Here is a 144179-nt window from a genome sequence, read left to right as displayed (position 1 = left end):
TTGAAATTCAGGTTTCTGAATTTAGATCTAGGAAGGCTTCAGAAATCTTAGGGTGGAAGGAAGACCACACTAACTTGTTTTGATGTCCATGTCTGTCAGATGAGATGGTGATCTCAGGACCATAACTAAACTTGATTTTTATACTTAGTAGATCAAAGAGGGGGGCAGGTAACAAAACCAAGTGGCTAATCCAGAAATTGCTTATTTAAATTTAGGAAGCAAATACAGATGTACATTTCTACACATATTCTCTTTACACAAACACACTCAAATATTTGGGGAGTGAAAACCTGATTTCCATAGTTGATTAAAAATAAAAAGGCCTGTAAGGAGGAAGAGAAGAGGTAATTGTAATTGAAAACCCTTTGCAACCAGATGATGTTACTTCTTCTCACTTATCTTCAACACAGTGCCACGGGGCAGTGGCTCTGAGAGGAACACCAGGACTTCAGCATCACCTGGTGTGGTGGTTAATGTTAGTGTCAATTTGACTAGGCCAGGGTGCCCTGTTGTTTGGTCAAACACCAGTCTAGATGTTGCTGTGGAGATATTTTTTAGATGTGATTAATATTTAATCAGTAGACTTTGAGTAAAGCAGATGACCCTCCATAAACTGGGTGGGCCTCATCCAATCAGTTGAAGACCATAAGAGGAAAGATTGAGGTCCCCAGAAGAGGGAGGTGTTGATTCAGACTGCCTTCAGACTCAAGACTGCTACATTGACTCCCCCTGGAATTTCCAGCCTGCTGTCCAACCCTATGTACTTTAGACTTGGTGAGCCCACAAGCAAATGAGCCACTTGCTTAAAGTAAATCTGTGTGGTGTATGTATCTATATACACACATACAAACACACACATATATCTACCCTATTGGTTCTATTTCTCTGGAGAACCCTAATACACCTGGGAACTTGTTATAAATGCGGATTCTCAGGTCCCACCCCAGACCTGCTGAATCAGAAACAATAGGGTGGGACTCAGCAATCTGCCTTCACAGGCCGTCCAGCTGGTGCTGATGACCCCCAAGCCACTGCAGGGAAATGGAAGATGCCTCCTTTTGCAGTTCAAGAAATTGAAGTTCAGAAAGGTTAAATAACATGCCCAAAGTCATCCAATCTTGGTGTAGCCAAGGTTTATTCTTGATGCTTTCAAAAGGCTAAAATAATAATCATGGGTAGCTTAGCAATCTTTGAATCTGCTTTTATAGTGCACTGTTGAGATACCCATTTTTCTTAAGGAAAAAAAACATGCAGGGAACTAACTATGTATATATGATTGTCATGAAATTGCTAGTACTGCTGCACTGAGGTGATGTATCCTAGGCAAAAGCAAAGCCATTTGATGTTTTAATTATCTTGTAAACCTAAATGTAGAATTCTCATTAAGCAATTTCACTGTTGGAAATAGCCAAGGACTTTCATTATTATTTTATGGTTTTCCAAAGTGTCTGGAGACCCCTCGCTTCGTGTATCTTTGCACTGAAGGACTCTTTCAGATACAGTTGCTGAGCGATGCCAGGCAGCAACTAGGATGTCTTAGCAGGGTATAAAAGATAAACTGCTGTAAAAGATAAACGCCCAAATCTTAGTAGTGCATCATTTTTTCAGTCACCAAACTTGAGGTACTGATGTGAGTGTGGCTCTCCTCCGAGCAGTAGATCAGAGACGCAGGGTCTGTCCTTCTTGAGGCTCGACCTTCATCAATGTGTGGCTTCCGAGGTTGCCTCCTATGGGGGAAGGCATGGAGGTTTCTAATGGGCAGGTGGGGAAGTGGTGTTCATATTCCACCCCCATTCTGTTGGCTGGAACTCAGTCACATGGCCCCACCTAACTTCAAAGGAGACTGAGGAATGTGGTCTGACTGTGTGCCTGGGAACAAGAAGAGTTTGGTGATAAGCTGGCAGTCTCTGCCCCCTGGGGCTTAAATGCTGATGTTGGTATGTGTGTGCTTCTGCCCATGATGGATTTATGCTCTTTTCTGATAACTGGAGCATGGCAGGTGTGAGGGGCAGGAATAGATTTAGGCATTATTGATGCCACCTGACTCAAGTCCTTCCTAGCCTGTGGGAACAGATAGAGCAATAGAAAGCATAACTCAAATTGTACTGGCTCTTGCCCACAGCTTCAGCAGGGATCTTCCACCACCTCTAGGGGTTCATCTAGTTACATCTTATAGGTCAGTCTCTACCATGTTTTTCCTCTCCCGCTCCATGTGCCTGTCCACCCCTTATCGCACTATTTAAAGTCACTGACTGTTAGTCACCTGAGGGCACCCTAGTGCTGCTGCTGTGCCAAGAATACTGTCTCTCAGGCTCCAGAGACAACCATCCCCTATGAAGCTGAAGTGGTATTGTATTCAGGGCAGGAGTAAGGAGAGTACCTATTTTCTTAGTTGTCTACTGCTGTGAAACAGACTACTCCATAAAACTACCAATTATTTTTTTCACAAGTCTTTGGGTTGATTGGGCTCCACTGGACAGTTATTCTGCCCCACGTGCTATTAACTGGGGCTGCCCAGGTGCTGCATTCAGCTAGGAATTCAGCTGAATTTGTCCGAGGTGACCACCCATTCTCCAGGCCCTGTCCACATGGCTGTCATCCCATCCCTCAGTAGTCTCTTCCTCAAGCTGTAGTGGCTGGGATCTGAGAAGCTGGAAGCTGCCAGGTCTCCTATGGTCTTGGAAGTCGCAGAACATCACTTCTCCTACATTTTATTGGCCAAAGAAAGTCCCAAAGCCAGCGCAGATTCTAATAGAAAGAAAATAGGTCTTGTGTATTCGGGGATGGGAGGAATTGTTGGTGGCCATATTTGTAGATTATCACCATGTCTTGTCACTCTGTCCACTTTGTCACTTGTACTTCAAGGCCATGCTACCTTCCATATGTCACAGTCACCCATGAAATTATTCCTTCATTCCACTACCAATATAACCTTTCTCCAGAGGGTTCAGGCTACTGACATCATCACTGTAACCTTGATCAGGTGGGCCCTGATTCTGGGAATATGTGAGGTGAGCACAGGAAATAATGAATGAGCTAGTTTTGCTGGTGTTGAGGGTTCATGTTAGGAGGGTAGTGAGTTTAAAGAGTTAAGCAGTGGCCTGAATTCTAGGCTGAAGGCTCAAGGAGCCTTGAACTAGTGGTGGGTAAATTGCAAGGCAGTATTTAAGGAAGATGAATCTCACAACAGTGTATAAAGAGAGTTGAAGGATTGTGGCATTGACCATGGCCACCATATATAGGCATAAAATGAGCAAGGCCTGGACTACAGAGAGAATAGTGGGGCCTAAAAGAAACAGTCATGGAAGGCAGAGAAGTAGTCACCATGACTTAGAGAGGCCATTCCGAGACAGGAAGGAAAAAAGGAAGGCTGGGTGCAATAAACTCAGCTTTAAATGAGTTTAAAACTTTTAAACTTTTAACAGTTTTAAAATGCTGTTAGTAGGGGGCTTTGTGCTAAACATGCAACTCTAGAAATAACCAGCGATAGGTAACTGAGAAGCTCTTATATTCATACTTAGTTTGGTCTTGTTGGGGCATGGTAGTGAAAGTTCATGTATCAGTCAGCTTAGAATTTATTATGCTGTGGTAACAAACGGCTCCAAAGTCTCAGTGGCTTATGACAACCCAAAGTTTATTTCTCACTCATATTATGACTGTTACAAGTCAGCTCAGTCTGCTTTACATCTCCATTGTGTGATCCAGGAAGAAGCAGCAGCCCATCTAGAAAATTCCTGTCTCAGGGTGGAGGGAAAATAAAACTTGATGGAGGCTCTTGATAGCTCTCAAAGTTTCTGCTTGCAGTCGCGCGTGTCCCTTCCATGTTTTACTTTATCTTTATTTTATTAGCCAAAGCAGATCATATAGTTAAGGCTGATGTTTATGGGGACAAGAATTGTATTCCTCTCACAAGAAGAGACACCAGAAAAGGGACCCTAGCAAGGGGCAGCAAATATTTTTGAATAAATGTTACAATCAGCCGTGGTTACATTTTCCCCTATTTTCAATTACACAAATAATGAAAAATCATCATAGGAAATATTGAAGAGCACAATGCAAGGACTCCCAATCACCCCAAATTTCTCTCACTAGAAGTAACTGTTGTTGTTAGTATTTTAATATAAGTATCTTCAGATATCTTTCCCCGGGAGATTTTTATAATGGAGTCAAATGATATAGGCTGTCCTGTCACTTAGGAACACGGTGAACTTAGAGGAACACAATGAACCTGCACCCGTGTCAGTAAATACATGTCTACATCCTAACTCGTAATGGCTCTCTGGCATTCCTCAGTATGAGTGCACTATGATTTATTTGTTGGACAGTTACATTCTTCTGCTTTCACTGTTTCGTAAAGTACTGTCATAAGTCTCTTATATGTACATATTTGCACATTTATCAGACTATTTCTCTTGGGTAAATTCCTAGCAATGAATTAAAAGGAATATCTTTCTGATGTCCTTTTTGATACATTATTGACAAATTTCATAGCTTAGTTTTTAAGGCCCACGTTTCCTTTTCCCTCTCCTAAAATGGAGTAGTGTTACCATAGCAATGGAAAAAAAATCAGTGCTCTCGTAGAAGTGCCTAATTTGTCTTTGTCTTCATTTTAACTAAGAAAGTTACATTTTGTGCCAAGGTTGGCACATAAAATACCTGTCCAGAATAGCTTGTTGGTTAGGAGGACAGTGCCCTCCGAGAGGTGACCTCAGCCATCCCTGGTTATCCTGTTTAACAAATTGGCTGCCCGGTTGTCTGCTGGGAAAAGCTTTGTCAGTCACAGTTGCTCATGAAGTTGCTCTGTCTGGGGAGATGTGGTGACTGAGAAGTGTCTCATCAGCCTATAATTTGGAAAGCGATCGGTCATCAACAAGGCAGTTTATGTAAAGATCAGTAATTAAAAAAAACCCAACTCATTATGATGGATTGATTTTGGAATCTGCTTCATTTCTCAAGACGTTCGAAGGCATGATGCAAGCTACTTGTCACCTGGATTTTCTTGATGAAAGGAAGGAAATTAAGATGTGATGAAATGATTAATTTAGCACGTTCCCCCTTTAGCCCACATTCTAGGGAGGGTCTGTTTTGGTCTGAAATCTGGATTCTCAAACTGGGGGTTGAATTCAAAGATGGTCAGAGATGGTACAAGTGTAACTTCACAGGCTTCCATGTGTGGTGAGTGAGGTACTCATGGGGTGAAGGGTGGAGCACCATTCTTGGGGTGTGGGGAGAGTGGAGATGAGCAGCAGAAGAACATCCTTCCACTCTATAGCTGCCGAGATGGGGCTGGGGACCCTGAAGCTAGGCTTAGACGACTATGCAGTGGTGCTAATAACTAGAATACCAGGGTGCTGCTTCTGTATGGCAGAAAATAAATTTACGTTCACAGTATAAAATGCGGACTGTGACGTGGTCACTGGAGCAAGAGCCATTACACAGCATTCTAAACTTGCTTTTTTTCCTTAAAGAAGGCAAGGTAGTAAACAGTTAAGACGTGAGCTTCGGAGAAAGACAGCGCAGGGCTTGAGTTCTGGCTGCTGCCTTCTAGCTGTTGACCCGGGCTCGCACTGTTACCTTCCCGGGGTCTAAGTGTTCTCGTTTATAAAATGAGGCAGAGTAGCAATATCCACCTTACCGGTCATTTATAAGATTAAAATAACATAAAACACACAGTATGATCCCTGCCTAACATAGAGAGAGAGGTCGTAAATGGTGGCTGTTTTTTGATATACAGTATAATTATAATTATTGTCAAAAAGCAGGTATACTTTCAGGGGTTTGAGTCATATTCAACCGCATTTCCACAGCCCTCATTCTCATACACATGGAGATGACTTTAATTCTAACCTCACATGGTTCTAGTCTTCCTGCTTTTTGTGCTGTAAAAAAGCGAATGGCAATATTTCAGTGGTTTAATAGAATAAAATGTATTTCTTCATGTATCAGTTAAGTGGGGCGTTGCTGGACAGAGAGCACCTTTCCTTCACGTGGTGATTGAGAATCCAAGCTTCTTCCATTCTGTGGCTCCACATCCCTCACATTTTATTGCTGCCAGTAGAGAAGGGAGAAACATAAGGGAGCGTTGGGAGGGAGTTTTCCATGGGCCTGGCCTGGAAGTGGTGCATATCACTTCTGCTCGTATTCCGTGGTCTGGAACTAATTCACGTGGCCATACCTTACTGCAAGTGTGGGGCTGAGAAAGCGATTCGGCAGCCGCTTTCCAGCAACGCTCAACACCACGGGGAGAGAGGGCATACGTATTGGAGAACAGCCAGCCAACACTAATGTATGCGCGGGTGCAAAGCATCGTCAAGAGATTTAGATGTTTTCGTGTGTCCCTAATATTTTAGAGGAAGAAGTGATGAGATTTTGGTAACAGAGGAGATAAATAGGAGGAGCGAAGAATGATTTGAGGACTTGAACTAGTGACTCTAACTAGGCTGATGATCAAACCATTGTAGGAAGCAGGGCTTTTGAGCAGGTCAGCACATTTGTGGGGAGAAGACCAACGAAGGGTGTTTTGGGCGTAAAGAGTTTGAGGCAACTGTGAGATATACCGTGGAAATCTTCTTTAGACACTTGGAAAGACGTAGAGTTTCTGTGTGGCCGTCTTTTCTAAATGAGGATGGATCTTATCTGCCTTTAAATTTGCCTGTATCCGTCTTAGATATTGAGCTGTCAGAAAATGATGCTCAGGATTTATCTTTTCTTCATGTTAAGAAATGCCCAACCCAAGTGCAAGAAAAAAAAAACTAGGCTTTTTTTGGATTTTTTTTTAAATATGCATTTTTAAGGTCACACCTAGTATACCTGGGGGCTGGGTATACCATCACATGATTTATGATTTGTCCCACTGTTGCCCAGGGAGAGTGAGCCACGCTTGAATATAAGAGATCTTACAGAGAATATGGATCCAGAAAAACTCCAGGAAAACCACTGAGTGATCCATGTGAGTTATAACATCGTAGATCTGGTGTCTGCAAACTTTTTGATTTAAGTTGGCCTCAATGTGGAACTGGATGCCTGGCTACTTCTACTTAAACAGAGAGTTTGTTAACTGCACTACAGAGGAGGCATTTTCTCACTGTCCTCAGAATCTACGTAGAAGTGTTGATTACTCGCAGCAGTCAAAATTATATTCTTCCTCCATAGCTGCTTATGCAGATACCTCACTTAATAATTCAACCAGGGTCAGCCTTTCCTATGGTGTGATTTTCACGTTCTGGGTACTATCTGTATTTAATTTAATATACCTTGAGTGTGAAGTATCTGTGAGTTTCCTTCCCTCGAGAGTCTTATGCCTTTATGTAAGATGTACCCAGGCCATCTTATCTTGGCAGAATCCTCTGATACATCTAGTTACCACTTGTTATCTTAGTTTGCTTAGACTGCTATAATAAAATGCCACAGACTGAGTAGCTCAAACAACAGAAATTTCTCACAATTCTGGAGGCTGGAAGTCCCAAGATCAAGGTGCCAACAGATTGGGTTCCTGGTGAGGACCCACTTCCTGGCTTGTAGACAGCCGTCTTCTCGATAGGAGCTCACATGGCCTTTCTTTGGTGCATGTGCATGGAGAAAGAGAGTCCTGTCTTCCTCTTATAGGGACACTAATCCCATTATCGAGGCTCTACCCTCATGACCTCATCTAAACCTAGTCACCTCCCACAGGCCCCATCTCCAAATACCATCACTTTGGGGGTTAGGGCTTCAACATATGAATTTTGGGGACACACATTCAGCCCAATATCTACCTTTGTCAATTCAGGAGTTTTGACTCACACAGAAACTTATTTAGTGGAGCTCAGAGTCTTTTTTGAGATTTCAGATGGAGGAAAGAAAAAGGTACAGATTGATCTCCTTTACTGCACTCTTGTCCTGTCGTGATAACATTATAACCTTTTCTTCATTCCATCCTTACACATTTGTGACACATTTAGTTACCAGGCGGTGAGTTAGGTTCTAAGGATGCAGAGACTTTTCAGACATGGCCAGTAACCTCCGAAAACTTGTGGTTAAAGAAAAAAAAGAGTCGAGCTTCAAACAAATAAGCGCAGCAAAGAGCTGTGATAGGAGTTCCTATAGGGCACAGTGGGGGCCCAACAAAAGGAGTGGTTCATTCTGCCTGAAGGTACAGGGCAGGGGCTCCTATGAGAGGAGCTTGTGAACAACGGTGGGTTGGTGTTCAGAAGCCAGGCATAGAGGACAGGCATTCGGCTGAGGGATTAGTCTGGGCAAATGTATGTAGCTCTGAAATGACCTGGTGTGTGTAGGAAGGCAAGTAGTTTGGCTGACTGGAGCATGGGTTTTAGGTGAGAATTTAGCTGGTGACGAAGCAGGGACCATATCTGGGAGGACCCCGTCTTCCATGCTAAGGAGTTTGGACAGTGGGGAACGATCGAAGAGTAGTAAGCTTGGGAATGACATTATTGACCTCTGCATTTTATAGATCGCTGTGACAGAGCGTGAAGAACAAACTTAGAAATTCATGTTCTGCTTTATTTCTGGACCTCGGAAGTTGGGACATTTATTTCCATGGGTTTCGACTATTATCAAACATCGTTTGAGGATCGCTGTGACACAGGTCTAGAAGTGCATTTGTGAGAAAGTGTGGGAGAAAGATGAATTCCTTTGCTCAGAAGCTCTGCTTTAAACTTTGACCTGAAGAAGATTGAGGTCACCAGACATTCCATCCCGGGGCGCTTACGCCCTCCTGGGAAAGGTCATTGGCAGAACTGTGCTGAAAACGGCCCTCGGGTTCTGCTTTGACCTCTTGCTGTCAAGTGATGCACCTTAGAAGAGCAAATATAGTGCTGGCCCAGGAAAGGCAGCATGTCTTTTGTTTTTTTAGAGAAGTTTGAGCAAGATGTTTAATCTTTCTGAGTCCGTTTCCTCATCTGTAAAATTGGAGTTAACCCTTCCTGGCCTACAGAATATAATCTGTTCTGCTATAATTATTTTGAAACCATTAATTTGTTCTAATATCAATACATTAGGGAACAGTCTGGTCATAAGATTGATTTTGTATTTGTTTATGTGAGATTTTGTCTGCAAGAAACATTAGGTGAATATAGAAACCAGCTGAACCAAAACCATGAAATCCACGAAACCCAAACCCACACCCCAGAAGTCTGCCAGCTGCCTCAGTTCTCCAGCTGGGGCGTGAGCCACACCCACACATCTGGCACTACAACTGTCCCTCCGATTTCAGATGACCCTCCTTCTACCGCTTTATAACAACTCGCAAGCTGCAGGCCATCTGATGACCACTTCCAGGAGCAAAATTTTCAAGGTAAAGTTCCATACATACTTGTTATGGTATTTTTGTATTTCTTAACCATTTAATATGTATAAAGCTGTGCTACTCTTTGTCCTAGGTTCCTCTATATCACTGACAAAGGTTTGTGAGTGTTGTCCTCCTAGCCCCAATTTTCCCTTGAGCCCTGTAGGTTTTTTTTTTTTTTTTGGTGAGGAAGATTGGCCCTGGGCTAACATCTGTGCCCATCTTCCTCCACTTCATATGTGGGACGCTGCCACAGCATGGCTTAATGAGCAGTGTGTAGGTCCGTGCCCAGGATCCGAACCTGCTAACCCCGGGCCGCCGAAGTGGAGCACACGAACTTAACCACTACACCACCGGGTCGGCCCTGAGCCCTCTGGTTTTTATTGTGAAATTTTGCATAGCATGGTGATTTTTAAGAATGCCCGTGTTGTGTGATAGCAGAACTGGCTGTTTGTGTAAAGATTAAATGTTAGGATGCATGTGATAAAATTCTCAGTACAATATTTACACATTGTGGGCATCAACGCAGACTGATTTTCTTCCACTCGTGAAGCCGTTCAGTGGAGGCCAGATCAAATGGGAAGAGTCTTCTCAATTGGCGTTATTAGGGGTCACCCTTCATCATCAGGTGAGGGGATGGGACGATCAGGGATGAGCTCCTGCAGCGGGCTCTGTCTGTTCCAGTTACCAGTGCACCCTGATGGGATGTGTGCTAGTTGGTGCTCAAGCTTTGTCTCAACTCCGCATGCACCCTTCTATCCTCGGCTTGGTGTTTGGACTGGGAGCCCTTGAAGCTGGCTGCCAGTTACCTTCTGCTCACAGGGGCACGAAAGGGAGGCCGGCAGGCTGGAAGAGGGGAGAAGGGTCTGTTCCTTCCTGTATGTTTGCTGTACCTGTTTTCGCCCTGGCAGTGGTCGTCAGTTTCAGCCTCCTGTTTGTTTGTTCGTTTGGCACCTCCAGTGCCAGCTGGGCATCACTCACTCCTCAGAAGTCTGCACCCAGCGCCGCAGAGTCCCTTCTCCAAGCTTCTAGATCCTAATTATCCCATCTCTTCCCTTTCTTCGCTAGAGTTAATGATTGCTTCCTTTGGTTTTTATTTCTGCATTGCCTCAGTATTTCCTGTTCACTTTTTCAGTTCCAGAACATTTGTTTAGCTAAGTCCTTATATGGAATTCTCTCTGGTAAGATATTTGGTGTGGTTTCTGTTTTCTTCCCAGGGTCTGGACTGATACAGGATGGAAGATTTAGTAATTACAGTGTCCGTAGGAGAAGTGCTACAAAAGCAAAAGATAGGGCGGCTAGTTGATGATGAGGATTTGCTAGGCCTGACTGAGAAGCAGTAGCCCAGAGATCCTCTGACTAGGATGCTGGACTAGTGGCATTGAGATGGAGAACTTGGGCCCTGGAACCTGAGCTCTGCCATTTACTAGTTGTTTTTTCAACAGCTTATTTAAACCCTTTAAATCTGAATTTCTTCATCTGAAAAAATAGGATGATACTATCAGTGGGTTGTGGTTAGGACTGAATGACATGATACTTACGAAGCGCTTGGGGCAATGGCTGGCGCGGGAGTAAGCTCTCAGTTGAGGGTTCTCTGTTTCAGTGATGCTGCTGGAGTTTGGGTCGTCACCCTGGGGAGCGCCTTTGGACATCTGTGGCTGCTGTTACTCAAGTCCTTTTGTTTTGAAAGGCATCAAAAGAGGCATTTCCTTGCCCATGTTTTCAGCATTGAAGCATAAGTGGCCATCCCCTCTCTTTCTACCCACGGGTAATTTGCTGACTGTGAGAAAGAGTGGCTCACCTATTGGAAGTTCATTTTAAGCAGAGAGCTTTCTTTGAGACTTGAATTTAGAATGGTTAGTTGCTTTGCAGGGGAGTTGCAGCTCATCCATTGAGGAAATTGGTGACAGTGGTGCTTGGTCATACGGGTTGGATGTTGGAATGTACCATGGCCTTGAAGGCATGATGCACCAATGCTGAAGATGCCAAGGTGTCACTCTGATAAAACAAGGACGCTTCCACTACGCCACACCCCAAGAGAAAATCCCTACATAGAGTTAACGTGGGTCCCCATTTGAGTGATGGGTATGAGTTTGTTCTATAACATTTGGGTGCATGAATACTGCATTTCCTCATTGTTCAAAACTCACATCTGAGTCTAAGCTCCTACCTGACAAAATGAAGAGATGCCCCACACCAATTATTATCAGAGTGGGGATCTTCCTAGGGTTTTACTTGAATTCCAGAGAATCTACACAATTCTGACATTCTGTGTTCTTTGTTCTTACCTACATTGGTTAGACTGAGAGACTCATTATTTAAGTCAATATGATCCATTTTAAAGGCAAGTGAGGCACAGCATTCATTGTCAAGGCTCTAAGCTACAGGATTTGGGTCACCCTTTCCAGGTGCCATGTTGTCTGGTTTGGAAAATGCACTTGGGCACACTATTTGCCTTCTCATTTGAAGGAAGGCTAACCCTCTCCTCTTCCCTTGCCACCTGCTGCCCTTTCAACCCCCAAGTAAGGCCCCAGAACTCAGATCACAAGGACATAGCTATATTCTTATAATGGGGGAAAATGCTACTCATGATTTTGCTTCTTACAGCTGTGAGCAAATGCAGATTATTACCTCGATAGATATTATACCACAGTACCACATGCCAGAAACCACGCTCAGGACTTTGCACTCAATACCTCTGAACCTTGACGATTCTGCATCACGTTGACCCTGTTTAACAAATGAGGAAACTGAGACTCCTAGAATATAAATGACATGCCTGAGGATGTGCGACTGGTAAGTGACAGAGCTCAGGTTAGAGGGTCATTTTTAATATGAGACTGGAGTATGTATTTCTTTATAGGAAAACTGAAAAAATAGATGATTTGATGATTGACTTGAAATGAGAGAGAAAAGGCGTTTGGCTAGCCATTTGAGGGAGAACTTTATACCTTGGACTAATATTTATACTTTAGAGTATTCAGCTTAAGTGTTTTGCATTTTGCCTTTAAAGAGAAAAATAAGGTGAACGTGAATATCAATGAAATTGTGTCTGTGGCTGAAGGACTCCTCTGACACGAAGGGTGGTCTCTTGCAGGAAGCCTGTTTGTTGCATTAATGTCTCAATGGCAGGCTTTTGATTTCTGGGCCAGCCCGTGTTTGCATGGTTGCAAGTATTTTGGTGAATTGGCATTTTTAAGTTGTTGGCCTAGAACTGTGAAATATGAGAATCGCTGGTTATGAGGATGTGAATTGCATTGCCCCATCCCCATCTCCTGTACCCTTTTAGTGACTTTTTATTTTTTTCCCTTTAATAAATAAACTACAGTTAATCCTTTCTGTAAGAGCACCTGGCAGAGAAAAATACGGGTTCATAATTAGGAGACGAGTGTACATTTTTAAATGGAAGAAGAATTCATCTTACCAAAAAAAATTCCACCACATTATGTTTTAAATAATGAACTGTCATAACGCATTTAAATTCATCCAGACCAATTGAAAACTTACTATGTACCAGGCACTGTTTTAAGTGCCTGGGTCATATCATTGAATAGATTAAAGATTCCTACCTTCATGGATCTTGCAATCTTTTGAGGGGAAATAGGCCATCAGTATTATACATAATGTATGCATATATACAAATACATGTAGAAGAAGTCAGATAAAGAGGAGAATAAGGGAAGGGACCTCAGGAGTTTGGGTGAGGAATGTTGTATCATTAGTAACCCGTGGTCAAAAGGATTAGATTTAGATGAACTTATAATGGATATTGCTAAAAGTTTGAATACAACTGAACAAAGGGTGTTCAACGTCTATTTCATGCTAGGCCCAGTTATGTAATTTCTGTGTGGAATAGTGAAAACTGAGAATGGCAATGCAGATTCATTGTTTCAAGTCAAAGATATGCCAATCTTGTTTTCCTTCTGTCTGTAACAACCCATGGAAATTAACTGGCATGGTTTCCTCATGGATATGTTAGCTCTAGAAATAAACATTAATTTTTGTAATATATTGTGATTTATGCAGTTTCTGATTTAATACATTTAATTAATTTGGAAGATTTGGAATACATTTAATAATATGTTGGCTCTAATGTTGTATAGCACATCTACAAATTAATTGTTCTTCATACGTTAATGGGTGTTTCTTTATTTTTATTATTTCTCAAATAGATTTCCTAGGGGCAGTTTTTCAAGAGACTAACCCTCTCTTTTTAATGCTGAGTGAGGAAAACCTATTAAATTCATATTTGGGCAAATGTAGGTAAGCAGCTGTGGGATTAAGTTTGCAAATTTAATTTGAAATCAATTTCTCTGCTTTTCCCTCACCTGCATTGTTAAAGGGACCCATTTTCAACAACCTTTGAAAAATCTGGCAGTTGGTATTCAACTAGTGTTAAAATTTGTTCATTTAATATATGTTTGGAGCATTTTATCCATTTCACAAAAGTTATATTTGCAGTGGAAAATTTTATCATTCAACTTTTTGGCAGTCATCAACTCATATAAATCAAAATCAAGTTCCGTGATAGCAATATTATTTCAATGGATTCTGTTTAACACAACTGGTAATTTTTTCTTAGATTTTTTTTAATGGAAATAGGAAGTTTTTGTTTTGACCATGAAAAATTCTCTGCAAGAAATAATACAGTCCAACAAATCCCTTCAAAAGTTGCTTTCTAATTAGTGTATAAATTTTGACTATATATATGGAAAGGAAGAGGAGAAAAGAGCTAAACTGGAACTCTGCTCCTTACGCTGGTTCAAATGTCTCCCATATAACACACTCCTACAAAAGAATGCCTGCTTTGGGACTCGGACGTGCGTGCTCACACCCACTCTGTGCCATCACTTGCAGGAGATGAGAGGGGAAAAGGAACTGATTTCAGCTGAGGAGCTGCTTGGAGGCGGGCACTGTGCTAGGGACAATGATGATAATGATTACGGCTGACGCAGTGTTGACTGTACCCAGTTCTCAGCCTAGCACGTGCCACATTGTCGTGTGTAATCCACATTTAATCCTTGGAGGTGGGTGGCTAATATTATCCCCATTTTACAGGTGAGGAAACTGAGGCCTAGGGAGCCTAAGTCTGCCTAAGAATAGAAATTTTAACTAGTTTGGCTAGATTTCAAACTGTGCTTTTTCCCTACAGAGGGAGAGGAGATGTGAATGCAGGAGTGTGACAGTGTTTTGAGCTCCTTCCCTGCTCAGCAAATGCTCCCTGTGACCTTAGAGAAAACGTTCTGAAGCAGCCTTATTTTTCTATCGTGACTCGTCTATTCTTTTCATTTCTCTCACACGATGCTCAGCACTGTCTGACATTGTGATATACATTTATTTATTTGGGTATTTGTTTAGAATTTTTTTAATGATGGCAGAAACTTTGATTTGCTGCTGATTCCCGACACCTAGAACGATGCCTGGCTTGCAGTCGGCATTAAATAAATATTTCCTGAGTGCACATAGGAACCTACTCGATTCCACTGCTTCAGTCTGCTCAAGCCTGTGCTCTGCGTTGCTGGCAATTCTGAGAAGGAAAGGCTGCCACCCTGCCTGTCCAGGGCAGAGCACTTCCAATCTCTGGCCCGTGATCTGCCCACCTCACAGAAACAGGCCCAGTGGCTGAGAAGCCCCTATCAGGCTTGTGATAAGATTTCTAGCCTTAAATCCCTTTTATCCATCATGAAATTAAGCCAGGGTGTCCTTGTGTAATGAAATTGTTCTTACAGTCCCTGAAATGCTGAAGAAAGCCGGGTTGAAAAACCCTCATTTTGTCTAGAAAACTGATTGGGAGACTCAGATCATTCACTCCTAATATCTGTGAAGGTAAGTCATCTGAGAATCAGAGAAAACCAAACCAGCAAATTAATTTCAATAAATAGGACTGAGGGTAGAGATGCAATGCAAACTATTTGATAGTGCCACATGCCCCATAAGACCTTTAAAAGAAAGCCAAAATATCAAACCCAGGTCTCTTTTTATTTCTTTTCCTTGAAAATCTTGAACCTCATATGAAGTTTGCTTTGAGAAAAGAAGACAAAACATAAAAGGCGTTTATCCCCGAGGCCAGCTGGCATGGCTCTTTGGGCCCTTCTGGGTTAGACCAGCAGAGTTCAGGTACCTAAGGTCTAGCGCGGTCTCTACCTTATTGTACTTTCTGCTGCTGAGATGTTCTCCGAACTCTTGCCTTAAAATTTTGATCAGATGATACAAACCATTGGTCTCTCAGCTACACCTGGCCCCAGGTCTATTTTGTATGACCTAGATGTGTTTTACATCTGTTGCTAATGTTTCAAAATTGGGGAATTTCACATTAAAAACTTATATTTCCACTTCTCTTGACATATCAGAATATTTGGCTATACTGGACCCACATGCTGTTATGACAATACTTTGGGCTAACGTTGAATAGTGGCTGTCCCTTAGATAGGGTACGACCTCTCCAGTCTGTTACAGTCCTCTCTGCTCTCTAGTAGTGCCCACACTTGCTTGTCTGGATCCTATAGAATTTAGGCAGTAACTGATTCAAGGTGGGCTTAGAAAAACTAAATTCTTGGTCATCACCTCACGCCTTTGCTCTCTCTTCCTGGAAGTGCTTGGGTCTGTGCTTTCTGTAGAAATGCCCACATTTCACTAGGGTGGCCAGACTGATCGAAGCCCTTGGGAAAGACTCAAAGAACTGCTTTGGGGACTGGCTTGTTTCTATTTCTACTGAGATGGGAATATTTGATTCAGTGTCTGCGAGATCAAAGAAGATAGACTGTAGCCTTCTCCTCCTTCCTGAGCTTTTTCCCATCAGAAGAAGGCTCAGTGGAAACTCTCAGTAACCCTTCGCCATGCTGGGCTAATAACTAGAGCCAGCACCAGCTCTCGTGTCTGTTCAGTGGGCTAAGCATGTTGACAGTCCTCTTTCTGCCCTCCCACTCCTTTTGATTTTCAGCACTCTTCTTTTTCAGCCCATTTTAGTTGGCTTTTATGTGACCCAGTGGATAGAAAGCTTAATGTCAGTGCCGTTAAATCAGTACCTAGAAAAAAATCTGGGAATACTAAACCCTGGCAGGAAATATGTTCCAATTAGTATTGATAAAAGTGCAGCGAGCTGAAAACAAAAGTGACTTCAGCAAGTGGGAAAGACGAGGTACAGCTCCTCTGGCTCACTTGGAATATGCAAGGAGTCCCAAGAAGTAATCTTCCTTGTTAAGTGTATTTGCAACTTTTTCTATAAGTTAGTTCCCCTTGTTTTTTAATTTAGTTTACTGGTTGAAAGGGACATGAATGTTCCTTTGCGTGGATAGGGGTTGAAGATTTTGAGACTCTTAGTGTTTGTGTGGTTGTGTGTATGCATGCCGCACAAGAGAGAGAGATTGGATTTCAATTGCTGTCTTCTCCTAGCTACATTTCTTTGAGATGCTGTAGAGCTTGTGCTGTATGTCGGGTGTGCCATCAGAGGAATCACTGGGGCCTGTGTTAGGAAAAATCACACCAGCTTCTCGTGAGCTTCAGAGAGATCATTTGATTGGCTATGCTCAGATCAGACCTGAGTCTTATGTGAACATAATAGAGTTGGAAAACTTATATGTACTGAAAGTGTATTTTGTTGTATGTGTGAAAAAAACTAACTTTAAAATGCTACTCTCCTTTTTACCCAACTAATTCCTGCTTATTCTTGAAAACTCTTTGTTCAAGAAGCCTTCAGAGCTCCCAGCCCTCCCTCATCTGAGCTAGGTATGCCTTCTCTTTGCTCCCAGAACATCATCTGTAATCCTCCAGTACACTGTCTTATGATCAATGTCTTGTCTCCACCAGATTCCAGGCAGTGTCTCCTTGAAAGTGTCTGTTTCTTTCATCTTTTTACCTTAAGTGCCTAGGGCGTAACAGGAGCTCAGTATGTGATGACTGAATAAATGAATGAATGGATAATGGGATGAATGGATAGATGAATAAATGCATTTTTTAGTGATTACTGAGTTAGATCATTTCTGGATTTTATATATGATTGGACTAAACTATGTCTTCCAGTATATCTTCACTTGTCATTTTTGCTTTCATTTTATAGGCTTGCATATCCTGATTTTAGGTTCTAATATATGGTATGTTTTACTTCAACATAAACATAAAGCATTTTTTTTCAAATTGCTAATTGGAGTGTTCTATGAAAAATATGCAATGTCAAAAGAAGGGACTTGGCCCTAAAGGAAGTGAGGGTAAAATGGAAACATTTACTAAAATATTGATAGGTTTGTCTACAACAGTACTGAGGAATCTGATAGAAGTTGTTTTTGCCTCTAGGAGAAGATGGATAGAGATTTGCTAACTTCCTCACTGATCAGGAATGTTCTGAGGGGACAAAAGCACCTCAGACTCTGAGTCCATGGGTTTAATTCACTTCATGGACATCTTTTCTACTGCATTTTTAAAAAATTCAAGTCCAAATGCCTTGAGAGGAGGCATGAACCCTCCGGAGCTGGAAGTCCATGGTAGCTGTCCAAATGCTGAAGACATTGGCTCCTTCCAGTCCCACTGTCTCTCTAGTTTACCTTTTAACTTTAGTACATCTGAGGTTGAAGCACTTGCCCAAGGTTGTAGAGTTCAAGCCTCCTGCCTTTCAATTCACTACAACGCCGTCATTTTTGGGTACCTTGGCAATTCCCATCTCTACCACCAACAATAAAGATGATTTTTAAAAACATGATTTAAAATGAGAGCTTTTGAGTGAAAAAAATCTCAAAAAGCAAAGACCTTTTCCGTAAGGCAAACATTTATTGAACTGAAACTTTAAAGAAAGCATGTTGCTTTTGTTGACAGCCTCATACATCAGAGCTTTGTTTTCTGTGTCATTCCAAAAGCCAGGCAGCTTAAACCTAAGCCTTAAATGAGTTCAATGCAGCAGCCCTGGCTCTGGGGGCTATACAGATAAAATAGTTTCAAAAACCCGCCACACCTTTAAAAATACTCCAGAAGGTAAAACCATGTTAGAAGTTTGCCTTTAGCTTTTAGCACATAGAGGACAAAGAGAGAGTCTAAAGTAGCTGTCTATCTTCCTTCAAAGTTGTGCTGTCAATGTGGAATTTTAGCTCAACAGAGTTGACATCACTAAATAAAATGTAGACTCTAAAAGTACACAATGTAGAATTATTTCTATTTAGTAAATATTCTGATAGAGTGTGTATGGATGAAACAACTGCTGAAGCTCATGGAAAACTACTTGATCTGCTATGACACATGTCAAATGATGGGGTTGGAAGGAGTATTGGGACAGGATTCATTCATTCACACAACATGTGGTTGTTCCTCTTGCTGTTTTAGTAATCCTTAATTATCCCAGATAGACGAGGAACACTGGAGGTCATGACTTCCAGAGAAGTAGTTTCTGTTTTGTCTTTAGTAACTCATCCAATAAACAAAAACTTGCTATATCTTGAAATCATAGGAAAGATGGAGAACAAGCTTACTACCTTCCGTTGCATAAAAGGCCTTCACCTACTTAGAAGACCCATCATAAAAATTTTTGTCACTGCTGCTTCTGAAGGCTAAATTAAAAAAAAAATTTTAACTTAGTAGGTTAATTTTTTCACCACACTGTACCTCTGACATACATGTTTAATGAAAATGAGGACAGAATGTAAATTTTCTTTTATAAAAGAATTAGTCTAGCCAATCTCCATTGAACTCTATTCTGCTTTGACTCTGACAAGCTCTCTAGATTAGTCAATTTGAAAACCAGTCCTCTGAACCAAATTTCTAATATCTCCTCTGTAATATGTCACTTTGATAGATTATGTTTTCAAGACCGTGTTGGGAAAGGACTTTAAAGATCCATCTAGTCCAAGGGTTTTTGTGTTTTTGTTTTTAACTTTGTATCTATTGGTGAATATCAAGGGAAACACAAAATCTTGAAAATTATAAACTAAAGGGTTTGTGTATTTGTCTGTCTAAACAGAGGATCTGTAACTGATATCAGAGTCTCTAAAGGATTGGTGACTCCTAAAAAGTTAAGAATAATTAAACAATACATCCCTCCTGCCTCCATCATTTTAACTTGAGCGCTTTTACAGCTTGCCTGAGATCCATTGTTAACAGCCTTTGGATTTTCAGTCTCATGGTATGGTGTATCTCACAGTTGGCCAAGGCAAATTCCTACCAGTAATGGATGAGTGGGGCCCTGGGGTAGTCTTTCACGTAGCACTGTTGGTAGAAGTGTCTTGGACGTCATGACCAAATAAACAGAAGTGTACCTGAAATGTCCAGAATCCATTTGGATATCATTTTAATGCTTATAAGAGTGTTGGGGCAGAGGTAGGAAGTATAGGAAAATGATGAGTATTCTGCCATTAGGACACAGGTCTTTAGATTTAAGAGGGGAGATATTTGTCTTAAGATCCAAAGAAATACATAATCCAATCAAAGTGGTATAGCCACCTCAGTGGCAGTTACAGACTCTAATCTGATCTGAAATTTAGTAATGGTGTGACTAAAATCTTAGGAACCTGGTTATGTGATCACCTACTCTAGTTTGAAGTCCCTCAGGTAGACTGTCAATAGGTCTCAGGATGTCCCATCAGTTTTGTCAGAAAGAATCTAGTGAGTGTTCTGTTCAAAATCCACAGCGGTGTTTATGAGCTGGAAAAAGAGTAATCGCCTTTTTTAACCCGACGAGGTTTTAAATCAAATATAGACATATTTAAGAGAGTCAAAACTAATAGAAAATGCTTTTGTGTTAAAAAGGAATCTGTTTGTTTGGTATTTAAAGTTTTTGTAGTGCTTAAGAGAATTTGGTCTGATAGAGTAACAGATCAGTCTCATAATTCCAATTTAAAATGCATAAATGAGTAATTGATTTAGACTTGTGGTTTTAGGTTGAAATATTACTAAATTGATCTACAGTGTTGGAATATTTAAAAGAACTTGCTTCACTATATTTATCAATTTAATTTATTTGATTTAAGAGATTTATTTAATTACTCAGGAAGGTTTTAAGCCAGACAATTGAAGTACTTAAAGGAAATCAAATACATTAAATTTATAAATGAATTTTAAAATGTTTGAAGAGCTTTAATTAACTGTTTATAAATGAAGGTAAATAGTCCTCTAAGTCCCCTTAAAAGCAATTGCTAAAATTTACTAGATTATAAGTAGAATTAAATTTGTAAGCTGAAATGAGAAGCTTAAAGAAAAACTGTGCTTTTAAATTTGTTACTTGAATAAATCAAATATTAATATTTAAAGCCAAAGTACCATTAGACTTATCCTTTCTGAGCACAGAGGTCACCCCTAAGGACTCTAGAAGCCTCATGTTTAATGCACACTTTTTGTTTTAAACATAAGATTGCTCTTCACTCCCAGAGAGAAATGTGCATTCCTTTTTTTCCCTAGAATCGTGGAGTACTCTGGATAGTTTTCTTTTTTCCATTTTTTTTTTAAGAAATAATTCTCTATTTTAATCAGCTATTAAACAGATTCTCCCAGTGCATTTTTCTCTTCCGTGTTTCTTCTAAAAGTTCTATTACCTGTTAAGGAAGTTATGTGCCAATTTAGTAAAGTTGCCTAAATTTCCTGAAGTATAAGAGGTGATCACAGATTACTGGACAATAGTAAACTATTTTCTGGTATTGCTCAGTAATACACTGTACTTATTATTTTTTTTCTTTTTACGTTTTGCCATTTTTGATACACACATTTTTGCTAGGAAAGGAAAAATTAGTACAAATGTGATGTTTGGGGAGCAGTTAAGCGTGGTGGGGTCGTGGCAATCTAAATAAAGCATACCATTTGGCTGATTGTTGCTAGGTAATTATTCTAGTATGTAATAACTTCTGATTTTCTTTTCCAGGAGAAATCAGAAATTTAATGTGAAATCTCTCGTAAGAAAAATATTGGTACCAACTTAGAAAAAAATCTGGGAGAGGGGCCAAAGTCTACATCTGAGACTGAATTAGCCTGCAGGTCACTTGTTTTAAAACTTGAGTATATAAGAAAGTGCTGTGAACAGTGATATAATCTGGATGTCAACTGTCCCCTTGTCAAACTTTGCCCCAGAGAGATGTAGAACTCCGTGACAGTCTGAGCGTCCCTAGAATCAACTGATACCAAAGCATTAGTAAATAATGGAGTTTTTACTGAAGATTTTGAAGAATACAGGGCGAGAGAGTTTATTGTATGCACATATACTCATGCTGCATTAAAAAACAAGAAGGGGCCAGCCCTGTGGCATAGTGGTTAAGTTCAGCACACTCTGCTTCAGCGGCCTGGGTTTGCAGGTTCTGATCCCAGGTGTGGACCTACACCACGCATCAGCCTTGCTGTGGCGGCAACCCACATACAAAATAGAGGAATATTGGCACAGATGTTAGCTCAGGGCTAATCTTCCTCAAGCAAAAAAAAAAAAAGAGGAGGATTGGCAGCGGATGTTAGCTCAGGGTGAATCTTCCCTCAGCAAAACAAACAAAAAAACTATATTAAAAAATCCCTCATTATGTATGTCTCTTCTCCAGTCTTTTCTACACAGCTACTCTGCTTGGGGTGGGGAGCAGAATGGGGTGGTGGTGATGTTTTCTCCTCCTCAGCCTTCACGCAGTCCCTGGGAAGCTAGGCTTCTCCTTCTCTGATTCTCTGAGGGTACTTCACATGCCACGCCCTGCTATTAAGCAGAGCGATCCAATTGTGCCCTCACTTAAGCCTTCTGGGCACTCGGCTGTGGTGGTGCTGCTGCTGCTGAGATCCATCTATGTAACTTTTTTTCTGGTCGTGGTTGAAACCAGCCGTAAATGTCGATATCTCAATGTTGGACACTCACAGCTGGGTTTCCTAGTTCACCGTAGTCCACCTCGAGGTGCTGGCGCCTGCTTTCTTCTGACTTGTCCTCCTGTAGCAGCAGCTGCTGCACCCCTCCCGCCTTCCCTAGGCCTTAGCCGTGTCTGCGACACTGGGCCTGACGTCCAGGCTCAGCACCCGTTTCTCTCTTCCTCAGCGCCTTCTCTGGCTGCTGGAGCCCACGCAGCCCGCTGCAGGCCCATGGCTGCTGAAGCGCTGGGCAGCTAAGGCCCTGCCCCCACCCCAGCGGCCCCTCACGGGAGTTGGTTTAGGAAACCACCAGCCCCTCCTTCCTCAGGTAGGGTAAGCGTGCGGCGTGGGTTCTGTGCCGCTTCCCAGAATTCCTCCGTGGGGTTATGCCCCAGTTGCACCTCCTGGTGTAACCTATTGACAGTGAAGCCTTTATTAGCTTCCTTCTCTTTCCCTGTCTCACGTGTTTACTGGTGTTTCCCTGAATCACCCCTCACTTGCATTGTAATACCCACCTCCAGAGCCACTTCTGGGGGAACCTAAACTATAAAATATCCTCTAACCAAATGCCATTTTAATGAAATTAGTTAGGCCTGGAATTTAGTTAGCCCTTAGCAGTCTTAAGGGAAAGCACAAATTTCCTGCACAACTCTACGGAAGCTGGAACACAGGCACAGCATTTCTCTGACTCACTACAAAGAAAAACGTGCTCTGACAGTAGCCTGGCCTTCATCGTGGTTCCCGGGTATTAGAAAGGGCCGTTCTTCTCTCTGGAAATTTTGATTCAACAGTTTGAATTTTAATAAAGCATGCCGACCCCTACCTGTTTTCTGACAGAATCAGTTCTCAGGAATCCCATCCCAACTTAAGGCGGAAGATGATGATGTGGGTGAGGAGAGAGTTTACTCTTTAGGCCCCTCCACAGCTGTCTTCGTGCAGCTTCAAAATGCGGCCACACCAATGGTTTTCCACTCAACTCCATTTGGAAGCCAAGTAGACTCTTGGGCCTAATGGATGCTTATGAAGTAGTTCATTATTCCTCCACTAAAGGTTTTCTGTCTGCCTCTAAATCACCTTATTGGTGACTCAACCACCCCCAGGAAGTTTGGTTCAGGGAAGACATTTAAAATTTCTAACCACTGACCAGGGAGTGGCTTACTCATCCAAAGGATGCGATCTCTTCATGCTGACATAAGCTCTCTAATGCAAACATCATAAAGTATTCATTAGCTTCCTCTTTGCCTCAAAAATAGAACCCATTTCTCCATTTGGATAAGGTATTAGGCTTTAAATGCCTCACAATGAATCTGCTCACTTCTGGGTTCTAATTGTTTCTCTCTCTTCCTTGGAGGGGGACTCTGGCGTGCTCTGCTTCTCTTAGCCAGCCATCTGTCCTTCTGCATTGACTCTCGCCTCATCTCCCTGTCTCACTTTTCCCTCCAGCCTTGTTTATAGTTCTTTTTCTGGAGGGGTGATGGCGGAGTTGACTTCCCAGGGAAAGGAAATTAAATATTCATGAGAAAGATAGTGTGGGCTTAGGGGATCTGGAAGAAGGCAAACTGAATATATAGTAAATGAAAAAATTTAAACATGTTAATTTTAATACTTTAACAAGCCCTGGCATGTCTGGGGCCCCTCACAAGATGTAGTCTTCTTGAAGCTGGGTAAGCCGCGTGGCAGTTATTTTAGTCATGCATGATTTTTTTCCCCTCTGTCATTAAATTAGAATATGATTACCTCCCACAGCCAAAATAGCTCCCTTGGGTACTAAGTAATATAATTTATTTCATAAATAGGATCAAAACACCTTTATTAGATGGAAATGACTGGGGAAAAAACAGCATTTTATTAACATTTTAGTATTGACTCTATTTTATTACATTTAATCAGGATGGGATTTTGACAGCAACCCAGAGATGGACTGAAACTTGTATTCATCCTTCAGCTGCCTTGCTTGAAAGACGCTTATTCTGTTTTTCTTTTAATGTAGAAACCAAACTGTTTGAGATGGATTCTTTTGAAAACCACAAGGGCTACCTGTTCAGTTTGTCTGAGACCTGGGCTCCTAGTGGTTTCTTTCTCTTATTGGTTCAGATGAACAGGACCACAAAGACCCTAATGTGTAGAGCCCAGGGTGGAGGACCCGTGAAGATACTGACTTTCCTCCTCCTTCCTTTCTTTCTTATTATCAACAAATATTTATTTAACACCTGAGGATGCAGCAGTCAACAAAACAAAATCCCTTCGCTTGTGGGTCTGGAGTATAGAAGGAGATAGCCAACAGAAATAAATATGGGCTACCCCAGGGGCTGAGTCCCTCATTCGGCACAAGTTTTCTGGATATCTGTTCTGTGCGAATACTGTGTTGTGTACCACCTATAGTCTTAACCTCTGGGGGGTCAGGCAGTCACACCTGGACATTCTGTAACGTTTTTCCCTAGGGATGATAAAAATAGGATATCAACTCATTTCTAGTTGAGGCATAAAAAGAATTACTGTGAAATTTAGAAGCAGCATTAAAGGTCATTTGAAGAAAAAAGCTGGCTCTGCCCTTGGTCAAGTTATCTGACTTCTGCATCTCAGTTTGTTCTGTAAGATGGTACTAGCACCTGCCTCCCCAGGTTGTTGTAAGGATTGAGTGAGGTTCTATTTGTTGTGTACCTGGAATAGCGCTCCTGGCATGCATGCAGTAAGTGACATCTACAGATGTTGGCTATTTGGTCTGCTCTCCTGCCCGAGGCTTGCACTTCTCATCTCTCTTGGGGTGGTTGGCCATCTTCTGCTTAAATAGCTCCACTGAGGGAAGGCTGAACCTTCCGAAGGGCCCTTTGAACTTTGTCCCTTTGCCTGCTACTGCCCTTCCTCGTGTGGAGCTGAAATCTCTCTTTTATGTGGCTTCTACCCTGTGGTTTTTCACCTTGGGGATCAATTCAGAATAATTCCAGCCCTTCTTCCACACGATGCCCTTCAGATATTTGAAAAGAGTATGTACCATTTGAGAGTACTTTTCACTGGGCTGAATATCCCAGGTCCTACAGTTCTCTCTCAAAAGACATGGTTTCCAAGTTAATTCTAGTCTCATCCCAGGTTACTGGAAGGATGCACACCAGATCCTCCATCATATAATGTGGCTTGGAGTCTCCTAACCTTCCCAAGTGCTCTCCTCTGATCTGTTTCTTCTTTGTTTATATTATGTATTATAGGATGGGGTGCCCAGGTGTGAATAAATAACCTACTGGGTCCTAGCTCTGCAATATACGAGGAACAAGAGGGAAGATGTCCTGCACTCATGGAACTTCCATTCCAGTGGTGAAGACAGACAATGATCAGATATAGGAGTATATAGCTCCAGGTAATGCTATTTTAGATTGGATGGATAGGGAAGGCCTCTTGAGGAGGTTATACTGAGATGAGATCTCAAGATTGAGAAGGAACCAACTGTGTAAAAATCTGGAAAGGAATTTTCCAGGCAGAGGGAAGAGCATGTGCAAACACCCAGAGGGAGGAACAAGCTTAGCCGTGGGATCAAGTAGCAGAAAGAAAGCCCATGTTTCTAGAGTAGAGTGAGTGGGGGAAGGAGGAGCATGCAATAAGATGAGGGTCTACGTCTCTGCTCATCATATATCCTGGTAATAACTCTCTTTTCTTAGATCTGGAAAGTTTCAAAAATTCTCAGGGTTGGAAGAGACATTTCCCAAACTCCCCAGTCACTTTTCTCAACAGTACCCAGACTCAACCTTCATTCAAGCTGTGCTTAGGTTCTTCTAGTGCACTCTGTGGGAAATTGTTTAAAAAAATATACCAGTTGCCCAAATGTAACTATTGCCAAAAAGAAAATCTTTTTAATGGATTGCTTTCCCAGACTTCTAGTGCCATGTTCTCTACACTTCTGTTCGTTTCCACATACTGTTTTCTCCACCTGGAATTCCTTCTTTCAACTTCAATGGCCTGTGCATATTCTAAAAAACCCAACTTAAAGGCACCACCACCTCTGAGAGGCCTTCCCCACCCTTTGAATGGCCCCACACTCCAGTAGAGGAAATCTCTGGTCTTTCAGCATCCATTCAGATTTCTAGATTAGCCATGAACCACTCTTGTTTTTTTGTTTTTTTTGCTTTCATCTGTCCTTTATTTTTTTTATTTTTATTTTTTAAAATTTTTTGTTTATTGCAGTAACATTGGTTTATAACATTGTAAAAATTTCAGGTGTACATCATTATACTTCTATTTCTGCATAGATTACATCATGTTCACCACCAAAATACTCATTACAACCCATCACCACACACATGTACCGAATTATCCCTTTCACCCTCCTCCCTCCCCCCTTCCCCTCTGGTAACCACCAATCCAATCTCTGTCCCTATGTGTTTGTTTGTTGTTGTTATTATCTACTACTTAATGAAGGAAATCATACGGTATTTGACCTTCTCCCTCTGACTTATTTCAGTTTGCATTATACCCTCAATGTCCATCCATGTTGTCACAAATGCCTGGATTTCATCGTTTCTTATGGCTGAGTAGTATTCCATTGTGTATATACCACAGCTTCTTTATCTATTCGTCCCTTGATGGGCACTTAGGTTGCTTCCAAGTCTTGGCTATTGTGAATAACGCTGCAATGAACACAGGGGTGCATGTACCTTTACAGATTGGTGTTTTCAAGTTCTTTGGATAAATACCCAGCAGTGGAATAGCTGGATCATATGTTAGTTCTATCCTTGATTTTTTGAGGAATCTCCATACTGTTTTCCGTAGTGGCTGCACCAGTTTGCACTCCCACCAGCAGTGTATGAGAGTTCCCTTCTCTCCACATCCTCTCCAACACATTTTGTTTCATGTCTTGTTAATTATAGCCATTCTGACGGGCGTGAGGTGATATCTCATTGTAGTTTTGATTTGCATTTCCCTGATAGTTAGTGATTTTGAACATCTTTTCATGTGTCTGTTGGCCATCTGTATATCTTCTTCGGAGAAATGTCTGTTCAGGTCTTTTGCCCATTTTTTAATTGGGTTGTTAGTTTTTTTGTTGTTGAGATGCATGAGTTCTTTATATATTTTGGAGATTAAGCCCTTATCAGATGTATGGTTTGCAAATATCTTCTCCCAATTGTTAGGTTGTCTTTTCATTTTGTTGATGGTTTCCTTTGCTGTGCAGAAGCTTTTTAGTTTGATGTAGTCCCATTTGTTTATTTTTTCTATTGTTTCTCTTGCCCGGTCAGACGTGGTGTTTGAAAAGATGTTACTAAGACCGATGTCGAAGAGCGCACTGCCTATGTTTTCTTCTAGAAGTTTCACAGTTTCAGGTCTTACATTCAAGTCTTTAATCCATTTGGAGTTAATTTTTGTGTATGGTGTAAGGTAAGGGTCTACTTTCATTTTTTTGCATGTGGCTATCCAGTTTTCCCAACACCATTTGTTGAAGAGACTTTCTTTTCCCCATTGTATGTTCTTGGCTCCTTTGTCAAAGATTAGCTGTCCATAGATGTGTGGGTTTATTTCTGGGCTTTCGATTCTATTCCATTGATCTGTGTATCTGTTTTTGTGCCAGTACCATGCTGTTTTGGTTACTATAGCTTTGTAGTCTATTTTGAAATCAGGGAGTGTGATACCTCCAGCTTTGTTCTTTTTTCTCAGGATTCCTTTAGCTATTCGGGGTCTTTTGTTGTTCCATATAAATTTTAGGATTCTTTGTTCTATTTCTGTGAAAAATGTTGTTGGAACTTTGATAGGGATTGCATTGAATCTATAGATGGCTTTAGGAAGTATGGACATCTTAACTATGTTAATTCTTCCAATCCAAGAGCACGGAATATCTTTCCATTTCTTTGTGTCTTCTTCAATTTCTTTCAGCAATGTTTTATAGTTTTTGGTGTACAGATCTTTCACCTCTTTGGTTAAGTTTATTCCTAGGTATTTTATTCTTTTTGTTGCAATTGTAAATGGGATGGTATTCTTAATTTCTCTTTCTGCTACTTCGTTGTTAGTGTACAGAAATGCAACTGATTTTTGTGTGTTGATTTTGTATCCTGCAACTTTACCATATTCGTTTATTACTTCTAACAGTTTTCTGGTGGATTCTTTAGGTTTTTCTATATATAAAATCATGTCATCTGCAAATAGTGACAGTTTCACTTCTTCCTTTCCAATTTGGATCCCTTTTATTTCTTTCTCTTGCCTGATTGCTCTGGCTAGGACTTCCAGTACTATGTTAAATAGGAGTGGTGAGAGTGGGCTTCCTTGTCTGGTTCCTGTTCTTAGAGGGATAGCTTTCAGTTTTTCACCATTGAGGATGATATTAGCTGTGGGTTTGTCATATATGGTCTTTATTATGTTGAGGTACTTTCCTTCTATACCCATTTTATTTGGAGTTTTTATCATAAATGGATGCTGTATCTTGCCAAATGCTTCCTCTGCATCTATTGAGATGATCATGTGATTTTTATTCTTCATTTTATTAATGTGGTGTATTACATTGATTGATTTGCGAATGTTAAACCATCCCTGCATCCCTGGAATAAATCGCACTTGATCATGGTGTATAATCTTTTTAACGTATTGTTGTATGTGATTTGCTAGTATTATGTTGAGGATTTTTGCATCGATGTTCATCAGTGATATTGGCCTGTAATTTTCTTTTTTTGTGTGTGTTGTCCTTCTGGTTTTGGTATCAGGGTAATGTCAGCTTCGTAGAATGAGTTAGGGAGCTTCCCCCCTCCTCAATTTTTTGGAAGAGTTTGAGAAGGATAGGTATTAAGTCTTCTTTGAATGTTTGGTAGAATTCACCAGGGGAGCCGTCTGGTCCTGGACTTTTATTTTTGGGGAGGTTTTTGATTACTGTTTCAATCTCCTTACTGGTGATTGGTCTATTCAAATTCTCTACTTCTTCTTGATCCAGTTTTGGAAGGTTGTATGATTCTAAGAATTTATCCATTTCTTCCAGATTGTCGAATTGGTTGGCATATAGCTTTTCATAGTATTCTCTTATAATCTTTTATATTTCTGAGGTGTCTGTTGTAACCTCTCCTCTTTCATTTCTGATTTTACTTATTTGTGCCTTCTCTTTTTTCTTCTTGGTGAGTCTAGCTAAAAGATTGTCAATTTTGTTGGTCTTTTCAAAGAACCAGCTCTTGGTTTTATTAATTTTTTCTATTGTTCTTTTGGTCTCTATTTCATTTATTTCTGCTCTGATTTTTATTATTTCCCTTCTTCTACTGATTTTGGGCTTTGTTTGTTCTTCTTTTTCCAGTTCCTTTAGGTGCATTGTTAGATTGTTTATTTGAGATTTTTCTCGTTTATTGAGATAGGCCTGTATTGCTATAAACTTCCCTCTTAGAACCGCTTTTGCTGTATCCCATAAATTCTGGAATGTCGTATTTTCATTTTCATTTGTCTCCAGGTATTTTTTGATTTCTTCTTTGATTTCTTCGTTAACCCAGTCGTTGTTCAGTAGCATTTTGTTTAATCTCCACCTATTTGTGGCTTTTCTGATTTTCTTCCTATAGTTGATTTCTAGTTTCATACTGTTGTGGTCAGAAAAGATGCTTGGTATTATTTCAATCTTCTTAAATTTATGGAGACTTGTTTTGTGGCCTAATATGTGATCAATCCTGGAGAATGTTCCATGTGCATTTGAAAAGAACGTGTATTCTTCGGTTTTTGGATGGAATGCTCTGTATATATCTACTAGGTCCATCTGTTCTAGTGTGTCGTTTAAGGCCAATGTTTCCTTATTGATCTTCTGTTTGGATGATCTATCCCTTGGTGTAAGTGGAGTGTTAAAGTCCCCTACTATTATTGTGTTACTGTCTATTTCTGTTTTTATGTCTGTTAATAATTGCTTTATATATTTAGGTGCACCTACATTGGGTGTGTAGATATTTACAAGTGTTATATCCTCTTGTTGGATTCTTCCCTTGACCATTATGTAATGCCCTTCTTTGTCTCTTTTTACAGTTTTTGTTTTAAAGACTATTTTGTCTGATATGAGTACTGCTAACCCAGCTTTCTTTTCGTTGCCATTTGCGTGGAGTATCTTTTTCCATCCCTTCACTCTCAGTTTGTGAGTGTCCTTAGGTCTGAAGTGTGTCTCTTGTATGCAGCATATATATGAGTCTTGTTTATATCCAATCAGCCACCTTATGCCTTTTAATTGGAGCATTTAGTCCATTGACGTTTAAAGTAGCTATTGATAAATATGTACTTACTGCCATTTTTTAACTTTTTTTTTTCTCAGTGTTTTATTAGTGCTTCTCTGTTCCTTTCTTCTTCTATACAGAATTGATGGTCACTTTAGTTTGACCTCTGTCTGAAAGCTGTACTCTTTAACTCCCCTCCTCCCTCCGTTTATGTTTTTGATATCATATCTAACCTCTTTTTTGTGCATTTGTATCCATTACGTTCTTATCATGGAAATAGATAATTTTTCCTATTTGTGGTCTTCTCTTTTCCCCTTAAATCAGTCCCTTTAACATTTCTTGTAGCACTGGTTTCTTTGTGACAAACTCCTTTAATTTTTGCTTGTCTGGGAAAATTTTGATCTCTCCTTCCATTTTGAATGATAACCTTGCTGGGTAGAGTATTCTTGGCTGTAAGTTTTTTCCTTTTAGCACTTTAAATATATCGTGCCATTCTCTTCTAGCCTGTAAGGTTTCTGCTGAGAAGTCAGCTGATAGCCTTATGGGGTTTCCTTTGTATGTAACTTGACATTCTCTTGCAGCTTTTAGGTTTCTCGCTTTATCTTTAATTCTAGACATTTTGATTATGATGTGTCTTGGTGTGGGCCTCTTTGGGTTTATCTTGTTTGGGGCTCTCTGTGCTTCCTGTACCTGGATGTCTGTTTCCTTCCTTAGGTTAGGGAAGTTTTCATCTATTATTTCTTGAAGTAGATTCTCTGCCCCCTGTCTTGCTCTACTCCTTCCGGGACACCTATAACACGGATGTTAGTGTGCTTGATGTTGTCCCAGAGGTCCCTTAGACTGTCTTCACTCTTTTTAATTCTTTTCTCTTTTACCTGTTCACCTTGGGTAATTTCTTCTAGTCTTTCGTCCAGCTCACAGATCCGTTCTTCTGTATCCTCTACTCTGCTTTTGAGTCCCTCTAATGAATTTTTCATTTCCAGTATTGTATTCTTCATTTCTGATTGGTTCTTTTTTATATCTTCCATTTCTTTGTTGACATTCTCACTGAGTTCATCTATTCTTCTCCCCAGATCAGTGAGCATCCTTAACACTCTTTGTTTGAACTCTCTGACAGGTGGGTTGCTCATTTCTGTTTCACTTAGTTCCTTTTCTGGGGTTTTGTCCTGTTCCCTTACTTGGAATGTATTCTTTTGCCTCCTCATTTTGCCTCTTTCCCTGTGCTTGTGTCTACGTATTAGGTAGGTCAGCTACGTCTCCTGCTCTTGGATAGGTGACCTTATGTAAGTGATGCCTTAGGAGGCTTCCAGTGTGCTTCCCTCAGTTCTCAATGTTCCAGGGGTGACCCCTATGTGGGCTACGTGTGTCCTTCTGTTGTGGCCTGTTTGCTCTCCCTGTAGGAGCCCAGGGAGGCTGAGTTATGCTCCTGGCCAGCTGTTGTAATGCTCAGCTGCTTGTAGTTGTTGTGGGCCCTTCAGTCTCTTTATCAGGTGTGGGGAGCCCTAGCACAGTTGGCTGCAAGTTCTAATACCACATTTGTGTTGCAGTATTTCTTTTAAGTGAGTAGGCCCCCACCGTGGCAGGTTGTTAGGCTCAGGGCCTTACAATTGCTGTAAGCCTCTAGCCTATTAGGTCTCTTGTCAGCTCTCTGATGATTGCAGCTGGGTGGGGCTGGCCTCAGGCACAGGAGCACCCAATTGTTTCAGGCTTTGGAAGGTGGGGCAAACCTCCTATGTGGGTCTTTGAGAAGCACAAGTCTTCTGCAGCTGACAAACCCTGCCGCCCACAGGTCCACACACACAGTCAACACAGTCCTGCCCCGTGTGAGCACCCCAACCTCCCCAAGCGGACCCAGTCTTTCCACAGCGGGAGCCCCACACACTCCGCCACTGCCCCACACTCTCCACCTGCTCCTTGTGCACACCCTGCCCCGCTCAAGTTGGCTCAGTTGCCAGGCTGCAGAGAATCCAGTCACCAATCTATGCAGGCCCACAAGTTGCCTGACGGCTTGTTGTTGGGTGGGGCCAGTCTCTAGGGTGGGCTGCCTGCCCTGGCTGAGCTGGATTAAATCGGTGCTCTAGAGGGTGGGGCAGACCCTGGGCTATCAGGCCTCAGGGAGAACTCCAATGGCGACTGTGTCAGCACGCCCACACCAGGCCTCAACAATGGCCGCCGCCAATGTCCCAGTCCCTGGAGAGGTCTCGCCCCTCACTGAGATGCACTCAGGGCCTATTAGGTGAGTCTCTTTTCACCACAGCACTGTGCACCTTTCTTTCTGGTGATTTTGGGATGCTTTCTGAAACGGGTGAGTGTGCGCATGGGCCCTTTAAGAGCCGGTTTTAGTTTCTTTGTGAACCAGGTTTTCTGGGGGTGCTCCCCAATGTTTTAGTAGCAGGCAAAGTCGGATATTATGCCGCTGGTCTCGATTGTGCTGGGTCCACAAAATGCCCACAGCGGGGGGAACTCCCGGCTCAGGGCCCCGCGCCTCCAGGGAGGCTGCGCACCTGTGAGCTGCTCCCGGCGGCTGTGAAGCTGGCGGCTTGTGAAGGCAGCGTTTTTCCTCTCCAGAAGGGAGTCTCTGCCTCTTCCACCTCAGTTAGGATTGTCCGTTGTTGCAGGAGTTCCTCTTATCCAGTTTTCAGTTCTGTCTCAGGGGTAATTTTTCCACGAGTAGTTGTAAATTGGCTGTGTCCGCGGGAGGAGGTGAGTTCCGAGTCTGCTTACGCCGCCATCTTGACTCGAGCCTCCGCCATGAACCACTCTTGTGAAACTGGTTGCTTATTTCCTCACCTCCCTCCATTAGTCTTGAGCCTCTTACAAGAAGAAACTTCCTCTTGTGCTGCTAACTCTAGGGTTTAGCAAGATGCTTGGCACTAGTTACTCAATGAACACTTGCTGTGTGATTGATTGTTGAGCGTTAACTAAAATATCCTCTCCAGGGTTTGTCTAGCCCACTCTTTCTCAATGGTAACACGATTCGCATTGTGGGTAGTCGAGTTATTTGTTTTGTGGGGACATCCCTTTCCTAGCATCCCTGCCTCCTCACTAAGTACTGCAACGAATTCTCAAACACCCTCTAGGGGGCAGTAGTGGCCCCAGTTGAGAACTATTGCTGGCGCATTAACTTATTTATTCATGTAAAAACTTTGGGTTAATACATTATGCCTTGCGACTAATCTATATGTCTGAGCAACACTGGAGCAGGAATTCACTACTTCTCGTTCCATCCATCCTGAGTCATCTCTGTAGGACAGTTCTTCCTCGTTATATCAAAATGTGCCTTTCTGTAATATCTGCACATTGATTCTGGTGTTATTGTCTAGGGCAATACAGAACATATCCAATCTCTTTCAGTTGTGATAGCTTTCAAGTATTTGAAGACTTTTTTATTGCCCTCAGTGCACCTACAATTTTTTCATTCTGTAAGTGAAACATTACTGATTTTTTTTGACCATTCCCTCTGACATGAATTTGAGTGATTCCAGCTCTTTGTTGTGGAGTAAGATTGTGTCAGTATGCATTACTTTGACTGTCACACTATAATATTTTTACTCTCCTTTCATGTTTGGCATTTTCCCCATTGTTTACAACTCCAGCAATGATATATCTGCAGGGTTTTTGTGTGGGGGAGCATTTTTTAAATGCATCAGGTCACAGGGACGTAACCACAGACAAATCTTCTTTGTGAAATGATTGCCTCTTTCTAGGCTTCCAGCAAGTGGCAAAATGTTTAGCACCCACTGTGTATGTAATGATATGTTGAACAACACAGAGGACAAAGCTATATGTGAAATATCCCTATTGTCAAAAAGTTGATGAACTCATTAGAGCAGTTTACAAACGTGAGGAAGTTAAAACCAGTGGTATGCCAGTAAATGTTTCACTGGCTCTGTGGGTTTGGAGTGGAGGGAGAGCCTTGGTTTGTGTTTGCTGATTTCTGTGGTGTAAATTCTCCCACCATGACTGATTGCAAGCTAGGAACATGATGTCATGCATGTGGAGTTGGAAAGGGGTGCGCAGTAGCTGTCCATTTTATAGTATTTCTTCCATACACATATAACAGACATATATACAGTCATGCACCGCATAGCGACGTTTCAGTCAATGACAGCATATCCAACAGTGGTCCCATAAGATGAGTACCATATAGCCTAGGTGTGTAGTAGGCTATACCATCTAGGTTTGTGTAAGTACACACTATGTTGTTCGCACAACAACGAAATCACCTAACTATGCGTTTCTCAGAACATGTCTCCATCATTAAGGGATACGTGACTGTAACCTCAAGAGCACAGATGATAGTCAAGTGTAATACAAATAACTAGGAAGTGTCATGTTTTTAGTGTGTATTACCTTTGTTTTTAATGTAATTGATTATAATTTTATGTAATTTAATTTTTAATAATGCCTGTGTTTAACAACCACCTCTCAAAATTCCGGAAAATTGAACAATTGGCTCTGACAAGCTGATGTGAGCTGGCTCTAGCCCACTGCTGGAAAGTCAGTTTATGACACAATATGATGGGCCATTGGACACACGTGCAGAATAAATCATTTGTAAATTCAGATAAGAAAATAATTACTACATTATGTGTTGAAGTCATCAAGGAGGATTTCCTGGAGGAGGTGGTGGGACTTGAACAATGCACAGGATTTGCACTAAGGAAGATGAGAGAGATGTGGAGATGAAGATTAATAGCATCTTACTTAGTAACAATAATATTTCTTGAGGGCCTACTCTGCTACTCTGTCCCAGGCATTGTACTAAACACTAAAGTGTATAGTTTAACTGTCTTAAAAAACCAAGAAGTAGATACTATTACTGGCTTCCTATTAAAATGAGGAAACTGAGACTGAAGCCAAGAAACCTGGATAAAGTCACACAGCTAGTAAGAGTTATTTTCCTTCTTGTGTTCATCTTGTCTGAGACTGATTCAGATATATTTAGGAGAGGGGACCACACCTGTGAGCATCCTCTGGTTTGTCAAATTGTCTATTCATACACCAACGTTCATAATTATAGAAGTCAGCTATTAGTTTCAAATACTCTTAGCACTTAAAGATTCCTATCCAGCTTTCTGATGGACAAACCACCAAATAATGCTTTTCCTTGCGTGTCACCCGGTCTTTTTGGGGGGAGATGGGGATATGGTAAGTGACAAAACATCCAGATGAAACTGTCTTAATGAAAAGTGAAATCGATTGGTTACAAAACTGAAAGTGCAGAGATAGGTCTCGCTTCAGGCACATCTGGACTCAAGGATTCACACAATATGGCTCCATTTTAGGCAGGTTTCCCTTGGAGGGGACAGATGTCTGCCCACAGCTCATGCTTAGATTCTCACCACACGAAATCAGGCAGAAAAGGAGTAGAAGCTCTTTCTCCAGAGTCTGAAGAAAAGTTTCAGCCTAAGACTCCTAGGCCATATTCTCACTGGCCCAGGTTGGGCTGTCCCTTTGTCAGTGAACCACTCATTCTGGCTAGGAGGATAATCTGTAGCCAAGAGTGAGTCATATGCCCTTCCTCCCCCACCAATGAAGGAGCTGATGGATGAGAGTCAGGGAAGGGTATTCCTCAGAGGGAAATGAAGATGCCGTTAGCAAAAGTCCATAATGTGTATGTAAGGAAGAGAATAAGGGACAAAGGAAGAAATAGTCGTAAAGGAGATGGTGATACAGTGAACACAGAAATCAGAGCGAGAGAATCTGTATCATAAAGATTAATGTAGAACATGTGCCATCCAAATCCTTTTGAATTATAACACATATAGAACACAGCTATATATACCAACATGGAACACTTATAGAACAACAGCTCTAACATAACTAGACAGACTGTTCCCATGAGAGTACATTTATTCAACGTTTTTGGAGCGTCCGCTATCTGCTAGGCACTGTGACAATTCACATTCACATTCTCTTTTTTTGTCTTTATAATTAATGTATCATTGAAGAACAATGGACTACACATATTTAAAGTGTACAGTTTGGATGTGACATATGTATACACCTGTGAAACCATCACCACATCTAGAACACAAACATTTCCATCACCCCCAAAAGTTTCCTAGAGCCCATTTGTAATGGTGCCTAGTCCCCTCGTTTTCTCCCTCCCCAGGCAACCTCTCTGATCTGCTTTCTGTCACTATAGATTAGTGATTTGCATTTTCTAGAATTTTATGTAAATAGGAGCATGTAGTATTTATTTTTTTTGTATAACGTCTTTCACACAGTGTAATGATTTTGAGATTCATCCATGTTGCATATATCAATAATTTGTTCCTTTTTGTGGCGTTCCAGTTAAGTGGATATTCTATAATTTTTTTATCCATTCCCTTGTTGATGGATATTTGGATCGTTTCTAGTTTTTGGCTATTACAAATAAGGCTGCTATGAACAGTCATGCTTATGCCTTTGTGTGAACATATGTTTTGGTTTCTCTTCAGTAAATACCTAGGATTGGAATGCGCGGGTCAGGTGGCAGGTATATGTATAACTTTGTAAGAAACTCCCAAGTTGTTTTCCAAAGTGGTGTACCATTTTACATTCCCACCAGCAGTGCGTGAGTGTTTCAGTTCCTCCACTTCTTGGCCTGTATGGTGAAATTTTTTTAAACTTATTCATTCTAATGTGTATGTAGTGGAATCACAGTGAGATTTTGGTTTGCATTTTCCTGTCAACTAATGACAGTCTTATTTTTACCTTATTTCTTACCTAGAGATGATGGGATTTTTCTATTAGGTAAAATTTCTCTCTATATATCTATAGACTAAGCTCTTTTGAACTCCTTGTGCACAAAAGGTGTTATTTCTATGTGGAATAGTGACGATTCAGTCATATAGTATCTCCCTTGGCTTATTATATCCATGAAACTTTCTGTACAGAAACTGGTTGCTATTTTACCCTCTCAAAATTATTTGACTCTGGAAACCATTGCTTGAAACTAGTGGAGTTTAAAATAATGTAATTTTACCAGACTGTAGCTGGCCCTATTTTTTCTTTATGTGACTCAAAATTTGAATATAGAAATTTATTAGGACGTCTATCTTTAGAAGTAGTCAAGGCAAAAATCTTTCTCCAGTGTCTTCTCTCTGGAAAATTCTGGACTCACAGCTGGAGATGAAGTGACATAGTAAGGGAGAGAAAATTTGCATTACTGTCAAAAGGTGCAATTATCTTTCTTTCTGGAGTTGCTTATATCCACACATCAGCAATATTGAGCATTGATGTGAGGTTGGATTTTTTAGAAATAACCACATGATTACTGTGCTTGCCTCAGTTCTGATGCTGTATTTTACTTTTTCTAATCTTAATTGAATGCTTCTGATTGTCATTATTTTCTGGTGCTTGTGCATGCACACAAAGCTTTAATTTGAAGGAGGAAATCGGATTATTTATCTTTGTTTTCTGGTTTCTAACTTCCTGGCATTCAAGTCCAAGGCCTGCCCTTGAATGGGATTCCTGGGTTTCTGGGGGGGTTATCACCCAGGATTCTACCCAGCAATCTATCTGCTGACCTTGAAAATCAGTGGTAGTTCTGTCGTGGCTATTGAAGTGGTGGAATGAAGGAGGAAGAGAAAGGATGAGTAAAGTAAGGGTTCTTAAAAAGACTTGAGGGCTATGCTGACAGCACATTTAAAGAACTGTGACAAATAATAATCACTTCTAACACATATTGAGCAGTTGGTGTGCGGTCAATGCTGTGCTATTTCCTGGCATCGTCTGATTTAATGAGGATAAGCGGTGTCATTATCCCCACCTTTATAGATGTGGAGACTAGGTTCAAAGAACTTAAATAATTGGCTGAAGGTCATTGTGTACATCTTGGTAGAGCCTGAGTTTGAATCTGGGCCTGTGTGTTCTGGAACCCATTTTAATCACGACCTTCTAGTGATTTGACTTGGACCAAAAGTTTATTCGCTTATCAGAAAATATGGAAGAACAATTTTTATAGCTTTGGAAATGTTTGCCATTCCTGTCTCTAGAAAGCTTGTTTTACGGTGGATGAAGGACAAGAATTTAACTACAAAAATGTGTTAAACACTTATTATTACCTGGATGGGAACCTGGATGCTCCACTGAGATTAAACACAGAAATATTCCTGGAAAGAAACATCAACTGATAGCAAGATTAGGCAAACAAAAGCCTTAACAAATCCCCCGCTACGTTTGCTTCTTTTTCAAGTTCTAGATGCCTGTATACCCTCCCGATGAAACACCCTAGAATCTAAGTTTTGGAAATGTTCTTAAATATCATCTCAAAATCCTGTTAGTTCATTTTATGTGTCAACTTGACTTGGTGACAGAGGGTGCCCCGATAATTGTCAAACATTATTCTGAGTGTATCTGTGAGGTTATTTCTGGATGAGATTGACATTTAAATAGGTGGACTGCTGGCCTTTGGAGTTGAGCTGTACTCACCCTGCAGATATAGGGACTCAGCCTCCATAACAACGTGAGCCAATTCTTTTTATAATAAATCTTTATATTATACACACACACATTCTATTGATTCTGTTTCTCTGGAGAACCCTGACTAATGTAGACCCCTAATATGATTCCCTCTATATAGCTCCATGCCAAGTGATCATTCAGTCTGGATGTATTCAGAACGTATTCTCCACTCTCCTGGCTCACCAAAGTATAATGGTTACAAAGTATAAAGGTCTAACCATTATACTCACCAAAGTAAGGTGGTTAGACCTTTCCTTTCAGCACCAACTGTCTTGCTGGGTGTTTTGGGTTCCGCCCTCCACTCTTTAATCTCTGGAGTTTAAAGCACCTAGGACATTGTAAGGTTGTAGTGAGAGTAAGTTTTCTCGTGGGCTGCATCTTCTGGGGCCCAGCAAAGTCTCTGGGCATGTGCAGGCTCCTCCCCTGCTGGGCGTCACTGTACTCGCAGGGCTGGTGTTGGGGGGTCACTGAAGCAGCAGCAGGCAGGACCCAGAGGCACTGGCGGTATATGCACCTTGTTCCAGGGGAGTTCGGACCATCTGCAAAGCTGGACTTGGTTCTTGCCTGCAGGGTCCGTTCAGGTTAGGGACTGTTATCCTGGGCTGCATGGACTCTGCGTTCACAGATGTCTGTGTGTGTCTCCAACTTTTGCCTCAGAACAGTGTGATGTTTTCTAGTGTGGTGCGTGATTTTTTTCTTTTACTCCTTCTCATTCCTTTATGATTCTAGGCTTTTAGAATGCAGATGCAAGAAAGGGCTCCATTTTTCTCTGCTCTCTGTTCATCCCTTCCCTGGGCAATGAGCACAGGCAACTTGGCTAAGAAGGAAGCATAGAAAGAAGGGTTAAGGGGGACAAGATGACTCTCGGAGGTGGGCAGGTTGTCAACTAACATTTCAAAAATACTGTCATCGCATTTGCTTTAATGTTTCCAGGGGTAGAGTACTGACTCCTTTTCCTCCTCCAAACTCGGAGAGGACCTGTTCAGTTTTTGGACTGTGGGGTTAACATGAACTTCGTTTCTCCATCTTTAACATCCCCCGTTCCCTTCATTCTTCAATTCTCTATTCCCATGAGACATCCATTTAAGTCTCTCTCGTGCCCTGCTTGCTTTCTTGAATGTGCTCCATGTCTTTTTTAAGATTTGTGACTGAGACGGACACCACCTGTGATCTGAGCAGGGCACTTGCATAATTTCTGGTGGCGTCTGTTTCCGTGATAAAAACCACTCAACCCCTAGAGTGTAAGTGTGGTTGGGTATACACAAACACACACACACACAGACATACGCACATACACACTGGAAGTTAAAGCAAAAGCAGATGCAGAATGTCTTCCTGCAGCTTCCCTTGGCCCCCAGAGTCTCTAATGGGTGGGGAAGGAGCACGCAGCCACCAGTAACATTGTCAACTTAAAGTAAGGTCTTTTTTTTTCTTTTTTTGTGAGGAAGATCAGCCCTGAGCTAACATCCATGCCAATTCTCCTCTTTTTGCTGAGGAAGACCGGCTCTGAGCTCACATCCATGCCCATCTTTCTCTGCTTTATATGGGACGTTGCCACAGCATGGCCTGACAAGTGGTGCGTCGGTGCGCACCCGGGATCCAAACCCAGGCTGCCAGCAGCAGAGCATGCGCACTTAACTGCTACGCCACAGAGCCAGCCCCTAAAGTAAGGTCTTGAAGGAGCCAAGAAGCTTAATTTTGTGCTGGGCCAGAGTCAGTTTATGTCGTGTCTTTCATCACCATTCAGAAAGAATTTACATACTCAATAAAATTTCTGTGCTTAGTTCTTCCATTTAAGAGGATATTTGCAAACTTCAGGCTCTGCTGGTTGTTGAAGCAAACTCATTTCGGAGGGTTCCATCCTCACCCACGGAAGAAGGCAGTCAGTGTGTAGGCCTCTCTGTGCTGACTCTTTGCCCTCAGCTCTCCAGCATCCTGGAAAGCCCATTCATTCACAGCCCTGGAGACCACATTATCACACTTTAATAGTGGCTTCCCCTGGCTGTGGAGAGGTCTCCTTTATGCGGCGTGGGGTAGTGGTAGACCTGGCTTTGCCAGACAGCACAGAATTTAAAGCTGTTTTCTTGTATCTTCCCTTCCGCCCTGTATCCGTTAATGCCCAGGGTTAAAGAACATAAAAATCCTATCAGAGTTTTTCCAGGGGAGTGTACACCTGGACAGATCATCTGTCAGTGTCAAAGGAGTGAAGGTCCACCATCCACTTTGGAATAACAATAGCTCACGAGAGACTGAGCATACAGAGGGACAGTGGCCAGATAATACATGACACCAGAACTCTGACCCACGGCCTCCACAGGAGTTGGCCCAGCGAGGTCAGGACTGGGCCAGTGCCTGCCAGCACCCCTCTTTTTTGCCCCCATTTCCAGTTCAAGATCAACCAGAAAGAGTCAAATATGCTTTTCAAACCAATCAGTTAAGATGCTCTACTTCTAGTTAGCATACCTCCGGCCTCCCTGGGCCAACTGCCTCCAATCAGAGCACACTGGAAGCCTCCCCTCTATCCCTATAAAGTTCTCTCACTCCCTGCCTGCCTTTGAGTCTCTGCCAAGTGTGAGTGATGGTGTCTGACTCATTGTTACCACAAGCCCCTCTCTGTTCTCACTCGGATGGTCTTTATTTATATCGATTCCATCATTGAATCCTCACAACAACCCTAAGAATAAAACATTCCTAATGTCTCCGTTGTTCTGATGTGGCGGAGAGGGGATAAGTTATCTGCACAAGGCCACACCACTGCTAAATGATGAGTCAAGATTTGAATCTAGGTTTGTCAGCCTCCTAAGTGCATGTCTATAAACTGGTCCCTCTTGCTGTCTCGCTGTGAGCCCTTAGGAGCCATGCGTTGATGTCTGCTGTAGGATTGGTAGGAGTTGAGATTTGTTAGAGGATCATGTGTTTTTTTAAATGTATGTCTACTTTAGGTCCTCAGGCCAGAGATGGGTAGCTGGTCACCAGCCAGGTGCTCCCCTTCCGTGATGAAGGCTTGTGAAGTGCTGTTCAGCTGGTTTCCACTTCCCACAGCTCTTGTATCTAGCTGAGGCCATGAGGCTATTTATGACGAATGGAATGTGAACCTAAATGATGAATGTTCCTTTGGAAGAGGTAGTTGAGTTTTTGGTAGGCCATGCCCATATTCCCATCCTTCCATGGAAATTGTGGAGAGTCATGTTGCAGATGCAAACAACAGAAGGTGGAAGGAACCTGAATTCCTGAATTTGTACTTAGGCGAGAGCCACTCAGGAGAGCCACGAGACCAGGTATAACCTCCACGGGACTTGGCATAAGTGAGAAATAAATGTTTATTGTGTTAATTCAATGAAGTTTTAGGGTTCTTTCAGCAGTCAGCCTGCCTTGATACACTTCTCTTTAGAAATACTTTAAGGGGGAGGGTTAGGCCCCCAGATCATTTTCTAGAAATAATTAGATTTCATCTAGATAACTAAAATGTACATGCTGATGTTTCCTTAGAAGCACTTATAGATTTTGTAGCTTGTAGAGCTAAAATGCAGGCACAGTAGACTCTGGGACTAGAGGCTGACATGGAAAGCAATTGATTGTAGCCACACCGGGAGCAGGACAGACAAGGTAAATAAATTATGAATTCCAGGGGAAAGGAGCTTGCAATAGCTGCTGTTTCATTTCCCTCTTAACCCCCTGTGACTGTAAACACGCTTATAGATATATTTTATTAATCATTGTTTTGATGTATTTGGATTTTGCAAGTGGCTATTGTAGCTAAGGGATTTCTGGACACCCCTCTAGCTAATCAGATTAGGGACATGAATGCTGTGGTGACAAACTAGTGTATGTATGAAAAGACAAATGGAAAATCTCTCCCTCACCAGCGCTTGTAACTAGCTGTTTGTTTAAAATAACAGCTGTAGATCGCTTTCCAGCTGGGCTGCCCTCACTTCTGTCTACAAATGGTGGACTTTAGACGGGAAATTACACGAGAGGTCCTTAACAAATGGCTATCGTTCAAGGGACATCATCAGAATAAAACACTTCAAAATTCACTTTATGCTGCTTGAAGAAAGATAGCATTGATATGGGTTATTGAAAGAGCCACAGCTACCGGAACTTTCAAAGACCTGTTCGTTTTATAAAGAAAGCAAGGCAAAGCATGTCTGTCATTAATGGTAGAGCAGGCTAAATCTTAAGAGGATAACATAGGCTTTGCATGAGCTCCAAACTGTCCCACACAAAGCGTGTGTGTGTGTGTGTGTGTGTGTGTGTGTGTGTGTGTGTGTGTGTGTGTACTCCTGGCTTATTTATCTATACCTCACTGGGTAGTGGTAACTACTAGTCTCAAACTTTGGTTCTTTTCAAAGACAGCTCCCAGTGAAGTCTGGCCCAATCGTGCATCACCCTACATCTCGGGAAATCTAGTGAGATCACTTTTCATTCTGATAGTCCTTCCTACACAGTAATCTTGCAATAGGACCTTTTGCTATGGAGATATCTTTTTAATTTTTATATTCTTTTTGCTCTGCCTTCTTTACGATGTCTGTTTTATTCGCTGGTCTATCTCCAGTGCCTAGCACCCTGCCTGGCACGTAGTCTACATTCAATATTTGTGGAATATATACAAGGGTGAGCAGGGTGACTGGAGATGACAGGAATTGGGGAAGTTTTAACATTTAAACATAAGATGGGCCTTGGAATAAAATGTGAAGGTTGGGTAAGTCGTGAATATGTTAAGAAGAGGAAAAGTATTCCAGGTAGGGAATGGAATACACCGTGGGCTAAATCTAGGAGTCAGAAATGAGCTCAGTGTTTCCAGAACAGTAAGTAGGCAGTGTAGTGAAATAGAAGATGTGTTTCATGGCTGAGTCCTGGTTTAGAATGCCAAACATGAATAAAGTATGGAAAATTCTGCATTGAAAGTTTTGGGATAGCCTTGTTTTAACTCAAAAGGTGTTGTAAATTATGTTTGTTTATGGGCCAGTTTTACAAGTTAAAGCCACATGCTTTTCTTCCTATTATCCTGTGTGATTCATCTACCTTAAAGTCTTTTTAGTACTACACATGTAAAACCAGAATATAAGAGCATTTATTGGTTTCGTCTCCCCGAAGGAAAGAATAGAAAGTCATTTGTCACTCAGCCATTATACTTTCCCATTCCTAGCCCCAGGATGGAAGACCCTTATGGGTCAAGAAATATTTCCTGGGCTGGATGTGGTTACATCAGAAATAATGCTAGTGTTTCCTCTTGGACCGGAGTTCAGTTGCTTGGGTTCCTGTGTGTCTAGTCCTAGGGAGAGCTGGAGGGGGAGGGCTGGATCTGAGGTGTCATTCTGCTGGATATAAAGCCAACTGTAACAACTCCAATCTGTTTGGAGACTCAGCTGTTTTATGGTTCCATCTGCCTGCTGCCCACCAACTTCTGATGGTCAGAGAAAAACAAGCTGCTCATTGGTCACTCTCCCCTGAAGCTCCACATGGGAAGCAGGGGCCTCTCCAACTCATTTCCTTCATGTACAGAAGCAGAGGAGTAGGTGGTCTAACGACCTTTGGTTCAGCTATCTGGGCTCATTTAGGGAGACTAATTTAATAAATCAGAACATTTTTCTGGCTCAGACTTGTTTTCCAGCAACAATAATAGTAATAATTATTAATATATATTTAGTCATTACTAAGTGCTTAGAATCACACTAAATACTTTACCTATGTTATTTAGTTTATTCTCCAAGAACCAAGTATTTTCAGGATCCCCATTTTGGATCAGGAGACTGTGCCCTGAGAGTCTAAGGAACATCCGTAACATGATATAGCCAGTGAGTGACATGGTTATCTTGGATTCACGATATGGTTTGATCCCAAAGAGAGTCACTATCTAATGCTAGCCTTTGCCTCCATTTTTTGTTGTTGCTGTTGTTGAGGAAGATTCACCCTGAACTAATATCCATGACAGTCCTCCTCTATTTTGTATGTGGGCTGCCACCACAGCATGGCTGACAAGTGGTGTTGGTCCACGCCTGGGATCTGAACCCACAAACCCCGGGCCACCAAAGCAGAACTCACGAACTTAACCACTATGCCACTGGGCTGTCCCAACCTCCATTTTTAAAGGGAATGATACCCATATTTAAGGCTAAAATCTTTACTGTTTTCTCTCAGACCTTCACAGACATAACTTTAAGAGAGATCCTTTGCAGAGATTATTCAGGTAGAACTCAGAACACTACAAGAAAGCTGTGATCTCAGCACCCACTGACTGGATGGCCTGGGCTCAAATCCCAGGGCACCATTACTGACTGTGTGACTTCAGCCTATGTATGTAAACTGCTTTTTACGGCACCTGGCACTTGTTAGAGCTCTGTAGATGCTATTAATAATTTCTTCCAAAGTGTATACGGTTTGAGTTGATAATGGTAGAACCATTTTCCTAGTTCCAGGGTGTGCAATGCCTCACCTTTTTGCTTTCAGAAAGCAGGTGTTGACACATTCAGAGAGCGTGTGTCAGCATGCCTGCCATCCTAGGTCATGAAGGAATGAAGCAGAGTGGACAGGTGCTTCTAACCTAGAGAAGAGATTACAGAACTGACTAAATAAATGCACTGTCATATGCTTGTGTGTGGGGAAATTTAAAGATAAAGTAGTTTGGAAACTGAGACTAGAAGAGAGATCATAAAGTGCTGAGAGGACTCCTGGTTGAACCTGACGTTCTCTGGCAATGTTCTTAATCTTTTAGGGTCATAGACCAATTGGTAATTTTAGGAAAGCCAAGGAGCATCTACCGTCCAAATGCATGTGCACAGAGAATTATGCATACAGTTTTGGGGTTCAAAGAATCATCCTCTAAAGCCCCTCGATGTGTTTGCTCTCAGGCTAAGGGCACCTGTCCTGTTATCAGGGCCTGGGGGGACACTGATGATTCTTTTCCATCAGGAGCTTTCCTCAGTGGTGATGAGGTTGAAGGCTGAGGAGGAGTTTTGTAGATAGAGAAGAGGGAAGGACATGGCGGTAAAGGGGATTTTGTAGACAAACTTACAAAAGAGTGAAAGTGAATGATGGGGTGCCCTCTGAGGAAGAGCAAATAAACTGGGACTAGATGAAGAATGTTGTTTGACACCATGCTAAGGAGTTTTGTCTTATCTTTATAGACTGGCACTCCTCAGCATTACAGGTCTGGGATGGGGCAAGACAGAGGGTTGAGGGTCTCCAAGCCCCTACCAGAGCTACAGCTGGAACAGCTGCATTTTGTGATTTATAGATATGGTTTGAATTAAGGATTTTATACCTTTAATATGTTGAAAAAAATTTAAATATTGAAAAAATACTCAATATTTAAATATTTTTTCAATAATTAAATTTTTTTACATATTGAAAAAAATAGGCAATAGAGACCAAAGAAAATTTTAAGACAGGGAATTGATGTGAGCCAGTCTGTATTTGAAAAGACAATGCTGGCCACCAAGACTCAACCAGAACACCAATCAGGAGGGCAGGATGAGTCCTGCCTCTGGATCTAAACTCTCCAAAAGAACTTCCTGCAATGATGGAAATGTTTTATATCTGTGCTGCCCAGTAAAGACGCCACCAGCCACACGTGGCTATTGAACACTTGAAATGTGGCTAGAGTGATGGAGGAACTGGATTTGTAATAGTATTTAATTTTAGTTAGTATAAATTTAAATAGCCATTTATGGCTAATGGCTACCATATTGGATGGTGCAACCTGGATGGATGGTCTCCTACCTCCCGAAAGGAAGGCAGCCCTGCCCACACTTGATTTTAGCACCATGAGACCCGTGTCAGACTCTGGACCTGTGGAACAATAAGATAACCAATAGCTATTGTTTTAAGCCACTAAGTTTGTAGTACTTTGTTATGGCAGCAGTAGAAAAGTGATAGTTATAAACCTCGAATGACATCATTAAAGGAGTTTTTGGACAAACATTATTTCAGGCCAAGAGTCACCAACTGAGACAAGAATTTTTTCATTTTGAAAGCGTCTTCTTTTTCTGAATATTTAGGTAGTCTACTGTCATGACAAAAAAATTTGGAGAAAGCACAGGACGTTATAGAGAGGAAGAAGGAGGTAGCCACGTCTCCCTTTCTGGAGGCAAATAATAACAATATTTGGATATATTCCCTCCTTGTTTTTATTCATATTTTTATGATGGAGATGGTAATGGCTTAGAGTTAGTGAATGACTATTATGTGCCAGGCCCTGTTTAACCACTTTACTAACTCATTTAATCCTCATCGCAGTTCTATGAGATAGGCAGTCTTCCCATTGCACAGTTCAAGAAACTGAGGCAAGAAGATACATCACCTGTATATGTATATAGGACTTGGCAGAGCAGCTCATCTGTCTCAGGCACTAAGTGTCAGAGCATAGCTTAATCCTATGCTATACTGCATTTTCTGAATATACTATTGTTAATCTTGATTTTTTTCACTTAACCCTTTAAAGATTTTCTCGTGTTATTAACAACTCCTCATTGCAAACATGGGATAGCACAAGTATCACCCTTTGGGGGCCACATTTATGCCAGAATAATTATGATGATCTTCTTTATCTTTGAAAAGAAGCATATTGGAAATAGAAATCCTTTTGCTTAAAGGTGAAATTAGTATGATGCTATCTTATGATTGGAGGCGAGGGGTGGGGCAAGTGTAAAATAAGTTTGTAAGTTCTTTTACTTGGATCTGGGAGTTAGTGTTCCTTTAAAATAATGTGATTCATTATTGGGTCGTCAGCAGCACCCCCTTTCCCACAGGCATATTTTTCGAATAATATAATGGAACTACTCCATGTAGTCAGTACATTGAGGTTTAGCCCAAGAGCTTGTGTTTGAAGGAAAGAAAATATCCCCCAGGGAGGGCAGCTGCAAAGTGAGTATGAAGTTGATCAGAGCAGAGATATGCAAATTATTATTAAAAAGCAAGATAGTGTCTGGGCAGAAAGCTCTCAGCCCTGGAAGAAATGAGAAAGGAGTGCCTCGGATGTCCAGTGGCAGAGACCAAGGTGGCCCTGTGCCTGGTGGAGGGAGCTTAGCCGATGGCCTCTGAAGGGACTGGCCTCTCCGGAAGACAGGTGCATCAGGTTAGTTTAGATGACGCGGTTAACGTCAGCTAACTCTCTTGTTTTATTTGCATATTCACCCAACAATTTCTGGTTAAAATTTGGCTTCTTAACTAGGTCTACCTACAGAGAGAGAGTTCTCTGTTCGTGCTGCACAGGTATTATAGCCCTGTCACGGTGATATTTATCATTGTAGATTAAAAGATTGGTGTAGCAGTTCTATAAATGTTTCCCGAGTTTGGTTAATTCAAATACACCCCTCAGATATGGATCTTGGCGAGCTGAGAAAATCAGATCTCTGAAAGAGCCTGTGAGGCCGATGGTCAGTCCCTGAACCAGGGCCTCACCTCTTTTGACATCACTGGCCAAGCTTAGCCTCCTATTGTTATTTAAGCAACTTCGGTGCATATTTGTAACAAAAGAATAGGAAAAATACGGTTGTGATCTTAGTAATTACTACAAAAGGATGGTAAGGTCAAATAAGAACAGTTTAATTAGAGAAAGATATAGATGCTGCTGCTGTTGCTGCTAATAAAGACAAATAACATTAACTGGGGACTTAAAAATGTGTCAGGCGTTGTGTTATGCACTTTAAATGAATTACTTCATTTAATTCTAACAACCCCATGAGGAAGATACATTATTATGTACAAGTTACCATTGAGGAAATTGAGGGATCCAGAGGGCAAATGACTCACACGAGGCCAGATATCCGGGAAGCACAGAGCCAAGATCACAGTCCAAACAGTGTGAGTCTGCCCAAACCCTTAACCATAATGTTCTACGAAGGAGCTGGAAGGAGGCTCTGGAGGAGAAACTAAGGGAGACTCACGTCTCAGCTTTAGGAGTTGATGTCACTGGTTTGTGACATCTTTTTGATCCAAGTATATCATTAACTTTTCATACTGACCAATCAGGGTTCAGTTCTATTTTTGGCTCACCACTTAGAGGAGGAGAGAATCTTCTAGAACTAGATAAGAATTGGAAGGGGCTGGAGCAGAGTGATGAGGAAGGGGTCAAAGATGATACATGTATATGGAAAAGATTGTCAGATAAAAAAGGTATGTAAGCTGTAAATGTTGACAGATGAAAAGGGAGAGTGTGGGTTTGATGCCCACTCATAATCTTTCTGAGGGAGAAAAAAAGAATGGATCGGACACTAGTTACTAGAAGAATCTTTGCTTCTGTCTGGAGAGGAGGTGAGGGATAAGGGAAGCATACTCAGCTGGACGGCAGTCTGTATGTTCCCTGGTTTGTAACTGGAAGTCCTTGCTATTGCCTTTGAGCTCTGGAACTGTTTTATTGCTTTTATAAACTACTAGCTATCTTCTTTTAGGGGGAGATAACAGATGGTCATGCTGGAACCGAGCTTTTTATCTGAATCTTCAAAACCTTTTTGTGCACAATTTATGAGGTTCACTTCTTTGCAAATTCAGTGCTTTCTTGTAGCTTTTCCTTTTGAGATGAGCCACAAGAGCCTCATTTTCGTTGGGCATTGCCTATTAGTGGCAAAACTCCTTTCTTATTTAATCAGCTTCTCCAAAGGAATAGTTCAGATAACGTTCTATTTATGAGGGTGAAAAGATTTTGGCGGTCTGACTAAAAATAACATGTGGAATCTGCCACCTGGGTCCTCCTTCCATATTCATCTTCTAGTTTTATGCGTTTTGCTCATGAAGTTCAAGCTAATAGGTCAGCCCCTGTGAGCATGGAAGAAATTTGACGGGGTCAAGTGCTCGTGGCTGAGGTGCGGAGACTGTTACAGTGCTGGGGAGAGGCTGATCCTGACCTAGCTGCGTGGTTGAAGATGAGGTTGCTGTAACCCTGAATCCTGGCCCTCTTAGATTCAGAATGTACTGCGGATTATTACATACACTCTCTGTTGAGTGAAAATCAAAATGAGTAAAATAGTATTGCCCGTGGAAAAAACCTAGGAAATGATATGTTTTTTCATAATTACTAAACACCTGCAAGATAGTTGGATACACAGTAGGCTCAGAAAACAAACAACCAAACCCAACCAAAATCAACTTTGCAGAGTTAAGCATATTCATAGCTCATCTTGTTCTACAGGCTTATTTCCCAAATCACTTGGAATTAATACTGTTCTGATTTATTATTCAAACCCCTGGGTCTACCAGAGGTAGTCCTAGCCAGCTTTTGTGCAGTGTCTGAAGACTGCCTAGACTTCAGGATGGCAGGATAGTTGAGTAGCTGAGAACACAGGCTCTGGAGTCAAAGTCTGGGTATAAGTCTGGGGTCTGCCACTTATGAGCTACATGACTTTGGGGTAAATTATTCAGATTCTTTAAGCCCTTCAGTTTTCCTCAGATGCTAATTAGACATGGCAAGTATTTTCCAGGGTTGTTATGAGGATGACATTATAAACATATGTATATATACACCCTCATATATGTATATATATGTATCATGCTGTATGTATGTATGTATGTATGTATAAAGTGCTGGCATAGAGTCTATGTACAATCAATGACCTCTGTATTATTTTTCAGTTGCAAACTTTGCCCCTGTGTTGTGTTTGAAGAAATACTAGTCTCAGTGTTGAGTATTGCTTGCTTTAATTAGATTGGTTTAAGGGAGAGGGCTAAGTATATGGATAAAAAAAATCTTTTTTGTAAGTTCTGTGTACTATCCTTCCATTTTAGAGAGTCGTGAAGGCTCTGAAAAGTCCTGCAATAAAGAAAGCTATTACAATTCTTATACGCTGAATATTCCCCAAACTTATTTGATCACTAAAACCATTTTTTCCAGTTATACCTATTAACATCCTGTGGATTTACTGCTCTGCAAACACACTTTAGGAAATTCTGACCAGGTCGATAGCCACAGTCTTGAATATAGAAATGTGTATTTGAATCCTTGTTCTACGCTTCCTGGCTGTCTGGCAAAGCACTGAACTTGGCTCTCTCCTACTATTTAAGACTCAACGCGTATGCTATCGACTCCAGGACCATCGGCCCCAGATGAGTGGGTAAGAAACATGTCCTGTCTGGGCTCATAATCAGTGCCATGCAGAGCACTGCTGGGACCTGAGGCAAAAGGAAAAATCAATTATCCTCATGTTGTCTTCATGTAAAATGACGTTCTTCACTTGCCTCACCCTCCTCTTGGCCCTGCTTGTAATGCCGTGAACATGTCTCTCTCATGCTAGAATAATGTTTTTATACATGTCTCCACAAACAGACTGAAAGCTCCTGGTGGGTCGAGACCATGCTGTCTGAATCCTTACATCTACGGTACCTACCTCAGTACTGGCACAAGCTCGGTTTTCAACGTCTCAGACTGGAATGCGCTTCCCCTGGAGATCCGCCCCTTCACTTCCTTCATGTTTCTGTTTAAATCTCATCATCAGAGAGTCCTCTCCTGTAAGACGGCATCACTCTCAGCACCACCTCACTATTTATCGCTATGGTGTTGAATTTTTCTTCATAGCACATATCATGATCTGACATCTTTTTGTTTGTTTTTTATTGCATATCTCCCTTGACTTCAACCTTGGTTGAGCAGAGTCTTGGTCTATTTTTCTCATTTCTGCATCCCCAGTGCCTAGCATGGTGCCAGGTACATAGTAGACACTCAAAAAATATTGGCCAGGTAAATAAATTATTGGATGAATGAAAGAATGGATCAATGAATATCTTCTTTTTCTATCATTGCCTCTTCTGTCAAATGGGAATAATGCAGCCTAAACCCATCTGCTGTAGGATTAAATAAGAATGTGTATGTGGTGGCAGTTAATATTCTGCTTTGTCCATTGGTGGTGTTTGATAAATGTTTGTTAAATAAATCTGAATCCAGCTGAATATGAATGGAAAATGGTAACGCATAGGAGAGTTTTCTGTGACCAGTGATAATGTCTGTGCCAGAGTTTTCTAATACTACAAAGAGAATGCTAGACCACGGTGTCATTTATTGAGTGGTATTTTTGTAAGCAGAATATTAATGAAGCAACAGTCATACTCTTTTTTTGTTTTGGTGAGGAAGATTGGCCCTGAGCTAACATCTGTTGCCAATCTTCCTCTTTTTGCTGAGGAAGATTGTTGCTGAGCTAACATCTGTGACAATCTTCCTCTATTTTGTATGTGGGGTGCTGCCACAGTATGGCTTGATGAGCGGTGTGTAGGTCTGTGCCTGGGATCTGAACCTACAAACCCTGGCCACCGAAGCAGAGTGTGCAAACTTAACCACTATGCTACCAGGCCACCCCCCGTACTCCTTTTTTTTAATAGAGTGTATATTCAATCAGAGACTGAGATAGTGGTTTTTCATCTCATGGTTCTACGTATTGTAGGACAGCATCAAGGGAACTCCTGGACTTGAATTTTGGCTCTGCCCTTGACTAAATTGTGGGTGATTTCACATAAGTCACTTACCCTCTTTTTGAGCCTTGTTTGTTTTTGTCTGTAGAAGAATATCGTTGTAAACAGCTAGATCTCAGATTTGCTGTAGGAATCTCATGTGCTCATTTTATAAAACAGTAACTGTTAGTTGCTGCTGTTGTTTTTATTACTATTCCCACCACCACTGCTACCAAGTAACATCTCCTGGGAATTTCTAAGCCAAGCTATAAGGAAAAGATTCTACCCACTATTTATTTCTCTCATAAACTTTTAGCAGATCTCAAAGTCCAAAGGGAAGCTGGAACCAGGACAGATTGCATTAGCTGATTGTATCCGCTGATAGACCCAGAAGCTGCTATTGCCACGGGGAAGCTGTCCTTTGAGTTCTGTAACTCTGATCTCCACCTCCCCTCAGCATTCTCCTGCTACCTCTGGGAGGTTCCAGCACTGTCTGACAAATCTTTAGGACGACATCCCTTGGCAAACAAGGAGGTTATTGACTTGCGTGTGAAGAAATGCAAATGATGTCGGTCTGTTAATGCTCCATTTCTCTGTTTCCCGTCCATGTGTTTTTCAGAAGGTGAGCAAGCCATATCGCATAAATCGATCTTTCCCGTTGAGCCGAGACCGCGTCAAGAAAAATTCTAGAGGTGTGACCTCAGTGCTCCTTGGAAGGAGGAGAAGTAAGACGATGGAACCCTGGCCACAAAGCAGAGTCCAAGGAGCTGTTCTTGAAAGTGAATCGTGAATGTTTAAGGTTATTTAAAGATTACACTGCTAAAAAGGTGTATTTGTTTATGCTCTCTTTTCCTGAAGACTTGAAAAGAGCTAGCAGCTTCCCTTGAGTGTTCTTCCTTGTCCCCCTCCACTCCCTGTCTTTTATTATTCTTTCATTTCTTTTTGGAGAGATCACAGCAAACTGTGTGTGTGTGTGTGTGTGTGTGTGTATTTTCTCAGTAAGCACTAGAAAGAAAAGATAGCCCCCTTAAAATAGAATGACTGGGAACATATCTCCTTAAAAGAAGCTGAGATAACAGATTTCATTAAAACCGTGCTTTAATAGAATTGAAGGGAGCTCTGTCATTAAGATGTGTTTGCAGAAGGTAAGTAGAAAGTGATTTTAATTATTGAATGTTTCTAAATATATCCACCCACTCCTCCCCAGCCAAGTACTGCAGCTCTGAGGTTCCAGGAGAAACTATATAATATCATTGAAGGGTGACTAGAGATATCCTAACTGACCGTGATTTGGCAAGGTCTCTCCTTAATTAACCAAAGCAGAGACAAACCTAGAATTTTCTGCTCATATAGTGGAATAATATTTTGAAATATTATAACTATGCTCCTTTTTTCTGCTAAATTTACCATGTTCTCTTGCAGGCAGTGGTGAAGTTTTCATGTTCCCTCTCCTAAGGGTATGTTTGCTCCAGCCTATATGCAGAACTATGGAATCGGCAATGTGCAGATTTTCGGTCTCATAAAAATGTTAGGAGGAACAATGACATTTAGATTTTTAAGGGTAAGGACTGAGTCTTCATTTTTAACCCCCTCGTGCCTACTAGCACAAAATTTGACATACAATTAGTGCTCACCAAATGCTTCTTGAATGAGAAAAAGAAAACAATTCTATCTCTTTTTTATTCTCATTGTAATTCAAATGGATTCCAGCAATTTAGGGTAGATATGAGGAAGGTTTTTCTGGTGGGAAATTATTACCCCTTGAAATAGAAACTGAGGGAGAATGTGCAACATCTTGAGAAGAGGTCTCTATGGTTTAGACTTGTTCTAGCCTAAATGTCAGAGGTAATTTTGCTGACTTTTCAACATTAAGATGTATATGAAGAGTGCTAACAACAACAAGCCACGAAAAGACATGGAAGAATGTTAAATGCTTATTGCTAAGTGAAAGGAGCCAGTCTAATTATACTGTATAATTCCAACTATATGACACTATATGGCAAATCCATAGAGATAGTAAAAAAAAAATCAGGGGGTAGGTGGGAGGGAAGAAGTGTTAAGTATGTGGAGCACAGATGATTTTTAGGACAGTGAAATTATTCTGTATGAAACTGCAATGGTGGATTCATGATATTTACGCATTAGTCAAATCCCAGAGAACTGTACACTACAGGGTGCACACTAATGTCAACTATGGACTTCATTTAATAACAATGTGTCTGTTGGTTCATCAGTGTAACAAACATATTGCACTAATGCAAGATATTAATAATAGGGGAAACTGTGCAGGGTAGGGCAGAGGGGCATAGGAGAACTCACTGTACTTTCTGCTCAATTTTTCCATAAACCTAAAACTGCTCTAAAAAATAGCTATTAATTATCTTTTTAAATAAACTGTAAATCATCAAGACATAGAGGAATGAGAATTCTCTTAATTTGGGGATCATTTATTCTTTACTAAAATGTTAGTGAAAACTGGTGCTCCTCTCTTTCTTTGAGTTAGAAAGGACTAGGAGGAATCGAGAAAAGAACCATTACTCTCCTCTATTAGACAAAAACAAAAGTGAGTTGTAGCAATCGGTTCCTTTCTGCATACTCCAAGCTGGAAGATACAGGAGAAAAAAGATGCTTCTTTGACTTTTCTCCCCGGCAATTGAGGGCTTATGTTCTTGGCACTTGAAAGCAACAGACATGTGAGTAGGCATATGGAAATCAAAGGGCAGAATGTAGCTGAGTGCAGTCCTCATTGAACATTTCACAAAAGCAGGGTCCAGGATCCAAGAGGAAATGGCAACTCTCATCCCATATCTTTGATTGTGCCTCCTACTCCAGGGGTTTGTCCCAGGTCATCCTCATTTTGGGGCACATGCTGGCTCTCTTGGTGTTGCACCGGCCTGCATTATGATGCCAAATGGTATTTCCTGTTTGTATTTCATTCGTCTCCAGCTATTAGAGCGGACCTAGCCTTCTGTTGGATTTTTTTTTAACTTTGTCGGAAATGGAGCAGATGGATTTGAATTCCTAATTTTCTTCAAAACTGTGCCAAGCACTTGTTCCTTTGTTCCTTATTTTCCCCTTGACCAATTCCTTGTCGCTTTGCATTTTTCCTCTTTAAATGCATCTCACTGATTAGTCTTGTCTTTCTGTGTTCTAGGCATCTGGTCTCTAGGTATGTTCTCTAGAATCCACTCCTCTTTTATTTTGATTCATCATCCTAGCTTCACACACCTAGTGTATGTAGGTGGACAAGCAAATATTACCACTGAAATAATTGAAAGTCACGTTAAAATGTTAAACTATAATTCATACTTCTTGTGATTGCTTAAGAAAAGACATATTTGTCTAGTGTTTTATTGAGTACTAATTATGAACCAGTTAATTTGCAAGATGTTGAAGATAAATTATCTTAATTTAATCTCATTGAATGCCCACAAGAAGTAGGCTAACAGTCCCCTTGTACAGAATAAGGTAGTGAGACTCCAGAAATGGACTTGCCTGAGCTCAGATAGCTAGTAAGGAGTAGAGCCAGGAGGCAAATTCAAATTAATTTTACTTTGTACTCTGCTTTTCTTTTAATTAAAAGAGCATTGGCTTTGTAACCCGAAGGGTTTGGGTTTGAGTTCTTCCTTTTGGGGAGTGGGGACATGAAGGACATTTACTTAAATTGCTTAAACCTTAGTTTCTATGTCTGTAAAATGGGGATGATATCAATTTACCTTCGGTATTGCTCTGAGAATTAAAGGAGATAATGAAGGGAAGTTCTTGCACAGGGCCTGGTAGGCAGTAATTTCCAAAGTGTCAAATAATTTTTTAATTAAAGCTGTTTCCCGCCCCCCCAAAGCCCCAGTAGATAGTTGTATGTCATGGTTGCACATCCTTTTAGTTGCTGTATGTGGGACACGGCCTCAGCATGGCCAGAGAAGCAGTGCCTCGGTGCGCGCCCGGGATCCAAACCCTGGGCCGCCAGCAGCAGAGCGCACGCACTTAACCGCAAAGCCACGGGGCCGGCCCCAAAGCTGTTATTTTTATGGATGATGATATAACTCATCTTGGGATAGAAAACTAAGCTGTACCAAGCTGAGACATTTACATTACCGTACGTTACTAGATCTGTGTTCTTTACTAAGCCCCATGAGCCCTGTGACTGAAACCAGCTCTTGACCTGTCATTGTAGTCCTCTGCTGACACCTGCAATCCCATTGCCCAGCCCTGTGGCCAGAAAGTTATTTGGAAACATGATTGTTTTGCCCTCTTTTCTTAGAGGCCGTGTTTTTCTGGTTGGCAGCTACCTATGCAATTTAATGCCAGACTTTTCTTCTTCCATCAGCACACTTGTCTGAAACCTTCCTACTGGACTGAAGTGATCTATTTTCCATCCTCAGTGAGTCTCTTTTTGGATTAAAGGTCAGCCGTCCACATCCGCGGCTCTTGCCATCCTCCTGCAGCTGCCTGTGCAAATAGCAGTGTTACATTGACTTGTTTTGCCCTCTTCCTCCTGCCTCTCTTGCTACCAGTCAGATAGAAAAGCCTTGCCTCGTCTGGGTGCTAGCTTGCCTTTGCCATCAGTTTGAGGAGTTGAAATGCAGATCCAAAATGATCCAAATGAAACAAAGAAAAGTAACAATGGACAATACAAGCAGCCAGTGACTTTTCACTCTGTAACCAATGGCATATATGGTATTTTGTATTAAACGTACCTTGAAATCCCTTTCTCTTGCTTTGGTGGAGAGTTGCTTTTCTTTTTGCTTTCTTTAAAACATCCATTTTCAACCTTGGGAAGTCTGCCTTGTTTCTAGGAAACAGGATCCAAGTCAGTCTACAACAACTTTAGAGTGTGGGGGGGGGGTGCTGGTAATTTCCCATGTCTTGGTACTTTACTCGTATCAAGTTTATATACATAGAACAAATATCTGAATGTCTATGATGTGCTAAATGAAACTACATGACACTGGGTGTGAATTAGCCAAACAGAAAAGGTCCAGAAGCTGCAGTTGGGCGAGCAGGTTAGAATATTAAAAAGGAAACATAAAGATGCTCCACTTCAGCCCAGTGGGAGCTAACCTCTAGTTCTGATGCAACCAGACAGCTCTACTTCCCACAAAAGAGCTAGCAAGTGAAGACCTTCCTCCTAGCAAGCTCTGTGGGCCAGAGAACACACAGTAGCTGGGTAGAGAATGCCTAGAGAGGGGAATGAGACAGAAAGGCATTTTGCAAGTGGTATTGATGGAAAGCGGTCTCCTTCGTGGTATTATTGACTTGTGTTGTTGATTTGAAACCTGAACTTTGATCACTTGCAGACAGAGACAGAGAAATAGTTTTGCAGTTAGAAATCTGAACTCTAATACAATGAAACAACATCTTAGTAGGCCCTGTGATGGGGTGAGAACAGAGAGGGAGTGCGAAGGACCATCAGGCATCCAAACTGGACCAGCCACGTATCATTCTTGGATACACTGGGCTAGGAGTTCAACAATTTCTTAGTAAGAAGGAGGTGGAAGTTGGTACCAGAATCTTACCATATGGAAATTAAATTTTTCTATGCATTAGCTCTGCTTAAGCTAACTATTGTCAACAGCAGATAAAAATCCCCAAGTGGAAGCACTCCTCTAGGTTTTATGATAGATGACCGTTTGGACGGGTGGTCCAGCCTGACCATTGCAGTCAAGGGCCCACAGTAGGCAATACCAGTTACACGGAAATACTTACAGAATGTGGTTTATCCAAGTGGACTTCTCTTTTCTGTGCCATCTGTCACAATAGCGTTGTGTAGAATATGAAAGACAAAATCCCTTCCTTGGAAGAGCTTACAGTCTAGGGGAAAGGCAGGATACATGAAAATGTAACAAAAATGCAAAATTATTTATATTTTGTTATCAAAGTAATATATGTGCATGGTAAAAGCAAGACAAACATTAAAATAACAGAACAGACTGTAATTTAAAAATACGGTTCCCTGACCTGCCACTCCTCACTTCCAGGCTCACTACCAGTCACCCTCTTTTTATTGCTTTTATTTTTAGATTTTCTGGTAGTCATGATCACAGCACTAAAAAAGACATATATGCTACTTTATCTTCATTAATAAACATTATATACAATCTATTGCTCCTCATGATAATAGGATTTAACCCACCTCCCCCCTTCCTCTTAATTTTATAATTGTATTACTGTGTTTATTTTTCCTATGATTACTTTTGTAACTAAGTAAATGTTTAGTTTTCTAGTCCATCAACTTTTGATGAAATCTTCTTTCTTTCATTCTGTCCTTCAAGCCTCCTTCATCCATTGCCCAACTCCACTGTCAGAGCCTGAACTTTTACAGTGTAAAGGCAGATAAATTTTACTTTTTGGTCTGTAAGGAAACTTGTCTCCCATGCTTTGTGTGCAGATTATTTAAATAGCAATATAAAGTTCTTTACAATGAAGTGCAATATGCATAGTCCAGGTTATTCTAGTTACTTTACCAGTTCTGAGACTTGAGAAATCAGTAAAGGTAGAATGGATGGAGAACGATTCATGGAGGCATTAGTACACGATCTGAGTCTTGAAAAATGCAGAAGACTCAGATCGACAGAGAGAGGTCGAAGGTGCAGAGGGGACAAGAAAATGAGTCTGGTGTGGTCAGGTGACAGACAAGTGACAAGGCTCTACGGAGAAAATTATTTCTTGGATCGAAATGGTGGATAAAGTTGGAAAGGTAGCTTAGGACCAGATGGTTGGCTATGAGCCTCAGGCTGTCTGCTTCCCAAAAGTTGTAGCCTACACTTTCCCTGCCTCCACTTCCTGCTCTCTCTCTCTCTGCAACCTCTTTCAATCTGGTGTAAGCCCACACAGCTCTATTAAAATTGCTCTCAAAGACCACCCAAATTTATCTAATAGTTTAGTGCTAACCCAAAGCCTCCTTTATGTCTTTGTGGAATTTGATAGGATTGGCCATCATCTGCTCCTTGATCCTTCTCTCTCCCTTTATTCTGTGGCATTGAATTCTTCCTGTTCTTCTCCTGCCTCTGTTGATTTTACTCTGTTGTCTCTTTCAGTGTGTTTTCTTTGAGGGTCTGTAGGGTTTCTGATCTTGACCCTGGTCTCTCTCCATTGGTTGTTCTATTCCCTTCTGACTTCCTTCTCGTGTTCCAGATCTACTTCACATCTCAATCTAAATGATCAATCAAAACTTTTTACACTCAGCATGTGCAAAAATTACCGTATTCCCTTCCACACCAGCTCCTCTTCCCATTTTCTTTGTCTTCCTCAGTTTTGTCATTATTCTTTAAGTCGACTGGATTCAAACACTCGTTTCAACCCTCGACCAGCCTTCATATCCCATCAGTCACCGAGCCCTATCAATTTTCTTCCTGTGTCATTTCCCTAGCATTGCACCCCACCTTTACATTCTCAGTGTTGCAACCCTGGCAGGGCCCCCTTTTGTCTTACCTGTATTGAGGCAAATGTCTCCTAAATATTTTCTAATGACTCCGCATTTCAATCAGCCCTTCACAATATTACCAGACTAGAATAGGTTAGATCATTTTATCCCTTGCTCAGAACCTTCAATAGTTCTACATCATTGGCAGAATAAAGGCTTAACGTTTTTATCTGGCTTGGCCATTCAAGATCATCCATATCAACCTTTACAGCACCGTCTTCCACTATTTCCTCTCCTGTAACCTGTAGTTGGGCAATACTAGATTTCTCAGTCTCCCCCCAACCTGACTTTCTCGGCTTCTCGGCCTGATTCCTGATTTGAACTCTTGATGTCTTTTACACAACAACTCAGTTCACTTGCTACCTAGGTCATAAAGCCTTTCCTGTGTATCACCACTTTCCTCCCTCCCACCCCACTCTCCTTCCACTGGGGTAAAATGATTTGTTTCTATTTCCTCCATGGTACAGTCGTGTGCCGCTTAATGACGAGGAAATGTTCTGAGAAATGCGTGATTAGGCTATTTTGTCATTGTGAGAACACTATAGAGTGTACTTACACAAACCTAGATGGTATAGCCTCCTACACACCTTGGCTGTATGGTACTAATCTTACGGGACCACTGTTGTACATGGGGTCCAACATTGACTGGAATATTGTTATGTGACACGTGACTGTATATACAGCATTTTGCCTTATACTACTGAAATCTTATTCAGGATAAGACTGTGCCTTAATTTTGTATCACCTCCTCTCTTCTCTTATAGCTGGTAGGAGTTTGTTATTTAACATAATTGGAGAGTGGGTATTTTAGTGAGAAAGACATGCCTTTTGAGGTCAGAATACCTAGTCAAAGCATAGTTCCTATTAACCATCTTATTATAAGCATGTCACTAAACCTCTTGGGCTTCTGTAAAATTGGGATAATATTTGTATCTCCAAATCTCTGGGAACCAAGGAGTTATCATCTATGGATACTGCAAGGTTCTGCGTTTCTCTTCCTTTTCAAAGAGTTAATAGTTATCTTCTTTTTCTGAAACACTCTCTACCAGCCTGTATTACTGTAAGATGGATGTTACTAATTCTCTTTTACGGAGAGGAGAACTATGAGAAAGGGAAAAATTGGACTTACGTTTATCTAGATAGATATCTTCTCTCTCTCAAAAGGATTCATATGCCTGAAGAAGGATTTGTCCTGAAAACTTTGTCAAGCCCACTAAAGTACTTGGAATCACTGTAACAGGCCCAGAAATCCCCAACTGCCTCAATGTCCCTTTCAAACCTAGGCCGACTCCTGGCTCATTTAACAAGGAAGGTAGGACAGGGCTATTCAGGATCTCTAGGAAGGGTCTAGACAAGTCCTTCAGGCTGGATGTCCCTCCTGACCACCAGAGGGCGCTCTACTCAGAGGCAATGAACCACAGTAATGGAAAGACGTGGAGTAGACTTTGGAGCCCTAGGTTTGAATCTATACTTAGTTTTTCACTTCAGCCTAGTTACTCATCATTTTAGAACGTGAAAAATGGATCATACCTGCTTTGCATAATTGTTAAGATTAAATGAGGTTATGTAAGTCAGAACACCTAGCTCAAGTGCTGTCACAGTGTTGGTACCCTGTGAGTTGCCTCTTTGTCTTCCTTCTTCCCATCCTCCCACCCCTTCATGCCGACGTTGAGTTTACTCTCTTGTCCTGGATCAAGAGAGGCTTCCTACAAGGTGGCTGTTGATCAGAGCAGGACCATATCCCTTGACCTGTCTCGAGGTCCCCCAAACCTCCAGGGGTTGTCACTCTAAATATAGCTTTTAGATGAAAAAGGAAACCAGTCAGCAGCTCCTAGTGGCTTCACAAAAGCAGTTATTGGCAGAAAGCCCACAGTTAGAGAGTGTGGAGACAAGAATAGTACTCAAGGCTAGTTCAGGGCTCTTTCTGCCACTTTCTCCTGCCACTGCACATGGGGGCACAATTGGGGATTAATTCTTCCCTTCTTTCTGTAGCACAGCCACAGGCTTTATTAAGTAGGAATTGAATTTTAGTTCCTTCTAGAAAAATTATTTGCCTGTACTTAATAAAGTAGCACATTAAACCCATCTTATGTACAATACCTTTGTATACCATTCCTGAATTAGAAATATCGATTGTAGGCTTTCCAAGTTGATTACCAGGCTGCCTTTGTGTATCCACTGAAGTGGGTTTTGTATAAATCACCACCAAACTGAGACTTAGGCCTCTTAAAAAAGCACAGACTATTTTAGCAGATACTTGCTCAGTTAATCTGGTTACTTTTAGGCATGATTACTGCCTTGCCGTGCTTTCCCCAACCACTTAGCTTTATTGTAGCTGATTGCACAGACCGAAGATATCAGATTTCATTTGGTCTGTTTCAGTGCCTAATTCATTAGTCTGCCCTTGACAGAAAGGGAAAGTATCAGTTCCCTCACCCTGATGGCTAGTGGCAGTTGATATAGGTCATTGGCTTTGTGTATCCGTGTCTAGTCTGGGCATCTCAGAATAACGCTTGCTTTCTGGGGGCCAACAAGAATAGAGCCAGAATGGGAAAGAGAAATCTCCCCGTGAATCTTACAGAAAAATCTTGACCAGAAGCACGTACACAAAAGATCATCGAGTGTTCCTTTCTTCATTGAGTAAAGTAGAAGTTTGGTTCCAGATGTTAGCTGGTTCTTCTTAAAGAAGCTTGAGGAACATGGAACAATGCTGAGATTGAGACAGTTTGGAGGGCAGGCTTTTAGCTAAACAGTCAACTTCCATGTGCCAGCAGCAAAGAAAAGAAGAGGGATTCACAAATGGCATTCATAATTAAAAACTTCGACCATTTAATGAGCACTTACTATGTGCCAGGCACTGTACCAAATACTTTATGTCCATTGTTCTATGTTGACCCTCAAAACAACCCTGTGAGGTAGGCTTATAATCCCTGTTTCACAGATGAGGAAATTGAAGATCAGAGAGACTAAGGTACTAAGGTCATCCAGCACTAAATTCAAGGCTCCATTAAGGTCATAATATAAATCATTTTACCAGTGAAAAATGTAAGAAAGCGTATTTTACTCAACTGTCACTTCTTAGCAGTAGAATCAGTCAATCACATTGATTCAGCACCCACTACTCAAAAAGGTGTCCTAGTCCCTGGCCAGGCTCAGTTCTGGATTTACCTCAAGAAAGATTCTCTTACCCCTTAAGGCTAGTCTGCCGGCACCCCTCCACCCCTCGCCATATGCTCCTCATCACCTTGTACTGTAGCCTTCTGCACACTGCATTGTAATTGCCTGTTTGTCTGACAGCCCCTTTCGATTGTGAGCGGCCTAACAGGGGGGTGGGAACTGGGTCCTGTTCATCTGTCTATCCTAACACTGGGCACAAGGCCTATCATATACTAGCTGCTCAGTAAATGTTTGTTGGGTGAAAACAAAGCACCCAGAGAGCCAGCCAGCTAAGTCTTATGATGAAGAAATTCCAGATGAGTTAAGTATAGATGGGGCCAACAGGAATTTAGCACAGAGTGCTAGGAAACAGAAGTCTCTTCTTGACTTTTATGGAACTCTATGAACCTACAGATGCCCATACAGATAAGGTCGTTGAGTTTTCTTAATGGACTTGTATGGAAATATGTGAACGCAAAGTTCACATTGTGTCATTCTTTATCTGATGCCTTCTCTAAGGGAATGTTGGTATATAGCACCAATCAGTAAGCATTGTGTGGTACACCTGTGGGAGATACCAGGAAGTATGGGGGATTGCTGGCCTTTCTCAAGATGTGTGCTAGATGTTGTCTTAGTCTCTTCAGACTGCTATATCAAAATACCATACACCAGATGGTTTATAAATAGCAGGAAGTTAGTGCTCACAGTAGTGGAGGCTGGAAGTCCAAGATCAGGGTGCCAGCGTGGTCACTTTCTGGTGAGGGCCCACTTCTAGGTTGCAGACTGCCAACTTCTCCACATATCCTCACACGGCAGGAGGCCAAGAGATCTCTCTCGGCATCTTTTATAAGGGCACTAATCCCATTCCTGAAGGCTTCACCCTTTATGACCTAATCACCTCCCAAAGGCCCACCTCCTGATACCATCACCTTGGGGGTTAGGTTCCAACGTATGAATTTTGGAGGGACACAAACATTTAGACCATGGCAGATGTACTTTTCAAAGCACTGTCTCAAAATGACTGAAATCATTCATGTCAGAAAGGGGCCTGAACAAAAGATGTCTTTTTATGGCTTTATACAACTGTTCTGGGCTTGCGGTTTCAAAAATCAACATAAACTTTGCCAGATTCTGAAGAGGGACTCATGCGAAGGTTTCGTTCAGCCATTTGTGATTTGAGTGTCTGTATCCTGTCTGTCACCTTGGTTTTAGAAATAGACATAGCCTCGGGAAATGGAATATCAAGAAATCATGTATGGTGGAGTGTGACTTTATTCTCATTATCATCTTTGCCAAGTGCCTACTACTGTGGTATAGAAACAGAAGTATAGTAGACTCCCTTATCCACAGTTTTGCTTTCTGTGGTTTCAGTTATTAAATGGAAAATTCCAGAAATAAAAAATAAGTTTTAAATGCTCGCCATTCTGAGTAGCATGGTGAAATCTTGTGCCATCCCCCCCTGCACTGTGAATCATCCCTTTGTCCAGGGGATCCATGCTGTATACCTACCCACCTGTTAGTCACTTAGTAACCATCTTGGTTATGAGATGTACTGTCAAATATCACAGTGCTTGTGTTCAAGTAACCCTTATTTTAGTTAAAAATGGCCCCAAAGTGCAAGAGTAGTGATGCTGGCAATTCGGATATGCCAAAGAGAAGCCATGAAGTGCTTCCTTTAAGTAAAAAGGTGAAAGTTCTCAACTTAATAAGAAAAAAATTGTATGCTGAGATTGCTAAGATCTATGGTAACTTTTATTACAGTATATTGTTAAAATTATTCTGTTTTATTATTAGTTGTTGTTAATCTCTTACTGTGCCTAATTTATAAGTTAATCTTTTCACAGGTATGTATGTATAGGAAAAAACATAGTATATATAGAGGTCGGTACCATCTGCAGTTACAGACGTCCTCTGGGGGACTTGGAACATATCCCCTGCGGAGAAGGGGGGACGACTGTGGACACTGTTCCACTGTTTGGCACAGGATCTTGACATATATCTATTTTCAGAGGTTTGGGCTTAGGATGTTTCATTATCACCAAGGGTTTCAGGGTTTGAAGTGTGTATCCTGTTAGGGTAAAGTGTTTAGGACCAAGATCAACTCCTTTGCTAAGAGACCACAGGAAGATCTGCTCGTTTTTCATAATAGTCTTGAAGTGATCTACCATGGTGTGTGTGGAGACATGCACCGTGTAAAATAAAGAACCTTCAGTGTTTGCTGTTGGCAGAGTCACATTCTTTCTTTTTGTTCCCTTTACAAATACGGATTAATCAGAGAGGAAGACTCGGCTTATGGAGGAGTCTGCCCAACTCATGCACTTCTACTTTCTGGCTTCATGGGAGGGGCTAGAGACATCTAGAGACATTTCATTCCTGTAAAGTCACCTGCTGTTCCCTGCATTCATACTCTTGACCCAGCTAGATTTTAAGTTCTATAAAGGTGGCAACTTCTCTTTGATTGCTTATATATTTTCCCCACCTATTAGAACATTTTGAATATAGAGGGGTGCTCAATAAATATGATGACCAAATGACCAAGATATTTGGAAACACATTTTGAGTGGAGATGCACTGTCAACCTGACCTTTGTTCTTTAGTGAGGCACAGACAGAGGTTTAGCTCTTGTTTCTCCAGATGCTTTGGTTTAGAGTAGTTGTTTTGCCCTGACCTGCCTTGCCTGCCCTCCCTTCCCTTCCCTTTCTGTCTTTCCTTTATCTTTTCTTGCCTTCTCTTCCCTTCTTTCTTTCTTTCCTTGTTAAGAAAATATATTTGAATTGATCCGGAAAGATTTCTTAAGGATACGAGCACTGAAGCTTTAGAATAGCAAGATGCAGTAAAAAGACACAGTTTCCAGGTAGTTTGCCTCTCAACCTTTGATCTCAGTTTCGTTATTTGTAAAATGGGGACACAATACCTATCTTGTGTCGTTGGTTGCAAGAATTAGAGATTTGAAAAGTGCCTGCCATTATTAGTAAGTGACGTCCAAGGAACTCAATAAATGGTACAAATTACATTGTTGTTGGAAAACTTGGAATGGAAATTTACAACCCATTTTTGTTACTAAACTAAAGACTATTTTAGTCATTTTACCAAACTCTTGGAAAATGGAGTAGAGTACCAAAAAATGCTCCAATTCCCATCCCAAGAGCGTCTTCCATACAGTTTTGCCTCTGACAGGAACAGACCCACACAGAGCACGCTGTACTTTTTGGTATGCAAATAACTCAGAATGTAATCATCTATTTTCCCACAATGTTTAAAAATTTTTGTGTGTGTGATAAACTTTATTTCTTTTTGCTTTTAAGTGAGTGAGTGGAAAGCACGATATTTAAACCCCCAATATTGAGTAGATGTGGGTGGATCTATGGGTGAATGACAAATGTGAAAGTTACTGTGAAATATTAGCTGGATCCTTAACCTACAGTTAGTAACAAACAATGATAAGAACGAAGGCCTTACCTATTTGACATGCTTTAGCCCATGAAGGGTAAATATGACAATGAAAGTGCTGAGCATGATTATTCGGAAAAAGAGCAACAAATTTCTCAAGCCTCATTTTCTTGATTACCAGTTTTCAGATGATGTGACTTTGACACAGGATATTTCTACTTGGTGCACATCTCAAAATATCTTGTACTAATATAGCCTTTCATTCAAATTTTTAAAAGATTTGATTCATCAGAAGGAAGTTTGGTGTAAGAGAAGGATATGGAATTCAGCAATAGGCAGAACTGAGTTTGAAATATGGCTACACTGTTATGTACTAACAATGTGATCTTGGGGTATAATGAAAAATAAATATTTGGTCTTTGTCCATTGTTCCTGACCCTCCAAGCTCCTAAAACTCTTGAAATTTACTGTCTTGTATGCTAATGAAATGACTCATGGGGGAGGGGAGACCCTAGATAGTCATGTGATGAGGTTAGAACTTTCATCTCCGCCTCTTGACTTCCAGAGAGGGGAGAAGGGCTAGAGAGGGAATTTAATCAATCATGCCCACATAATGAAACTCCCGTAAAAACCCCTAAATGACGTGTTTAGGGAACTTCTGGGTCGGTGAACAGATTGATATACTAGGAAGGCGTCACGCCTGGAGAGGGCGTGGAAGCTCTGCGCTAACCCTCTCCCTTCCCCCATACCTTGTCCAATGCGTCTCTTCCATTTGGCTCTCCCTGAGTGGTATCCCCTGGTTTTGTGGTTGGCTGGGCAGACGCGTGGGTAGCCTGGGCACCCCATTTGCAGCTGGCGTCTGAATTGGGGGAATCCACGTGGGACTGAGCCCTTAACCTGTGGGGTCTGCACCAAGTAGTGCAGACTGCCCTGAGTAGTTAGTGTCAGAACTGATTTGTTGGACACCTAGTTGACGTTGGAGAATTGGAGAATGGGTGTGCACCAATGACATGTGTTTGGTGCCAGAAAAAAACAACAGTGATCTTAAGGAAATTTGTTTTAACTGCAGTGAACTTTGTTTTGTAATCTCTCTACAAAAAGCAGGGTGGGCATTATAAAATCTCCAAGGGGACTTAGGAGGAATGAAGGGAATGATGCGTGTAAATCTCCCAGCATAGTGTTTGTTATTTAGTAACTGTACATAAATGTTAACTTCCCTCATTTTTCCACCTGATTTTTAAAGGATTGCCAGACATCTGTGCTGTGCTGTTTAGAACGTGGTGGAGAACATGGCAGATAAATGACTTATGGTGGCTCTGAATTACCTAGTGGAGATATGGAAAGGAAAATCCCAGGAATTCTGCTGAAATGGAGAAATGTGGAGTTTTTTGAAGTATATTAATAGACAGTTGAACAACAGATTCACCCAAATATTAATTAATGGCTTGATAACCTGAAGGGAAAGCTCTCATAGCATATTATTCCAGTCTTGTTGAAATTTTTTTTCTTTTTTCTAATGACTTGGATGAAATTACGGAGGGCTTGCCTGGCAGATGTATTTGGGAGAGAAAACTTGTGTCTTTGATCAGTAAAGATCTCAGATAATTCTTCTTAGTCCCAGAGCTATGGACCAAAATCAAAAAGGTGAAATTTCTCAGCAAAAATTTTAATGCCTCGTGTTGACACCAAGATTGGTGTAGACTCCTGCTCTGGGATGGTCAGAGCCCATCTGAAGTATTGTCTCATTACAGGGACTATAAAATAAAAGATATTCACTGGGACCGAGTGCCCAGAGATGGGCAACCAGGTTGAACAAGGGGTGAGGGAGGGGGGCTGTGGAAGCTTTGCCAACTAGGGAAGAGCTCAAGGACCGGAACTGTTTCAGTAAGAGAACAGGTGTCTTATGTTGACTTATTTAAGAGTCTGTCATGTGTGAGGAGAGACAAGCTAATTCTGGTCACTCTAGAAAACAGATTAGAACCAATGGGTTTATAATACTGACAGGGAAAGTCCAGTTCCAATTACGAAAGATTTTTCTGATAATTAAAGGAATTCAAAAGTTGAGTGAGCGACCTCACAGAGTAGAGAGCTCCTCATTGCTGAAAATTGCATGCAGAGGCTGTATGATACAATGAAAAGGATGCTAAACAGAGTCTCCTCCAGTTCCCACTCTATAAAGGCTCTAAAAGTATTTTTAAAATATTGAACCACATTAAAACCAAAGAAAGACATTGGTAATTCAGCTAACTTTGACAAATCAAATTTGTTCACGTTTCTGTCCTATATTAGGTCCCTTTGCAAAGAGAGGAGAGCCTGACATATCATGAGGTTGAGTGCACCACTCAAGACATGTGCATTCTCAAGTTTCTTGATTGACTTCTTTCTTGAACTACCCACTACTGCTGATTCACCAAATCACTGTCATCAATAGCTCCTGTCAGTGAGTGATCATACCCTAAAGAACCTTGCAGTGAAATGTGTGTTCTTTTCATGGTTATCTTATACTGTTTACAATGTATACTTCTCTTATCATTTAGACTTTAAGAAGATGGAGGGAGAATATATGTTGAGGCAGACGCTGCTAGTTGCCTATGCAGTATCCATTTCTCCCTTCTTCCTTGCTAACAGAATCCAGATTTTATGCCCAGCTCCAGGAAAGAGAATCATTTTTCCCAGGCTCCCTTGCAACTAGGAGCAGTCATGTGATACTGCCAATGAGATTTAACTGGAAGCCAACTGGGGGCTTTTCAAGGCCCATTCTTGCCTTGACCATGGCTTCATGATGAGCTAATATAGCTACCTTGAACCTGTAAGGGGAAGGCTGAGAGAATTTGAGAGATATCAACCCTAAGATTGCTGAGCCATTGAACAAATATCAGCAGTTTCCTTCGTCTGGGCTTCTTGCTATATGACAGTGATAAACACCTATTTCTTTGCTTAAATCATTGCATTTGTGTTTTCTGCTACTTGTAATTGAAAGTATTCCTAATTGGTCATTTGCCCAAGGCCTTTATTCAGCAGTCAACAAATACCAATAGAGCTTTGGCCATGAGCCATATGAAGTGCTAGTCATTGGATACATAAGTGAATGAGACACGGGCCCTTCCTTCAGAGAGATCTCAGCTTCAGTCTTAGGGTCTAAAAGAAATCAGGCAGCAGCCTAATAGGAACAGTTAATTGTTGTGTTTCTTCCTTCCGTTTCTTTTCCTGGGGGCTAGAACTGTGAGTTGGATCCACTAGAATGATTGGAGCACAGCTGTGTCAGGAAGAGTTGCCTGGGATAACCTGACACCTGGGCTCTGCTCTCATCATGTGCTTCTCGGAGATTTGGGTGGCATCTATACTTTGTGATTTAGCTGTTGAGACAGAAGAGGTGTGGGTAGTGTTTACATCGATTTGATGGGAATGTTAAATAGCATTAATTTTCTGAGTACTTTATTTAGCTTTATTTATTTAAAAGGTACGTTACCACTGTAAACTGTGAATAAGATATTTAGAGATTTCTATTTAAAAACCATGTGAATGCTCTTTGTAAGATATGTTTTTGAAGTGACAATTTAGTCCCAAATACCTTTATAATCATATATTAATATTTTCAGGGAAGATGATACACATATTCTTTTCAAGAACTATATATAAACTACTTGTTTAAGTAACCTCTGTACAATAAAAATTTTAAGACAAATCCCAAAAAGGAAATACACCAAATGATCATCTAATGCTGTTGAATTTGAGACTTTGTGTGATCAACATCTCCTTTCTACTTTTCTGACTTTATTGTAATTAGAAAGTATTATTTTCATACTCTAAAAAGAATGAGTGTAAGGAATTATGTACCGAGTCATGACAAATGAATTGACATAGAAACAGCAGAGCCATTTTTAATGTGTTTATATAAATAGATCTATATAATTATCATTAAGCATCATAAGCAGATACTGCTAAAAAGAACAGTGCTATTTACTCAAATTGAAGTTGGATTTCATTACACTATACAGCACAATGAGTTAGATCATATTCTAAAGAGAGTGAAATAATGGCTGCATTAGAGCCTTTATATTTAGTATATCTATGTATTATGTATCTGTGCATTAATACTGATCGATTTATTAAACAGACTGTGTTACATATCCAAAGCTAGGGTTTCAGTAACCTAAAAGTGCTGATATCTTGCTTCTGGGACCTTGAAAAGGGAGAGGAGAGTATGTTCTCACTTATCCTTTTTGTGTACTAGAGTCTGGAATCTTCTATTGAGTGAGTCTTTTCCCTGAATGAGGATACTTGATTCTTGAATCCATAAAGCCACTATAAGAAGATTATGTAATCATATAATTTAAAGTTTGAAGTCTAAACTTTTAGTTTGAAAAGATGAAGAAATAGAAGCTTAATGATAAAAGTATTTTATTCAGTTTTCTTTTTAACAGTCATTATGCTCTTACTTGAGGTGCAGAGATGATGAAATGATGGGTCCTGCTTTACCAGCAGTTAGTGCTGGGGAGTGGTTCCAGTGCAGGAGAAGCAGCCTAGCTTGGTTCTTGGGAAACCAAGGAAGGAAAAGGGTCCCATGTTCAGACTGAAAATATCCATTGATGGCAGCTGTGGCAGGAAGGAGTAATTATCGATCTTCACTTGAGTAGATGCGTCAGAAGGGTGGGAGCAGAAACCAGCTTGTGGAGGAGCAGAGAGGTGAGAAAGGGTGGGCGTTGAGTATAGGCAGTCTTCTCCTTCAAGGGGGAATGGGGTGCTGGGTCTAGAAGTCAAGTCTCTTGACCCCCAGATTATTACTCCTTCTACTAAAGCATGCTAAGAGTTTAATGAATGCAGAATTCCATCAGTGTCAAAAGTTTAGTAATACCCATTTTGTAGCCCTTAGGAAGAGGAGCATGTTCGATCTGCATGACCCCTTGGTAGAGCTCATCGACCCTATGTCCTAATCCTGTGCCGAGTTCCTCTGCAGCAGGCGACTTTTCTTCCACTTGAAGGGCTCAGTGAAAACAGGGTTTTATGTACATATGTGTTTATGTGCATGGTCGTCTCCTCCCAACCCCAACTAGTATTTTATTTTCTCTAAAAATAAACCACAGGTCTCTTTGCTGCCCCTGCGAGTACAGGCCCTTTTGTATCCACTTGCTAATGGCATGGCAGTTCTCTCTCTCTCTCTGGAACCTTTAGCTAATTGGCCAAAGTTAGGCCAGTTAAGGCTAGTCACTTCCAACAAGCTGTACCCTTCCATTCCTGTCAGATTATCCATCCTTTCTAAAGCTCAAATTCCCTGATTACTCTGCGATTCCTTACCGTGGTTCCTCCAAATATTAATGCTTCTCTGGACCCTTCCCATTGAGTGCTCAGAAACATTCCTTGCCTTTTTAACAGTTACCCCACACCCTCAACCTTTTATCAAAATGCTATTCAGCCAGAACTTAAAACCTTTAACTTCCTCAGGATATTGTTTCTCCAGTTTGCTCTGCAGTGAAGGCTGATCCTCTCCTAAACCCCACATTTCATGAGACCAGGAAGGAGGTTTGCCACTCTCCCAACTTCCCAAAGAATTTCCAGGCCATTGACCATCCTTCCTCATTTAAAACATCTCCTACTTTGAAGGTCAGGCCTCCCAATTCTATCCCCTCAAGCCTTCTCCTTCACTGTTGTCCCCCAGCTTGCCTCTCTCTTCTGTTGAAACTTTGAGATATGGGTGCAGAGATTTCTTTTCCTTTGTGCTGACTCCCTGAGCATCTGCACGTCTCTAACTACGGAATAAGCCTGCAGCATGAACGTGTACGCTTCACTTGGCCCCACGGGCATTTCCATCCCCATTTTGAGCAGGAGGGTGAGGAGGAAAGCCAACGCTGGGCCGGCAGAGTGTGCTTTCAAAAGCGAGCTGTCTGCCGAGTGGCAGATCCCAGGTCACGTTCTCTCTAAAACAGCTGTGGGGCTCCAGGGAAATGGGAGACTTTTCAAATAACTCCAGCTCTATTCAGGTAGGATCTTAAACTCCTGGACCACAAAGAGAAAAAGAAGCTGTTTGTTTCAGGTTGCCCCAGGGCTCAGGTGGAACGCTGTGGTATGACAGCAGGTTTTAAAAGAGCAAGAATATTCCAGCTAATCAAGGAATAGCTTGTTGACAAGTGAAAAAAATACCTTTCAATAATAATGATAATAAAAAAGAAAAGCCAGAGAGTTCCAGGAGGCTCTGATAACAAAGCCCAAATATGTTATAATTTTTGGTGAAAGGAACTCAAAATAGTTTCCTCCCTACTTTCAACGGCTTGTGAGTCTGCCTTTTGTCTCGCAGCTTAGTTTTATCTGCATTGTGTCAGTTCGATTTGACCTGTAAGAGAGGATCTTTGCTTTTCATTTCTGCCAGCTGCAGGAGTTTCTTGCTGGGCAATGCTTTTGCTTCATCCCTTTCAATGGTTGACCAAAGAAATAAGTGCTAGGGGTGAAGGAGGGAATCGTTTTATTCAGAAACTGGAATAATTCTGAGAGTCCATTGATGGAGAGGCCGGTCTAAGAGTCTGACTTGGACCTTCCCTATCTTGGCTTTTATTCTGCAGCCACCGGTCTGAGGGAAGAAAAAAAGCAAGGAGGTGGCAGAATGTTTTCCCTCCTGAATATTGAGTCTATCTTGCAGATACATACAGCAATTCCACAGAGAAATTGGCTATTTAAAATGTCCTAAGCAGCTAATTAAAAGTCTTAAACTCTGAGTTCTCATTTGAGCTCTGATTTAATTCATAAATATTTTAGCCAGAAAGAGACTTAAGGATACTCACATGCCAAACCCTTCCATTTACAGAGGAGCAAATTGAGGCCCCAAGAGAATGTAGTGACTTGCTCAAGGCAATGCAGCTATGCTCTTTTCTCCTCAGTATCATCTTTGCAGCATTTTCTCTCCAAAAACAAACGCAAATTCTCTAAGATTCCTCCATTTAAATGCTGAAGTTCTTTTATCTCTACTAAATCCCTTACAATTTTTATAGACTAATTTTTCTAAGAAGTCAGGGCACCTTATAGCCCTTTTCTCTCATTTCACATCACTCTTATTAAGTAAGAGACACGGGTTCCTGGGGACAGTTAATACTCAGAAGGTGTGGTATGACTTGGTCAAGATAAAAAGTGACTTTCCAGAGTATACCCAGCGGGGAGGAGGCTTGTGATGTGGGGAATCACGATTATTAATCACACTGTACATAGGTTGTCAGAGGTGACGACCCATCGGACTCTATGGAACCTTGAGCCAGTTTATTTCCTCACCCCAATCCTCCTAAATCAAGGCTAAACTATACCATATGTATTTTTGCTTTTAAATGATTTCACTGTTTTGACTTAATACTTCTATTTGCCATGTGTGTTACATAAACAAACAAACAAATAGATAAATGAAAGGCTGATCTCTAATTCTCATCTCTTTTGCTGTGATGTAAATCTCTCCTTCTGTCTTCCATTGAACAGGAAACAGGGTCTCCATAAACCATTTGGTCTTCCCCTGGGCTTGGCCAGAGGGCCAGAGTACAGGTTCATTTCTCAGAGACAGAGCATTGGTTCCTTTATGCTTTTCTTGACTGTTCCTTGATGAACTATGTTTTTTAAATCTTTCTGTTTTACCCCATATCTTAGCAGTTGACCATAAAAGCCAATATTTTGTTGTCTTTATTTTATGATTCCTCTTAACAACTTCCCCTTGGTCTGAATGGAGAGCGTTGTGGGATTAAAACCAGTGGGGGTTGGGACAAAAACATCAGGTGTAGGACCTGGAAGGATTTGTAATCTTAGGTAGAAAGTAATAAGAAAACCTTGCTGTGGAAAAACAAAACAAAACAAAATAATTCCAGAAAAGACATACAAAGATTTGAGATTTGTGAAACTGTAGCAATGTGAATGGACATTCTACTTGAAGAGAAGATTAATGACTGGAAGATATGAGTGGTGGACGATAGTTCATTTTTGACTAAAATTCTAGTTTCCTCCAGCATACAAATCAGAGTAGTAATATCCTGGTGGTGGTTTCTGTTGAGAGAGTAGTTTTGGGTTCTCTCTACCTCATTCTTCTGTGAAAAGGTCATTTCCTACCGATAGAGGTGAGAATATTTAAGTAGCATTCTCTTATTTATTTTCGGTAGTATATCTATGATCTTTCCCAGGATTTACATACAGCAAAACATTAACATTATGGGGTGCGGAATTTTCTTTCTCTCTTTCTTAAAAGTGTTTCTAAGTAGTAGTGGCTCCCAATTCTATAGCGTGACTTTGGGTGGATAATTACTGTAGAATACTGCAGACCATTTTTTCCCCCTGTAGGGTGATTGATTTTAACCTTTCTCCTCTGCCAAACCTTTGTTCTGTGCATGACATTTCAACCCCCACCACTTCCTATGTTCTATTTTGCTAAAGAAAATTGCATTTTCTATTTCTGGATAAAGCATGGTTGTTTGTGTCAGTCAATTTAACACAATACACCAGTTCTTATTTGTGCAGAGGAAGCACTAATAAGATTCCAGCAGGAGATGGGTCCTGAGCCCATGAACAAGCCTCCCATTGGGCCCGGAAGACGGAAGCCACAACAATCCATTACCGCCAAGGCTACTTAATGGTGATGTAGCACCTTTTTGTCTCAAAGACCTTCAAGTAGTATGAAATCCCATTTCCTGCCCTCTATACTCGTACTGCAAATGATACATGGACATAAAGGAAAATGGTCGTGTGACAGTGGAAAAGGCAGGCGTTTTGCAGAGTCTGACCTAACTTTTGATCCTTGCTCTGCCGTTTACCAGCTCTGAACCATTAAATATATTACATATCCTTTCTGAGCCTCTGGTTCCTCATCGAAAATGGGGATAAAGATATAGTTTCTAACTTGCAGGGTTGGTAGGAAAATGAAATAAGATCATGAACACAAAACTCTTAGTACAGTGCAGGTTTCGTGGGAGGAACTATTAAGTAGTAGCTATTATAATGAAATAGCTCTTAGAGGTAAGAACATATTGCATTTTGATGAAGTTAGCAGTTCTTATTATGACATGTCTTTTGGTTAAAAACGTGGTTATGGACTTTCCACCTTTTTGTTTTGTAGAGTAGATCAGCTGTGGGAAAAGTTTAAAATATTTGATTTCACTGCTATGTGTACCTTAATTCATTAAGCAATCAATTAATGAATGTCTACTGGATGCTGTGCACTGCTATGGATGCCTGAGTCTAGAAGAAAAAACAAAGAGCGAAGAGCAGTGTCATGGACAGGAGAGAGCCTAGGCTCTAGGGTAGGCAGATGTGGCTTCCCATTCTGGCTCTGCTATCTACTACTGTGATTTGGGCAGGTTATTTAACTTCTCTGAGCCTAGTTGCTGGATCTCTAAAATGTGGATCATAATACGTGCCTCACAAGACTGTGATAATAGATATAAAGCAGTTATAATCTAGGATGATATTCAAAATATTTACTAACCAGTATGGTAGGGGCATTGACTGGTCAGAAAGAACCACCTGTAGAAAACCAGCAAACTGGTGCATATCAGCATTGGTGGAATATGAGCACTGCTCTAAGCCATAGAACAAGGTCTAGAATATAGTAGGGAGAGCCCAGGGTTTAGTTGGGCATTGGGAGTTATATTGTTTATATTTTTTATTTTCTGTATATTATGATGTTTTGACATCTTAAAAACCTTTCTAGCTGAGGAGAGACTGGCCCTTCAGGGACTAGTCAATTCTTAGCGATAGGGAGCATGCCTTTGATAAGCAAACTAACCAATGCAGAGCCACACCTCCTGTGTCTGGCCTGTACACCCCAGAAGGCAATATTCCTCTGCCTTAATCATCCCAGAGCCCCATGCGAGGCAACTAGGAACTACCCTTAGAGCTTAAAGCCTGAGGAAACTAGTCAAACCAGCCAATCCTAAAACGTTTGCCCTACCCTGCCTTGCCTTCCCCGAGGAAACCCCAATAAAGGCTCTGTTCTAAAATTTCCCCTGCTCCTATCTTCTGCCTCGTGACTAAAACCTAGCCCTTCCCCTGTGACCCTGCGTGGCGTGCAGTGCCTCCTGTTTCTAGGACCTGTGAGTATAATAAACTTTGTTTTCCTTAGCTTCTACTATGTCTCCTCTTGTGGCCGTACCTGACTGACCATCACATAAAAGAACATAGAACAGAAGCGGACAGAGAGACAAACATATAGAGGATCGCCATACAGCATGAAACGTGCTGTGATGACAGTACACAAAAGGACGAAGAGAACGCAGTGCAGGGAGCCACTAAGTCTACCTGAGGGAATCCAGAAACGGTAAAGAGAGGAAGAGAGAACTCTGGAGTTGAGTGTTGAAGGATGAGCAGGAGGGTTTGTCAGTCTGAGATAATTCCATGCAGAGGGAAATGCATGTCCCACAGCACATATGTATGAGGTGTTTCAGGACGTATAGGGGATGGTGGGCTGGCAGGGGGCTTTGGGGGCTGGGCAAAGGCTAAAACTGGAAATGTATGCAGGGGCTTGGTCTTGAAGGACCTTCGAAGCCGTGCTGTTCTAGTGTGGAAAGCAATTGGAAAGGGGGGGGATACGGGATGGAGGAAGACCCGTGAGTGCGTGGCTGTGTTGGTTAGTGGTGAGATATGAGGGGTATCCCACAGGCAAGGAGAGCCCAGATTCTGGAGACATGTTAGATATGGAATAAATGGAACTATGAGTGAATGAGTATATAGGGGTGAGGGAAGGAAGCAGCTGAAGACATCTCCTGGGTCTTTAGCTTGAGTGATGGGTGCGCCTGGGGATCCCAGAAGAGAGAAGGTTTTTAGGGTGAATTGCTTCTCTACTGTTTCTGTAACTGCATCAGTCCCCTGCCTACTAGGTCAAGTAAGGCCTTTTTTTTTTGTCTCACAGCTGTAAATATTTCATGCCAGTGGCCATGTTTCTGTTTTATTTTGGGAATGGCACTTTAACTGGTTTTTCAGTTTAAACGACTATGGAACTGAAGGGCCATTTTTGTCTTCAGGGATATGTTTGGTGCTGAAGATGGTAGACAGTTGGGTGTGGGTGAGGACAGATAGCGCCTGAGGTCTTGCAGCTTAGAAGTAACATCTTGTCGTTTGAGGATAACACTGCCAAAGATGTGTGGGTGTATCTTTGAAGAAACAAAACAAGAAAAGCATGACCAGCAATCTGATCTATCCTAGGTGTCTATAAAAATCATTCTTTTATTTATTGCTTTAACTCTTGTGGAACTGCCTTATTGGGCTCAGAGATGGCCCCTTTGTTCAAAGTAAATTGCCCCGTTGCTCTCAGGGGCTGGTTGTCCAGCCTGTCAGTTGATTTTTTCTTTTTTTTTGGCACTGCCCTGTTATACCGATTCATTTAAAATTTTGCTTTGTGTTTCCTCTCGCCTCAACCCTTGGAAGTATCTGGCAATCACCCACTCCCAGGGCTGTGGAGTGCATGCGCAGTGAGCCCCTGGTCCATGTGTTCCAGCCAGCAGCATTTCAGAACCAGGGTGCTGCACACAGGCCAGGTCTTGCTCTGCTGCCAGTGAAACAATTTGAGTGGGAAGGTGGATTTATAGGAGGATTCCTTGCTTATCATAACAGGTGCCTGTCCAATTTTTTTATTCTAAAGAGGTTTGCAGAGATGTCTGGAATTTTCTTGACAACACACTTTCCAGTTGCTTCAAGTGTCCATTTTTTTAAAGTCTACTAAGAGCAAAGCTCTTTCTACGCATCCTGTCATTTACTGCTGAAATGGCTAACATGGGCTATGGTTATTGAGCTCGTTCATGTGTCAGGCCCTGTGCTGTAAGCACCTTACACAGATAATCTGAATTCATCTTCCCAACAACCCTATAGTAGGACCATGATTCCCTCCAGTTCTCAGATGAAGAAACTGGGGAGCTGAGAGGTAAGGCCACTAGTTCAGGTTCACTCAGCTCTGAGTGGTCAAGTCAGGAGTCCAACCCAGACACTCTTAACTGTAAGCCCAGCCGTCACGTTCTACAGCCCTGCAAGGCAAATAAATACAAATATTATCAATTTTAAAGAAAGTGAAACTGAAGCTTAGACGGGCTTAGAATCCAGGACCCAGGTCTCTCTGACTTGAAAGCGATATTGTTCTCCCAGGTCACTAGCTGCCTCTGGTTACACCTTGTGGACAATGTACGACTTTATACAAATCGTTTTATCACAGGTAACTGAATTCTGGGATCTTCAGAAGGAGCTGCTGAAAGTGGTGTTGGTTTATGGTGTGGTAGTGCTTCTGCTCTTATGTCTGATTGCATCATTCTTTCTCACCCTTCATGGTAGGAAGTACATAAAATGAGAATATTTGCATCATAAATTATTAAATCCCAGAGTCGGTTTGCAATTGCTGAGTCTTCACTATATACCAAGCACTAAGCCATTAACGCCAATGTATGGCAAGATTTCTACCTCTTTCTTTGGAGTTAATAATCTTCAGAGAAATACAGAACAGCTATTTATTTTTGTATTTATGCAAATTATATATACATACAGAGTGTTAAAACATAAAAACAACATATGGTGTAGAAGAATTTCCATAAGTGCTCCAGGCATCTCTGGATACAGAAATAGCATGGCTGCTAATAACATGGGTTCCTCAGCGAACAGAGATCGCAGCCTCCGCCACGCTCAGACTATGCAAGGTGAGGGGCTCTTCCGGGGATGCGTGCCATTTCTGTACTCACACACTAGTTTTCCGCTTCATTCATGATAAGCAATTGCGTTTTAAAGAAGGTTGTTCAGGGATAAGGGGAGAAACCTGAGATGACAGAACTGGACAGAGCAGAACTCACCTGTAGGATCCAGTCTGTCCTGTTGAGTTGAAACTAGCCAAAAGCACGATGTGTATCATACAGCAAATTTGACATCCCTAGCAGAATTTGAAGCACACACTCCTAAATCAGAAATATTTGGAGGGCAGCATAGAACCAGCTCCTAATGAGCATAATCACCTCTCTTGTTCATCAGGCAGAAAGGATAAAAAATCAAAGAAAACTGAAGAGGGAAGATAAGGAAGAATAGAACTGAGATTTATCAGGCTCCATCTACGTGCCACGGTTGAGGTTTCTTACCATCTTCCTAACAACTCTGGGGAGCAGGTACTGGTCTTCCCATGTTGTAGATGAGAAACAGAGGTTTCAGCATTTAAGGGATTTGCCCAAGACCATGCAGCTAGGAAGTGGTAGACTCACAATCTGTATCCAGCTCTTTGTGATGCGAGGAAAAGCTTGTTCTCGAAAGCTTTCCTGAAAGACTCCAGGTCACTGCCAAATGGCGTTTGCAGGCTCTGAGTATCTCCTGCATTGATATTTGGCAGAAACCGTGGAAACCAAAGGTGAGCAGTGTGGCCAGAGCACGGCTGGGGACTCCTCGGCTCTCTCTCCTCCCTGCCTGCTGGGCAATAAGCACAGCTCTCACTTCACACGCTAGGCTTCATTTGTTCTTTGCTCCACAATGCAGCCCCAGTGCCTATAGTGCAGAAGGCAATTAATTTTCCCAATATTCTCTAATTTTTGGCATGTACTGAATGCAGCCAGAGAGACGCAGCCAAGATCGTATCAAGGACTTATGCCTGTGTCTGTGTGGAGGGATGTGCAGTTGCCATAGCAGCAATCAATCTGCTAAATAGCTGGTAACATAAACTGATTCAAAGGCAAAGACTGATTTGGGTCAGGGAATCGCAGTCTATAAAAAACAACTTCTCTGTGACTTCTGAGGATTTTGTAGCTTTTATGGATGGCCCTAGACATGCATAGTGAATGGCTGCTCAGACTCAAGAGGGGTATCTGTGCCTCAAGAGGAGAGCAGCATGCTATTCCCCGGCAGTTAGAATGGGTAATTTCATGGAACGTGCCGTCAAGATGCTCTTCTGCTGCATATCAATTCCCGGAGGCTTAGGACCAGTAACAAAAATAATAATATCCAGTTATTGAGTTCTCCCCACATTCTGGGATGCCTCTCCATACTTTGCATGCATTTGATCAACAATCCTGAAAAATGGGATAAATCACCACCCTTCCACAGGTGTGGACACTAGTGTTAATATGCCCAGAGTCATATAGCCACCCAGGGGTGGATTCAGGATTCAAACTGAGATCTGCTTGATGCAGATGCTGGGTCCTTTCCACCCTGCCAATGGAATCCAAGGAAGAGATAGCTTCTCTTCCTTGGATTGTCTCAAAAGGAAAGGACATTTCTTCTTGGCCACACACATGGCAAGGATTGCAGTATTCTGATTCCTTTTGGTATATTGTGGAATGCTGCTGATTATTTTTAATTCAACATGAAAACTAAGTCTTGGAGCAAGAGGGCTGGCTTTCCCCAAGGTAGCAGTGACTGGTTTGGGTGATTCAAGTTGTCCTGCTGAAAGCAAAAAAAAAAAGCTGTACTTTCTTTTCTTCTGGTTTTTACAACAGTACCAGGTAGTCTATTGTCTCCATTTTGGTCTAGCCTAGCTCTTGGGTAAACCTGGGCTAGGAAGAGAGCATTTCTGAACTACAATAAGAAGTGGCGTGCTGTAAAGCAGAAAGCCCTGGCTCGATAGTTGATCTGAGTTGTGGGCTCTGCCACTTTCTAGCTATGTGGTCTGGAGCATTTTACTTCTATTCTTTTGGCCTCAGTTCTCAACTCCATGAAATGGGGACAATGATGATGATGATAGTGATGAGGATGATGATAATAAAGATAGTGATACCATCTAACTCTAAGTTGCCTAGAATAGTTTTTGGAGTGAGACAGAGGTAAAAATTGCCTCACAAGCTTAAGGTGTAAAGATGCCTGCAGATTCCTTTGCCTCAGGGAGTATATTCCCTTATCCTTGTATCCCGATTTCTTGTTTGTTTGTTTTTTTGCTTAATGGCTCAGAATTAAATGTTTGTGGAATGAATAAAGTCTAGGAAAGCACTTAACAGGGTGCCCATCGTATGGCTAGGGTTTAATAAATGTTAGTTTCCTATTTAAACAAAGCCTGAAAATTATTAGATAACCCTTCATCTTTAGATCTAGTTTTTAGTCGCTTGTTAGACTGGTGCTGCCAAGGACCTTGAGCCCTGGGAGCCTGGAGGAAGGAGATTTAGACGTGCCCTTATGTTTTCTGTTCCTTCTACCTGACTCTGTGACTGAAACTTAGGAGGTAAGGGAAGGGCTGTGGACTGAATTCCCATCTGGAAGCCTCACCTTTCCAGGGCCCATAGCCACAGAGCTGGAGCAAGGATGCTGGAAATGAACTTCATGCACTGTGCAATTTGACTCTGCAGTGCCAGCTGGAAGACAGCTCTAGGAGCTGAGCAGGTGAGTTCATTTGAGGGATCTTACTGTTTTCAGCCTCTTAGCTGAAAGGACTACGATTTCTGGTGAAAATGTGGTTTTTAAGCCAGCCCTTTGCACATGGACTATTGGTGACTTATAAACTTCATACAGGCAGGGCTTGGCTGCATTTCAGTTTGTGACCTGGAGGTGAAAGTTCTGCCCATCCCTCCTAATCATTTTTCCTTGCGAGGTGGTATTTTTGCATTGACCTACAGCCTCTCTACTGGTTTCCTGTGCAGGGCATTGCTGTAATTTGTGGCTTCAGAATAAGTGCTTGTATTTTTTTTTTTCCTGTGTGTGAACATTGATTTTTCTTTTTAAACCTAGAATGCAAATGGAACCTGTGCCTGCTATCTGAATATCTCTAATTAGACTACTTGTACAAATCTGCCAATTGACTTTAATAGATTAAATCCAAGTCCGCAACTGTGTTGGAGGGGAAATAAGATTTCCTTGCCTCCCAACTTATCTTTAGCACTTTGAATGCAGACAGATTTCCCCAATTCAAGATACAACAGTAGGCAAGAGTTGCTGAGGGCCTGGAGACAGGATGTAATCCTCACACAGGTAAATTATCTCTGCCCTGGGAAAATTGGAACAGTAAATGAAACGTTAGTCTACTCCACTAGGAGGTCATCTGTGTTACGGTGCCACACCAGCCTGCTTTGATTGCTGTCCGAGTCCAGGCTGCCATTCATGCCTTCCTCTTTTTTTGTTCTTTTTCTCTTTATATTCTACTGAGTTTTGTTTTACTTCAGCTTCTCTGCGTTCTACTAATTAAGCCCAAAATTGGCAATTAAGACAAAATACAAATGACAGGGAGGGGGCAGTGAGAAAGTAGACAAAGGCAAATGGAGAATAAAGTTGAACATTGCTCCTTGCTTCCTTCCTACATCATTCCTCTCCTGGCGGCTGTGTTGAGCAAAGGGAAACATGACAGGGAAACAATAACTTAGCAGGTTTGAGTCCCAGGGCAGTCTTGAGTAAAACTGTGTCGGGGGCAGAGTTGGTTATCTGAGCCTGTCTTCTCCCATCTTACCTCGCTGCTCACGTTCCAGAGCACGCCTGGGCTCCTCCACATGCAACATTGTTGGATGACATTGGTCAAGGTTTGGTACATTCTAGCCACTGTTCTAAGGGCTTTATATGGATTGTCTCATGATTATCTTACAAAAACCCTAAAAAGAAACGAATATCATCTCCATTTACAGACGAGTAAGCTGAATCAACAGAGAAGTACAGCACTTGTGTGAAGGTCACACAGTTACAAAGAAGCGGGAATAGGATTCAAACCCAGGCAGTCTGACTTGAGAGCATTATTTTTTTTTTTAATTATTTTCCCCCCAAAGCCCCAGTAGATAGTTGTATGTCATAGCTGCACATCCTTCTAGTTGCTGTATGTGGGGCGTGGCCTCAGCATGGCCGGAGAAGCGGTGCGTCGGTGCGCGCCCAGGATCCAAATCCCGGCCGCCAGCAGCGGAGCGCATGCACTTAACCGCTAAGCCACGGGGCCGGCCCGAGAGCATTATTTTCTAATTGTAAAAGTATTCTGTGTTCATTGTAGAAGACCTGGAAAATATAAAAAAAAATATACACAGATAGAAGAAAATAAAACCATACACTCTTTCTACTATGCTGATAAAAGCACAATTGCCACATTTTGTTGCATTTCCTTCCATTGTTTTTCCTAAATATATGCATGGACTTTAAATATATATGGTTGAGATCATACTTTAGATATAGTGTCTTGCTCTTTTTCAGTCGAAATTTTATATGAACATTTCCCCATGCTGTTTTTATAAGTTCTTCCCTTGGGTAGTCCCTGATGTAATTAACCATCCTCCTATTGTTGGACAGGTAGGCTCTTTCTAACATTTACGTTGTAACAGTGGAATAAAGGCCTGTTTTATTTAAAGGGAAAAAATAAATGTTTTTAAGGTATAAAGGCATGAAGGAGTGGCATTTTGGGGGTAAAATGTCCTTTGATCCAGATTTATTTTCCTTTTTCAGATTGTCATTTTGACTTTTTATTTGTATGTATTCTCTAAAGCTTCTATTCCTCAAGCCTGCCCTCCTTTTACATCTGTACTTCTAGGCAAGTGTAATTCAGCCTTAAGACTGACTGACAGTCTATAAAGCAAATCTTATTCAGGGGCTACAGTGGACTTCTTTTGATGGCATACTCCTTGCGTGCTCTGGAAAATCTTTATAGTGTTCCACTGTCTCCACTTACCTTTGTACTGAACACCTCAGGAAGTTCCTTGTTTTCAACTCAATCATGCACCTATTGTTTGATATCTTTGTGTGCGTGTGTGTGTGTGTGTGTGTGTGTGTGTGAGCAACAGCTACTCGACTGACTAAGGGGAGTGAAGAGCCGAGTCACACGCGGTTCTCATTTTCAAGGACCTGTGAGTCTAGCCAAGGATGAGAATGAAAAGCAATGATTATGACTTTAATGATAAGTGCTGTAGTACATATGGTTAATGGTTATAAAGGGTCATGGGAACCCAGTTTAAGAAGCATGTTTCCTAGGGAGAACAGGTATCAGCAAAAGCTATAGATAAACGAGATGTTTTTAAGCCTAGCGTGGAAGGATAATTATGAATTTTGGAGGCAGAGAAGGTTGGGGAAGGGCATGTCTTACAGAGGGACGATTACACATAAAGGCATGAGGAGGGGCTTGTTCAGGATACGCGTGTAATGCAAGATGGGTCAAACAGAGGATATATAGTGGTCGAAGGTGAGGTTAAACAGGTAGGCCGGAATGAGATCGTGGAGAGTGAGGTGTCAACTTTAGAGGTTTGGGACTTGATTCTGTAGACACTGGTACATGAATGAGGCATTTAAGCAAAGGAGGGACATATTCACAACTCTCAGGAGCTCACAGCCTTGCAAGAGGCATCTTGGGTACCACTTGGGCTATCCTTACTCATCTTTCCTTCTGTCCTCTTCCTATTTTATAACCTGGTCTCTCTGAAATGCGCTGGCGTCTGGAAAGTCATTCAAATACTTTACAGTATCTGAATATGAAGTTTCTCAACTATCAGTCTAGTGGAACCATTTGGGACATCTGCAACTAATTCATTGATGGCCTGCAACATTGTAGTCCACTCTGGAGGACCCTGCTTCATTTCTGCCTTTGGTGTGTATTACTTAGGTTTGGTCAGCTGCTGTGAAAACAATACCCAGAGCTCAGTCACTTACTGCATTTGCTCCCTCCCATTTTAGTCTAAAGCAGTTCAGGGTGGATGTGTATGGAGGAGTGGGATGATTGTGTTCCATGAAGTCATTCATGGTCCTAGGCTTCCTTAGGAATGTCACTCATATTTCATTGGCCAGAGCTCAGTCTCAAGGTCACATCTGATCCAGGGGAGGCTGGGAACGTGGGGAGGGAAGGTGGCCGCCGGAAGAAAAGGAAATGGGATGTTGTGAACACTCAGCTACAGTGTACATGTGTACGACTATAGTTATAAAAGACTTTAACTTCTAAGGGTGGCATCACTAAAACCACAAGTTGGGCTTTTTGGTTTGGGAATACCCCATATTCACAACTATTTAGTCATTTATGAAATTTAGCTAATTCAGTTTGGATTTTTAGCTGGCTTATTTGCCCAGATTTTCTATTTCTACTCCTTATCCAGAATTTATTTTTCATCTTTGTCCCTACCTGCTAAAGCTCTTATAGAGTACAAGTACCTGTACCTCTATTGTCAATCTATTGTAGGAATGATGATTGCGAATCAGCCTTCAAACTGTAAATGCAAAATTGAATATTCTATCAGAGTAGTTTTCTCTCTTAATTTAGTGAAATCTTAAATAGAAGGTAAATCAGAAGCCTGTGAAAGGATGAAAAACAGTAAGACAGCACGTTCAGATTACATTTATAGTAGAAGAAACTGCAAAAATTGTTTTCAGTTTGATTTTATCTTTAGAAAAGTGTGACTATTGGGCCTTTTTTCCTAATCTCCATGTATAACATTTGCTGTTTTTACCCTGCCCCCCACCAAACTGATCAGTGTGTCCCATAAGTCATATATTTTGCTTTGTTCTGTCACCTCCACACCTGCCTTATTTAATTCTACGCAATCAGGAATGTGTTATGGAGAACATAATTAGCACTGCCAACAGACCAGCAATGCGATTGCACCTCTCTGTGTGTGTGGAAGAAGAAAGAGATGCTGCTGGGTTAGGAAATAGATTTTAGTTTCAAATTACACAGGAACTCTTGTAAACCCAAAGGATTGGAGTTGTTAAAGTGCAAAATCTCTTTTGGTAATATCATTGGCAGTAGTCAAGTTTTTTCGGTTTCTCCCCTCAGCCATTCCACCTGCCCCTCCCCTCTTCCCTGACAGCCCATCAGTCTAGGAGAGTCAGAGTGAGAGACAAGGTACTGGGCAGACCCTTTGCCACCAGGATAACTTCCCCAATAGAAAAACAGGTTGTTATTGCTATTCACCTTTCAGATCTCAACTCAAATGACACCGCCTTGAGGAGGGCTTCCCCGACCCATGAGGCCAGGCTTAGAGCTCCTGCAGTCCACTTCCTTAGCATTTGCATTCCCTATGCAATACTGAACATGCTTCATTGTATCATAGTACTCTTAAAATTATCTTCCGGTAAATGATCCATTGTAATCCTGATGTCTAGCATAATTCCTGGCACATGGTTGACACTCAACAACTATCTGTTTGAATGAATGAATGAATAATTTAAACAGTAGAGACTTTAGAAACAGGCACATCTGGGGTTCTACCCTGACTCTAATGGTTCCTAGCTTCAGGTTTGTAGGTAATTTATTTAGTTTTTTCATGACCCAATCACGATAGCTGCAAAATAAAGACAAATAATTGCATGGTTGTTCTGAAGAGTAAGTGAGACAATGTACATGCAGCCCCCGGGAGAATTCCCATCACACGGATGCAAATGAAATGTCAGTTCTATAGTCCATGGGGAACAAGGGAGTGACAGAATGAAAGTTGTGCTTTATGAAGGATGAATCTGGTGGCATGGTGCAGAAGAAATGAGAAAGGAGGGAAGGAACTGCTGCGGTATTCTCAGTATGAGGCGATGAGGGCTGAACTGGTTTGGAGTAGAGATATAGTCCCAGATGCCATCTCTGGGCGGGGTTGTTCACTTTGTTGAGCTATTTAAGTAGCTCATGAATGTGACAACCGTTCAATGAGCCGCCTTACTGAGCTGTCGGCCATTTTGCCAACAGGTGCTGGCCTGAGTTAGTCAGGCTCATAGCCAAATGAGGAACAGTGACTCATTTAGACCCTCTTAAAAAATGGCTTTATTTTAAGGATATCCTGCAAATGAAACAGGAAGGCTGCCAGGCTCCAAGACAGCTATTCTCTCCCTCTTGACTTTCACCACTTCACTGTGATAATGTGTCTGCTTCTCTCTGTATATTTACTCTTTTCTTTCTTTCTTTTTTTTTTGGCTGAGGAGGAGTAGCCCTGAGCTAACATCTCTTGCCAATCTTCCTGTTTTTTTTTTTTTGCTTGACGAAGATTAGCCCTGAGCTAACATCTGTGCCAATCTTCCTCCACTTTATATGTGGGTCGCTGCCACACCACGGCTGATGAGTGGTGTAGGTCTGCACCTAGGATCCAAACCTGTGAACCTGGGGCCACCGAAGCAGAGTGTGCTGAACTAAACCACTACACCGCAGGACTGGCCCCTACTCTTTGATTTCTTGCTGATGACTTTCCAAACTCCTTTAGTCCAAATCCCACAGGGTAGCTGTCTGTTTGTCTTAGTTACCATAACCCCATTTAGAGTGTGTTTTGTGCTAGACCAGCTCATAGGTTCTCAGCCCGGCTGGGAATGAACATCCTTTGGGCCTTTTCTTCTTCCTTACAAAGAGGGCCACTGGGGTAAACTGGAAGGGGCTTGGGGGATGGTAGATAATGTGACCAGCATGCCCAGGACAGAGCAGTTGAGGGCAACACAACTTTCCTAGTGCTGTTGGAAAAACTGACCCTATCTGGTGGCATAACACAGGCCTGGTGTGGTGGCAGGGGCCCAGTGACATAAGCAAGGAAAGGAACGTGGCTTCAGGAATGTCTGACAGAAGAGGTAGACAGGAGATCATCAGACAGAGTGCCCCATGAAAAATGCATTTAGTAACTCAGGAAATAATTTTGTGTGCCTTCTGTGTCCCAAGGACTGTGCTAGGTGCTGAAGATGGAGTGGTGGACAAGACAGAGACCCTGCCTTGTGAAGCTTACCCTCTAGTGCGGGAAGGCAATGAAAAGGTAAGCAAATAAATACATGATATGAAATCAGGTGGAGATAAGCCTGTGAAGATAAATATAGTAGCGTGTGGGGCCACTGGATATGGTGGATCACCAAGCCCATTCACGCCTCCACATGGGCACAAAGATAGACTGTATTTCCCCACCCCACTTGCAGTTCAGCAGTGACCGCTGGACTGAGTTCTGGCCATTGAAATGTGGGAAGAAGGGATGTGGGCCACTTCCAGGCCTGGCCCATAAAAACTTCCCCTTGTGGTCTTCTCTGTTCTTTTCCATTTTGGCTGGCTTGGAGGGAGATATCTCCTGGGGCAACCTTGGGCATCCTTTGTTAAAAATAGTGGGGCCATAGGATGGGAGCCCCGAATCACTGCATGGAGGAAAGCTGCCTTGCTGGGAATGCCTACATTTTATGGTTACATGAATGAGAGATAAACCTTAATTTTGTTAAACCAGTGGTTCTCCAAGTGGGGTCCTTTGACAAGCAGTATCAGCATCACTTGGGATCTTGTTATAATTGCAAATTCTTGGACTCCACCCCAGACATAATAAATTGGAAACTTGGCAGGGTGGGCCCAGCTATCTGAGGTGTAACAAGCCCTTCAGGTGATTCTGATACACGCTAAAGTTTAGAACTGTTCTAAACCGCAGAAATTCTGGGGTTTATCTATTACATCAGCAAGCATTATCTTAACTAATACAGAGAGTAATTTGAATGGGGGGGCTAGCAATTTGAAAGGGTGTGGTCATGGCAAGCCATTCTGAGGACATGACATCTGAATTAAGGAAAGGAGGGAGCCACATGAAGATATGGAGAAGATCATTTTAAGTACTGGAAAGCACTCGCAGTGAACTTGAGGAGGGAGCAAGTCTGGTGTATTTACATAAAAAAAGGAGACCAATATGGCCACAGCAGAATGATTATGGGGAAAGGGCAGGAGATGAGATCGGAGAGGAAAGCTGGGGCCAGATCATACAGGCTTTGAGAGGCCATGGGTAGGGCTTGAGATCTAAGTGCAATGTGATTTGTTTATTCAGTGAATTTTTTTTTTTTTGCTTTTTTTATTGTGGTAAAATATACGTAACATGAAATTTACCATTTTAAGTGTACAATTTAGTAGCATTAAGTACATTCACAATGTTGTGTAACCATCATCACTATCCAGTTCCAGAACTTTTTCATCATCCCAGACAGAAATTCTGTATGCATTAAACACTAAATCTTCATTCCCTCCTCCCTAAATCCTCTGGTAACCTCTATTCTACTTTCTGTCTCGATGAATTTGCCTGTTCTAGGTACTTCATATAAGTAGAATCATATAATATTTGCTCTTTTGTGTCTAGCTTATTTCACTTCGCATTAATGTCCTCAAGGTTCATCCATGTTGTAGCATGTATCAGAATTTCCCTCCTCATTAAGGCTGAATAGTATTCCATTATATACCATGTTCTGTTTATCCATTCATCTGTTGATGGACATTTGGGATCTTCCCCCTTTTGCCTGTCATGAATAATACCGCTGTGAACATGGGTGCACAGGTGTCTGTGTGAGTCTCTGCTTTCAGTTCTTTGGGGCCAACAACCTTTGTGAGTGCTCTGGCGCTGCGTAGTGAGAATGAGGAGCTGTGTCGAGTCTGACCTGGAGTCTGACCTGGTCAAGGCACTCACTCCATTGAGGGGGGAGACAAGTCAAGACCAGTTGTGATCTATTGGAGTCATAGGGTAAGCTCATGTAAAGCACTTAGAGGGATCAGCAGGTGGTTTCTGGGAAGGCTTCCTTTCTGGAGGAGGCAGTGCTGAGCTCAGTCTGAAAGAAAAAATAGAAATTAGTCAGATGAGGAAGAGGGGGAGGGGCGTTCTAGAGATGGTGGAGCATGAATGTGTCGTCCTCTGGAGAAGCCTAAGCTGGCCCAGGATGGGTGATGCATGGAGGGGGAAATGGGAGAGGTGGGAAGAGATGAGGCTAAAGAGAGAAGCAAGGACCTGGCAAGAGATGTTAAGGAGCCTGACACTAACGCCTTAGGGCAGCCCTTCTTAATCTTGACTGTGCTTGAGAATCATTCAACAGCTTTCCAAAAACTCCAGTGCGGAGCCTGAATTCCACCTCCATAGATCCTGGCTTAATTGGTATGGGTTGGGGCCAGGACATTGGCATTTCTGAAATTTCCTGGGGTATTTCCAGTGTGCAGCCAGGGCTGAGAAGTACTGCCTCAGGCAGTGGAGAAGCTTTTGGAAGGTTTTAACCAAGGGGGAAACAAGATCAAATTCTTTTTTAACCAGTTGCACACATTTCGATGTAAAGTTAATTTTATGGCTGATGAGGCCTTTGGGGAAAGAGGCCCTTCTCTGTTCTCTGAGACTCAGTTTGCTCCACTGTAGAAGGAAGATACTAATTACATCCCTCAAGGGCTGTTGGAAGGATTGACCCATCCCTGCCCAGAGTAGATGGGGAGGATGCTTTTTCTGGTCAAAAGTGACTGTAACTGAGGACCCTAGGCAGGAGCTCTTTAGACAGCATCACATCACCTGAGAAAGACAGTAGTCCCCTTCCATTTGCGTAGCTAAGTCTCCCTCCCCCTGGGCAGATTTCTGGCTGGGGGTCGAGAGCTTCTCCAGCCTTGACTCTGCTGGGATCAGTCAGCCTCATTTCTTTAACGGGAGACTTCCTGATGAGCAGGATGAATTTACAATGTGTTTGGAATGAAAAGTAAAGGCTGAGGCAGCTGTGCGTGATAACGATGAGGGAGAGCGAGGCGGCACCTGCCTGCTGACTCCATCGCGGGCTCATGCTGTGGCAGCAGTCGGGTGGTGGTTGGTGGTTTCTGTCTCTATCTGGAGCAAAAATCCTGCAGCAGAGCCATTCACCTGCTCCCTTCGCACCCTTCCCGGGAGGGAGGTGTGTGACTGAGTTCGAACAACAAAGAAGAAGAAGCCCAATTCTGAATTGTCTTTTCTTAGGGTACAGCAACCCTTAATTTTTTTTGGGGGGGGGAGGTCTTTTTTCTTCACCTTTACCATTCCTTGAGGGCCTGAACCGTGCCTTTGGTCGTTTTGTGCTTTGAGCACATTAGGTGGACAAAAACCTCTGTGTTCAGTGGACTAAGAATCAGTTAGAACTGATTGTGCTAGAAAGAGGGAATGAAGATTGACTTGAGTGGCCTTGAGACCTAGAGAGAAACGGGGTGGGGGTGGGGTCTTTGTGTATCTCTCTCCTTCTAATGCAAGTTAATGTAGAGGTCTGGCCACTGTCCTATGTTTGTGGTCACTAGATGTTATGTTGCTCCCAGAGTAGTGAAATTCCAAGCCTCTCCTACCCCACTGACAGTAGAGCCAAGCTTGATATGAGAGTACCCTGGGGTGGGGCACCTGGAAACACCAGCATGTTCAGAAGTATACACCAAAATCTTCCGTATCCTTGATGCTCTTTGCTTTCTGAGGTCACACATAAAATCTAAATCATTGCACTGAATTATCCGCACCTCTACTCTCTTCCATTCATGTGGGTAATTGAGTAGTTGATGGTAATTTGGGGGGATCCTAGATCCATCGGCCTAAATGTTAAAGGCTGCGGTGTTTCTGTTCTCTAGATCAGAAACCTCACTTAGTTAGCTGGATTTATTTCTAGGCTTTGTACTATCCTTTCCCAATAAGCTGGTTCTCCATTATTTGAAAATAGCACCATGGGGTTACTAGTGCGTTCAGGGCAAGCCTTTCAGCCTGTGGCTGTCTACAGGGCTGTCCCGGAGCCTTGGCCCAGCAGGGGGCTCTGTGATTCCTAACCTCAGTAACAGGGCCTGGCCATGCATGCATGCTCAGATGACGGGCCATCTGTGCCCTGCCTTGCGCCAACTCATAAAGTACCTTGCTTGACAAATTAAAGGTGAGGAAGCCTTAAGCTTCCTAGCTTCTTATGAATGTGGAAATCAGTCCCTTTTAAGTCAGGCCAGCACGAGGAAATAAGAGGACTGTACTGAAAATGAAGCAGACATGTTTTATACATATATACCTCATTGAACCTTCACTAACCTTGTGGGGCTGGTGTTTTTATCCATATTTTATAGATGGAGAAATTGAAACTCCAAATGACTGAGCAACCTACCCAGATCATATAGCTAGACTGGTGGCACCCAGAATTTGAAGCCAGGCGTGATGTGCTGGGCTCTACGCCTGGGTTTCTCAAAATGTCAACTATTGACATTTTGGGATGAGAATTCTTTATTGTGGGGGGCTGCCCTGTGCCTTCTAGGATGTCTAGCAGTGTCCCTGGCTTCTGTTACAGATGACAGTAGTACCCCAGTTGTGACAACCAAAAATGTGTCCAAGCATTGCCAATTGTCCCCCTGGTGGGCAAAATCACCCCAGCCCCAGTCGAGAACAACAGCCCTATGTTAATACAATGTTTTCTCAATTCTCACAATAGCCCTGTACACTAGGTACCATTATCATCATATTTTGCAGGTAAATATAAAGAACTTAGAGAAATGTTGAGTTGACCAATGTCATACAGCTTGTAATAGGTTGGGAATGCATAGCATCTCGGAGCGTCTTGTTTTTTCCTGGGAATAAAGTGGTGGATCCTGTGTTAAGACCAGGCAAGTGCAGTACTGAAGTCCTTTTGCTTTGCCACTTCACCAGGCATTTGAAAAGTTTTGTGTTTGTGAGAATAACCTGGAGGAGCTTTTTAAAATTCAGATTCCTGATAGATTCAGATCTAGTAGACCTGTGGTGGGCGCAGGAATGTGTATTATAGAACACACCCACAGCAATTGGTAGTGCCGTGGTTCAGGCAACCTAAGTTGAGAAACACTGAGCAGTGTACTTTGCTGTGTTTGAAGTGACCCTAAGATAAAAATTCAGGAAAAAGAATGGCGATGATGAGGCGAAGAGGGATGAGACCTGATGTGCAACTACTTGCAGAATTCAGTTTAATTGCCAAAGAGGGTGCCATGTACTGAGTAATTGCCAAGAGGGTGTCTTGTACTGAGTGACCTGCATTCTGGGATGAAGGATCTGCTCTAGACCTTGAGATGATACGCCCAGTGTGTTCAAATCACTCTCCACCCCCAGCTAATGTTTAATCCCAAGGTTGAGTGGGCTGCCTAGTTTGGAAGCTTAGTGCATCCTGAAATTCTAAAAATGGTTACAGTTAAACAAAAACAGCTGTGTCAATTTCCGCTCTATTCAGATTCACACTCTTCTGCCTCGCTTCTCTCAGACATGCTGGGAGGGATACAGGCACACACACATATATGCACACATGCACACCCACGCACACCTATGCACACATATGCACACACACACGCACACGGGTGTGCGCGCGCACACACACACTGCCGCCTTGCTCTCACTCACTTGAATTAATTTCTCCATGGAGAGGGAATGTTTCTAGTTTTCCAAAAAAGGATCACAAACAAGAGGAGCCTCGAGAGCCCAGACTACAATAAAACGCTACAATATGCTTTCAAGCGACTAAAAAGCTGGGAAGAGAAAGCGGCAGTATAACGCCTATTTTTATCTTCAACTATAATCTACCCACTTGTAGTCTCAAAGCTGTCAAGAGACAGAAAAGGAAGGCCACGTAATCAGCCCACAGTTCTCTGCTCTCGCCCTCCACCTGTGTGACATGGATGTGGGTGTGTGTGCACATACACAGATATTTTGAAACAACTGTCAGTGAGTTCGAGTGAACTCACGCCTGAAGCCAGGTTCTTTTTGTTTTAGAACCTGTCCTTTTGTCCATTATTTCTTGGCAGCCAGACAATGAAGGTGAAAAGCAGGAGATTAAAACCCATTTTCTGGATGCCCAGGAATAATGGTTACCACTGGACGGCCAGAAGGAACTGCTCTGCACCTATTCGTTTTTTTCAGCCTTGGCCAGCCTGTCTATGGGTATGTCCTAACCTCCTGGACACTGCTCACTAACCTGGTGATCGCCTCTCTCCTTTACGGGAGGCAAATGTGGACCAGTGGAAGAGGTGGACCACCGCTGGAAGGTCAAGAGACCTGGCCATCTAGCCTCATTCTGCGGAGTACAAGCTCTGCGACCTCCAGCAAGTTACTTGACCTCTCGGGACCTCAGAATCCTCATCTGTGGAAAGAGGATAAAAATACCAATGTGATGGGTCGTTGAGAGAATTCAATAATGAGTGTAAACACTGCTATCACATGGCTGAGGCGAAGGAAATGCTACCTACGAGTAGTATTATCTTTATTATTGCTGTCTTATTTGTATTATTATTTTAGTGGTAGAAGCAGTTTGGGGTTTGGTGTCTGCATTTGCTCTGTATTCTTTGTTGTTTTCCATGTTACTCTCCTGTGTTGGTAGCTAGGGTATCACATGAGGTTACGCAGTGTTCCTACTGCATCGTCACAGGCGCGTCAGAGGGGTTACCTCCTTCACAGTGTGATGGTAAGATTTTGAAAAAGTCTGTGACGCCCTAGCATTTGCCCTTAACTTGCTGGCAGATAAGGGACTTAAAATCTTAATGGAGAAGCTCGGTCCCTTGGAAGCTCCTTTCTCAGAGGCTTCCTCTGTAGCTGCGGCAGTGACATCTCAGTGTAAATGGAGGAGCCTAGAGTAAGTGTGGTAATAATTCTGCAGACAGTCCTGACATGTGGAGTCACACAGAGCTTGATTTGAGTGCTGCCCTGCCGTTTATTAGCCATGTGAACTTGTGTGTGTTGTTGAACCTTTCAAGGACTCAATTTCCCCATCTGTAAAATAATACCTTTATAGGGTGACAGGAAGGTGCAAGGTGTGAAAACACGCTATAAACTCTATGGTGCCAGATCACCATTAGCTAGCTATCCTGATTGTTACAGATGGCAGCCTTTCCAAGATCTGGTCTCAAGAAACATATTAGCTCCTTTGGGCCCCAAACCAGTTTTTGTAAATGAAGTCCTATGATCTTCGAGTGTAGCCTTCGCTTTGTGCTTTCCCCCCAGCCTGCCTGTGGACCCAGAGCCACACGCCACACGGTCAGTTCTTTGTCTGCAAGCTCATTAATGCAGCCACAGCTTCAACAGAAGAGCAGCTGTGGGGTGGTGTCTGGCTCACGGAGAGGAACACAGGTACTGTGGCTGCTATTAAGCGTTTGCAAGATGACAGATTGCCTCAATGAAGTGTCCATGTGCTTCTCCATTATAATGCCGCAGGTCGGAAAAAAAAGCCTGGATCCACCAAAATCTTTCACAGATTGGAAAGTGCACAGTTTGGGGGTGTTTAGCACTTCAGCACATGCTCTGTGACTGTGCATTCAAGGCAACATGTCAGAAGAAATTAGTCTGCAGCAGGCCACATATGTCAGCCAGCCGGTGGAAGCAAGTGCCTGACACCCAGGCTAGGGGCTCAGAAGAAAAGGCTGCTTACCTGAAAACCCTCTCAGGTTTGGCACGCTGGTGAGATTGTCCAGGCTGTCATGTTCATGTCGGGTATTGCTGAGGAGAAGCATGAATGTGGATAAGGAGGAGGTAACTGGGCAACGCTAAGGAAAAAATGGAATCTTGTGTCATTTATTCTGAGTCAAGCAGAGAGATGTGCATTGCACACACTATCACAGTTGATATAACAACCCTGCCCTGTGGGCAGTATTAATATCTGAATTTGTAGGTGGGAAAATCAAAACTGAGAGAGGTCATGTGGCTTGAAAGTCATCTAACCAGAAAATCCCAAAAAGATCTCTCGGAATCTATAGAGTACCGACACTCTTTCCCTTTCACCGAGCATGTGCTGTAGGGTGATGCAGTTGATTTTCTTTTTGAACAAACATACCAGAACTTCTATATTTAACTGTCATCTTTAAAGAAGAAACTCTGGCAGTCCCTGTTCCACAACCAGTGTTCATGTTCAAACCTTGTTGGCTTCCTGTTTGGAAATTTTCTTCATTCTTTTTTGTTTTTTGTGAGGAAGATTGGCCCTGCACTAACAACCGATGCCAATTCTCCTGTTTTTGCTGAGGAAGATTGGCCCTGGGCTAACATCCGTGCCCATCTTCCTCTCCTTTATATGGGACCCCACCACAGCATGGCTTGACAAGCGGTGCATCAGTGCGCGCCTGGGATCCGAACCTGTGAATCCCAGGCTGCTGAAGCGGAGCACAGGCACTTAACTGCTATGCCACCTGGTGGGCCCCTCTTTTTTTTTTTTTTTTTTTGGTGAAGAAGATTAGCCCTGAGCTAACATCTGCTGCCAAGCCTCCTCTTTTTGCTGAGGAAGCAGAGCGTGTGAAATTAACCACTATGCTACGGGCCAGCCCCCTCCTTCGTTCTTTTGAAGACCGTCACTAACAGTGTGTTATTGCCTCTTGCAGGTGGGTTTGACAAGTGGTCGAGAGAATGATTAGGATTCTGTTGTTGGAGTCCAGGAGGAGACGAGCTGAGGTCGAGGGCAGATGTGAGAGAGAGTTGAAAAGACGCAGTGACCATTCGATAAGTGAGATGAGGGGAGAATTGTCTCCAGCTTGGGAAATTGTGCTGACAGTAGGGCAGCTTCCTAACTGAACATAGGAGGAAGAGGAAAGTTTTCTTCAGGGAGTGGAGAGGGCTGCTTGGGAAGGGAATGGGCTGAAGGTGCTCCCTTCAAGACTGAAGGCATCTGCTGTAGCATTGAGAAGTTAGGAGGGAGGTCAGAGCTGCTGTTGAGGAGCTGGGAGTTGGTGGTGTTGAGTGAGCAGAGGAACCATATGTGATGGCTGATTTTATGTGTCAACTTGACTGGGCTAAGGGATTACCCGATAGCTGGTAAAGCATGGTTTCTGTTCATCTATGAGGGAGTCTCTGGTCGACATGAGTACTTGATTCAGTAGACTGAGTACAGATCTGATCTCCCGGGTGTGGGTGGGCATCATCTAATCTGCTGAAGGCCTGAATAGAACAAAAGGCAGAGGAAAGGTGAATCTATCTCTCTCTTTTTGAGCTGGGACGCCCATCTTCTCCTGCCTTCGGACATTGGAGCTCCTTGTTCTCTGGCCTTCGGTCTCTGGGACTTACACCAGCCACCTGCTCCCCCTTTCTGTCTCCCCATCCAGGTTCTCAGGCTTTTGGCCTCAGACTGGGAGTTACATCCTCGGCAACCCTGGTTCTCAGGCCTTCAGACTCAGACTGAATTATAGCACCGGCTTTCCTGGGTCTCCAGCTTGGACATGGCCTTCTCAGCCTCCACAATTGTGTAAGCCAATTCCTATAATAAAACTCCTCCTATATATATATATATATATATATCCTATTGGTTCTGTTTCTCTGGAATACCCTGACTAATACGCCATGAGAGGAGATAGGACAGGGAGAGCGAAAAATGAAGAGGAGAGAACACTGAAGCTCAACGATGTTGAAAGGGTGTGTGAAGGGAAGGGATGTGAGTAATCCTTGAGTAGTGTCGCCTCTGTTTCAAGCATATCCTTGAAGACAGCAGGACTTAAATTGACTAAACATCTGTGAGAAGAGGGAGAAGAGCGGGATTGTGTTTCTTAGGCCAATCACCTCATCCAGGCTTGGTCTTCCTAAAATCGTCAAAGAAGACAGGCCGACGCCAAGTGAAGCATCAGATGCTAGCAGGCCTGTGTGTCCACACAGACACACGCACGGTGCACCCTCGGCCACACTGTCAGGTGATCTAGGCTAGGTTGGCTGAACTCTGCTTTGAAGGGTAAATTTGGGGGATAAAAATTCAAGCAAATATTCAGCGCTGCTTTGCCTGCTAATGGATCTCTAGTCTCTGGGCTTCTGTGTTGTCAGCAAGTTCCTGAATAGCCTCTGCGGAGGGAAGTAACAGTGTGGTATGGCACAGCAGGGATAAAGTGCCAGCCGTTGCTCTCAGGCCTCCTCTTAGAGTCTGTGGCACCAAGACAGCAGTTAGAGTCCTTCCTTATGCTGAACTGACTCTCTCTTCCTTGGATGGGTATGTCATAGCCTAAACTGTGAGGACTGTTCAGGTTAATCGGGAGCCAGTGCTGTGTCCTGAGGGAGCTCAGATCGGGAAAGACCAAGGCAGAGCTAGACTTCAACTCTCACACAGCTGTGCACACGTAGGCAAGTGCCTTCAGTTCTCTGGGCCTTAGTTTCCTCCGTGTAAGATGAAGGACTTGGTGTGGACTCCAAGTTTGTCCCCACTGAGACATCAGAGAATATCTGTGAGGCTTTCTAGCGTGTGTTCACACATGCGTTCACACAGTGAACACACCGACCTATTACTAGATTCAGAAACAACCAGTTCTCGGTAATCTGAGATTACCTAAACAAGGTCAAAACAAGGCCATGGAATAGCTGGGTCACAAAGGCTCTTCTCCACCTGTTTTCCTCCCCAGATTTCCCTGTGGTCCCCCAGGGTTGCAACACTTGTACAGAGGAGTTCTCCTCCTTGCTTCTTTGCTGCCTCTTTCCAGGAGAATAAAAGTCTGATGCAACCCTTAAGGCTGCCTGTCATAAATGTGGACCTCTGGTCGAGTAATGAGATTCATGCCAAAACCCAGGAAGTCCGAAAGAGATGGAGATTGGCAGGCCTCATGCTCCTGCTTTCCCCGGGCCTTGCTTAAGCCCCCTAAGACCTAAGTGTAAGTCTCCACTTAGCTTCTATCTAAGGATCTGGCCCTACTAACCATCGAGCATCATTTTCTGCCTCTTTCCCCCTCAAGCACTCTACTCAGCCACCTTGCCTCCTTGCTGTTCCTTGGCCATGCTAAGCATACTCCTACCTCAGGGTCTTTGCACTTCCGATTCCTTCTGCGTGGAGCAATATTTACTCTTGTCTGGTATCACGTGGCAGCTTCCTCATTTCTTTTTGACCTCTGCTTAAATGTCACTTCCTTGGAGAAGCCTTTGCTGAATACGCCATGTAAAATACCAACTTAAGCATCTTTTTTTCACACCCAGCTTTATTTTTTTTCATAGTATACCTGATATTGTTACATCTGTTTATTGGCTATCTCTGCAAACTAGAATGTAAGGACATCCCAGGAGGATAGGGATTTTGTTCATTACTCTGTCCCCAGCACCTAGAATGATGCCTGGCACAGGGCTGATGATTAATAAATATTTTTCAAATGACTGCAAGAATGAATGAACGAATAGTTGAGGACACATGTGTGGCTCTAAGAGTTTTCTCTCTTGGTGGTACGTTCTTTCAACTCATTCGTGTCATCATTGAGAAAGATAGGATCCTCATTTTCATGGAGTTTATTCCAGTGGTAGAGGCGGATTAAAAAATCATGTACATACTTTAATTTCAGTTGTTGGTAAGTAATATGAAGAAAATAAAGGAGAGATATTGGAACGCTGGGTTGGCGTGATGGAAGTTCTTTTATGAAGGGTGGTTAGGAAAGGTCTCTGATTGTTTCAAAAGAGCTGGGCAAGTGCAAGATTGAGAAGATAGTAGATGTAAAGCCCCTGAGGCAGGAATAAGTTCAGTGTTTTTGAGCATCACTAAGAAAGCTGATGTGGCTGGAGCTTAGTGAATAAGAAGGGAACCCTAGGAGCTTGGACTGGTGGGCAGAGGTCCAATCATTTAGGATCTTGCGGGCCATGGTAAGGAGCTTAGATTTTATTCTAAGAGTAATAAGTCATCCATGGAATCAGGCTGGCAGGGTCAGAGGTGGTTCCTGTTTCAGTATGCACAGTATGCGCCTTGCCTGTAACTCCACTGAACTTGACCCTGCTGTTGGGTTTGGGTCACACAATCAAGGGCCCTGCCCTCTGGAGAGTTTCCTTTCTGAGGATGCCTGATGTCCTTTTCCATCACCTGGTTGCAGTTATAGCAAGACAGTCCATCACACAGTTTTAAAATAAATATATTTGACAGTCGTCCAGGAAGAGTCAGGGTCCCATCCCCATGTTTTCTGGAGGGCTTCCCTATTCCTGGGTAATTTGAGATCCTTAGGAGAGGGGTACTTCCTCATTTCTCCCTTAATACCAATAGATAAGTCAAGGAAGGAGATGATACTTCAATGTCTAAACTCCAGGCCATGCCCTTGAACAGCTAAAAATGGTAGTAGATGCTTCTATACGTGTTTTCTATATGTGTTCTCTGTCTCACTCTCCTCTCAGCTCTAAATGTCTGTACTTTTTCTGCTTTTCTGGTAGAAGACTCCCCCGCTTTTTTGGGGGGGGGGGAGATTGGCCCTGAGCTAACACCTATTGCTAATCTTCTTACTTTTTTCCTTACTTTTTCTCCCCAAAGTCCCAGTAGGTGGTTGTATATTACAGTTGTACTTCCTTCTAGTTGCTCTATATGGAATGCCGCCTCAGCATGGCTTGATGAGTGGTGCCTAGGTCCATGCCTGGGATCCAAACCAGTGAACCCCGGGGCGCCTGAAGCAGAGCATGCAAACTTAACCGTACATCACCGGGCCAGCCCCCAGAAGACCCTTTTTACTTCCTGCATTGGATTTCTAGTGTAGGGTTGATTACATTTGTCTACTAGTTCAGCAAATTTCCGTGATTTTGAGCCACCGATAAGATCTTTCTGGCACAGGATTTCTAGAGATGTGCAATGTATGGAATCTCAGGTTTGGAAAAATGCTTAAAGATTTCCACCTTTAAACATTGTTTCTAGGAGGGGTAATTGGGTGGCAAGTTATTACCACTTCTTCACCTTTTAAAAGTTTGTTAGGCCAAAAGTTTAATACTCCTTCAGGTGGTAGATCCAAATCCATTGCATTATAACAAACTGCCTCGTGGAACGTTGGGCTGGGGTGGCCTAGTGTTAGTCCAGAACAGCAGGAATCCTTTCACAATTTGCAGAGGGGAAAAACTGTCATTTCAAAGAAGATAATTTTCTCAAAATTTTCTCCCAAAATTCATTCTTAAACTTTGATGCCTGCTACCACTTGTCTGGTAGCAAGCACTAGCAGACGACCAGAGAAATGAACAAGCAGCAAATGAATATTAATGGAAAAATTCTGAAACAGTTGATCATGCTTGGTTTGACAGCTTGTTTCCTTCTGGACATGTGGGCTCCCAGTTCTTCATATAGAATTTTTCTCCTAGTAAAATTGATCGTGCTTCATCTGATGGAGTTTTCTATGGTGATATTTTAGGGTGTTTGGCAGAGCATGGCATTTTGCAAACAGCATCATTTCTTCCAGGTTCTTCTTCTCTTTCATAAGTTTGAGAAGCATTGAGTTCTAGGGATCAGCTGAGGTCTATCTCTTAGAAAGTCCCCAAATAAGATTCTATCTCTCAGCCACCAGAACCTTCGAATGTTCCTGACTAGTTTTTAAAAGGCTGTCTGAAGATGTGGCTACTTCCAAGTATTCAGGGGTGGAAGTTCATATTCATTTACTCATTTATTCAGCAAGCGTGGCCTCTACCACATTGTGCTGAGTTGTCAGCTTGAAATCTCCTCCAGCCACATCTAAGGTCTTACAGAGGAGAGGCTGAGAACCATATTTCCCAGGATCCCCTTCCCTATGCGGGTCCGAGTTAGAGTCTGCCAGTGAGAGCCACTCGTGTGAGATGTAGAAGCTGGATAGAAAAAAGAGGCCGTTATACTCCAGAGGCAGGTTAGGCAGACGTGTGGACAGATGGCAGACTCTAAGCTTGCAGAAGCTTCTGGCGAACTCCTGTGAATTACCTGCCTTGTGCTCTAGGCAGTGGAGATGGTCATTGTGGCTACTTCTGAGACCTTGATTGAGTGTTACCGGCTGATACAGGCAGTGGGAGCTTCTTGAAGGTTCTTGACATTCGTAGCAACTTCTTAGGAACCACCTGTTTCGCCGCTGCAGGTGGAAGTCTTCATTGATGGCTTATCAATTCTATGTTGCCCCAGCCCTTCGAATGATTACGCAAGCCCCCAAATCCGTATATTCAAACCCTACCTATTTGGAACACTTAGAGGTTGGAGGTTTAGAAACTGGGGTGTGGGGTTGGTCCTATCAGCCACTTTGACTGCAGCTAACATCCACAGTCCTGTAGGATATCATCAGTTGGGTCAGATTCATCCTTCAACCATCCCAATAATCCCCTTTGACAGCACCATCTTTGTGAAAGGCAATATCTCTCTATTGAGATAAATCTCAAAGGACTTGAGAAGACACTAATCTGCTCAGATTTGACATCCTTGGACTTATCAAACCCTTCTTGAACCTGTTTACGTTTTCAGCATTACCAGCAATTGGGAAATAGTTCCACTTATCTTCTTTTATATTTCCTTATAACTATCATATTTAATGTAAAACTTGGCTGGTATCACTCTAACAGTTCTTTTAAGACTCTCCCAGTTAAACGTATGAAGCATGGTGAAATCAAACTTTTTCCTAGGATTATACTCTTGCCCAGTATCTATGTTAATTATTGGACTTAAACTTGATCAGGGAAGGCTGCTGAAAGCAGTGATGTAACAGACATCTACTATTCCCTCCAAGTTAGCTCAACATGCACTTGATTGTGTAAAAATATTTTCATCTTAGCTGTTTCCCAGAGAAAAAGCAGCACAGAAGTTCAAATAAAATAAATTTTTAACGTAGATATGGAAGCAGAGTGAGGGGATTAGTTATGTAGCTTGAATGTTGAATGGATGGAGGCTCAGAGAGCCAGCTGGAGCCGCCCCCACCATCGAGGAGACCTGCTGAGTGGACCAATGTCTCTCCTGGATCAGCATCAGGATGGGCGCTGATGCTGGCATTTGCCTCCATATTCTATGCTCTAGGCTAAAATATAGCCACTCCCTCTTCTGATCAACACACTTGTCTTGACATGTTAAAACATTCAATCAGGTTGTGGTCAAGTCACGTTTTAGGAAGCATTCTAGGGCTGATGTTCTATTGTGCTACCTTTATGGTCCTACCAGTTTTTAAAATATTGAAAAACCTTCCTACTAGTGGGCAAATAGTCACTGCTGGTAGTCTTCATTGCACCACCACCCCCCACTCCGCCCCCATCCTGCAGCATTTCCCCACAATTCAGCAATTCACAGGTTCATGAGGTCTGGCACAGACCTCATGTTCATGGAAGCAGGAGAGCTTCCAGGACCTGTTCATTCTCATTGGTTGATACTTGCTTCACACCTGCTATTAAATATTGTTACTATCACCCCAGAGCACATTTATTGATTGAAGAGTTGGCATCTCAGATGATGATCTTATTTCCATTTCGCTGTCTCCTATTCCCACCAAAACAGCCTCTCAGGAATACTTATACTTTTAATGTAATCATGTCTACTTCTGGTTTAAAACAACTGAAGACAGACCCCACAAGTGAGGCTCTTAATAGCCTGGTTACCTACTCCCTGGATCGGGGAGTGAAGCCTCAGGCAAGAGTTCCTTGAATTCTTTTCTGTTGTAGAGTGTGAAACTATAGGGGTGGGCCTTCTCAGTTGTTCAATTACCAGCCCCAGACATAGCACACAGAACAGTCAGGGTTGGCCAGGGATAGAGAAGACCCTCTAAATCTCAGGCCAAAGAGAGAGAAGGAAGGGACAAACCTGTCCTAAAGGTATTCTGGGTGCAGAGGTTATTTACCTTGAGGTGGATTAATAGTGTGTGGGAAAGAACATGGGCTTTCTTGTGACAGACCTGATCTGAATGCTGGTTTGGCCGTTTCAGGCTCTGTGATGGTGGGCACTTTAATCTCTTTGGGTCTTAGTGTACTCATTTAAAAATGGGGATGATTCATAGGCTGTTTGTGGGGATCAAATGAGGTAATTTGTGTGTGCAAAACACACAACACTCACTTGATAGCTAAAATCCAAACCACAAAACAAGCAACTTGCTCTTCAAATTTCTTCTTCTAAGCAGTGTGAAGGAAAGGCTGAGAAGAAGCTCCTGGCCAGTGGCCCCCTTGGTGTTGTGGTATTTTTCCGTTTCTGTGATGGGCTTTTTTATGTATTAGCATAATCACGGAGGGCCTTCACATGCTATGAAGGTCCTGTCCCAGGAGAAAGGAAATGAGATCCAATGCTTTCCCTTATCACTTTTAGGAAGAGATGGCCAAGGAGAATGGACTTCCCCTTCCTATCCTATGGCCTGCTAATCCTGAGAAACCACCTCCTTGGAAATTTCCAAGGCCTTCTCAGTTTCCCCAAAATGAATGAATACTCACCAGCTCCACAGAGACACATAACCAAGGCAAGGGCAATTTACCAAGTTGCCACCCGGGCAAGCTCTTCCTCCCATGATGATCCCTTACCTGAGTCCCACAGGCTGAATTCCATGGCGTCTTGTGGAAACCAGCAGCAGTTCCGGACAGTGGTGGACATGCCCTTCTAATAGTAAAGGCTGCATTATGGGGTCTTCTCAGTACCTCTTGAACATGAAGCTCATTTCCTATGCTTTAATGTTTGGAATAAATGATTATTATCTTTAAAATGAAAGTGACAAATAGGAGTAACCTCAAACAGCTCCAGGCCTTGATTGATTAGCAATGTCTGTAATGAGTATGGGAAGGGATGAAGGCAATGTGCCTGTAATGCATTTCTTGATCCCATTTTACAGTGTCTTTGATTCTTGTTCAAACAATAATCTTTTTTTGTAAGATCCAAAATAGCAGACTGAATGGATTAGAGGAGCTTTTCTTAGGAAAATAGAACACAAACTAAAGAGATACCCATCCCTAAGCAGAGTGTTTTATGATTTCAAATTGGAGGGTGTATTGTTATATGCAAAAGATGAGTTTTCTGGTGCTTATGTCTACATGCAATGAAAATAAAAATTTGTGTTTAAGAGTGCATGATTAATATGTCCTAGCTTTTACGTCTATTTGCTTAAGTTGGGTATATAGCTTCAAATTTTCAATCTATTTTTTACCTTCCTTGGGGGTGTTTGCACAGTGTTCTGTCCCACAATAGGATGCATCCATTTCTTCCTTTTCTTTTTTCTCCAGCCCTCCACCTACATTTATGTCTGGGAAGCCACTTGATGGTGTCTTGCTGCTACAGGTACCCACAGAAGACATTTGATATTGGTGTCAAGGATGCCATCTCCTGGTGCTTCGAAAGCTGTAAATCCTCAAGGGCCTGTGGCAGTGCTGTTCAGGGGGGAGATGGCCCCCACCCCCTACACTATGGTAGTGAATCCACAACTTTTGCTTCTGCATTGCAGCCCCTGTCTGCAAAGGGCTCACACAGGGACTGGGTAGAGTCCAGAGGCCCTGGTAAGCTCCTGTCCTATCCCCCACAGGCATGCCTACTGTACTTCTTGCAAAACTACTTGTGCAGATTGCCGGCTGGTGGGCCTGGTCCGTTGGACATCAGCACTTGGGCAGTTAGAGTTCTTCCATGTTTTAGACTATGAGTACTTAGTGATTCCAGGTTTTCTTTTTAATTTCCACAGCCATTTTATTTCCAAGTAAAATGCTGCAGTTTCTTCTGTAGCATACAGGAATATCTGGAATAGTTGGGGTATGGAGGAAATGTTTGACATTTACTTTAGACACTCTTTCTTCTTTCAAACTTCACCATATTCCCTTTTGTTAATTTCTACCACTTGTTAATTTCTTTTATTCATTTATTTATTTGACATTTATTGCACTGCTCTGATATACCAAGCAATAATATTGAATCCTGAACTGATCAATATGAATGCTACAATCTCTGCTTTCACAATTTGAGGAAGAAAGGGAGATAAACATAGAACCGAAATTCTATTGATGAATGAAAAATGAAACAATAAAGCATTCATGTCCAGAGAATAGCCCTGGGGAGGAAAAGATTAATCCCAAGCAGATGAGGGGGAATAAGTGATGGTTCTGACTTTACTTTTGCCACTCAACCCCGGACACCAGTCTCTCTGGGCTTATGTTGACTTCGTCCAGCTCACAGAGACATCATTAGCGAGCACTAGGCTGCCAGGATGGTTTAAAAACTAAAACAACTTTAACAACATCCTGAGCTGCAGGAAATCTTCCCTGAAAACTGCAAGTAATAGCTGCCTTGGCACAAGCTGTGTGGCATCTTAAAAGGGAGCAGGTTTTGAGGCCAAGATTTATGTTCAACAGCTAATGCTTTAGAGACAGAGTTATATGTAGAAAAGCAGATTCCGTGTTTGTCCCTTACAGATGCAAATAAGTCACATCTGTAACCCATACTTTATTTATGATTTTTTTGTAGACCCTGATGTATGATGAAAGGTGAGCATAAGGCCAGACCGAAGCACGGGAAGGTGTGTCTGCCCAGCCCACTGCAGGACGGAAATAAAAGGGACACCAGAGACGGTGAAAGGCAGTTCCCACATGGCCCCTAACTGTAGGGGTTGGTTAGCTAGAAATGTCAATAGTCCTAATGAGGACTGTGGAGTAATTTGTTAAATAACCGAGTGAGGATGCCAGTCAGAAGCTGCTGGAGGAGAGCACAGCATCAATGAGAGACAAACGAAATCGCTCGCTTTTCTCTGCATCAAGTGGGCCCTTGGAGGCTCAGAACGAGTTGGTCCAGAAAAAGCAGAGAGAGCAGAAGGAAAGAGTTGGGGAAGGAAGGACGAGGCAGCTCAGCCTCCTGGAAGTCTGAGGGGCGATGAAGAAAGAGACCCCTTGCTCACACTGAGAAAACACACATGACCTGAGCGGAGAGTGGAAAGAAAGCCTCCTGGTCCCCAGGGAACTTGACAGAGAGCGCCTGACAGCCAGACTGAGTGACTGGCCTCACCATCTGCTCCCGCACGTCTCTCCCCAACAATGGGGACTTCTGCAGACCTTCTGCCCCTTCCCCTCCCCCACCTTTAGCATGCATTTAAATGAGGCCCCATCACTGGGGGGCGGCAGCTCCTGTTGTGATCTCTCACACCGAGGGAGCCAGCCCCGCACCCGAACAGGAGGCCCGAGGGGAGAGGTTAAAATCTCAGCTGCCCAGGGTGATGATTACGGAGCCGCTCCCAAATTAAGCTGCTTCACTGCTGGTCCTTGGGCATGTGTTGGGATAATTGTGCTTGAATACTTAATGCTTGATTGACTTGGCTGTTTTGTGTTTCACCATATTTTGAAATGCGATCTCACTGTTGGGGTAGGCAATTAGCATCAAGCCCACGGGGTTGGAAAGAGGGAACACTGAGTTGCTTCTATGGTGATTTCTGTTTCTTTCCTGGATTCAGCACAGAAAGCTGAGTGTTCTGCTGGGGCTCATTTGCCTATATTTGGATCATCTGGAATTTTGATCTTAAAGAGGAAGTCTCTTAATCCTGAACTTCAGTGTAGCTGCTAACTTTGATCTTTGCTCCTTCCGTTACAGCTGAGTTTTGCTTCCATTTCAAGTGACCTTCGCTCCGGTTCAGCAGTGGAAGAATAGGAGAGGAGACGTCAGGGCTCAGAAGAGGAAAATTCGTGCTGAGGATCAGAAAGGCTAGGACAGAATACAAGTGATAAGTTATGACACAGAATCCAGAATTTTGAGATGACAGCGGAGTGGCTGTGGTGCCCTGTCCTGTTCAGTTCTTTATGGGTATGTCTTAATCATCTCTGTTTCCCCAGCGCCTAGCACAATGCCTGGCTTTTAGTAAGCATTTAGTATTTATATTTGTGGGACATGTATATTAACGCTAGCACAATTTCCAGGAAAACAGAGAAGGGCAATTAGCTAATTTAAAAAATCGGTTTGATTTCGTTTTCAAATGCTTAACTTGAGCACCACTCAGGCTGTGTCCCATATTATTGGACTAAAGCATTCCAGTTAAGAATTACAAAAGGCAGGCAATGGGTCACACAGATTCGAGATCACTTTGGGGATATTTGAAACCACTGACTCTCTATAATAAAGGAAGGCCAGGTTTCTACTCATTTAATCTCATTAAAAGCCGCACAAGCAAGTACCAGTTTATTTAAAGAGAAGTAAGAGGAAGGTTAATTATGGAATAGTCAGATGACTTAATGTGTATCACTCATTCCATAAATAACAATGTCCATTCCATGAATGAAGGCATCATGTAACCACGGGCCTCCAGGACCAGTTCAACTGACCCCATCTTATCAACAGAGTAATTAAGAGCAGTTTTTCAGGAACTGAGACCCTTTGTCCAGTTCAGGCCAGTTGAGACCACCAACCTAAAGCTGGGCCTGAGCAAATGCCCCATAAGTGACTTTTTTGACCTCAAAGGGCTGAAAACTCCACCCTCAGATCATACTAACACCACCATTTTGTGACCATGTGTCCTGTGAAGAGGCATGAAGCTTGACCACGCTTGTGCAGATCATCGATTACCTCACTTCTCCTTACCTCCAATAATCTACCTCCACACTTTAGTCCGCCCTGCCCTTCATCCCATAAATTGTGCCCCAAGCCCTGGATCTGAGAGCTGATGCCTTTTGTCTCCTTGCAGATAGATCTAGCAATAAAGCTGATTTCTTTTCCCAAAAGCTGATGCCATAATAATTGGCCATTTTTTTGCACATCGAGTCGGAGTACCCCAATTTTGTGGGGTAACAATTGATAGTGGCTCAAGATAAAGTTGACATGAGGGAAGCCATGTTGTAGAAAAGAAAGCCTATAGTAACTTTGAATGATCTCTGACTAACTAACCCAGCCATATATGTACCCTCCAGGAGATCTAAGTGCTCTGTAGATTTTAAGACCCCTGCTTGTGCATGTACTTCCCAGCTGCAATAAGATGATAACTTTGTTCTTTTGAGTTCCTTAGGAATGTGATGACTCCCCAACAGAGAGTCTATGCTGATAGCCATCATCAATGAAAACTGAAAGATCTGGTGTGGCACTCCAAGTCTGTAACACCAGAAGGTCAACATTCCTAACCCCCTCCCCTATAACCCACCAGTCTATATAACTGCTGTAAGATGTTGTGCCCCTTAAGATGGTTCTTTTGGACATGAGTCGGCCGTCTTCCCTCTTGCTACCAAGCTGTAATAAAAAGGCCTTTTTCTCCTGCCGCCTTGCCTCTTGACTATTGGCATGTCTTGCGGTGGGCAGACGAACCCCCTTTTTGGGCAGTATCACACACTTTGGGCAGTACAATCACAACCTACTTGGTGAGTTTCATAAGAAAAATAAGAACCAAAGACTAAATAAATATATGATGAATATGATAAATGTAGTGATGGGTCTTATAAATCAATTCCAGGAGTACAGAAAATTGTGGTGGAGGTCTAAGACCCAATGTTGATGATATGCATGCAGTTGCAATTTCTGTACTGTCTCGGACCTTTGAGACTAAATCTTAGCAAAATGAAAGGGTTCGCTGACTTTGGCTCAGTGGTGTGAAGTTCCACATATCTGGGATATACAAACTGGATTTATGTGTAAATTGATCATTAATGTCCCTGAAGCATGGCACAACTCCTATGTTGTTCTCATTACTGTGATTGTTTTGAATTAAAAATGAAGAATGATTCTTGGATTTGCATTTGTTCTGTGTTCTTCACTTATTAAAGACTTTTGCCTGTCCTCGATGTTTAATCAACTCTTTCAAGATAACTTACTCATACTTCTTCTGTCTTTGTTTCCTCGTCTGTAAAATGAAGGTCTTAATAGTACCCACTTCAGAGAATTGTTGTGAGGATTAAGTTAAATAATATATGTAAGATGCTTATAATTGTGCCTGCCACATTATTTACATATATATTTGCAATGATAATATTTGCAATTATTATTTCATTTGAGCACCTTCTTGTTTGTAGAGGATACAGTCTCATTCATATTTCTTTTTTAAGTATGTCTGACTCTGCTTAAGAAGAGTGTAGACTTCTCCAAAAGATAGTGCAGACAAATTCATTATAGTAAATACTTTTGTAAGGTCATATAATGAAGTATAATAATTCTCAGTCACTGACCTAAATTTGAAATTCTAATTATACAATTATAAATTCGTAGCAGCTGAGGAGTCTGGGTTATGTATTAACAAGGCTAAGTATTTTAGTGTATCATGTAAGGCAGAACAGAGCAGTGAATAAGCAGGTGAGTTTGAATCTTGGCTCTTTATTCACTTCTTTGAGCCTTGAGACTCATGTAATGGAGTAATAATACCTACCTCACGAAATTGGTGAAAAGATTAAATAAGATATTGTATGTAAAGGACTTGGTACAGTGCTTGGCCTATATAGAAAGGAGTCAATAAATGAATAAGTGGTAAGTATTATTATTATCATCATTATAGCTATGATCATTATCTCAGGTCATAGAAATTGCAAGATGGGTGTTTTTTTCACTCCTCATAGGGAAACAGCATTCGGGAGTTTGGGGACAATTTGGCATCTCAGAAGGTATGCTGTGGTCTATTGCAAAGAAGCCAGAGGACATGGATTGAAATTCTCGAAATGAGTGGCAGGCTTCCAGGCCTTCTTGGGAGGCTCTACAGAGCTGAGGACGGCTTTGCTGCTACAGGATCAGAATGATTTTGCTGCTATAGGAGTAAAGGATCAGTCTCTTCCTTCTGTGCTCTCTCTCTGCCCCCAGTAATCACAACCATCATCATAATAAAGGCACTATTTATTGACTTCCTTATATGTATAAGGATTTTATTGCATTATTTTTAATCACCATAGAAAATCCGATCTGCAAACTAGATGTTATCCCAATTTACCATTGTGTAAAAGTCCCTTAGCTAGTGGGTGGCAGAACCAAGGATTCAACCTGGGTCTTTCTGACTGCTAAGCCTGAGCTTTTACATTGTTCTCTGGCATAGTTTACCATCTTAACGCCATCTGAAACTCTAACCTTAACAAAGGTCTCTAAAAACAGTTACAAAGAAACATTTTTGGGGATAATTTTTTTCTCAACTTGAGTTGTGTTTTTCTTCCTCTCCTACAGAGTACAAAATTATCAGAATCCACACATATACACACTTGCAAAACTGTAGTGCGAGTCACTACTCTGAGTGATGTTACATATAGTTTGGCTGCAAGAAAATTAAACTCTATATCAGGAAATAGTTCCCAAGACCAGTAATTTTTGTATTTTTTTTTTAGTATCAAAGCAGATGCCAACAAAAGAGTGAAGCAAATTAGGAAAAAACTCTCCCAACCACAGATAGTAAATATGTATAATATTTAGTTCAATGTTCTAGAGAATTTGAGACAAGCTCAAGGTCCGTCACACAGTAAGTGAGTAACGGGATCAAATTAGAATCCAGCCTTTGGATATTCATTCCCGTACTTTTTCCTGACACTTCTGCAGCCTTTCAGGGATTGGGGTTGTAGAACAGAGAACAACTTTTTAACAAAAATGAATTGGGTGGGTGGGGGGGTGAGTGTTTAACACACTCCAGAAGTAGTGATCACTGAAGAGGATCTCTAACTGTTGAGCACCTTTGGGAGTTGCCCACATCCTTGGATCCATGTACCACGTGCATAAATAGCACGTTTTGTTCCACTCAGCCTCTCAGTCCTGAGCATACACTCCACTGGACTTGTTGCAAAGACCACTCGTTGCAACTAAACGTCTCTGCAGGAGCAACTGGAGATGTAGCAAAATTTGTCTCTGGCAACCTCCCTCTTTCCCTCTCATGGTCCTCTAACTCCTTTTGATACACCTACTAGCCCTTTGGCAGTCCCTATAATTCTATTTGCATGTTTTATTACTGAACTAATTTTTACAAAATTCTACAGAAAGTTATCTGCTAATCGTAATCACTTATATTTGTATAGCTCATTATGTTGTATAAAGTATCCACATATACATTATTTTATTGTTCTTGTTAACTCTGCCAAGTGGACCAGATAGGTGGGTTATCCACATTTTACAAATAACAAAACAGAGTTAGAATGGTTAAAAGATTTGCCCAAAGTCACACTGGGCAATGAGCAGTGGAGTAAGATCGAGCTAATGTCTTCTGAGCCCTAACAGGGCATTCATCACTGAGGTACATTTCCTCATAGAGTATTTTCACTTCCAGAGGAGATGCCTGAAGATTGAAAAGTGTTTAATGCACAAAGTCTCTGATCATGTAATTTCAGGCTTTCTGGCAGGAATTGGGCAAGGGTATACTTTGGGGGCACCTCTTGATTCACACTATGGAAGCCTAAAACCTTAATGAACAAAGGTCATCGGAAGCCTGCCTTTCTTTAAGGTCTTATCCCATGGTAAACGTTTGACAAATTTTTTCTTCAGAAGAAAGGAAGTACATTTTTGTCAGAGTCAAGGGCAAACAAAAGTCAATGTCAAGCCAAAAATACTCAGTGTTTTTTCCATTTACCATGTTCTAGAACACTTTTATTAGAGGATTTTAAGTTTTGAGATAGAAGTTAAGCAAATGAATACATGGGATGAAATTTATGGGAAATTGGTAAGCAACTAACATGAAACAATGAAACTACCGGTCATATGTTGTGCGTTTGTTGGTTTGAAAACTCAGGAATTTCCAGGAGATATCTGAAACTGGCCCCTGTACATGGAGGGCAAGGAAAGACCAAAGAAAGAGTCAGACCACTCCAGATGGGTAGGTGGCAGGTTTAACAAGCAAGGGAACTTACACAGGAGGCTTGTCTTGGGCAGCTGCAAGGGGAGTAGATCTCTATACCTGCCAGCCATAATCTTAAAAGTTTATAGAGAAGCATTAGCTGGGTTCAGTCACAGTTATTACACAATCCAGATGGTCTCAACAACACATTACTCTCTCAAGGCTGCGTCCTTGAAACAGTTCCTAGTGTGGGAATGGTAAGTGGAATGTACATTCCAAGGATAGACTCCAAGGAGTCTCCCATTGCCTGGATCCAGCTCCAGTGTGTCAACTGGAGGTCACGTCCTCTCGATGACCTCCTCCAACAGCATTGTGTTGGCTCTGAGTTCTTTACAAGATTAAATTGCATAATAATGTCTTAGTTTCTTTGGAAAATGAGGGCCAGCTCTATAAATATTTCAGGTGGCTACAATATCCCTATTTTTATGGAGCAAACAACTTGTGTACCTTGAGGAGGAAGAGGTGGCATAGCCATAGCTGCCAGTTATATAAACTTAATAACGTAAGAGATGTTGTTGGTAATTGTTTTTATTTTTTCATTTGTCTCGAGAGAATTTGCAATTGCTTGTGGAAGCGTTTTTATGATGGTTGCTTTAAAGTCCTTGTCAGATAATTCCAATATCTGATTAATCTCAGTGTTGCTGGCTGTGGATTGTCTTTAATAATTTAAGTTGTGATTTTCCTGGTTCTTGGTATGATGAGTGATTTTTGCTCATATCCTAGACATTCTGGATATTATTTTATGGAACTCTGGATCTTATTTAATCTTTTTTATTAGTAGGTAGTCCCTTTGTTGAGGTGTAGCTTGAGGGCTGGATGGGTGTATATGTCTGGTTTGCTGATGCGCTCTGCTAATACCAGAAGTGGAGAGCTGGCTCACATTGCTTCCTTGCAAGTGGGTGGGGTGGAAGTTCAGCTCCCTACTTGGTCCTACGACACATTCTTGGAGAAAGTGGGGCATCAACTTGCATTGCCTCATTGCCTCCGAGTGGCGTAGTAAGACTGTGCCCTTCTGACACCAGGGCGGGGGAAAGCAGAGGGCTAATTCACCTGCTTTGTTGCTACAGGGTGAGGAGGAAGCAACCTGCTGGCGATCCTTGACACCAACGGAAGGGAAGGGGAGACGAGTGCTAACTAACCCTGCCTCATCCCTCCTCTTACCACCTCATTGATGCCATGTGGGCATGGAGGTTCAACTCCCTACTGGGATCCACTGACATGGTGGGGGGGGACTAGATGTGACTCACAGTTTGTTTAGTCTCATTGCTGCCCGGTAGGGGTGAGAGGCTCTGCTTGCCACTGGACCTCACTGACATCATCCTGGTGGGGGAAACTGTGTGTTACCAATTGCTTCTGTTGGGGGGTGGTGGGATGGGAAGTAGGGTGGAAGATCAGCTGTTCCCGACTCAGGCCCTGTAAAACCATGGGGTGGGGGGGAACACTGTTTGCCTGGAGTAAGGTAGTATTGCCAAAAAGGTTTTCTGTTGATAGGCCACCCTTTTCCTAGTCTTTTGGCTAGGGGGAAGAGGCTTTCTTAGAGTCATTTTTTGTCTGGGCATGTTGGTCATTTCCGTTTAGAGGCTTCTGCAGAGCCATGTCTGGGATATATAAGGGGGTGCAGGTGGGGAGGAACTCACTGCCATGTCGTTCCTCAAGTCCCAAGATTCCTAGGCAGTCTATCTTCTTCTCACCTTTCAGTATTTTAGTCAGCTTGTTTGGGCTGTTATGTTTATGAATTCCTAGTTGCAGGAGAGAAGACCTCTGCCTCTGTAAGAGGGGGAAGTGGGGCTACTCCATCTTGGAACTAGAAGTCCTTATAACCTTTAAGAACTCTCAAACATACAATTTGGTCAGAATATTTCCATGGAACTTGCCATAAGAGTAGTGTGTGTGTGTGCGCGTGCGCACATGGGCATATGCATGTGCACACAAAGACAAATTTGAAGGATTGAAATTTTTCCTCCCCTAATATCCATTTTTCATATTTTGCCTTCCGTTCCTACACACACACACACACACACACACATTTTGTTTTGTGTTGTTGCTGTTGTTGATCTACCATGCAAATTTACTTGCTCTTTTCTCCCACCCCCACTCCAAGCTTACTCCAAATCTTGCCCTGTAATTCCTTGCCTTAGGGTGGATGTAGAAAATCAAGCATATTAATGCAGGTCACCAAGTGATCCCAAGCATCTACTATCCGTTATTTTGCATCAATTTGGTCATTTTCTATGGTATTAAAATTTTGTCTTAATAGCCTTGCATGGAGAATTCCTTGAGCTCAGGACTCTGACTATTCACTTTTGTATCTATAGCTTCTGGGCTCACTATCTGGTACCTTACAGGTCCTCAGTGACTGTTAAATAAAGTGTCCGTATAAGCACATCTTCCATTCACCTCCGGCTCTGATTAGAATCCTTTCTTTACACATCTTCATACGCAGCTTGTTAATTTATTTGAGAGTGAAAGATATGGCCTACCTAATGTTGGACTGTCTTACTGTGTAACCTTGGGTAGTTCAGTGTTTTAGTTATCTATTCCTGTGTAATAAGCTACCTCAAAACTTAGTGGCTTAAAATAGCAATGAGTTTGCAATATGGATAGGAGTTGGTGTAGCTTATCTCTATTCCATATGGCACCAGTGTTTTAACTGGGGCTGGAGCATATATTTCCCAGATAACTCACTCACATAGCTGGCAAGTAAGTGCTGGCTGTTGGCTGGGGGCTCAGTTGAAACTGTCAGCCAGGGGTCTTGATTGTTCTCCACCTGATCCTCTTCACATGGTTGCTTGGGCTTCCTCACAACATGGTGGCTGGATTTCAAGATGTAGAAGCTGCCATCCTTCTCGATACCTGGCTTAGAATGTGCCTATTTCTTTCTCTGCATTGTACTGGTCAAATTAGTGTTAGGCCCAGCACAGATTTAAGGCAAAGGGATGTAAGCTCCTCCTCTTCATGGAGGAAGCAGCTTGTACATAGAGGGAGGGGCAGAATTATTTGGGGCTATCTTTGGGTAAATTTAACTCTGCCATAAAATTTCTTTCTCTGTAAAATATGAAATAGGAGAGGGCAATAATCATATATACATCATAGAATTGCTATGAAAATTAAAAGAGATACTGTAGGTTTCAAGTTTAGAATGACTCCTGGCACATAGTAAGCAGTCAATACATTTTAGCTAATTTAGGTAATTTTTGTTGATATGAGAATGGAAAATCGCTATAAAACACTAAGTTAGAGAAGAACATACCTTTTCCTCCATGGAAGTTATGGTATCTTCTCACACAGTCCAGTTAGACAATTGGACTGGTTAGTATTTCCCTTGACAACTTCAATCAATGTGTTCTCTTTGATTTGCTTCCTCTTAAACAAGTGATAGAGATTTTAAAAAAAAGACCTCAAATCATTAGCCATCAAATGATAGGAACAACCCACAGTTTTATTGTATAATGACTTTCGGCGTCTCTGTTGAAATCCCTTTGCTTTTTACGCTCACTTGTGGGTATATTTCTTCTTGATAGCACTTTTCACTCCCTCCACATTGCACTTTGAAAAAGCAGTCCTCTAAAGAGACATAGTGAATGATATTGGAATGACAGGCCCCAGGAAGCTGCTCTTGGTCCTTTCTTTGGAAGTGCTCATGTGCAGAGTTAGCCCTTTAAGAAAGTTACAGGTCGGCAGGAGTCATCAGCCAGATAAATGCAAAGAATAACCGGTGGGGCCAAATAAATTCCAAGTTGAGTAATCTCTACGTTTTAGCAATTCCAACAAGGTAATTTCTTGTTTCCATACCAGAGGTGGGGATCAATGTTAAACAATGAACTCCTACAATTAGGTAAATTCACTATTTTTAAACATTTAAAAGGTTAACCAGGTCAAACTTTTCATTAACCAGTGTGTGGTGTCTTTGTAACTATCTTGATTTTATATAAAAAGCAATCAGGTTTGTGCCATGTTTTCAGATCATTGCTAATTTCCATTCTTTCCTTTTGATTCTGTGTCCGTACTTGTAATTTCTCCAAGCGATTAAGACCACAAGTTATTCCTTCTACAGCTGACATTTCCTTCCATGATTATTCATCTCTTTAGTTCTTTTAACAGCCACGTTTTATTAATGATCATTTACCGTGCAGTAATAAACTCTGTGTCATTTAGTCCTTCCGGAATTTTCTGATCCTTGATTATAGTGTAACATATTGCCTGATTAATTGCTCATCATTTCTGTTTTCAGCTTCTGCGTGCACTAGTTAAGGTTATTTCTTCCCTTTTTGGCTTCACTATCCCCTGAAGGTTTTCATTTTCAACAACGTTGTTAGTTATCTCCAACTTCTCTCACTTCCTTCTTGCATTTCCTGAAAGCACAGAGCATATACGGAATCCTTGTAAATGGTTACCGTTGACTCTTGTTTCAGTCTTGCACAGTGGTTCTCAGATTGTAGTGTGCATTACAAGTACCTAGAAGCCTTGTTAAAACAGATTGTTGGGTCTCACTCCCAGAGTAGGTCTGGGGTATGGCTAGAAAATTTACATTCCTGATAAGTTCCCAGGGATGTTGATGCTGCCTGCTTTGGTCCGAGCTTTGAGAACCACAGGCAGAGCAGATTAGCATTGTGGTTAAGAGCCTAGGCTCTGGGTTCAGCTGATCTGGGTTTAGACCACAGCTCTGACACTTAACTTTCCCAACCATGTGACCTTGAGAAAGTTAGGGTCTTATAGCTTAATCTGTAAGGTGTAGTTTCCACATTCATAAAATGGGAAGATGACCAACCTTCTAGACTTGTTACAAGGATTAGATGAGATGATCCATGGAAAGCATTTAGTACAGTGGCAAGATGTAAATGCTCAATAAAGGTTAGCTATTGGTGTTTTTTACAAGATCTGAGGAATTAATGTTCAAACTCAACTACCAAAATTAGGAAAACATGCTTTCTCCAGCAAATTGGTCATTTTTCTCTGGATCTTGATTTTCTATACTGCTACAGTAGAAATGTTATTTTATTTTATTTTATTTTTTAAGATTGGCCATGTGGACAGAAAGATGCAGTGGAAAGATCATGAGATTTGGAATCAGGAAAATACTGGGTTCCAGTGTAGACTCTGCTATTCCTAGCTATGTGACTCATAGCAATTTTCTTCATCTCTCTGATCCAAGTTTCCTGTAAATATCTTCTAAAGTTGTAATATAAATGGTAAGGATTGTTATGTGGATCAAATGAGCTAGATCATTCGAAAGTTTTTTTTTCTCTTTAATGTTGTGTACAAGTGTAGTTTTTATTGTTATTTTTATTGAGAATAAGGGTTTAGAGCAACTTTTTACTGTACTTGTTCATTATCATCATGAAAAGTTATGGTTCTGTGGAGTGACAATTATGGAAAAAACTTTTCCATTAGAATTATTTTGAGGTGGTAGTGACTAACTGGGAATTGCTGAACACTTGCTTAGATCTGTGGACGTGTTATTTTCTATTAGTAATCTAGGTAGACCTCTTTCTTATTGACTGAAATGCTGGTTCATCTTTCAGACATCTTACCTGGAAGGAATTAACATCTAAATGACCATATTTAAAAATGATGCTGAGAGGGACAGAAAAAATTATGTTATATCTGTTAATGAATCGAACAAAAGCACACTTAAGAAAACTTTGTTCTCATGGTGTATGTCGCTCAGTTTTGATAATAGATTTTAGACAGAAAGTGGGGACTTCTTTTCAGTTGATACTACAGGATCCGTTTAGAAGAAGAAAGAAGTTCCATTTAATCAAATTTTTAAAATATAGCATTAAACATTGTTTTAGGCACAATGAGAGACATCAGAATGAACCACACACGCTTCATGCTTTAGATGCATTTTTCTCTCACAGAAAGCAGAACAACACACACAAATTACTACATATGTCACAAAAAAGGTCAAATCAGAGGGCTAAGACAGTTTAAAGGAGGAAGAGATTATTTCTGGCTGGGGGATCAGCACCCTCCCATTTTCAGGCCATGTGCTGAGCCCCCTTAAGCCAGTGTATCTGAGTAGCATAAGAAGCCTGGAAAGGACTTGCTGAGCCCAATTTATTGACCTTCACAAAGGAATATATTTAAACCATCTCAGACAGATGAGAATCTATCCTCCATTGGGGGAAGAAATCCTTCTCTTGAAGGAGATTCTATAGCCTTCCTTATTAACTCGTTTCAGTATTTAACAGCCTTTGTTTGCTGCTGAGAAACCTGCTTCAACTTCCACACAAACATCAGGATTTGTCCTATCTGGACTTGCTGAACACAAACTGGCATTTTTGTGTTAGGCAACCATTGTCATATCTCCAGGACCCCCACGCCATAGCTTCATTAGTTGATTAACCAATTAAATACATAATTCTGGGAGTCAGGATATAATACTGCTTAAGAGCATTGAGAGTCAGGCAATTTGGGATTAGAGTCTTGGTTGGCTTCTTCACTTTCTTGTCCCATGACTTTGGGCAATGTTACTTACAACCTCTGAGCCTCAATTTTCTTACCTGTAAAATGGGGATAATAACATATCTACATTTTAGGGTTGTTGTGAAGATTAAATTAAAAAGATGCATGTTTTAGGTTGAGTACATGAAATCACCAATAAGTGACCATTTCAATCAATAAAAATAGCAATTTTAGGGGGCTGGCCCAGTGGCAAAGTGGTTAAGTTCGTGCACTCGACTTCGGAGGCCTGGGGTTTGTTGGTTCGGATCCCGGGTGTGGACCTAAACTCTGCTTATCAAGCCATGCTGTAGCAGTGTCCCATATAAAGTGAAGGAAGATGGGCATGGACATTAGCCCAGGGCCAGTCTTCCTCAGCAAAAAGAGGAGGATTGGCAACAGATGTTAGCTCAGGGCTAATCTTCCTTACACACACACGCAAACACAAAATGGCAATTTTATATGGTTCAAGATAATGAATGGCTTAGTAAGTACCTAGAATCTACCAAAGACTCAACCTTAATAGCAACAAAAGAAAAGACTATTATTATTATTTCATTGTTACCGTTGTTATTACCATGGTCTACAATATCCAGGCTGCAAAGAGTTCCTGGACCCAATTGCAACGTGTGTATAGGCTTCCCCGCACCAACAAGCAGTTCCTGGATACCAACAGGGTGTCCAAGAATTCAACCCAATTCTGACACTATCTATCCAGAGATAGAATCAGATTCCACAGGTACAGGGCTCTGTCCCACAAGATGCCCTCCACTTCAGATGCCAGCTGCAAGCCTAGGTTGTTATCTGTGCTTCTGACCTACCAGCTACAAACTGGAGGTTCCAATGACCCCCTCCTCGGGTTCAATTAATTTGCTAGAACTGCTCACAGAACTCAGGAAAACCCGTTTACTCACTAGATTACCAATTTATTACAAAGGATATGAATCAACAGCCGCGTGAAGAGATACATAGAGCAAGGTCACAAACAAAGGAGCTTCTGTCCTCGTGGAGCTTGAGGCCTGGCACCATGGCACATGGAACTGTTCTGGTTCCCCAGTGTGGAAGTTCTCAGAAAAAAGGGCTGATGAGCTGTCCTTTGGGGTTTTTATGGAGGCTCATTATGTAGTCATGATTGACTAAGTGACTGGTCATTGGCGATTGATTCCACCTCAACCCCTCCCCACCCACCCCGGAAATCAGGGGTGGGACTGAAGGTTCCAATCCTCTGGTCAGATGGTGGTTGTCCTGACACTAGCCCCTAACCTTGGGTGGGATCCAAAAGTCACTGTCATTAACATAAACAAGACACCCATTTCACTTTTATGGCCCTGAAGCCTTTTTAGGAACTAAGATCAAGAGACCAAATATTGTAACGAAAGATGTTCCCATTGCTCTTATCACTCAGGAAACTCCAAGGGTTTTGGGAGTCGTGAACCAAGAACAGTGGATGAAGACCAACTAGATCTGAGAAATAAATTTCGGTCATCTGAATGAACAAATGTATATATTTCTTCCGAATCACAATATCACACAAGCTCGGTGTTGTAGGATATTCCTGCAAACAGACCATTACAAAATGGTGAGAACACTGATTATAGAGCTATGTATGATGTCATTAATGTGTGGAAGATAGGGCATCTGGGTCAGCCTGCAAAAGTTAAGGAAGGCTCCAGAGACGCGGCAGCGTTTGAACTGGTCCTTGTAGGGTGAGTTGTAGATTTCTGGGTAGAAAAACTGGTGGAGGAATACCTAGCAGAAGAAAGAGCATGTGCCCAAGGCACAGAGGTGGGAGAGTATGTGGGACATTTGGGAACCTCTACTGATTCTGTATGGCAAGCGTAAAATAGGACTGTGAGAGTGGAGGGAATTGAGAGTGGAGAGAGGAGAAGGGACGTGGCTTGAAAGAAATGTAGATTTTATTGAGGAAGTGTCATGATTGGTTTTGCAAGTTTGAAAGGTTCCTCTGGAGGTTTTGTAGAGAACGATTGGCCTGGAGCAAGTGTAGAAACAGAGAGACACATAAAAAGGCGATTGCAGTGGTCCAGCTGAGAAATAATGTAGGCTGAACCTGGGGCAGCAGCAGTGTGCTTGGAGAGGAGGGAATGAAAATTATATATTTCCAGTGTATGTTGTAAAGGTGATGAGGGCCGGCCCCCTGGCTTAGCGGTTAAGTGCGCGCCAGGTTCGGATCCCGTGCGTGCACCGACGAACCGCTTCTCCAGCCATGCTGAGGCGGCGTCCCACATACAGCAACTAGAAGGATGTGCAGCTATGACATACAACTATCTACTGGGGCTTTGGGGAAAAAAAAAAGGAGGAGGATTGGCAATAGATGTTAGCTCAGAGCCGGTCTTCCTCAGCAAAAAAGAGGAAGATTAGCATGGATGTTAGCTCAGGGCTGATCTTCCTCACAAAAAAAAAAAAAGGTGATGAGTGGGCTCAGGCAAGAGGGTGACAGTAAGTTGACTCCTGGACATGCATAGAAAATAGGGGCAGGAGGAGGAAGACTGGAGCATGGGAAATGGGTGGGAGAGGGCTGAGAAGATAATGAGCTGCGTTTGGGGAGTGTTGCATTCAGTATGCGTGGGAGCTTCCCATTTCCTCTGACTTTCCTAGAGCCTGGTGGTTCTGATCTGACTGCAGCATGAGGTGTTGTGGTCTAGTGGGCACCACAGGGATTCATGAGACCCTTGCCAGGTATTTTGACAGGGAGAATTACACTTTGCTTTTCTGATTTCACCAGGATCTTGCCTCCCCAAGGACATTGGTCATGCACTTGTGCTGAGGTAATGGTTAATAAGTACAAAAGGTAGCTACCATTAATGAATAAATAGAGTGCTCACTATGTTTTAGGCACTGTTCCAAGTGCTTTCTGCCTAAACTTCATTTAATTTTAGGAACACTCTATGAGGTGGGTAGTACTATTAACCCCATTTTATAAATGAGGCAATTGAAGCTCATGGAGGTTCATAACAAGTCCAAGGTCATATAACTATCGAGTGGTGAGGCCAGGATGCAGGAGGAGGGCTCCAGGGACTGTGTTCCTTAGCATTACCCTGGGATATGTAATTTGGCCTAGGCTAGAGAATGATAAGTTCCCTGTCTATGGGGTGCTTTATAATGGGATTTTATTGTTTTTAAAATAATTCTTATTTGGTCCAAATTATTTTATATAGTGTTCTGAGGCTTGTAAATTCAAAAAGACAATCCATAGATTAAAAATTCTTCTGTCTAGGGGCCCGGCCCTGTGGCGTAGCGGTTAAGTGCGTGTGCTCTGCTGCTGGTGGCCCGGGTTTGGATTCCCGGTGTGCACCGACTCACCGCTTGTCAGGCCATGCTATGGTGGCCTCCCACATAAACTGGAGGAAGATGGGCATGGATGTTAGCTCAGGGCCAGTCTTCCTCAGAAAAAAAAAAAAAGAGAGAGAAAGATTGGCATGGATGTTAGCTCAGCGCTGATCTTCCTCACGCACAAAAAAAATTCTTCTGTCTAATCCATGTTCTCCAATGGGAACGATTTTGGCTTTTGGTTCTAGATAATCTTATTGTGTTTGGTCTGTTATTTTATTTCACTTCCTAGTTTGGGAGTCTCTCCTTTGGAGGAATCAGAGAGGAGTTACAATTACAGGTGATATTTACTAAGGTAAATTAAATTTATTGCTTATTTTAATTTTGACTGAAATAGAGATTTGTGTTTTCTGGGGTTTCTTTTGCTAAGTCACTTACGTGATGTGCTGGTGTCTGGCATTCTTACAATCCCTCCATTCATCCTTGCTATGGACTGAATATTTGTGTCCCCCCAAAATTCGTATGTTGAAGCCCCAGTCCCCAAGTGATGGTTTTTGGAGGTGGGGCCTGTGGGAGGTAATTAGGTTTAGTTCATCCGTGATGGGGTTAGTACCCTTGTAAGAAGAAGGACACCATAGCACACTCTTTCTCTGCCATGTGAGGGTGCAGCAAGAAGGCAGCATCTGTAAGAGGACCCTCACTAGTCTTCAGAACCATGAGGATCTTTAAGCCTCCCAGGCTATGGTATTTTGTTACAGCAGCCCAGGTCCACAACCCTCCCCTCCTGGGACTCTTCAGTAAGACGACTCAGATCTCTGCTGTGGGCTCCTACAATTGTGTGACAGTCCTCAGTGTAAGGGAGTCCTTCACCTTGGTAGCAGTCCAGTCTCTGACTGATGGAAAAACCAAGCTAAAAGTTTCTCTCTGTAGCTGTGCTTTTATGAATTATTTAACTGGGCTTTTTCCCTCTCTTTATTTAATTGCACTCACGGAGAAGAACCGTGGAGCATTGGCATTAAGAACCCTTTAGAAGACAAAGCAGTTGATTATTCTTGTTATCAAAGTAGGCGCTCACATTGGTGCAGTAAGAAGCGCTACACAGAAATAGCTTGTTGGCAGAATTGAGCTCTCAAGGGTGGATATCTTCAAGCCATCCTTGATTCTCTAGAGCAGAAAGGCAACCAAGTACAATGCGGAGGAGTGGGGAAATGTTACATTGAAGGCAGAAGGATCTCATGTGAAATTTTGAGTGGGCTTCAATGATGCCCATCAAAGAAAAGATTCACAATGATTCGCTTTCCTTCTCCATGGTGGAACTACTATTCTCAGGAAAGCCCACTTCTCTTCCTGGCTTGGGTATTAACTGATTGTTTAAATGAACATAATCTTTTACCTACTTGCCTTTGCACGCGCTCTTTCCTCTGTCAGGATTACCTCCCTCCCTCCTCCACCCTAGTTCTTCCAAAGAATTCCTACATGTCCTTCTGTACCTAAATAATAACAATGATACTAGCAAACACTTATGTAGTACTTACTGTGTATCTGGTAGTATAGAGGGTGCAGGGTGGGGCAGTGGAAGTATCTGCTTTGGACACAGGCAATAAGGGGTTGCATTGTCTATAGAGAATTAAAAAGTACTTATAAAACCAAAAAATGAGTCTGCTTTTTCTGACCATCATATGTTGGCAGGTCTAAACAAAGTCAGTAATAAAATACTCCTTCCCACTAAGGCAGACTTTTCCCACTGAGCCCTCCTTCATCTTTGGTACCCACTGTATGTGCCCGGCACCTTCTGAAGCATTTGTGTATATTAACTTCCATAATTTGCCTCCATTTTACAGCTGAGGGAACTGAAGCATGGAGAGATCGTGTGACTAACCTAAGGGTAAGCAGCGTGGTGATACTGCCTAGCAGGTAAGTGATGTGGCCAAGGTTTCCATCCAGGCAGTGTTGCACCAGTTCACCCACCCACCCACAAGCCTCTCGGAGTATCTAGTACACATATAAACATACTCCCGTGACAGTGCCTCCGACCCACCCAGGATATAATGGCTCCTTCCATGCATTCCTCAGCACTTGGCTTATGTTTCTATTACAGCCCTCACTGGGCTGCAGGGTAGTAACCTGAAAGTTCCCTGTGCCTAGCTCAATGACTGCCCTGTAATAGATGCCAGAGGAATGAATGAATGAATGCAGCCTTTGGTCCCAGAGCTGGAAAGATTTACATATATTTATGTATATTAGGTATATATTATAGCAGATTGGTGGATAGCTCTGGATTTTGGTTTGAGATTCAAGAACAGCCTTCAGCTCTGACTCTGTTGCTAATTGTACCTGAGACCTAGAATCAGGCATTTAATACATCTGGATCTTTGTTTTCTAGTCTGTGAAATAGGAGATGAAGTTATATCAGTGATTTTCAAAAGTGGCAACCTTTTGTCAAACTAAACTCAGGTGGATTTCTTTTTTCCCCTCCCATTGCTAATAAACACTTTTGTAGAAAAAAACTTTTTATTTAAGTATAACGTACTACATAAATCACACAAATTAGCTTAATGAATTATTACAAGGTGAATATGCTCACGTGACACCACTCAGATCAAGAAACAGAACATTACCAACCTACTGGTGCCCTCCCTCCTAGTCACATGTGAAACCCCTGACTTCTAACATCATAGACTAGACTAACTTTCTAATAAAGGGAAAAATTAAGTATATATTATTTTGTGTAAGGCTTCTTTTACTCAACATTATGTTTGTGAGCTCCATCCATGCTGTTTTGTGTAACTGTAGTTCATTCATTTTCTTTGCTATATAGTATTCCACAGTTTAAACAGACTGCAAGTTACTTATCCATTCTACTATTTAAGAATATTTTGGATAAATACAAAGAAAGCCACACCTAATGAATCATGATAAAACTGCGAAAAAGATCAAAGACAAAGAAATCTATTAAAAATTATTCACTTATTTACTTATTTTCCCTAATAATGCTAATTCTCTTCCCCCTTTTTGAGCACTCTTCCTTCTTCCTTACTCCAGCTGACAACTTCTAACCTATCCCAAGTCTCCATTTCACAACCATCATTGATTGGTCAGGTCCGGACACCTGAACAATCCAGGCCAATCAGTCCCTGTGCTCATGCCCACAATTCCTAAGTCCAGGAATAGTCACAACCAGAGCACTCTTTCAAGATTCTTACCTTGGGGTCAGAGAGAACATCATCATAAGAGACTTTGCAACTGCCTGGGGCCATGTACCATGAGGAAGAAGTCATTCTGCAGTAGGAGAAAGGACAGCTTACACGTAGCTAGAAACACTATGGGGAGATGGAGAGGATGCTTTGGTGGCTTCCTTTATCCCAGAGGTCCCACCACATCTTCCTCTTCCTGTTATTAGATAGTCAATCCATTAAATTCCTCCTCGGCTTAAGTTAGTTCAGGTTGGTATTCCGTTTTAACCAAAATAAATCTTACTGGTATAGACATGTTACGCAGGAAAAAATATATAAAATCGATAAATGTGGAGCTGCTCCGCCTCATCACCTCACCTCACAGCAGTGTCTTTTTAAAAAAATGCTGAATTGAATGATATTTAAGATCCAGATGCATTTTTTTTTTTGTGAGGAAGATTAGCCCTGAGCTAACATCTGTTGCCAATCCTCCTCTTTTTGCTGAGGAAGACTGGCCCTGGGCTAACATCCGTGCCCATCACCCTCTACTTTATATGGGATGCGGCCACAGTATGGCTTGATAAGCGGTGCATAGGTCCGTGCCTAGGATCCAGGCTCGTGACCCCTGGGCTGCCGAAGCAGAGTGCGTGAACTTAACCACTATGTCACTGGGCTGGCCCCTTTAGATGCAATTTTTGAGGAATGTTGATAGTGGTAAGTTTTGTCGTATAAAATAAGAAAAAGTATTCAAATCTGGAATAGTATTTTATGAAAGGCTCAGTACTCTGGATGCCTGCCCAGCACTTTCTTCAGTGCTTTCCTCACTTCCACTTGAAATAATCCTCTCCCTGACTCTCTGCACCCCTGAGCCTAGGTCACAGAGCATTGCCAGCAAAATATGTAAACCCTGTATTTTTCAAGTACATGTGCCTGACACATAGAAGGAACTCAACAAATACTTATTTTGTAATCACTACCCAAATTCAGCACTCACTACTTAGCTGCAAGTTCTTTCCTTATTTGTGGGTGATTACTTAACACATGTCTACCAACAGCTACTCCAGAATCTTAATTGTTCTGAAATCTGCATTTTTACTTGATAAAAGACTCCCTACTCTATTTTTAATGAACAACTTCAGAGGCTTCCTTCTTTGTTTGAACACATTTCAACCTTTGTGTTTACCGCCTTTGTCCTTCTCTCTTGCTCAGAGGAATCTGTGTCCTTATTTTTCTCCAAAGCTAGATCCCATCTGAAAGATACTGTTATATTTATTCCCTCTCTCTAGCACCTTCGAACTCTCCTTCTGCATAGACTTCCAACCCAACCTGTGTGTTTCTCCTTTATCTTGAAAGAAAATCTTTGTATGTTCCTGGTGTCCACTCTAGCTACCATCTTACTGCTTTTGCTTTACTGACACATTTCTTGAATAAGAAAAGAGGTTTAAGGATATATTGATTACCTGTTTTGAAACCATTTAGTACCATCTAGCCAATTCCAAGGTAAATCATTCTATCTCCTTGCTTGATCTCTGTCTCCACCCCTGGCTTTTCTTCTTCCTGTCCTCTAACTCTGAACTCTGAGCATTTGTGAAAGGTCAGCCTGGGTGCTGGGCTCTTTCTTCTGCTACAAATGTTCTATCTGCTTCCTGGATAATGTCTGTACAAATTACACCCAAATCTATAACTTCCATTTTGTTCTCTCGCTCATGTTCCAGCTGTGTTGTCTTTAATTCCTGCCCAACATTCCCACTTGGCTGTTCCATTTTTTCCCTGCAAATGAACACTTGCCAAACAGAACTCATCCTTCTCCTTCCATCCACACTGGGCTCAGCATGCCAAATTCCTTTCCTTCATCAATAACACCAACATTTCCCACTTAGGCAGACTTGAAAACTCCATCATCATTGACGTTCCCTATCTTTCATTACACATAATAATCAGTCATTATGACTCACGGAGATTGTTCTTTGAAAAGACTCTAGCAGCCATGCCTTTTTCTTTTTCCTGCTCCCACGCCAATCCATGATTTATACTATCTGACGCCATTACAAAGCTCATAGAAAAGCTCGTCTTCCTTTTCTCGTGTTTTCCCTTCTTGATTCACCTGTAAATTCTTCTCTCTCTGAAAGATATTTTTAGTTCTAAGCTATTTTTGGAACCAAGATTACTGATCTACATGAATTCCAGGAATGAGCAAGTCTTCCTGTGGCTAATTCTCCTAGATCTGCTCATGCCTCATACACTGTTTATAACTTCTCACTTAGAAGATTCTCCCAAATGGGTGGAATATTCTAAAATCAGAATTTCACAAAATTAAAATACCTTAACACATTTAACAACAGCCATCATTCTCACCTAGAAAAGCAGAGATAGTTCCCACACATCCTTATTTTGGTAGTCAGAAAAGTTGACTACTTATTTCTCTAGATTATTAGGAGCGCTGTGTTTACCATTCTGTAGATGCTGCAGTGTCCAACTCAAGGTTTTGCATGTGGTAAGAATTAAAAAAATTTTGATAAGTGGATGGATGACAGGATGATATAGCACCTCAATAATACATATTCTTTGTAAAAACTTCAAAATTTTTAATTTTTAGGACCCCAAGAGTCAACCTTTGGGGTAGGTAGAATATGTGTTATTTTTGCTATTTTCTGTTGAGGAATCTGAGGTAAAAAGAGGCTGTGGATTTTCCAAAGCCAGACAGGTATTTGGCAACATGACTAGGCTCAGAAACTGATCTGTTTTCTACAACCCAGTACCTGAGCACTAAGACATGCTTTCTTGAGAGGTCAGTAGATCAAGTTTTGAAACAAATGATATTTTGAATTGAAATCTCTAAATGTGAATTTTCTCCCTTAGAATATTTAGTAGGTTCAAACATTTTTTATATTTTAAAGTCAAGTCAGTCTGTCAATTATTTCCATTTGAAATTTGATTGTTCCTCTATTTATGACAGGAAAACAACTTACCTAAATTTAGCTATTTTAGTTGCTGTTATTTTATAATATTACCTAACATTTGGAAATTGTAGATCTGGAAGCAATGTTAGAGATTGTGTAGAACAATCTCTCATTATAGGATTCCCTGTCGCCGAGAGAGATGGAAAGGGCTTGAGTGTGTACAATGTGCTGTTTCTTCAGGGGGACTTAAAAGGTGAGACACTTGAATGAAATGAGTTGAGATGTGCTAGGAAACTTTGCACTTCCTTGGCTGGTATTCCCTCCACATCTGCACTTTGTTTTACCTGTGACCTTTGTCTGGCATCCCATGTTTCCTCACTAAGGATAGTATCATGTGGGAATTACCTGAATTCGTGTTTGTCTTAGGAAAATTTGTACTTGTCTCCCTGGCTATCCAAACCCTTCTGATTTCTCTATTCTAGACATTCTCTTAAATTCCTGGTCCATGGATGTCACTTTGGTTTTCCGTTTCTCAGATGAGCCAAACCCAGATCCACTCTGGGTATTCCAACTTACTATTTCCTCTACCAGGAATATTCTATCCCAAAGACTTGTGCAAGTCTGGATCTTTGGACCATTCAGGTCTTGGCTCACATACTACCTCCTCTGAAAGGTTTCACTGACTGCTACAGATGAAATAGTCCCCCAACCCCCTCCTATCAGTCACTGTCAATCATAGTATTCTGTTTAATTACTTTTGTAGTATACATTATTATTTATAATTATCTTGTATATTTATTTTTTTGCTTGTTTACTGTAATTTTCCCCCCTGCCCTCCCATCTTGACTAGAATATAAGCTTTATAGATCAGGAATCTTGCTTAACCTATTTACCACAATAGCACCTAGAGGATAGTAGGAGGCAATAGATATTTGTCAGATGAGTGAAGGATGAATTCTTATGGAATTTTTTTCTGTTGCTTCAAGGTATTTTGGATACTGGGAGGTAAATCTGTGTACTCAGTGTACCATATTGATTCAATTTCTTCTCTGATTAATATGTAGGATTTTGAACTCTCAACAAACTATACATAGAGAGAATGTACGTCAACATAATAAAAGCCACATATGCAAGCCCACAACTAACATCATAGTTAATGGTGAAAAGTTGAAAGCTTTTCCTCCAAGATCAGGAACAAAATAGGGATGCTCACTCTCACCACTTTTATTCAACATGGTAGTGGAAGCCCTAGCCAGAGCATTAGGCAAGAAAAAGAAACAAAAGACACCTAAATCAGAAAGGAAGAAGTGAAACTGTCTTTATTTGCAGATGACATGATATTATGTATATAAAACCGTAAAGATTCCACCAAAAACTGTTAGAACTAATAAACAAATTCAGCAAAGTTTCAAGATGCAAAATCAATATACAAAAATTAACTGCATTTGTATACACTAACAATGAACTATCAGAAAGAGAAATTAAGAAAATAATCCTGTTTACAATAGCGTGAAAAAGAATAAAATACTTAGGAATAAATTTAACCAAGGAAATGAACAGTCTGTACACTGAAAACTATAACACGTTAATGAAAGAAATTGAAATAATACACAAATTAATGGAAAAATATTCCATGAAAATTGATTGGAAGAATTAATATTGTTAAAATGTCCATACCAGCCAAAGTGATCTACAGACTCCATACAATGCCTGTCAAAATTCCAATGGCATTTTTCACAGAAATAGGAAAAACAATCTTAAAATTTGTAGGGAACCACAAAAGACCCTGAATAGCCAAAACAAGAATAGACAAAACTTCTTTCTTCTTGAGAAAGAAGAATAAAGCTGGAGGCACCACACTTCCTGATTTCAAACTACATTACAAAGCTCTAGTAATCAAAACAGTACGATACTGACATAACAACAGACACATAGATCAGTGGAACAGAATAGAGAGCTCAGAAATAAACTCACACACATATGCCGATTAATTTCTGACAAAGGTGCCAAAAATATACAATGGGGAAAGGATAGTCTCTTCAAAAAATTGTGCTGGAAAACTGGATATCCACATGCAAAAGGATAAAAGTAGATTACTACCTTTCACTATACACAAAAATCCACTCAAAATGGATTAAATATTTGAACGCAAGACCCGAAACTGTAAAACTCCTAGAGGAAAACATAGGGAGTCAGCTCCTCGATATTGCTCTTGACAGTGATTTTTTGGATCTGACACCAAAAGCAAAGGCAACGCAAGGCAAATAAATAAGTGGAACTACATCAAATTAAAAAGCTTCTGCACAGCAAAGGAAGCCATCAACAAAATGAAAAGGCAACCTACGGAACGGGAGAAAATATTTGCAAATCATATATCTGATAAGGAGTTTTATCCAAAATATATGAAGAACCCATACAACTCAATAGAAAACAAATAAATAATCCAGTTTAAAAATGGGTAGAGAGGGGCCACCCAGTGGCACAGAGGTTAAGTGCATGCGCTCTGCTTCGGCGGCCTGGGGTTCGCAGGTTCGGATCCCGGGTGAGCGCACTGACGCACCGCTTGTCAGGCCATGATGTGGCTGCGTCCCATATAAAGTAGAGGAAGATGGGCACAGATGTTAGCTCAGGGCCAATCTTCCTCAAGAAAAAAGAGGAGGATTGGCATCAGATGTTAGCTCAGGGATGATCTTCCTCACACACACAAGACAAATAAATAAATAAATAAATAAAATGAGCAGAGGAACTGAATAGACATTTTTCCAAGGAAGACATACAAATGGCCAACAGGTACATGAAAAGATTCTTAACATTACTAATCATTAGAGAAATGCAAGTGAAAACCACAATGAGATATCACCTCACACCTGTTAGAATGGCTGTCATCGAAAAGATAAGAGATAACAAGTATTGGTGAGGGGATGTGGAGAAAAGGGAACGCTTTTGCACTGTTGGTGGGAAGGTAAACTGGTGCAGTCACTATGGAAAACAGTATGGATGTTCCTCAAAAAGTTAAAAGGAGAACTACCATACGACCCCACAATCCCACTTCTGGGTACTATCCAAAGAAAACGAAACAGGAGTTTGAAGAGATATCTACACTCCATTGCAGCACTATTCACAATAGCCAAAATATGGAAACAACATAAATGTCCATCAATGGATGAATGGATAAACAAGACATGGTATATATATACACAATGGAATATTATTCACCCATGAGAAAGAAGGACATTCTGTCATTTGTGACAACATGGATGGATCTTGAGGGCATTATGCTAAGTGAAATAAGTCAGATAGAGAAAGACAAATACTGTGTGATATAACTTATATGTGGAATCTAAAAATGCCGAACTCACAGAAACAGAGACTAGAATGGTGGTTACCAGGGTCTGGGGTGGTGGGGGGAAAGGGGAAATTTTGGTCAAAGATGACAAACTTCCAGTTAGAAGATGAATAAGTTCTGTAATCTAACCTAGCATAGTGATTATAGTTAATAATACTGTATTATATACTCGAAAGTTGCTAAGAGAGTAGATCTTAAATGTTCTCACGATAAAAAAGAAATGGTAATTAGGTGGCATGATGCAGATGTTAGCTAACGCTATGGTGGTAATTATTTTACAATATAGAAGTGTATCAAACCAACACATTGTACACCTTAAACTTTCACAATGTTATATGTCAATTATGTCTCATTAAAGCATAAAAAATATCTAGGATTTTGATAATATTGGTAGTCACTTTGACATATTGATAATAGATGTTGTAGAGAACACTGTTGTTCCAAATAATTGGTACATAGCATCTGAATCTACCTGGACATTTTTGTAACATCTAAAGGATTAAGCTATATGAAAAGATGCCTAAAGCCCAGAAGAATAAAAGACAAACACTTCTGGAAAGGAAGCACAGTCCCGTTGCAAACTGTCTTCTCATCCCATAGGGAAGGTGCCCCTGCTCTCCAGTCAATGGATGGGGGATATTGCAACAGTGACGGCTCCTACTGGGAGGATAGGATGCAAGTGTTGCAAGTGTGAGAAAGGGTTGTTTTCTTTAAAAACTTGCGTTAAAATACCCTCCTCTGAACTGGGCTTTGGCTACTGTCTTGCCAGCTCCTGTGATCCTGGCAGGCATTGTGATGCCCCTACATTTTCCTAAGGCTTTCTGAGCCGGACAGTTCTCTGTCCTTATCTCTGTTTCCTTGGTGCCTAGGGAGGCCGAGGCAGTGTTGTTTTGTTCTGTTGGTTGTGGTCAGGGGTAGTTTCTTATAACATTTAATCTTCAGAACAACCCTGACCTGGTAGGTATCATTAAGACCCATGTTCACATTAAGGGAACAGACTCAGAGAGGTTACACCACTTGGCCGAGGTCTTGCCCCTAGTAAGTGACAGAATGGGATTTGAACCCCAATCTCTCAGATACCCAAACTTATATGTGCTGTTATGTGGCAGCATTCAGCAGCACCGCTATTTGTGGAGAGGAGGAGTTCACTATTTCTAATCTACTATTGATTAGCTTAAATTGTTGGAAAGCAATTTCAGTTACTGAACCAAAATCTGTTTCTTTTGCTTTCTAAAATTGCCCTGTGGGAGCTGTGCAGAATGTCCACCCTTTCTTTTTCCTGACAATCACTTTCAAACACTTAAATAAAACTCTCAAATACGAGAGTTAGGGATGGATTCTTAAAGAGATAGAACCTGAAGATGAATCATAGCATTTGGATTGGTGGGAATGAGAGAACAGACATTATAGGTAATCAAATGGGATAATAATAGAATGATGTGTTGAAGGCTTATTGTGTCCAGTATTGTGCTCGTCATTTTCTATGCATTATCTCAGGTAATTCTCATGATGACTATGCAGTACGTGGATGATGTTCTCATTTTGTAGATGTAAAAACAGACTCAGGAGATGGAAGCAATCCAGTTCACTCAGGTATCAAGAGACAGAGGTTTGAAACCAGACTTCTGTGATTCCAAAGGATGTGCTTTCTGCACTAGCCTAGGCTTGCTTGGCTAAGTAAATTAAGTTACAAAACAGCGCAATCTGTTTATCAGTCTGGATTCAGTGCAGTACAAGCCGGCAAGGCTTTATGGTTTTTCAGTCACCATCTTAAACATGCTCTGCCAATTTACTCCGTTTTTGTCCTCTATTAACATTTTAAGAAGATTCCATTGCTTTTTAGGCCTTTTTAGTTAGGACAAAGCCCAGCCCACGTAAGTCTAAAGTTTCAGTCTCATTTCTTCAGCTCAGACCCCACAACTTAAGCCCAACTGAACTGTAGTGAAGAAGAGCATGGTCTGCTCATTTAATCTTTTTTCCCTACCTCTTTTTCACGGGCATTTGAGGCAAGGAGCGGGGAAATGGTGAAAGTCAAGTGACTCTTAACTGATGCTGTTGTAATCCTTTCTCCACTGTTGCTACTTCTCCAGGTAACTCTGATCAGCTACTGATGCTGTCTGTAAAGCGGGCATCCACCATTAAGCTAAATTTGGGAAAATGAAGGAGAAAGGGGAGGCAAAGTTAAGGTTTGGAGGCCAGGAAAGATGACATTTATGGAAATGGACAAGCTGGAAGAGAGTGAGCTCGTTCAGGATAGACATAATCCAAGGGGCATGATAGGAGCTTCTACATGATGACTTAAAATGGAAAGACAATTAGCTTTTGCCTAATGGAACAGATGTGTTCCAGCTGTTGGTTCTCAAATGAACCCAATTTTCCTTGTTAACTGCTATTATAAAAGCAAGGATGTATCCCCACAAGGAAAAACGAAAATCCTCAATAGACTCAATTAAAAACTTTTGGTGAAGATGTAGTTGAAATGGTGGCCGGCTTCCTAGGGCCCTGTGGGATTATTGTCCCACTTAGTGGTTCATGTCCCTTTGCTGGGATTTTTCAACTCCTTGGTTCCCCCTAGGCTGTCTGGCCCTCTCCTGCTCCCTTCAGGATAGAATGTTAGTGCAGTACCTATTATTGGAGAAATCACTGCACAATCCTAAAACACTGGGAGTTTTCTGGCTGGCTATAGAAGACATCACATTTGCATTCAGGTTCTACACACTTACTCCACTGCCATTTCTCACCTTTGGAACATTTCTAAAAATAAGACAGCCCACTCAGAGCATCCATGGGGGATAACTGTGACCTGTATCTCTTTATTTTTACATGAACAAAAACCCTCCAAAACATAGTCTATAGATGGCATCTTATATTTCATCAGACTCTTAGTTGTCCTACAGATTCAACATCCTCTGTGTCTGTATAACATCTATTGGTCTGTCTATTATGATAGAGCTCTCTTTTGAACCAGTTATCAGAAAATCCAATTGGATTGGGCAAATGGGAAATTATGTCCTTAACTCTGCCCCCTGAGCGATTTGCTCTTGGGCACCACGGGAAGTTGCTGGTGTTTGGAAGGATAGCATGCACTGAAGACACCAGGAGATTGAAGGACTTAGGAACACCTCGGGAAGGAGAAGAGGCATAAGGAGGGAGGAAAGGGCTACCAGCAAAGATGAAATTCTTTAGAAATATTCTTGCACTGGCTTCTATGCGGGAAACCTATAATACCAATCCTGTTGAAAAGACTGGGTCAATGGAGTCACCTCCTGAACTCTCAATTTATTGCACCAACACTCTCTCTAACTTTGTTACAGCTGAAAGAAGGAGTCATGTTGATAAAAAACACTTATCATTATAGCTCTTCTTGAAAAGAAGAAAAAGATTTTCATGAACGCTTCCCTTCTCATTTATTGTCACTACCATTTTTTCCCCAGACTACTCTCATTCTCAGCCCACGTAGGAAATCAGAAGATAATTTAAAATTAAATGATGATGGCTCAGAGCTTAAAGCACTTAAAAAAAGAGAGGAAAGAAACATATCACATCTTGACAGGGCTGGGAGTGAGAATCGGAAGCTTGCCTAGGAGGCCCAGAAGAGCTGCTGGCAAGTGGGTTATTGCAACTTTTGTGTAACCATAGCGGACCCCAAGACATTATCCTTCCTCATGCCATGGGACAGTGACTGAGGTCGTAGAAACCTACGAGAGAGAGTTGAGAAAGAATGGAAAGAAGGTACAGACAGAGTTAGTGAGTTAGGAAAACCAGGTTGAATCCTTGATTTATTAATTACTATTTAGTATTATAATCTTTCTAAACATTTCTTTCTGTACCTATGAAAATATTTTCATAGAATGTCTATGAGAAATACATCAAATTATATATTTATATATGAATACATATGTATATATAGGTGCATATATGTATATAGATGTGTATATGCGTATATAGCTATGTGTGTGTATATATGTATATATAAAGATATATATACAGATAAAATGTATCACACCCCATGTGTATATGTGTGTATATATATACATACATACATATACACATACACACATACGTATAAAATGTACCCCACACCACACACATATAAGTCTTAATCAGCACAAGGGTCAACATATAAAAAGTTCCTTGTAAATAGTGATGGCATCAACTATTCTGATTATAGAGTATAAAGGGTATAAAGCCAGATCTTCAGCTTACTTTAGCTTTAGTTCTACTTGTGCATATGTGCATATGTGATGTTGTGCAAATCACTAAAAAGGGCCATTGATTTCTCTTCAAGGTTCTCTGACTATTAGAAGTAATAGAGCATAGGTGAACGAGTCTGACAAATCAGAACTCAAATTTCTGCTCTGCCACTTATGAGCCATAGAACCTGGGACAAGTTTGCTTTCTTGGTCTCAGAGTTCACATCTGGATAATGGCATTGTTTATCATTTCACAACGTGGCTGTGAAATTGAATGAGGCGAAAAGTATGTAACATTGCGGAGCATATTGCCCGGTATATAACATACGCTAAATCAGGGGTTGGCAAACTTCTTCCATCAAGGGCCAGAGAGTAAATATTTCAGGCTCTACAGGCCTAACTACTCAAGTTGGCCATCATAGTATGAAATCAGCCAGAGACAACACGTAAAGGAATGATCACGGCTGTGTTGCAATACAACTGTATTTAACAAAGACAAATGGACAAGTTTTGGATTGTGATCTGTAGTTTGCAAATCCCGGCACTTAACCAGTATTATTTTCTTGCCTTTTCCCCAATTTGTCTTCTCTGAGATTTACATTTTTCATGTGTATAATGTTGAAAATAGCACCTACCAAAAGTTTAATTTATTTGTTGAGCATCTGTTGTGTACAAAGGACTGAGTCAAATGCAATGAACAACAGAGTGAATAAGATTTGCTTCTACTTTTGAGTGGCTTAAAGGGTAAAAGAAAGTGTTGAACTTATCTAAGCTTGGTCTTCCTAGCCAGAAAATGGTTTAAGAGTATTTATTTCATGGAGTTACTATGAGGATGGAATAAAGCATCATATTTAAGTGTAGCTGCAGTACCAGCCATTAGGGAGAAGTGGTTATTGCACTTACCCTTTTTGCTGTGAAGAATGTAAAACTGGACAAAATGTGAAGGAACTGTTCTCAGACGTTTGACAACAGATAATGCAGGGCTGTGATGCTTGAGATAAGGAAAACACCATATTTCGCTCCAGCATTCTGCCTGTGACCACTATCCAAACCTCAGCACAGGAAAGTGGAGCCCAGTTAAAAAACAGTTGAGCCCAATTAAAAAAATATATTTTTATTTCTTTTTAAAGCAATGGTGTCACTGGGTAGAGGCAAAAGAGATTACAGTTTGGGGCTGCTGATGTAACTGAAAGTTGCAGATCAGGTTACTGAGGAGAAGGCAGACGCACAGATAAGGTGGCTTCAGAAATCTGCATGAGGATCCCCTTGAGTTTTGGGGTGAACAGAAAGCCACATATGCACAGATCAAGACTCAGTGAGATTAGGCAGAGCGTAGCTATTGGATAACTGTGAACTGGACAGAATCTTGGAGGTTGCACAGTGCAGTAAGATGGAGTTATAAAGACCTAAAGTGGAGGGACCTCATAAACACCCTGGGCCTTCAATTGAAACCCCAGAAAAGCTATGACTCAAGAGTAGGGCTACTCTGGCTCTAGAAGAAGGCTACTCTAGCTCCATCATAAAAAAGCTTAAAACCAAGCCTCGAGAGGATGAAGCTGATCTGTCAATAAATTAAGTGCCTGCGAGAACAAAACACAACAGTCTTTAGAGGAAGGCAACAAAATTCAGACTTATGTAACAGCATAGAATCTGCAGTCGAGTATATAATAATATATTTGAAGACATGTGAGAAAGTAGGAAAATGTGGCACTTAACTGGGAGAAAGATGAGTCAGTGGCAACAGACCCAGAAATAACACAGATCTTGGAATTAACAGACATGTTGCTCTGTTTTTGGCCACATCCACCTCCCCTCCAATCCCCCATCCCTGACCCCAGGTAACCATTAGTCTGTTCTCCATTTACATAACATTAACATTGCAAGAATGTAATAAATGGAATCATACAGTAGTCAACCTTTGTTATTGGCTTTTTTGGGGGAGGAGTAACATTGGTTTATAAAATTATATAAATTTCAGGTATACATCGTCATATTCTGACTTCTGTATACACTACATCGTGTTCACCACCGAAAGTCTAGTTTCCATCCATTATCATACAAATGTCCCCCTTTACCCTTTTTGCCTTCCCCATCCCCTTTTCACTCTGGTAACTGTCAATCTGTTCTCTGTATCTCTGTATGCTAAGTGAAATGAGTCAGACCGAGAAAGACAATTACCGTATGATTTCATTCATATGTGGGGTTGGCTTTTTTCACTCAAAATAATTCTTGGAGATGCATCCAAGTTGTTGCATGTACTGATAATTTGTTCCTTTTCCTTACTGAGTAGTAGTCTGTGATATGGATGTATCACAGTTTGTTTAACCATTCATCCATTGAAGAACCTCTGCGTTGTCTCTACTTTTTGGCTATTACAAATAAAGCTGCTATGAACATTTGCATACAAGTTTTTTGTGTGTGTAGACATAAGTTTTCATTTCTCTGGGATAAATGCCCAACAGTACAATGCTGGGTTCTACGGTAGTTGCATGTTTAGTTTTATAAGAAACTGCCAAACTGTTTTTCAGAATGGCTCTGTCATTTTACAATCTCACCAGCAATGTATGAGTGATCCAGTTTTTATGCATCCTTGCCAGCATTTAGTGTTGTCACTATTTTTTGTTTTAGCCATTCTCATGGGTTACATGAGATATGTTTTAAATATAAACCACAGATAGGTTAAAAGAAAAAAATGATTGATCACAATAAAGATTCAGTAATTACATCAATGACAGAAAAAGAAGAGTTCAAGGAAAGGAGTATGACAAGAGATAAAGAGGAACATTTCATAATGATATGAATTGTGAATTAATTATGAATTAGTTATTATTCATCAAAAAGACACAACAATCCTAAACGTAAATGTACCTTATGACAGAGCCTCAAAACCTAGGAATCAAAAATTGATAGGACTGAAAGCAAAAATAGACACATCCACAATCAGAGTTGGACATTTTAACACTTCTCTCTTAGTAACTGATATGACAAATAGACCGAAATCTATAAATATATAGATTTAAACTGCTATCAGCCAACTTGACCTAATAGATAATTATAGAACACTATATTCAGCAATCGTTTTGTCTTCTTTTCAAGAAGTTGCTTTACAACTCTTTCTTTTCAAGTATACATGGAATATTTATCAAGAGAGACTATATGCTGGACCATTAAAAAGTGTTTATAGGGGCCGGCCCGGTGGCGCAAGCGGTTAAGTGCGCGCGCTCCGCTGCGGCGGCCCGGGGTTCGCTGGTTCGGATCCCGGGCGCGCACCGACGCACTGCTTGGTAAGCCATGCTGTGGCGGCGTCCCATATAAAGTGGAGGAAGATAGGCACCGATGTTAGCCCAGGGCCGTCTTCCTCAGCAAAAAAAAAAAAAAAAAGAGGAGGATTGGCGGATGTTAGCTCAGGGCTGATCTCCTCACAAAAAAAAAAAAAATATATACAAAAATGTTAAAAAAAAAAAAAAGTGTTTATAAACTTAAAATTATTAGAATTTTATAGAGTATATTTTCTGTCCATAAAGAGTTAAATTAGAAATCAATAACAAAATATCCACACAATCCTCAAATATTTGGAATTTAAGCAACACACAAAAATAATATGTGCACTGAATTAAAAAATTAGAAAAGTAAATAAGAATATTTTACTAAATGGTAATAAAAATACAAAGTATCAAAGTTTGTGGGGTACAGATAAAACACTGTGTAGATGGAAATTTATAGTGGAAGATGCTTATATTAAAAAAGAAGAATGGTTTTAAATCAACCACTCGTGCTTGCACCTTAGGAAGATAGAAAAAGAAGAGCAAATTACACCCAAAGTAAGTAGAAGGAAGGAAATAATAGTGGAAATTGATGAAACAGAAAATGAGCAAACCACAGAAACAAATCAATGAAAGGAAAAATTGATTACCAGAGAAGATCAATAAAATTGAAAATTGGTCTTTCTCAACTGGGGTTCTACAAGAGTGTTAGACTTAAAGAATATTATTGGATTGTCTGTTTTCTCTATTCTTCCAAGGACATTGCATAGCTAATACTATTTTAGATCCATAGGAAAAAGATTATTTCGCTTTATACAATAGATGCCTTAGATCATTAGGGCTTAATTCTTTCATATAACCCTAGTTGAGAAGAGTTGCCCCAGCTATGCTGATAAAAATTTTAAAAGAAAACAGAAATTACAAGTTACCAATATCAGAAATGTAAAAGGAACCATCACTACAGACTCTGTGGGCATCAAAAATTAGTAAGAAAATACTGTGAATAACTTTATGCCAAGAAATTAAAAAACTTAATAACACTAAAACTGTTAAAGAAGTTGAATTTATAATTTAAAACCTTCTCATAATACAATTCCAGACCTAGATTGTTTAACTAGAATGCTTTTTCTTACATTTAATAAAGAAATATTGCCAATTTTACACAAACTTGTTCAGAAAAAGGAGTTGGAAATGCTATTCAACTTAGGAGGTGAACATAACCTTGATGTCGCAGTCCAATATCATTCACAAACATATATGCATAAATCTTGACAAAACATTAGAAATTGAATCTGGAAATATATAATTGGATAGTGTATATGACAAAGTGAGATTTTTCTTACAAATGAATGCAGGATTGTTTCAACATTTGAAAATCAATTAAATTAATATATCACATTAACAGGTTAAAGGAGAAAAACTATGTGATCATCTCATATAAATGTAGAAAAAAGATAAAATTCAACACTCATTTATCATAAAAACTTTCAGTCAAGTAAGAATAGTAGTTTCTTGATCTGATAAGACCTACAGTGAACATATTTATTGGTGAAGGACTGATTGCTCACCCTATGATATGGGGAACAAGGCAAGGAAGACTGCTTCTTCTACTTCTATTCAAGGTTGTGCTGAAAGTCAAGGCTAGTGAGATAATGCAAAAATAAACAAACATACAAAAGGAAAAATGGCAATATGAATGCGTACATAGAAAATTCTATGAGATCTACCAAAAAAGATCCTAGAACCAACACATGAATTTAGCAAGGCCACAGAATCCAAGGTCAATATACAAAATCAATTGCATTTCTATGTAATAGCAACACATAATTTGAAGACTGAATTAAAAAAAACCCCACTGTTTACAATGGCATCAAAACATTAAATAATTAGATATAAATACAAATATATGCAAGAACTCCTCATTGAAAACTAAAAAATATTACTGAGAAAAATCAAAGAAGATCTACATAAGTGAATAAATACATAATATTAATGGATTAGAGGATTAATTATGTTAAGATGTAAATTTTCCCAAATGTATCTTTAGATTTTTAATGCAATCTCAAAATCCCTAGGCTTTTTTTATCTTTCTAAAAATTAACAAGCTGATTCTAAAATTATTTGGAAATGCAAAGCATCTAGAATAGCAAAAAAAAAAATCTTGAAGAGGAAAAACAAGTCAAAAGATATATACTACCTGATTTCAAAACATACTGTGAGATTTCACTAATCAAGAAAGCATGATATTGGCCTACAACAGACCTTTTAGGTCAATGCAACAGAATAGGGAGTCTAGAAATAGACCAACGATTATAGAGTTGATGAGATTTTTTGACAAAAAGGCCAAAGCTATTCAATGGGAGAAAAGAAATTCTTTTTAAGAAATGATGCTGAATTACTGGATATCCACAGTGAGGAAAAAAAAAAAACCAACCCAAAAACCAACTCAGCCCTTACTTCACACCTCACTCAAAAATTATTTCAAGATGGGTCATGGACCTGACATAAAAGCTAAAAGTATAAAATTTCTAGAACAATGTATAAGAGAACATCTTCATAACCCTGGGATAGATAAATTGTTCTGAGACAACACTGACCATAAAAGAAAAAATTGATACATTGTTATTCAAACTTATAAACTTCAGCTCATTGAAAGCTTTCATTAAGAAAATGAAAGATTGGTGGTTACCAGAGGGGAAAGGGGAAGGGAGGAGGGCGAAAGGGATAATTTGGCACATGTGTGTGGTGATGGGTTATAATTAGTATTTGGGTGGTGAACATGATGTAATCTACGCAGAAATAGAAGTATAATGATGTACACCTGAAATTTATACAATGTTATAAACCAGTGTTACTGCAATAAACAAAAAATTAAAAAAAAAAGGAAAATGAATAGGTAAGCAAGGGAACAAATATTCAATACACAGATATATGACAACAGACTTGTGTGCAGAGTATATAAAGAGTACCTTCAATTCAACAATAAGAAGACATCTCAATAACAAATAGGCGAATTCGACACTTTGTAAAGGAAGATATATAAATGGCCAATAAACACTCGAAAAATTGCACATTATTCTTCATCAAGGAAATGCAACTTAATATTAAAATATCACCATACTTCTAGAATGGCTTAAATCTAAAAAGACTGACAACGTTATATGTTGGCTGGGATGTGAAGCAACTAGAATTCTCATACATTGCTAGTAGGAGTACAAAATAGTACAACCAATTTGGATTCTGTCAATTTCCTATAAATTAAAACATACTACTATCTCATGATCAAATAATTCTGCTTCTGGATATTTACCCAAGATAAATGCAAACATATGTCTACGAAAGTCCTTTTATGCAAATATTCATAGCAGCTCTATTAATAATAGACAAAACCTGAAACAACTCAAACGGCCAATAAGAGAATGGATAAATTGTGTTACAGCCCTATAACGAAATTGTACTTGGCAATTAAAGGGAGGGATAGATCTGGACATTGCTAAGATAGAATCAGCATCACTTAGTGACTGATTGGAAAGTAGTGTGATATAAAGGAAGGAACTCAAGATGGCCTTGCGATGATTAACCTACTTGCCTGTGAGACAGATTAGAGGAAAAAAACACATGGAGGGAGGAAAAGGCTTAGGGATGGGAATAAGCTGATTCCCTGAGATCTACTTAAAAACGTTTTTTTTTTTTTTTTTCAATGTGAAGTAGAAAAAGTTTCTCTATTAACTGAAGTTTCCAGTAGTCAGCATTCACTTGTTTCTGTATTTCAGCCTCTTTGTGTGTCTTTCCTGGGCAGAATTTTCCATGACTTCAAGGGGTGCTTTGGCGTTGTGAGAATACTGAGAAGGGTCTGGAGAGGGGATGACTGACCACGCTTGGTACTCCTTGTTCTCCTTTCTCATGAAGTATTTGACGTCGAGGTATTTGTGGGCTGCTGTGGGATGGGTGTCTGCTTGTTTACTTTTCTCTCAGGTTGTATTTCAGCTGAGGGAATTTGGGCTGAGGTGCAATATTTTGAGTGTTCAAGAATGATGGTAAGAAAGAGAAGACAAGCATCATATTGTGCTGTTCATCAGATCCTTCAGGCATCGGTCATCACATTCATTTATTTGTTTTCTATAACAGAGTTTTTCTTATGTACTAGTTGGTGAACTTCTTGAGGGTAAAGACTGCCTTATTCATCTTTTTATCTTTCCTCCCTGAAGTTTATCATGAAGCAAAGTAGGCGTCCAATGAATAGATGTCAAAAGAAGGAGTAAATTTGCTTCTAGAGATTTTATTACCACTACTTCCTCTGAGACATAAAGTTTTGTTATTAAAAACAATGAACAACAGTTACAAAGCGGATTTTTAAAGAACTTTTCCTCGCAAGAGAAAAGGAAGATAAGACATGCCCAATATAAAAACGGAGAGACCCTTGACTAAAACTGACATTTAAAAACCAGATTGGAAGGATAAGAGAGAAAAAAGAGAGGAAACTCAGATAGTTAAGCTTTCTGAACTCAGAAAAGAAAGAAGCGGAAGAGACAGATCAAAGAATCAAAACTCCATTAGGGGGAACAAATGGAAAGTAAAGGGACTAGGGCAAGCTAGAGAAGCATTTAGATACAGCTGTGGAAACAGAGGATGGTTACACGAAAACAGAGGGAGGTCGCGTGAAAACTGCCCACCGTTACTCAGGAGTGAAGCTAGGATAGATGTTCAGCCTGGTCTCACTCTCCACTCAGTCGTCTGCTCTCTAGATTATGCACCTCTTGATTTTTACCCACAAGCTTGATAACCAGCTTAGAATAGTGCCTGCCCAACAAGGATCTTTGCTAGCACAACTCAGCCACCTTGCATTTTTTCTAGCCACCATCATATCTCTTCACCCTCTTTAAACCTGACCTTGAAACCACTTCTGCTTCACTGTTCTGTGTGTTCCATTCAAAACACAATATAAATTCGAGTGTCCTCTACTTCTAACTAAGGGGATTCATCAGAGGTGTATATCTTTTGAGTGTACAAGAATGAATACAAGGAAACAAAGTAAAAAGTAATTATTACTTTAACGTACAGAATATATGGCCATCTTCCTTGAATATCATTTGGCATTAGAGTTGATGTCCTCAAAGTCAATACTGTGGTCTGAGAAGCAAATTTCTTCTGTTCCAGTATCACCTTCTACAAAATCAGAACAGGTTGATATTTATTTTTAAATATAAGTATTCTAAGAGAGTTGATATTTGAGAATGAGGGATGGTACATTAACAGGGCTCTGAACTCGTTCCCTTGAATCTAAAGGCAGCCCACACTCCTTAGCTCACGGCCCCCTCCCTCTTTCAAAGCCAGCAATGGCGGGTCGAATCCTCTCACATCTCATAACTTTGACTACCTTCTCCTTCCGACTCCCTCGTCTACTTTTAAGAATCTCTGTAGTTACATTGGGCTCACCCGGATAATCTCTCTATTTTAAAGTCGGTTGATTAGAAACTTGAATTCCAGCTGCAACCTTAACTTTCCCTTTACCATGTAACATAAGACATTCACAGGTTCTGGGGATTAGAGCAGGGATGTCTTTGGGGGACTATTATTCTGTCCACCACAGCTGGCTTTTGATTTCTGCCTCTGACGCGGCATGCTATATGAGGGCGCTCCCTCCTGACTTGAGAAGTCCCAGCTATATTTGCTTTAAAAATATAGATGTTCCAGTTCATGTGC

At 41.5% G+C, this 144179-nt stretch overlaps 1 long non-coding RNA gene across 8 annotated transcripts; it reads left to right on the top strand.

Annotated features, from left to right (window-relative positions):
• The first annotated feature begins 32316 nt into the window (after positions 1-32316).
• On the top strand, positions 32317-108407 carry LOC131420130 (uncharacterized). Of its 8 annotated transcripts, none has more exons than XR_009223476.1 (7): positions 32317-32437; positions 52649-52828; positions 53452-53590; positions 87462-87552; positions 96576-96715; positions 104359-104413; positions 105584-108407. It is a non-coding gene; the product is annotated as an uncharacterized LOC131420130 (long non-coding RNA). The 8 variants fall into 8 exon arrangements; XR_009223472.1 differs by having other exon boundaries at positions 52649-52856; XR_009223474.1 differs by having other exon boundaries at positions 52649-52856; positions 104359-104541.
• Positions 108408-144179: the final 35772 nt, after the last annotated feature.

Source organism: Diceros bicornis, chromosome 22, assembly GCF_020826845.1.
Source record: "Diceros bicornis minor isolate mBicDic1 chromosome 22, mDicBic1.mat.cur, whole genome shotgun sequence".
NCBI lineage: Eukaryota > Metazoa > Chordata > Mammalia > Perissodactyla > Rhinocerotidae > Diceros > Diceros bicornis.
The sequence above is the reverse complement of the archived record's forward strand: the minus strand, read 5'-3'. Positions and strand labels throughout refer to the sequence as shown.